Below are 130,153 nucleotides of genomic sequence, written 5' to 3' on the forward strand. Positions count from 1 at the left end.
AACTCAGACGCTATGTTGACCTGGGCCAAGCTGTCAGGACTGCTTCCTGTGACTCAGGCAGGGAGAGCATTGCATCAAAGAGAAAGATGACCCTCTTATTAAAAAGCATCACAAAGCACTTATAAATAGACTTAGAGTACGTAAGTGTTGCTTTGGATGAGTATCACCCTGCCACCACATTACCTTTTCTTAACTTTTTTATTATGATGTGTATTTCCAAGGTACACTAGTGTCTGGGTGCCATATTTATAAAGTGACCAATAGGTCAAAAAAGAGGATCAGATGAGTCACATAACAGGAAAGAGAATGTTACCATTCCAAGTCCCAGTCCTGCAACTGACTCCACATGACCAGACTTCAGTTAGCTTCACTGGGACTCTGTGTGGGCACAGAGACTGCCAGGAAAGATCTGGCTGCAGGATCTGGACTTTATGGGGGCGGTGGGGAGGAAGACTTCAGCCCAAATAAATGCATCAGCCATGTAGAAAAGAGTTAGCATTTTAAATCATTGTGTTAAGCCACAATTAGGGCAGATACTGCACCCAGATTCAGGTCTATGCAGAAGCTGTGGGAAGCAGCAGAGGTACAGCCAGAAGGCAAAGCAGGGAGGTGAAGGAACTCCCTGGGACACAGAGCCAGCAGCTAGCTAGCTCAGGTTTTTAAAGGGGAAAGGAATCTGAGCAAGACTATTTCAGATCAAGTGCCCTGGACACCTGAGATTACTGGCTGTGTCAGGGTCTTTCCAAGAGTTTCTGTGCCCTTGCCTTATTAGCCAGGGGAGGAGGAGGTTCATGTATATCCAGCTTAGGGGGTCATAGGTGAGCAGGGAAGCGTTTGAGGGGAATGGTAGTTTCCCATTTAGTAGGTTCATCACAGTATATTTGTTTATAGGTATAATTCATCTAGGCAAGTTATTTTAATGCTGAACCAATGCTTGGTCAAACTTTTAAAGTTATCATGGTACTTCTGGTGTTTCAGTCTGCAGGCCACATGATCAAAATAGTTTTCACTATATCCAACTCCAAAAATCACTATTCTGAAGAGAAACGTGCTTCATTTCTTGGTATGAAGTGAGCACTTCTGCTACAAAAACTGTCAATAGCAATTAGATCAACTAGTCACCCCAACTGACTGACAGATTTTTGTCAGTGGAGGAGCTGAGGGAGATTAGCTCAAAAGAAAAGTAGTAGTAGGGAATTATATTCTTCATACCTGGGGTATCATCAAACCTAACATCAACCATATTGAGTACCAGGGTGTCAAAAGCAGAGAAGGTGAGAAATGTAGAGTGCTGACTCCCACCCACTCACCCTAGACAAATGTAGCCATGTGGCCTACCATGGAGCCATTGCTAAGAGGCAATAACAAAGAGCAAATACTGGCCCCGCTCCATGATATGATTCTCTTTGTTGATGGTGATAATCATACTTGCCTGGTATTTTTTCCATCCTCTGTCAAAAATTTGACCCTTGACGTTTTCCAGACAGTTCTAATAGTTATGTCTTGACAGCAGAGCACTTAAGCACATACTTGACTGTATGTTTAAGCGTGTTAGTATTCTGGGGCCGGAGTTCCTATGAAAACTGCTGCACTATTCCCTAGTAGGTTCACAAGAGTGCCTTCTTTTGTACCTAAAATGCTTTCAGCTTTTATTTAATTTACAATTTAGCTACTATGAGAACCACAGTGAGTTTCTCTAACTTTTTTACTCTCCATGCTTTAAAAAAAATTAAAAAATTTAACACAGTTGCTTGCTTGAACTGATTGGATATAGGTGTGATCCACAAAGGCCAGGTCTGGAGCAGTGGCTGGCCATAAATCTCCCCAGAGTTCAGGGGAGATTGGTTCAGGCCCATCTCAGTGTTTAATCTAAAATTTGTATGAAATATTTAATGGGTTAAAAAACCCTTAGCAGAGACTTCAGTATTTCAATCACCATGAGCTGTGTGCAATATTTCATGTGTTCTGCATGTTCAGGTTGGTGGAATTTAAATGTAGTGGGATAAAAGCAATAGAGTTCTAAAAACATCACACGAGCAGCATATAGAATTTAACAGAGAAGGATTCGCTTCCTAAATTTTTTTGTACAATTCTGTCAAATTCTATAGCTGGGATATCAGTTCTACAGGATGGCCAAAAACCTAGAGAAAATGTATGTATTGCTTTCTGAAGGGTGTTTCCATAAGGGCATGATTACTGTTGTTAAAGTAGAGCAGGGGTCAGCAACCTTTCAGAAGTGGTGTGCCAAGTCTTCATTTATTCACTCTAATTTAAGGTTTCACGTGCCAGTAATACATTTTAACGTTTTTAGGTCTCTTTCTATAAGTCTATAATATCTAACTAAACTGTTGTTGTATGTAAAGTAAATAAGGTTTTTAAAACATTTAAGAAGCTTCATTTAAAATTAAATTAAAATGCAGAGCCCCCTGGACCGGTAGCCAGGACCCAGGCAGTGTGAGTGCCACTGAAAATCAGCTTGTGTGCTGCCTTCGGCATGTGTGCCATAAGTTGCCTACCTCTGTAGATGTACCTGAGGAAACTACAGCTGGTTCACATGTCATCACATAACCAGGGCAAGCCAAAGAGTGTGCCACAACCTTCACTGGTTCCCTGGTTGCTACTGGATCAGTTTCACTGTGTTAATATGCATTTATGAAACCTTTAGTAGAATAGAACCATGCTATCCAAGACTGACTCTCCTTCCAGGAATCACCATAACAGCTGCAACCATCTGGCATGCTGGCTCAGATTCTCAGCTGGCATAAATCAGAATATCTCCATTAACTTCAGTAGAGTTACACTGATTTATAATAGGAGAAATCCTCAGTGTATTTAAAATACTTCATGTGTAGACTTGAGGGAAACTGTGATACAGACTTCTCAACAACACGGCAAAGGCTCTCAAAAACCCTCCAAAGGAGACCACTTTCTTCAGGTCATGATGGAAGATACACCTCTTTAATTTAGCAACTTGGATTTAAAAACCACAAACCCTACAAATCCCACTCTAAACAAACAATAGGATGGAGGCTTGACTGTCTGACTGTCTCTGCTTTTATTTTAAATAATCCTTGTGCTTAAACACAATTAAAATAGCTGCTTTAGAGATGCAGTATTCATTAGTTTTGATATATTTTAAAGGTTTTTGTTTAATCTGGGATTAGGCAAGTGAGGAATACAAGTTTGCCGATGGTATTGTTGGGTCAATGCTAGCTACAACAGTTAGCAGACACAAGACTTTGTAAATTTGGACTATCCAGCCATAAACATCAGTAAGGTTTAATGTCACTTACAAGTTGCAAGCCTTATCAAAAATTGTATGAATTGCAAAATTGCTCTCCTGCCACAGGATATAATCAGATACACACAGCATTGAATACAGTTCCTGGAAGATGACAAGAATAGAGAGTGCACAATATGATCACCTCCTACACACAAGACAGCTCTCCTATTGGGGAAAAAAACAAAAAACAAAAAGAAGATTGTAAGCCTCACTTTTCTTTTCACTTGGAGTCACAAGCTTTTTAAAGAGATCATCATGTATTTGACAGCTTCCCTAAAACAGCTTTACAATTTTAACATTAGTATATTGGATAAAGCGAGATTAAATATTATGCTGCGTGCATTCTTAACAGTTTAATCAGTTTATTATTCAGCCATTTAATAAAGATATTGTGCCCCAATACTGAGGAAAAAAAAAAACACTGGCCACCCTCCTCCTGCTGCTGCCAAGAATACCGGTGTGATGGGTTCCCCCGGGGTACCACTTGGAACTGGGGTACCACTGATCCCACCTGACCCACCAGCCTGAGCTCCCTTTTACATTGTGGTGCTGTGATAAGATGCCAAGCTCTCAAGCTTGCTCTGTCACCAGCATACACGCAGATAGGGACACATCCAGCTGCAGCTTTACACACAGATGCTGAGATCAGCTCTGCATGGGGAGGCTCAGCTAAGGCACCTCCCAGTTGCTAAGGCACGCACCCCCCTCAGGAGGGTAAACCCAAAATTATACCATCTTGCGCTTCACAGGGAACTGTACAGTGTAAGCTCATAAAATTCAACAGCAATGCAACAAAATGCAACCGTTTTCTGCCCCAAGTTATAATTTCCACACACTAGTTTTAGACAAAGCCAAACAAGTTTATTAACTACAAGAGAGAGATAAGTGATTGCAAACAGATCAAAACAGATTATCTTAGTAAATAAACAAAACTGCAAACTGAGTTTAAACACACTAAATAGGTAGGATATGAACTAGCAAATTCTCACCCTGAGTGATAAACAGGCTGGCAGATTCTTAAGGCACAAGCTACCTTGGCTTTCCCAGGTTTTCATACATACGCTAAAAATCCCTCTAGCCTGGGACCATCACTTCCCACAGTCCAGTCCTTGTCCCTCAGGTGTTTCCAGGTGTGGTGTTGTAGGGAAAGTGAGGTCCCATCATGATGTCTTTGTCCCCTTTTTATATCTTCTCCCCACTTGCTGGAAAGCTCTTTTGCTGTGACCTGGATCAAACAGTTCCCATTGTGCAGTGCTGTCTCTGAGAGGTTTCTATTGTACACAGTTCCTGGGGTAATCCTTGTGCTTGTGTGCATTTCCTCATAAGCCATTAACATTGTTTGGCCTTTTTACTGTTGTACCTGAAAGGCTGGTTGTTTTCAACCTCACAACATGTTTCAGTAACATATACATAGCCAAACTTCATAACTTCACATACAACAATAGCACATACAATCCAACGAGATAGTAACATCTAGTAGATCAAGACTTTTAGAATGATACCTCACAAGGCATACTTTGTACAAAACACATCCTAATTACATGACAGTGGTGAATATTGGGGTGCCAGGGTGTCACAAGCAGTACTGTTGATTCATCTACATACATTAGCATACTTGAACACTTCTATAAATTCAGCTTCCTTCTCTTTCCAACTACAGTTAGACAAATGTCTATAAATGTAGCTGGGACATGGTGAAATTTGAAAGAGAATGCTTCAGGTGTTGGTTTCTTTCTTCTAAGTTTTGCAATTTTATTAGCATTCCATCACCTACTACTGCAAGTGCTGTATTTCTCCTGTTGTAAGGTCACAGCCGTTATTTAATCTAAACTGTAGGAGCCAGGCAGGTGGGGAAAGTATTCAGGAAAGTCTAGTAGAGTCATCTTGCAGTTTCCTCAACATGCTCCACAAAGAGGGTAGGAAACCACAAGGCAACTAGCTCCACAACCTTATCACCCCAGAACCAAGGCCAATGTGGGGGGGAAGTCAGTACAAATTACCGGGGCCTAGCGGTCCGGAAGGGGGCCTCGGGCCCAGCTTCCCCGGCTTCATCGGCCTTGTTTAGCCGGTCCACCCTTGCTGGCGGGCTCGAAAAAAATTTTTCACCAGGGCCCGAACCCACTCTTGGCGGCCCTGCCCAGAACTATGATGACCCACCATAAAGTTCTCACACTGAGGAGCTTCTAAAAGCTTCTAAAAGAAGCTACCATCTCCAGCACCAGTGAAAAACATTCTCCTAGTCCATTTCCCAAGTAGCAGAGAGAAACCGTGGCCTATTTATCACAGGTGTGTGAATTTAGCTTGAATTCACAACATCCAGCAAAATCCTAATGGAACTTGACAGACCTGAAATAAAAGCACTGCAGCAAGATGCTTGGATCTGGTCTATTAGCTGACTAGAATGCCTACATGAAACAGAGGCTGGAAAAAGAAAAGCAGCATAAACAGAAGTGGTCCAATTTTTTAGGCTATCCATTGACAAGTATTTCTGGTATAAAGAACAAATCCAAAAAGGAACTGAAATTGTGTATCAGAGAAGGGAATTGACCCTGGATTGTTCTGCTTTGCACTATTGGCCAATCTTTTCAATTGGATAAAAGGATTTTAGTCTTGTGGTTTGGGGTTGTGTGTAAGGTGTGTGCAGTGTGTCCGCAGGTGAATTGGAAATAGAAAGACAAATGGGTTTAAGAGATACTAATTCAACTAAATTTGTGATGCCACATCTGCTGAACTCTCAAAAGTTTGGATTTTGTAAACAACTACCACCAGGGCTGCTAGTTCAAACAAATTCTGACTGCCAGCTACTCAGTCCTAATGACGTCATCATTTCCAAAAGGAAGGGGAGGTGTTTAGTGCTGTCAGCGTGGGACTGGGAGCTGGTAACCCTTGAGTTATAATTTCAGCTCTAACACTGACTCTGATGCTCTGGACAAGTTTCAACCCCTGCCTCAGTTTTCCCATTTGTAAAATGAGATACTAGCTCACAGAATTTGAGGGTTAATGAATGTATGTAAAGTATTTTGAAAGTGGACAGCACTATGTAAGTCCTACACTAGTAAACCTGTTGGGGCAGGGATTTTCATTTACAGTGTTTACAGTGTCTGGTACAATGGGGCCCTGACCAGATTAAGGCCTCTGGTCATTCCTGCAATATAAATATTAAATATTTTTTTTGTTTTCTAAGAGCTGCCACTGAAAAGCAGTGCTCCTAGATATGAGTGCCTACTATTTTTAATTCAGCAACCATTATTACTTTATCTGTCTTCACAGCAGTCATCTCCATGGTATCTGAACACCTGGAATTATTACCTTGGGGACAATATGTAAATAAGATGGCAGCTCCCAACACAGTTCAGAAGATTCAAGGGTAGTTCAATGCCCATTCTGTTTGCAGTCTTCCAAACGTCCGTATTGTTAAAAAGGTACCACATTATTTTTTCTAAAACTGTGTGATTCATCTTTAGTGTGGGAATCTTAAAATGCCAGCCTCCTGTAATCTCAAATTCAGTTCTAAAATGGTCCATGGATAGGTACTCAGATAAGAACATAAGAACATAAGCTATCATAATGATGAGCACTGTATAAATACCTATGGTGGTAGATAGATGAGGAAGGTCATATAGGTATCTTAGATGATGAGAGGAAGAATCAGGGTTTTTCTTTGCTAAACAATGAAGTACATAATGATATTTTTAAGGTCAACGGCATTCTGATAAGCTGAAATTCTTGCATTTTTCCTTTATACCCCATCCTAACTGTGATGGCTCCAGAAGACCAGAACTACTTTTTTTAAACTAAAGAAACAGAATGTTTTTATTCCCTTTTCAGCCAGCAACCATACTGAACCCGTCCAGGTTTGTTTGTTCTGGTGCACTAAGCCATCAATGTAATTGCTTAACTTAGCTGTAACTTAATTTCCTAATCGTCCTCATCAAATTTCCTCAAGCTTTCTGAATAGACTGTATTTAATAGCAGATTCCAGGTATTAATACTCCAGAGCAAATGGCAATAGAGCAGTAATACCAGTTTCTTGCTGCTGTTACTAGCAAGCAAGCAATATGGTAAATATTTTAGCTTGCTATGCTCTTCAGACTACAGATACAAGATGATTAAAAGCAAAATATTGTGCAGTGGAGTGACTAGACATTTGCCCCATTGTGTCCTATTTTACCCATGATTTCAAGGGGGAGGGGGAAGGAAAGAAATCAAATCTCCCACTGAGTTAATGCAAACAAATCAGTATTACTTCAGCTGCATTTTAGGCCATGCTTTGGCCTATACGTCTGGTATGCAAAGGAAGTCCAAACTGGAATACAGAATGTGCATGATAGATGAGATCTGTCCTTAGATGGAACTGCTTGGCAGAATTGCCACTATGCAGCAGATAGCTCAAGGTCAATCTTTCCATGAAGACTGAATGTAAGATGGCTTGGACCCAATATATTGAAGAAAAAAATTCTCAGGCATGGAAATACCCTCATTTTTTCTTGACCTGTAATGCCTACTGTCAGATTATATGAACAAGATTCACTTAAAATGTTCATGAATTGTTTTGATTAGGCCTTGGTTCAAGAATGTAAGTTTAAGGTTTGAGTATTGCTGCATTACTCTACACCATAGACTTGAAACTGAAAAAACAGAGGTACACAATTTAGTGTACACAATTCAGTTTCTAATGGATATTTTTTGTTTCTATTTTGGGGTATATGAGTTTCTTTCTACATGTGATGGTGAGTCTGGTGGGGATGGAGGCAGTGCAGTACTTTGAGTATAGCAAACAAAAAATAATCTGCTTTTAAAATTACAGTGGTGACTGACTAAGCATCTAAACACTATGAAAAGAGACCTAGTATGAAATCTCAGTGAGCTCCCTGTTAGAATAGGTACTGCATAGTAGAAACATCCATTTGAATAAAACAATAGCAAGTGTTTTCCACATACAAATTTCCGTGAAGTACAGATGAAAAGTAAAACACTGCCATCTGCTGACAAAATGGAAAATGGCAACAATCAGCTAAGGTTCTTGCAGTGAGATCCTGGCCCTCTTGCAATCAATGGGAGTTTTGCCATTGACTTCTAGAGTCAGGATTTCACACTTGCTCTTAATTTGTAGATGAAACAAGCTGAACTAAGGTCTCTTAATACTTTTTTCAAAACCATACACATCTCTTTGCAGTAAAAAACAGTAGATAGAGATAAAAAATAGAGGCAGCTAAAGATGGATTTTGGCAACAATTTTTTTCATATGGAAACATGCTTCCTTTAAACACATAAGAAAACAAAAGTAGAAAGAATGCTGGAAGTGGTTGCTACATTGTAGTTGTAACAATACCACAAAGGACAGGGCCTCACTGTATTTATCATATAGTGCAAAAAAGTTGTCTCAGGGCAATCTGTTGCTTCTCTGCTCCTGATGTTGCCATTTCCAGCAGCATAAGTGCATCAGTCTCCTGTACTGTTGATTCCCAGACACACACTGACATGATTGGAGAGGGCCTAGATGTACCACCTATATTTATATATTTTCTTGTTTTAAACAGAAGGAATAAAGTGGATAGAGGGGAAGGCAGTCTCTGTGGCAATAGGATTATTATTTATATTACAATAATAGATAGGAACCTGGATCAGATACTTACTATGTTTGAACAGTGCCTAGTACATGACCAAAGAGACAGGTCCTGCTCCAAGGAGCTTATCTATTGTCTGTAACTCACCCCCCACTAAACTAACCATGGTGATGTTGGCTTCCTCATTTCCTTTTCTGAGCAAGCTACACACAAATCCCATTACATTTGTTGTTGGCAAATGGAGCCCTGAAGATTATGGGTCAGATTCACTGAAGCTAGGACCTATAAATTACACACAGTTGTGCCAACATAGCTCTTGGCCTTCTTGGGGGGATTCAGCCAGTAAAGATCAGGTGTTAGAACACCCAAGAGAGAGCTCAGTGGCACTAACAGAGATGGAACATACTTAACTCTGCTGGCCATTCCACACCAGGTTGCAAGGGAGTATGCAGTCACTTCCCACAACTACATACTCCTCCTCTGGCATGCTTTTTGGGCTCCTGGCCAGGATTTATGCCTGCTGAAGTGAAGACTTCAGTAGGAACTGCAAAGAGCATTAGCATTTAATCTGAAAGCCAATTTATATAAATGTGTCATGTGGATAAATCTCTATGTTATGCATCCTGGACATACATATCATCATGGAAACGAAGTGTTGGTTCAGCATCCCAGAGTAGTAACTAGAACTACATGATTCGGAAGAATTAAGCTATAGTAGTACAAAGTTTACATTAGAGTGCTCATCTAAGACTACAGATCATATTGTCTGCACACACAAATGCAATCATTAAAAATGCTATGTCTGAATCCTGTGCTTGTAGTTACTCTGTATCTAACAAAAGCAAAAGTTGTGAATGGAGACGTGGAGGGGTGTTAATATTTCACTGGTAAGAATTGAGAGAGATTATTGCAAAAGTTCTAACTGTTCAAATATTTTAAAGTTTTTAAGAAACCAAGGAAAGACCAGTGGAAGTTCAACTGAGAACAAAGGGAGAATTTCATGTTGGATAGTCCCATGTAAGTCAGTTGCTCTAGGCTAGAGCAGTATGCCACAAAGGAGAGACAAACTCCACTAAAATTTGCATTATATTTTCTTTGAAACTGTGAATGAAAACTTGACTTATTTGCTCCACCGTGGTATGGCACCTGAAAGTGAAATTGCCATTTGAGACTAGTAAAAGACTGTATAATAAACAAAAGAAAGTAAAGTGAAATTGCTAGTAAGACAATGAGACAGTGAGACATTTGGCATATGGTCAATTCTCTTCCCAAGTGTATGCTGGACTAAATCCTGCTCTATTTACATGCTGCACAACTCCCCTAAAATTAATGGAATTGCACAGGGTACAAATCAGGGCAGAAGCTAGCTCTAAATGTGTTTGTGAAATCAGCCATTCCTGAGAAGCTTTTGATAAATGTTGACTTTTATTGAGTTTGGAAAGATCATGTATCTTTCTATTGCCTTTGTTCTCTGCTTGAGTTATTTTATTGCAGGCCTGTATAGAAAGCTTTATACAGGATTTTAGTTTACGGGGTGTTTGTGTGCATAGTATATGTGATGCTCTTGTCCGGTTCAGATTCTTCTCTTTATGCTAGAAGCTATTAAACCGTACCATTAGGTTGCTGGTTTCAGCCAAAATTTGTAGTAAGTGCATATAACCCTTCTCCCAGGTGGAGTCAGGAACAACAAGGGCCGGGTTCAGTATCTAGGGGTTTCTCTTAACAATAGAAAACAGAACCAGCTCTAGCTCCCACTCAATAATCTGGGAAAAGTAAACACCACCGTAGGCATCTCTAAGAGGGAATACTTCCCCATTCACAAGCACTGAGTCTGGATACGGCAAAGAAACCTTTTTAACAAAAAGGGGAAAGGAATCCAGCATTAATGTGGGAAAACAACACAACCAGATTTGAAAGCATATGACCCTGAGCAAACACCCACCGCAGAGTATGTTGGACAGTGTCCTTTTCCCTAGTTTCTTACCTTGCAGTGTGAAAGTCCAACAAACAAATGTTCCTTTAACATGCCACCCCCTTCTTCCTCCACTGAGAGAATTAGGGAAGGTTGTCCAGTTAAAAAATACAATCCATCAGAGAAGTATTTCAGTTACTTTCCTTACTGTACTTCTCATCAGAACTCTAGCTCATCCCTCCTGGTATTGCCGATGTCTGGTGATGTGTTCTATATAGATGTCCTCAACCATCTGATGCATCTGACACCATGAGTTGCTGCATCAGCCGAGCGTAGCATTGACCAATTCCACATTCTCTCAACACTCGGTTGTTACTGCGGTCTCTTGAGCCCAAGGCTCTGACGATCAGTGCGTGTGTCTGAACCTGGTGACCCCTAGCTCTCAAGGTTTCAGCTAGAGGGGCATATATCTCCACTTTTTGAGCTCGGGCATCATGGAAGGCCGGGGTCCTGTTCTTGAAGGGCACTATGAGGTGTCCACCATGATGATCTTCTTCTGGTCCTTGTTGGCGAGGATGATGTCTAATCGCAATTGGCAGTCGTCCTGGGGATGGAGTTCACGGCAACCTTCCCTATGGGTGGTGGGATGGCTCTGACCAGGCGATCTTGGATGGTGTTGATTTGTAATCCAACACCAGCTGAAATTGATCATTATGGCAAAGCAGCTCCATCATGCGGCGCACCTACATAGAATAGGTGTATTTATGCAAATACTGTCTGTTCCTGAAGTCTTCCCTCCCACCCCAGCTCATCATTAGATGTCAGGGGAGAGCTCATTCAGACTTTGCTTACATACAGGAGGACATTTTTATTAAAATTACAAAAAAAATTCTTATCCTCTCCCCCGCCCCCACATCGCAAACATACAGCCCAAAAGCTTTAAATTCTGTAGAAGTGATGGTTTTAATACCAAGTCAGTTTGATATGTAAGGTTGGAAAACCCTGCAGAGTTTAGATCATGTGAGCCACAAACTACATAAAAAAGTGCTGTTCTGTTCATAGAGATGAACAGGCAGTGAGACAATCCTGCAGGTTTGCAGGGAGGTTAGCACTTCTCTTCCCCACAACGTTGAAGAAACTCCATCCTCCTCAGAACACCCCTATAATCATCCACCCTCATGGTCCCCTCCCTCCCTCATCTATAAAGGAAGCCTAATTGTTGCAGCACCCCTGCCCCCATCTCACTATCTACTTAAGTACTTATATTGCCATTTTACTACATATTTAAAAAGAGAAATAAGTACTAACATCTCCTTTGAACCTTAGCCTGTCAGAGAAATAGCTGGATTAGTTTATAGGGTTGGCTAGGTGTGTGTGTGCGTGCTGCATAAGAAGATGGAGGGAAAGCTAAATAAAGAACTGGGTTTTGCATTCAGTTCTGAAAGCAGCGATGGGTGTGATCATCTTATTTTATGGGGATGAGCATGCCACACTTTTGATCTAGCTACTGTGACAGTTTTGTCCTCCAATGGGGGAGGCTTGAGGACATTTTATTTGTTTCCAGGAGATGCAGCAGTTGTATGAAGTCATGGCTGTAGAGGGAGATAGGACAAGGTGATTTCTCATGTATCTAGGACTAATCTCATAGAAGGCTTTGGACATCAGAACAAAGACCTTAAATTGGCCTTTGAATTCACTGGAGAGCCAGTATGGATCAGAGCACTGAAATGATGCCTTCAGAGACCTGGGCTGCAACACAGCTTTTTTAGGGTTCGTGGCTTCATTCATGGATATAAACCACAATCACTAAGTCTGCATATCGCAAATCTGTGGAGGTCACCATGACCAGATATGGGTCTAATAGACTGGGGCTAAGCCTGCAGCCATTCAGAGGGAGATGAGTGTTCTTTACTGCTACAACTATTTAGGAATCCAGAAGCACTGAGCAGCCAGCGGAGCCTCAAGTTGACAAACCCAACTTAAGCTAAGGACAGACTCTCAAAATAGTAGATGTTATAGAGTAAGACAGTCCTTAGAAAGGCTTTACTCTTGCTGTGAGCATCAGCTCAGTCTTGCCTGGTTCAGCTTTAGCCAGCCACTCATTCCAACTAGGACCTGAGAAAGCAGGGAGGGGATGCTGGTTCCATTTACCATAAGAGAGAGAGCTGGGTGCTGAGTGCATTCTGCTGGTACTTCAGCTTATGTTGTCTCACATAAATGAACAACATGGGAGAAAGGATTCGATAGCTGATTTGGTGAAATCTTGGAAGTTGGAGGAACAGATTCGCATAAGAATGCTCTGGGTTCAGTCTGAGAAAACCTGAGTCTTTTTAGGGTATTTCCATTCATATTGGCAGCCTCTTTGAGGCAGGATAGGAGTGTTTGATCAACAGTAACAAATGCTGCAGAAGGATCCTGCTGCATATACCTCTTGGTGACAAGAATCCCTGCCCCAGTGTGTCAGGGAGACAGAGTGGCCCCTTCAGCAGGGTTTTCAAGGTAGAGACACCAACTAATGGCCACTGCTCATGATTTATGGCTATAGGTTGGGTGTAACTTTCACACTTCTTGTAAGATAACTGCTTCATACAACTAAGCTCCTTTAATGAAACCAGATAACTAAAACGATAGTGGCCCCCACTCCAAGAAGAGGTACGTGTAAGTAGAGGGGTCTAGGCTGGCTATGGTTTTGTGAAGGTTTGTGTGTCTGTGAAAGAGACAGAAATGCCAAAGAAGATAAGACAGTAAGGAAGCATCAAACACAGCCTAAGCAAGCACTGGGAGTGTGGCCCTGAGACAAGCCTAGCGAGCAAGCTTTTGGGGCTGAGGGCTGGCTGAAAGAGGCGTGGAGCTGTGAGCAAATAAACTCTTATTTGAATCTTCCTTGGGCTGTAGCATAACATTGCTTTCGTAAAACATTACTCTTACAAAAAAAACCCAAAAAATGGCAGCACCATATTGTTACTGGAATACAAAGAGCCTTAAAAGAAGTGTTTTATTTTTCTCCAGGAGACATTTGGTTCTACTTTCTCCCTAAAAAGAAACAAGTAGTTCCAAGTCAGCTTGTGATAAGTAGCAAGCTTAGAGGCCCTGAACTTAAGTTTAAATAGCTAAGCTTTAGTATGCTCTAGTTAAAACTAGAATTATTTTAGGGAAGTTCTATAGCCTGTGGTATGCAGGAAATCAGACTAGATAATCTCAGTAGTCCCTTAGAAGCTATGAACAGTGCCTCATCCAGCCTTGATTCCTTCTCCACTTCTATACCACAAATGCACAGCTTCTCCAACCCCCAAATTCCATCTCCCTGGCACCTTATTCTCAGACACCCTCCGCACCCAAGTCCAAATACACAGACACTCCTGCACACCTTACTCTAAGAAGCAGAAGAGAAATGTTGCTAGAAAGTGGCTTCCCTGCCTTCTAGTATTGCCAGCTCCCACAATTTTATTGAGTCTTGCAACATTTATTTGTTTTTCATGAAATCCCAGCTCCTGAAGTCATGCAATTACATGCAACACTGCTTCTGCTTTAAAAAGAGTTTCAAGTCTTCATCATTGCAGAGAAAAGCTTGAAAGTGTGAATGCCAGCAGGCAAATAAATGAACAGGAACAAAGATAAATTTAAAATCCTGTTTCAGGGGCCTGACTCAGGATGTTTGAATGCTTGAGGCTGGCACTTCCATGCACAAGCCATTCTCCTCAAAACAAAAAACAAACAAACATTCTGCACTCTGTACCCCCTGCAGCTGGAATGAATTCATGACTTCATGGATTGCTTCCTCTCTGCCCCCTCTGTCACTTCCTGTTCAGAAAGCAATACAACTCTGAACATCACCTGGAGCCTATTTAACCTACTGGCTGCTTTACGAATGAAGAAGAGGTTTTTATTTTTCTTCTGCCTCATATCTTTACCCCACTCCCCCAAACCCTTCCTAAAACGTAATTCCTCAACAAAAGCAAGTTTGTAGGCATAACAAGCAAAAACAAATCACCAACACCACAACTTTGTTAAGTTAAATACCATGCATAGGGGGTTAGCATCATATTGACATTGATGATGTGCCCTCCGTTCTCACCCACCCCTTGTCACTACAGAGGTGATTCACACTGGAACTTTCTTAGCTGCCAACTACGTGAAGTGAATGCAGTAAAGCTGGTCAAGAAGTGACCAGAAATGGTTTTCCAAAAAAACAACTTTTTGGTAAAAAAATAATTAGTTTCCCTTTGGAACTGATATTTACATTTTTGACACATGCCGAGGAAAGTGAGGGGGGGGAGAGAAAAAAAAGGGAGAGAAAGTCAGAAAAATTGAAACAAATGTTCAACTGGTTTATGAAAAAAAATCTAAAAGTTTCTGTGAATAATTTCAAATGTTTTAAACTTAAAGTTTTCATAGAATATACTTAGTAGCCCTAGAGCACAGCAATTCTACCCAATTCTTCCTTGAATATAACAATCTCTGTTGGAAGAGTGATGGCATAAATGAGAACATGGACATTCAAGAAGTCTGCCTTGATTCATGCCCTGCCCCTTGCCAGCTTTAGTGGGCTGAACTAAGTGTAAATCAAAGCAGAGTTTGGCCCATAACTTCTGCTTTAGGCTGAGTGTGTTCTCCTTAAGCAGCATTTCACCTTGCCAGTATTTAATAACAAATGTAGATATAAGAAGTGTCTTGATTTTGTGTATCAATTCTTTTGCTTTCATGTACCCTAGCAGCATTATTTTACTTCATCCTTAAGATTTCATTTATGCAAGAATGAAACTTAGTGGCAGAACATGTAGGATGGGGTCCACAAAGGGGCTTAGCAACGCTGAGCATCACAGGACCTAACTTTCAGACACCTAGAAAAATCACACAAACAAAACTGGGATCCACAAAGTTGTAGCTTTTGATAAGTTAAGAGTGCAAATTGCACTGGTTACAAATAACAGGTTCTTTATTCCAGCGGTTACATAAAGATTTTTGTTCAGGATGAGATTGGTGGATACACAAGCTTTTAAAACATGGTCTTCCATTTTAGATTTGGCAAGGAAAGGACAAATTGTATTTTCCCCAATGGTGGCAACATTTTGCATGTATGTATGCATTTATTTAGTACAGACAAATAATTGAAATAGTCAAAAAATATAATAAAGCAGGACAGATATAGCATTATGCATACTTACAATCTCATGGAGCCCATCAGAAGTAAAGATGGAAAGAAAAGTATATGGATGGTGCCCTATGTGGGCTTGATGGTACTACAACTTCCACCATTTGTCATCCGTAGTATCCCAACTAGGAGTTGGATTTACACATTATTTTATACTTCATATCTCCTTTTCCTGAACACCCAAAGATCTGGTGACCATATTCAGATTGATTTCCTGGACTGCCATACATGGATTGAAGGCTGGAAAACATAGTTACGATTTCATACAGGATTGAGTTAGATGCTCCACACACAACACTAGCAGGTGTGGGAGGCGGCTACCTTGTAACTTTTAGCCAAGTGATCAAAGCACTCACCTGGGATGTGGAAAATCCAGGTTCAATTCCTCCATCCCTGACAGAGGGGGAGAAAGGATAATGAAAGAGTAGTTGGACTGAACCTTGAGGGCTTCAACTGGAGAGACTGAGGGAGCTGTATATCTCACTATCCCAGTGATTAGAGAATTCTCCTGAGAGGTAAGAGACTCTGTTCAAATCCTTCTCTCCCTCTGGCAGAGCAGGGAGTTGAGCTTGGGTCTCCCACATCTCAGGTGAGTGCTCTAACCACAGGGCACCGAGAGGGAGAGAGCAGTGCACAAGCTCAGAGGCAGACGCTTAGGTGCCCAGGGAATTTTTACCTTGAAGGCTTAGATGCCAAGTGAGTTTAGGCACCTATAGGATTCAGTGGGAGTTTTGTGAAATGTAGTAGAGCCAAATCTGGGAATTAAGTACCTTCATAGACCTCACCCATAATCTCTTGTGCTCTCTCTGCAGAACAAGCTCCCACTAGGTTTTTACCACCCCTCCTCCCACACACATACAAATAGCAAAAACAACGTGTATGTTCTCCCATCTAAAAGACTTGTTTCCTGTTTTGAAGAATCTAAAACAAAGGAAGAAATAAAGCCTACTAGAGAGAGCGGGGACTCCCTGGAACAGTCTGCATCTGATGTGAAACAAAGTGATGGCACCTGCCACCTGCTTCTACAGCGGGCCAACTACTACATTTACAAAGAGGTATACACTGGATTTGTCAATGACGTTGGAAACCTAACTCCCTTCAACTCCATTGACAAACCCAGCCACGTTACACAGACCTCTCTTTTCAGTTAGAGACGCAATGATTTTAGGAGACTTTATGGGTTGAAGTCAGTTATTAGTCAGGGCAACACTTTGTTATTTTATTTTACTCCCACATGCAAAAGTCACCTTCTGAGTGTGGCACCAGGAATGCTAAAAAAGTAATCCTGGTTGTGCCATTTATTCACTTTTTGAGCATGGGAAAGTTATTTAACATCTATAAAATGGGAGTTGTGTTCACAGGGAAAGGAGGCCTAGTTCCATCTGCAATGGTGATGAACATTAAAGTACTAAGAACAGGAGTACTTGTGGCACCTTAGAGACTAACAAATTTATTTGAGCATAAGCTTTCGTGGGTTACAGCCCACTTCATCGGATGCATAGAATGGAACATATAGTGAGGAGCTATATATACATACAGAGAACATGAAAAGGTGGGTGTTGTCCTACCAACTCTAAGAGGCTAATTAATTAAGATGAGCTATTGTCAGCAGGAGAAAAAAATTTTTTAGTTATAATCAAGATAGCCCATTTAAGATAGTTTGACAGGTGTGACAAAACTTAACATGGGGAAATAGATGGCTCAGGCATTCTCAGTCTCTGTTTAAGCCTAAATTGATAGTATCTAGTTTGCATATTAATTCAAGTTCAGCAGTTTCTCATTGGAGTCTGCTTTTGAAGCTTTTTTGTTGCAAAATTGCCACCTTTAAATCTGTTACTGAGTGGCCAGAGAGGTTGAAGTGTTCTCCTACTGGTTTTGAATGTTATGATTCCTGATGTCCGATTTGTGTCCATTTATCCTTTTGCGTAGAGACTGTCCTGTTCTTTTTGCGGATACAGACCAACACGGCTGCTACTCTGAAATCTGTCATTAAAGTACTAGAAGGTGCTAAGAAGAGTTTTTAAAGAAAAAAAATCCTACCTCTAAGCAATGCTTTCACTAAGCAAATTTTTAAAACATGGTCTTCCATTTTAAGTATGGCAAAGAAAGGACAGTTTGTGTTTTCCCCAATGGTAGCAATATGTGTGGATGGAGAGGTGATGTTGAATTTACCTAGTTCAAATGTGACCAAAATACTTGCCAATATTAAATTTTCTAGCTTTACCCAGTTAATCCTCCCATCAAATATGGCCAAAATTAGTTACTGGAGATAAAAAGCCTGAATATTTGTTAAGAGAGACATTTAAAACAAAGCTTTTTGACTAGCCACTTTGAAGGATTCTAGTGTGTAGCCTACATCAAACTAGAGTGTTCGTGACAAGAGTTGCTCTGTTTAATTACAGTGTGAGAACCAGGATCTCTCAGTAATTTTAGTTTTGTTCTAGGAATCACTTAAAAAGTGATTGAAAAGTATTAGAAGTGTCAGCTCTAAGGCCCTTACATGCTAGCTAGAATAAAAGCTTTCCTTTCACGGCTCTGAAACCTGTTGTCCAGTCACCATTTTGATTTGTGCCAAGTATTTAGCATGCCAAAAGTTTGCTTTTGAGAAATACTTAGGAAAGCCAGTCTCCCACTGACTCAAATTGCATTTGTTTTTCCTATGGAAAAAAAGTAATTATCCAAACTTCACCTTGGACCTATTTGCCAGAGCCAGGCAAGGGGGAAAAAAAATGGTACTGTGCTTAAACCAATAAAGGCACTAGTAAGAACTTGGATAGGGAGACAGTGAGAAACAGAGTCTTGAAGCCAGGAAGAGTGTTTCAAGCATGATTTATTTAACAATTAAAAACTTGTTTTTTTCCTTTATCCAGGAATGAAGATAAAATCCCCAGGTCTTGAGCATCTCCCAGAGAACTTCACCTATCAAGGCAGCCACACCACTGTGGGACCTTTGGAGAGTCAGGGTTTTGAGTCTTGAGCTGTCTGATCATGTCCACATAACTAAAAGCACAGTCTCTACCTAAACTACTTTCTGGTTTCTTTAGTGCCTTTAATGCCAGCTGAAGCACCACCTGTGCTGTAATAATAAAGCACGCACACAAGGACCTTTAGCAATGCCTAACAGCAGGAAGAAGGGTGGACTAGAGCTCATTTCCTGCATGACAAAGGCCCCTGCTGGAAAGGACTTTAAACATCAGCAAGGGAGCATAGGGTTGTGTTTTAATTTAAATAAAGAATTTTCTTCAAGGGTGAACCTCCATAAAGAGAAGCAAGTTTACTGCCAGAGGAAGAGTAAATGTGAAGTGTACATCAAGAATTGCATATTCATTCAGCAAGTTAACTGGACACTGAAGGTTTTGGAAGCTTCTTTGCAGAAGGACTACACAAGCTGCTAGGCCACAGAAAATTATGCCCACAAGGTAACCCCAGCAGAGTCACAGCTAAAATGGGTGGTGCCAGGTATGGACTAGAAGGGAAATTTGGGATGATTTCTCTGAAACAGTTCTTGGTCTGTGTGACCAGTCACAGCTCCATTAGAGATAGAACAGTTTATACCAGCCAAAGATATGCCCCTCTATCTCCAACAGACTTTATCCCTACTCTGGGTTCTAAATTATTCCTGACATGACTTCTCCCTAGCACTCAAAGTAATTCTGAAGAGCACATTGTCTTTGGTTTTCTGATTGGATCAAATTGTAGATATTTTTTTAAAAAGATTCCCTCTGGGAATATACCTGAGTCCCCTGTTAGTTTCCACTTCAGCCCCAAACTTCACTTTGCCTAGTCCCGGGGCTTAAAGTCTGAGATTATTTCCCAGAGCTCCCATACCCCAGTTAATCAGGGTTCCGGGCTTCAGCTGTGATGCAGGGGCTCTCAAGGCTTTAGCCCCATGCAGGGGACGGGAGGGCTGGGTTTCAGCCTCATGGAGCACACATAGGCTTGGGGTTTGGGGGCTTCAGCCCTGCAGGAGGCACCAGGGGTCCTATGTGTTTGAAATATTTACCGGAGCTCTGCTCTGGATGGCTTTGGCTGAATTTAAGCCCTGCCTCGTCCCCTCATCTCTGAGAGCATGCACACACCCCTGAGACACAAGTTTTGCCACAAACTGAGAGGTAGCATTTTTGTAGGTGCACCCTTGTTAACACTGGCAGCTCATTTATTACACAGAATTTAAAGGCAGGGGAACAGGAATTTTACCTTTCCATTTCAGAAGCTCCATGCATCAGAGACACACACATTTACAAACTTGGAGTATCTAACCTTGAAGCACTTGAGTTCCTATATCTCAAACACCACTTTTAGAAAGAGGCCTTTGAACTGTCCTCAAATGACATGTAAATGGAGAAAGTTTGTTCATCCTCAGTTAACAGCTTGAACTGTTTATGCGTGTAATAGTCACTTGCAATAGTCACTCCCAATGGGAGTTAGGCACGTAAATACTTTTGAGAATCTGGGACTGTGTTTTAAAATAAAAAGAACTCAGGTTTAGTACAGACAAAGTGTAATAAGAAGTTCTTGTAAACATTCATTAACTGCATGCACACACCACCTGCAACATCATACTCAACAGATAAAAGATTTACCGTACGTTAACTTGCTATGGCCACATTGTAAGCTCCCCTGTACCAGCTGTACACTGTAACTGTATTGACTCCAGTAGAATTAAGTTCTGTTTACACCAGTGAGATCAGAATTTGATCATAACCCATTTTAAACTTGATGCTTCCAGTAGCTAATCATAAAACAAGGTTTCCGCAACTTTGCCTATAGCCAGAAAGCCATGGTAATGCATCAAGAGTGGGATAAAAGTAGTAATATTTCTAAAGCTGTATGTTGCGCTGACTCCACTGTGTCATTTTATAAAGCCATAAATTTATACTGGTTTAGGACATGAATAGAATGTTATCTTTAAATGAAGCATGAACCATCACCCACTGATCTGGGTAAACATTTTTGTCTACACTGATAAGCCCTGCATCTTGATATCAAGAAATTTGGTACTCTGTTTAGTCATACAAGTGTCAGAACTTTAGGAATTGCAGTTTGTACAGAGAAGTACTTCACCCTGATAAATGGTTTATTTTGTGCTTAAATATTAAAGAACTGGTTGAAGTTTTTCAAGTAAAAAGTTTGTCAAAAAGCAATTTTTAAAACATTTAGATTTGGTCACAACTTTCAAATTTGATAGGACTGGACTATATTGTCTCATCATTCCCACCCCCTCCTTTTACAGTAGAACAAAACTGAAATATGGAGAGAAATACAGGGGGAAGGAAGGGGAAGATTGTCCAAAATATTTTGGACATCATTTTCACAAGAAGATTAATAAACTAAGATGTATTTACAAAACTTGCAGAACAAAAACCAATGACTGAAATTTCTCACATATCTTGAATAGGGATTTTGTACATAATGATATAAGCTTACATGCTGCTTCACAAATTGTGTATATATATAAAAATTTCGACCATTGAAGAATTTACTGTGCAAGACATAAGCCAAATAGAGATCAGATGCAACACAGCTATTCAAATAAGGGAGGATGTATGGAGAGGTTAGGTGGAATTAGAAGAACTGAGTTTGAAGGAAAAACACGAAGACCTTGCTAGACAGACTGTTTCAAGCATAAAGTGTAAAACCAAGGTGAGAACCCAGACATAGTTGGGGGAGGTTATCTGGGGTCTTGAAAGAGAACGAGGAGAATGAATTTAATAAACAAATATGCAATTTTTTTAGAGAAATCCTCTGTATATACAGGTTAGTTTTTTTCTCTGCACTTCTTAATGTTTCAGTTTGAAATGACATTCCCAACTTTCTGGCTATAGAGGAAGTGAATGCCAAGTTCTGTTCAGTGCTATAACAGGGGGAGAGGGCGCATGGGAGAGAGAGAGAGAGAGAGAATACCATCACTGACCAGCTTTGGATATCAACGCAAGGTAAAAAAATGTAGCATCAACATTAATAGATGTACAGTCTAGAGTGGTACAATAACTAGTTTAAGATAATTATATCCAAGGATAACATGATTCAGAGGGACATACTAAAATCATCCAAAAGTTGAAAAACTGTGAAATACTTCAGTCATACGACTCATAATTTCCTGGATATACACACTACAATATAGACACTAGTGTAAAGTACATCCCATAGTACAAATGTATATACTTAGTATATATTTATGAAGTCACAGTAATTGATAGGTAAGACAGCAGTGCACCATTAAAAACAGAGAACCTGAGAGTGATTTCAATGGAACTCAAACTAGTGGTCAGTTTCTTTCCAGGAATCTCCTATTTCCAGCATTGCATCTTTCTTTCTCTCATAGAAAAACACATGAGGTTGATCCCAGATGACTGATAAGCCATGTTCAGTCTGTCTTTAGGATTAAGCTTCTAGAGTAGTAGACTAGTGTGTTTGATAAAAACAGATTTGACAAGCATGGAACACTTAGCAAGTTACAAGCAGTGTGGGATAGTGCATAATTCATGGCACAGTTTTTCACATTCAGCTGTTGAAATAATTAGAGTATGGACGGTTGGTTGCAGTAGTTTCAGATCATTGAGCACAACTGATCCATGATTGCCCTTAAATTCCTAAATTCCATTAATGGATTCTTGCTGTCATACCTCTAGTTTCCTTCATAGTATGTCCATTGGAGTAGGCCACAAATACTTCAGGATGGACAAACGTAGTATAGTCTTGTGTTTGAATGGTCTACCATTCCGCATTGTCCTTGGTTTTTGCAATCTAACAGATGAAATGGCAGTGTTTGGTCTTCAGTGGCCTATCTGAGGAACTGCCCTAAGTTTCCTCTTCTTGTATTAATAATCGTGATAACAATTCATAATCTTGAGGAAGATTGAGATTTTGCCTTTGTAGCTGCAAAGAGCTCACACATTTAAGGACAGATTCACAGCTGGTGTGTCATAGCTCCATGGTGATATGAAATTTGCACCAGCTGAAAATCTATTCCTAATTCACAACTCCTAAATTGCAATCAAAGCATCATTACTCACACTTCTAAGTCAGTTTACAAAATGTGACAGATACTGCAACTGCATGTGGGATCTTCGGGGACCATACTGTATTACATTTATGAATGTTCTATGTATCATTGTGGGCTAGGAATTGTATTCAGTTCCATGGAGGCAGGGCTATCACTCTCCTCCAGGAACTAAAATGGGGAGAGGGGGTGATTACTGCAGACCTTGAGATAGAAAGCAGTTCCAGAGAAGTATCACTCCTGGGATGGTTTGCATATACTGGTTCAAAGAGGTACCAGAGGCCCAACAAAAAAACAAAACAAAACAAAAACTGAGTTGGAAAAGACTCAGGGCCTTTCGTTTTTTATTTTAAAAAACCCATGACCTTTATAAATCTTGAATAAATGTACTCTGCTTATGAAGGCTGGCTGGTCACTGTCATTGTTCTTGGAGAGAAACTAAGGAGTAGGGGGCTGAACGTCCATCAGACCTGCTTGTGATAATCACAGTAAAGAAGAGGGGGATGCAGCCTAAGAGTTGGAGTCAGAAGGGAGTAGGACCTGGGTGTCTGTCCAGAGAAAGAACGGCTAGAGCCCTGAGACTCGAGAGAGCATTCCTTGAGAAAATCATGGAGGGGAATTAAAGGTACAGTTACCCCAAACTTATGACAGAGAATCCTCTCCCCAATCACAGTTATACTACCATAGTTAAAGGATCAGATACTATCACGAAATATTGCTAGCCAACAGCATAGTTCTGGCACAGCACTTTCACAGCCCATAGGCTAGCAGCAGCTAGCTGAGTTCTGGATGTTTTGCCAAGTATTGAAGGTCAAGTTTCAGTGCCATCCCTTGTATTTTGTATAGATTTTTGATGCAATATACGTGCTGTGAAGTTTGTCAACAAAAATTTGGAAGTGGGTTACTCGCATTACCTTTCACGGCTTTATCAATCACTAATTCTAACCAGGGACTCGTGCACTGTGGCACTATTTTCTCATCAAAAATCACAGCCACATCTGTATTTATTTTAATTAAGAAAGACCCTTATAAACAGAAAGACATCCAGTTCTTAGCTAGTAGGTCACTCAGTATTTCCTAGCATGGTGTTGATGCAGACAACTGTTTTCATAGTGCTATTAGAGCTTCCTGATATGAGGTCTGAAATGAAGTCTGGCTACTGCAGTTCCATGCTGATCAAACACATAACTTTTATTAGTAGATACTTTCTAGTGAATGCCAAATAGATTCTTTCAGACAGATGCTCTTCACTTTCACCTTCAGATACTTTCTGCTACATAAGCTGCAGTGTTGGTACATTTATAGTACAATTGAACCATCCTTTCCCTCCCCACCTATTCAGCTACTGCAAAACCACATCCATACAGAAAATCTGAACGGCTGACAAGTTTAGACTAGAATTTAAAGGTATTTAGGCACCTAAAGATGTAGACAGGCAACGCACCTAAGCACCTTTAAAAATCTGGCTCCTTGTGTACAGTTCTAGATAGCCTAAAACTGGTTATGTCATGAAGGGGAAATTAGAACCAAGACTTGACTGCTTGGATTTTTTGGCCTGCTTCAACGTCTGCAGTGGCAGCCCAGTGACGGCCCTTTTAATGATTGCTGCTGCTGCAAAGGGACGTTTCCAACTTTTGTAGCTGACCAGGATCTCCATTCATTACATCCCACATTTTGTGTAGCTATACAATTATAGTCAGGTCCCTTTTCATTCACTACAAGCCAGACTTTCTTTACATTTTTATAATCACATATCTAAGGTTACGTTCATCCTTGCCTTTATTGGCTAGGATAGGTTCCTCAGCCCCCCGCCCCCCCCCCCGCCTCCTCCAGCCTGGGTCTCCAGGCCAAGTCTACCATTTTCTATAAAACAACCATTTTACATAGTTCAGCATAAACTCCTCATTAAAACTATTCTAGTCCACTTTCCCTCCAACTAATTTTCCTACTACATTTAATTTTGTTTTCAATTTGCATTTCCTCCTGGATCATCCTTCTCTTTTTGCTTCAGAAGTTCTCTCCTTTTACTGATTCTACATCTCTTATCACCTCAATTGCTCCACTGGTTCAGGCCAATACAATTTGATTGCCTAACGTGAACAAGGCCCACTGAGATTTCAGCCAAGTTACCAAGTTTTAAACTGACTCGTGCTATTCTAATACATATTCAAACCACTTTTGATTTATATTGCTACTATTCTAGGTTATACAAGCTAGAATTTTAGAAATCCAATATAATATTTGTTTTTTCTATAAGATTAGACTAATCATTTCCATTTTCTTTTATAATTAGTCTCATTTGCTTGCTTTACATTACATTAGCAAGATGCTGCAATGCTTCCGTTCCAAACACAGCATAGAAGCAGAATGCCTTCAAAGATAAGGTTTAAGAATTTTCTGGAAGCATTTATGTTTATGCTGTTTTATGGCTATCTGGCAATTTGCATGGAGCTTGTACTTCAGTAAGAGCCAGCTGCACAGTAATGAGGCAGCAGGTCCTCAAGTAAGTCTCAAAAGTTTAGAGAGCTATTTTAAGGGTTCAGACGAGTGCCACAACCTGATTCTGTTTCAGCATAGTTACATTTATTTGGGAAGATAAGAATATCACAAGCAAGAAGCCTGCAAGAGTATTAGTGGGTCCATTAAGCCCCAGGGCATGGGTGCTGACTCCATGGGTGCTCCAGGGCTCAAGCACCCACAGAAAATAAAATAGTGGGTGCTCAGCACCCACCATTCAGAGGTGCCACTGACCAGCTGTTTGGCAGCTGGGGAAGGGCAAAGAGCGGGAGTGGGTGGGGGCCTCAAGGGAGGGGTTGGAACAAGAGTGAGAAGAGGCAGAGTGAGAGTGGGGCCTCGGAGCGGGGCAAGGGTGGAGGACACCCGGGGGGAAATAAAAGTCAGTGTGTATGTACCAGGCAGTAAAGAGAGTAATCAGGGAGAATAAGGACATTGCAAAGAAGCAAAATGGATTTTCTTTCCTTCACCTCAGAGGAAGCCAGAAATAACTACAACAGACCTAATCTTTTCAGGTAAGAAGATGAGACACTGTTAGAGACTGAGGTGTCAGAAGTAGTGTTGGAACAAATTCACACATTAAACAGCAATAAGTCACAGGACTGGATATGTTCATCCTAGAGCTCTGATAGAACTTAAATGAAACGACGGAACTAACAAAACAAAAAAAGTAAAAGGCAGTCTCTGAAGTCAGCTAATATACTAGGGGCTTTCAGGGTAGCAAGTGTTGTGTAAGGGGACTGTTGCTCCCTTACTAACATTCAGTGGGGGTGTTTTGGTTGCCTAGCTCCCAGCACTAACTGACTGTAGGGACAGTTCCAAAAGAAATTAAAACTGAAATGATCTCACTGGCACATGATAATGGACATATGGGACTAGATAAAAATATGACATGATATATGTCAGGGGATATGTACGCACTTATCGGACTATTGGGAGAACAAATATTTATTCCGTTAAGGATTCCTCTATCTATTGACATAGGTATTCAACGAATAGAAAATGTACAATTTGATTTAGTGAATCTTGGAGTCGGTAACAGAGGATTCATTGGTACAGATATTATAAGAAGGTTAAATTGATAGATATAAAAGCAAAAGTACTATGGAATGTTGAATAGGACAATAAGAAGCAAGAATAAGAAAAGTATGATATAGAAGGTACAAATATTAATAGATATTAGGTAGAGTAATAAGAGTAGTTATAAGTATAGAGTATAAGATAGAAAATAAGTGTAATAAGAGATAAGTTAAAGTTTAATAATAAGGTTAACAATACTAATAGTAAGTACACCTCTACCCCGATATAACGTGACCCGATATAACCCAAATTCGGATATAACGCGGTAAAGCAGCAGAGAGCCCCCGGCCCTTTAAAGCGCCACCCAAGCCCTGCTGCTTTACCGTGTTATATCCGAATTCGGGTTATATCGGGTCACGTTATATCGGGGTAGAGGTGTACTTACTATTAGTATTTTATTTCATTATTGCTGTGAAGGTACTGTAAATATACTAGAAGACAAGGAAGTGGGACTTGGAGAATGAATGGTCCTCATTATAGTTATCCTTTCTCTTTTACATGGATATCTAAACCAGAGTCAACGGGCATTGGTCTCTATGTTGTGAAAGAGGATATCAAGAAACAGTTGATAATAGATCCCACCTATTCTCTAAAGAAAGTAATGGTAGACTTAGAACATATGAATATTTCATGCCAAAATCCTCAATGTAAAAAGTACACTAACCCATATTTGAGGGTTGGAAAAAGTGGATGGAAACTCAGCTTCAACTGAGAACTCCAACCGATAAAATGAGAAGAGATTTGATGGGTACAATATTAGGAGGAACAGGTACAGGCTTAGGTGTGTTAAACAGCATAGATACCTAGGTATTGGTCAATAAATTAAATTCAGGGGCAACATTTGGGAGCAATTTCAAAACCTTTACCATCATCTCTGAATGATATGAGTGTTAGTCATCATTTTATCATGAATTTGCTTCCTGTCTGGGAAAAGATCATTTGACTACTCTAAAGACAGTAGAGGTATTGCAAGACAATGTATCCTTAGCTTTAGCATGTATACAGGCACAAACTTGGACAAATGATGTGGTAAGGATATTGTAAGAAATGGAATGAATGGGTATTTTTCCTCTTGAAGTAAGAATCATTATGTGGAAACATGCCTCTGAAGCCAAGAAGAGATTATACTCCTGGTGGAGGATGGTAAACTCCACATACAATCCTCAATTAAACCAAGCAACCACATTCATAATTATGATGTCTAAAGCCTATATTAAATGGATATCTCCGATTATGTCACTTGGGTTAAATATTAACGCAAGTGTAATGTGACCAATTGAACATAAACTTTGGGCAATAAAGTAGAATCAGACATGGAAAACGGTGGAACTTGAGGTTTGTATGGCAGAAGGAGGACTTGGATATCTTTGTAATAATGATGCAATTCAACATTATGACATATGTTTAAATGAAGAAAGAGGAAAATGCCATTACCAATTAGATCCTTTTCCATTTAATGGTTCAATTGTTGTATATGTTGGAAGAAAATGTGTATATATTAGAAGTTGGTGCACATTATTTGAAAAAAATTACATATACATATACATACACAACCTTTATAAAAACAAGTGCTTGTATAATGTTACCTCAGTGAGTGGTTGCGATTTCAAGTCTGCACTACCCAAAATTGAGAATGAGGAAATTAAAGATCAATATCAGATATGAGAGAATTAACCCAATCCCTTTAGGATTAAATATAAATTTAGTTAGGTAATTGAGGGATCATCCTGAATTACAAAGACAGTTACAAAAGGATCAGGAGAATGCACAGAAAGTTATGATCACTGTCCACCATTCCACTAAGAAAACTGAACAAGTATTGAGCATATAGGAAGTGATACCAGACATAGATGGTGGGAAGTGTTTTTAGGACGGTCCCCCACAGCAATGGGATTCTTTAATGTAGTTTTTCATCCAATTGTAATAGTCTTAGCATTCCAAATTTTAATGATAATTACACTTATTGTCCTGGTATACTGGGTCAAGTGAAAATTCAAACAACTAAAGTACATGCAGATCCCCTACCTGAAAAGGAATTATTATGAAACATCAAGGAGTGTAACCAAAGTGAGAATTGAGGGTGATGAGGGATTGTGCCAGTATAAAGATATGATGGCTTGGTTTCCGGCAAAGGAAAGCCTTGAGTCTGCTCTAGACAAGACCCCACGCTCATTCAACTCACTGGATTACGAAAATGCTGGATAGATAAATGAGTTTATCATACCAGCGAGGAGAGTGTACCAGAGTCTTTCTTTTCCTTTCTTTTTCACTTGCATAACTTCTGGGTAGTTTGCATCACCATGTATAAATATCTTCTGTCTGTGTGTTCCACTCTATGCATCCGAAGAAGTGAGCTGTAGCCCACGAAAGCTTACGCTGAAATAAATTTGTTAGTCTCTAAGGTGCCACAAGTACTCCTGTTCTTTTTATGGATATAGACTAACACACCTGCTAGTCTGAAACCTGTCATGGAGATACTGACAGCCAGGAGAGGGGAAGGGGTGAGAAACATCATAACAATTCACCTCTCCCAGTTAGCATTTCAAAGGTAGTGTTAGTAGGCTAGATGCTTTAGGGAAATTATAATTAATGATAGTTTATAGTTAAAAATCCAACATGGCTACCGCTATTATTTTCTATTAGGAATTCCCAAATGGAGGACACAGACTAAATTGACCAATAGCAAATCAGAAACAAGGGTTGAACAAAGTTCAGGAGGATGACTCAAAACACCTGCAGGGAGGGGACAGCTAAATTAACAAATCAATTTAGAATGATAGGCAGACCAATATTGAAGTACCTTGGGTCCAAAATTTGGGGTAACATGTTCATTGAGGATAGGACAAGAAATAATGGGCTTAATTTGCAGCAAGGGAGATTTAGGTTAGATATTAGGAAAAACTTTCAAATTATAAGAGTAGTTGAGCTCCGGAATGGGCTTCTAAGGGAGGTTGTGGAATCTCCTTCAATTAAGGGTTTCAAAAACAGGTTTGACAAAAACTTGTCAGGGATGGTCTAGGTTTACTTGGTCTTGCCTCAGTGCAGTGGGCTGGACTTGATGACTTTTCAAGCCACACATTTCTGATTCTATAAAGTGGCCATAGTATGTAGCATACATGCATAGCTTCTTCAGATCTTTGTAAGACTATCAGCATTCTCATTTTCAAAACATTTCTCAGTGTTGTCAGCAAAATCATCCAACAGCAGATATGTGCATGTGCATGCATCAATGAGCCACTGATGTGAAAGGGCTGTCTTCAGCAGATATTTATAAAATTTCCCCCACCCCTAAAACTCTGATTTTCTCAGTTATAAGGTGAGTAAATCAGGCGTGACCTGCTGTGACATATCTGAGGTACAATACAGTCTAGTGAGTATCTGTGCCACCCCTGCCCTCTAATCTGGGATGCCCTTGACACTGCTTTGCCGCTGTAGCCTCCAATCAGGACTGTTCGCAAAATAACCACCACCATGTAAGTCACTCCCAACTTTGTGTGCATCTGCAGCCTACGAATCACTCCTAGTCTCTTACCAGCCTGAATTACATTGCAGGGTGACTCCAGCACACTCCCAGTCCCAGATTTTTCCCCAGAAACATATGTCCTGTTCAGCCCTCTCCTGAACAATACAAGCTTATAAAAAATCCATCATTTAATTAACAGAAATGATATGCATCTATCTTGTTACCCCAAATGGAGCTTCTCAAACACTTCATTTAAACATACTGTATTAGATAAAACAATAAAACAAGTTTATTAACTACAAAAAAGATAGATATTGTGAGTACAAGTAATGAGGCATAAAAGTAAAAAATGGTTACAAGAAATAAAGATAATTAACTAGTGCCTAATCTAAGTTTTTCTCATCACATGCTCTGAACAGTCTTACTGGCCAAACTTATTAGGCCAGGACCTCTTCTTCTATTTAATGGCTGCTTCCTTTGTTCCTTCGGGTGCAGTGAATCGATGGATAGAGAGCGAGGAGGAGGGGGGTACATTGGGGTGTCTGCCCCTTCTTTTTATAATCCTGTCTTCCCTTGGAGAACCATTTCTGGCTGGGAGCATGGTGACAGGTGACTGCATGGACGGGGACTCCATGCTGCTTCTTTGCTAAGTAGATTTTTCACCCTTGTCCCCTTTCCACTTAGCAAGTAATTGCCTATTGACCTTGTTTACACTAAGCTGAGGTGTCAGCTTGCCCTTTGTCTCTGAGGAACTGGTTTGTCCACTCCCCAGACGTGGAAAATATTTTAGTAACACCACCAAGTAGAATCTTATAACTTCACATACAATGATGCCACACATTTTACCAGGACAATAATGACAAGAAAATTAGGAGCTTTGAAATGATACCTCACAAGCATACCTTGGACAAAGATTATTACAATAGTGTGAATATAGGGGTACAGGGGTGAATACAGGGATACAGTCCATCACACTGCCCAAGTGGCTTGCCTACAATAAAAACATCTTATACAGCTTCAGAAACAATACACAGTACATGTAGTAACTGCCACCATAGGCACCAACTCCGTGGGGTGCTCTGGGGCTGGAGCACCAACACGGAAAAAATGATGGGTGCTGGGCATCCACTGGCAGGCCCTCCCCCTCCCCCCAGTGCCTCCTGCCTGCCTGCGGGCCCTGTTGATCAGCGCCTCCCGTTCCCTCCCCACACATCCTGCCCATCGCGATCAGCTGTTTCACAGCATTCAGGAGGCTCGCGGGGGGGATAGGGGGAGCAGTGAGGACGCAGTGTGCTGGGGGGAGAGGGTGGAAAGAGGGGGGTGTGGGCAGAGGCGAGGCCTGGGGCAGAGCCAGGGGTCAAGCACCGCCCCCCCCCCGCACATTGGTAAGTCAGCGCTTGTGACTGCCACACCATTTATGGCTGTTTCTGGACCAGGTGATCAGTCCTACACTCTGCAGATGCACTGAGACACAACATCACAATGTTTTAGGTAAGCTGAAATTATTTTTGTTGCAGCCTATCAGGCTGTGTCTCCACAACTTTGTGGCTATCACAATAATGGATTAATTAATATTATCATCATAATGTAAGAAAGGTGTAAACTCAACAAATGGCCACTTTACTTCTGAATGAGAGCGTCCACACAGAGGTTTAAGATGCTGTTGTAACCCATCTAGTGGCACCGAGACCACTTGGAGAGAGGGGGAGGGAAGAGATAAAATGAGTCTGCTCTACAGCCTTAGCTAACACCCAGCTGGCTTTTTGCTCACGTGGTAGCGGCTCATGCACTAAGCTCCAGAGATCTCAGCTTCAATCCCACCCACCAATGACCAGGTGCTGTTGGTGTTGCACTGTAACTTATGCACCTTAACTTCACACCTTTACTGTCATACCATCTAGATAGTCACTCAATAAGGGAAGAGAATAGGGGGAGGATATCTTAATTCCTTTAGTATAAAATGCTTTTAACTGATTTTCCATGACACCTGCATAAATGGGGTCTACGGATATTCAGGCTATGTCTACACTAGCACTTACTGCGGATTAACTTATGTTGCTCAGGGATATGAAAAAGCCACCCTCCCTGAGCAACACAAGTTACATCAAGCTAAGGGCTGGTGTAGACAGTACTATGCTGGTGGGAGAGATTGTCCTGCTGACATAGCTACTGCTGCTCACAGGGCTGGCATAGTTAAACCGATGGGAGAGCTTTCTCCTGTCAGCACAGCTGCTGCAGTTTCCCCACTGTAAACTGTCTAGCATAACCGTGGCCTCAGATACAAATCTCTCTACTGGCAAAGGAGCAGCCACACAATTAGCATCAGAGTGGTCAAGCAATGAATAATAATGGTTCATTTAACATCTCAGTCATCAATATAGTCTGTGCCCTCAGTGCTAAGAAAACGTGAGTTTTTACCATGGGGTAACTAACATGCATTAGCTGTCCCACTGTAAAAACATGGTAGAGATAGGACACGTTAGTTTCAACAAAAGGCAAATTAGGTGAGGTCAGCTCCATGCCCCCCCCGCATCCAACCAATGCAAAGGAGGAACAGGATAATTCATTTTTTAAAAAATCCTTGATTTTGGCAGCACAGAGCAGTAAACTTGTCAAAATGAAGAACATCACTAAAATATATCACATCAAAATATGAAGCATACATAAAAGGCTATGAAATTAAAATATCCATAAACAATTCAGTAGAAATTTTAACATTTATGTATGTAACCAGGGGCGGCTCTAGTAAGTTCGCCACCCCAAGCACGGCGGCACGCCGCGGGGGGCGCTCTGGCGGTCGCCGGTCCCGCGGCTCCGGTGGAGCATCCGCAGGCACGCCTCCGGGAGGTCCACCAGAGCCGCCTGCCACCCTCCCGGCGACAGGCAGAGCGCCCCCCGTGGCGCGCTGGGGTCTGGAGCCGGCCCTGTATGTAACCAATGAAGCAATAAAAGAGTGAAGTGTGCACTTCAGTGTTTGCAGGATGGCAAATTCCTTACAGAAATAAGGGTTTTTAATAAGTTTTCATTTACAAAGGGCACAGAGAAAAAAAACACATCTTACTGGAAGTCCAAAACACCTCTGAATGTTACAGGAATGTACAACTGTTTTAGGTATATGGATTCTTTGGGAGAGATAATGGAAAAAGTATGAAGCTAGTGCCGCCTAAAGGCTCAGAAACAAAAAGGCAAATTAAAAGAACCTAAAATGTATTTATTTTAATTTTGTGACTTTTGGGTGCATAACTCATGATTTTTGAATACTTGTGGTTGTATAATTATATTTAGAAAAAATTACAATAGAAATTTACGTTTGAGAAGGATTTCACAGAAGATAGTATAGTGCCCTCTGGGCCAGATTTTTAAAGGTATTTAGGTGACTAGTGGGACTTTCAAAAGCATTGAGACATTGACAACCTTTAAAAACCTGGCCTGTAGAGACTGTTTGCGAACCATATTCTACACACCAGTGGCAAAGGAGGAGGGTGCTGGATAGCAAGGCAAAATAACAGTTGACAAAAGCAATTTTGACTGGTGGATTAAAGGAAACTTAAGTTTGACATCAACCCTGGAAATCAGTCAGCCTTGATGTGATATGATCCTAAAGAATACACCGGTGTATTAAAAAAAACAGAATTAAAAACTAATTAAAACAGAATTAAAAAGAATATAAACAGGAAGTGCTACGCTAGAAACACTGAGATGTGATTGCTGAACCTACTAGCAACGATGAATATTTTAAAATGATTATTGCTCCTAAAATATCATCTAAACAGCACAATGACATTCCTCTGCCATGGGTTAAGGAAGGTGACTGAAGTGCTAAGAGTAATAAAAATAACAGTTTAAAAATAAAGAACTTAAAGGAGCGAAACTTGACTTCCAGGCGATGAAAGGAGCAGGCCCATTCAGGCCGTGAGAAATGCAGTTCCGACACATCTGTGAAGCGCGACGAGGCTTTATACAGACACAGACACTGACACGGGGTGCGTTTAAACAGTGGCCACGCTCATTTCCAGAGGGCGGGTAGGACACGTCTCCGTGACCCGCTCAGCACAGGGTATCGGACAGGGCAGAGCTGCCTGGTCTAGGCATTGGGATGCGCTGCCCTGCAATGGGGGCAGCCCCTCTGCCCGGCCTGCACCCCGCGCTCAACCCCAGCTCCGAACCCGCCTCCAGGTGTCTGGCCAGCCTGGGCCACCGCTTCGGGCCCCTCTCCCGGAGAGCAGCAATTCCCAAGCCAGGGCAGCGTGAAGGCAGCGGCTTCAGCAGCCGCTACTGAGCATGCTCACTTCACTGGCGCATGCTCAGAACCAGCCGTCCCACCCCCTCCTATTTCTCTCCGGTGCGCGCTGCCGGGGCATCCCGGCGACCCGCATCGTGGCAGGCAGGGACGGGGAGGGGATTGGAAGCGCCGCTAGCTCAACCGGCTGGTAAAGGCGGCGCTGCTGCGCGCAGCGATGGGGCTGCGCCTGGGGAGGCCAGAGCCGGAGAGTTCGGCTCGGATGTTCCCGCCGTGGGACCAGGGGCAACGGCCGCTCCTCCCCATCGTCCCTTAAAGGGCTAGTAGCAGCGCCCCTCTCACTGTGCGAATCAGCCCCTACCGCAGCCGTGGCGCCGCTCTCGGTCACTGCTTCTCTCCGCTCGTTGTCTCTCGCTTCCTCCCTCCGTTCCCTTTCACTTCCGGGGTCAGAGTTGCCGCGGTTGCTACTCGGTAACCAGCCTTTGCCTGGAGCCTGGGCAGCGGAGCCGGCAGCCGCCCGCGCTCTCTGAAGGCCCCGGTCCCCCCATGGCCAGTAACCCGCAGCCCCAGCCCCCGCCGCCACCGCCCCCTCCTCCGCCCCCACAGCAGCAGCCGCCGCTGCCCGGGGCCTCCGGAGGGGGCGGCGCGGTGGAGCCCGAGCTGGTGTCCGTGATCGTTAATCACCTGAAGAGCCAGGGGCTGTTCGACCAGTTCCGCCGAGACTGCCTGGCCGACGTGGACACCAAGGTACGGGGCGGGGCTGGGCAGGTCTGAGGAGGGGGTGAGGGACACAGACCTGCCCCGGCTCTGCGGGAACATCCGCCTCCGCTGGCTGGGCTGGGGCCGCCCCGGTCGGGGGCCGGCCGGCCGGCTGTCTGGCTGTCTCCTCGAGGCGCGCAGCAGGGTCCGCTCTGGTGAGCCGCGAGCGTTGCCTGAGGTGAGGCAGGGCTGCCCAGGGCACGGAGCCGGCGGGTGTTCGCAGCGTTGCGGAGACTCCTGCCTGGCTAGAGTGTCCGGGGCATATCGCTCCCCATGGGCAGGGGACACATCGCAGCCGCACATCAGCGCTTTGCCTCTTGCACTAGACCGCTGACATCCTCGTTAGCGACAGATCCGTGGCGGTTCCTTGTTCTGCCTTCCCAAGGAATGAGCTCTCCGGTGTGCTCCCCTCGAAATCAGTTACCAGTGACTGACTTCACTAAGATCGTGCCATTTGTTTAGAGAGGCTGGCCAGTGGGCCCTGGTTTTAGAAGAACATGCTGTTTATGTAGGTTATATAAACATGCTTCCAATACGGGTCATAAAACGGTTATAGGTGAATAGGTTTCGGTAGATGGTCTTTGCCCATCAGAGGATGGCAGACTGTGTCCTGGTATTTGTATCGACTCAGCAGTTAAGATCTAGGGTGTTTTTTTTAAAGTTTCTCAGCTCTTGTTATTAGGAAAATGAGTTTAAAGCACCTCTTTTTTTTTTTTAACATCTAATCTCACTTTTTTTGCCCTTTTAGCCTGCCTATCAAAATCTGAGACAACGTGTTGACAACTTTGTTTCCAACCACCTGGCAACTCACACTTGGAGTCCTCATCTCAATAAAAATCAGCTGAGAAATAATATTAGGCAGCAGGTTCTCAAGTAAGTCACAAGTTGTGTTAATATTCTGCTGTTTTAAAAGGTGAATGGAAACCTCCAATGACAGGTGAATGGAAACCTAATTAGACAAAGAAGTTCCACAACTTCTACGAAGAGAGAATAGAGAGAATATTTTCTTAGCTTGAAGGGTTGGCATTGCATCAGATTATAATAGTTAAAGTCAGTCATGTGATATGTTGTAATAGCTTCACATGTAGGGATTCTAGCACTACTGCTACCTCATAAGTAGGTGATTCAGCAAGTTACTAGTTGTTGTTAGGTTTTGTGGGTTAAATATTTGGTTATTAATAGGATTGTGGATATGATAATCCATGTATGTAGAAGCACAAGTCAGTTACTCAAAATCATGTTCACAAAACAAGAATTCTTAGACAGACATGATTTCTACAGACAGCAAAAAGTTTTGTAAGATTGCTGGTAAACAGTCATATCCAAATAACTTAGAATAAGCATTTACAGTGACCACACTTTGTGCCATAAACACATTTACCTCATTCTCCTCTGCCTAGTGTTGCCAGATACACTAATATAAGAAGCAGCCTAATGTTGCTCCAGACTAACATGTGTAGATTAGGGGTGTCTTCCTGTCAACTTTAGTGACAGATGAGAAACTTGAGAACAAAAGTACTGGCTATGTAAATAGTGAGCCTTTGCCACCTGTTGCACAAGTTAGTTGTAGGAATTAGCACTTGAGGATAGCGCAAAGACAAGTGTTTTGTAATTCAGATTTGATGAGACCTGGTTTCCATTTATGGTGTTAAGTGAGGTGTAGCCACAGACAGCCTATGCAGTTTTCTAGAGTGTGATGAACAAAAGATAGGCCATTAGGAAGCTAACTGATTCAACACTTAACCTTTCTGTTTAAATACAGGTAAGTTAATTATCTGAACTCCACTGTTTAGTAGCTGTCACCTAATGCCATACTGAGAAATCTTGACATTGGGATTATGAAGACAAATGATATAGTGCTGACACATTCCAGGGTGCCCCTTCTGCATGGAATACCCTCCTCAAACTGATTTATAAAGATAAATACCCTCTTATCTAAGTCCCTGCCCAAAACCCACTATTATCGCAGTGCCTACAAGAAGTTAGCTATTGATGGCATGGTGGTATAGCTTTTATTACTATCTTTCATATTCTGCAAGCTTTTTTTTGGACAGGAACTGTTTATTCCTGTGTGTGTTGATAGACGTTTTGAGTACTACCTAGACACAAGTCCGCTATGGGGGTTCCTGAAGCAAGTGAAAAAAAGTTACTTTCTGAGAACTTAGTGCTTTATTGGAAGTTGTGTGTGTGGAAGGAACACCCTTTAGATAAACCAGATCTGTTTAAGGTAGCTTGTGGGAATAAATTTCCTTATATTTAAATATTAAAATGATTTTGTTTCAGGTCTGGAATGTTGGAGTCTGGAATTGACAGAATTATTTCTCAGGTTGTGGATCCAAAGATCAACCACACATTCAGACCTCAGGTGGAAAAAGCTGTTCATGAGTTTTTAGCCACATTAAATCACAAAGAGGAAGCAAGCCCCAGTACAGCCCCTAGTGAGGAAAAAGCAGATGCTTCCATCACAGTACAAGGTATTTTGCCATTACTCTATGTTGTCTGTTTTCTACTTGGTTTTCTCCTCTTGGCAAGTGGTATTATTGATCATCACTAGTTCTGCTGTTAACACTAAATATTTGAGGTGTCAGTAAGATGAGCTTTGTGAGAGAGAACAGCCCAGGATACTGATTTGTTGCTGCTTTGAGGGGTGAGGAGAAGAGACGAACACTTATCACAATTTCACTACTACTTGAAGTTACAAGGAAATCAGTCTGTCCTAGAAGTGACAATCTCAAAGTTAAATACTGACGTTCACAACAGGATCAAGTAGGATCTAGGCTATGAAAGATGAGTAGCCAATTATGTACTGAGATGTAACTGTCTTAATGCAGTTCTTTTGTTTGGAAAGATTTTTGGGCATTTAGGCTGTCCTTAAGATACCTTAATTCTGTCCCTTCTGCATATGTATTATAATAGTCTAATTATTCAATTTTTCTCTTAACAGACTTCTGAGATTCGAGTTTAATTTGAAAAGTCCTTCCCCTTCAAAAAATAATAACCAGTCAGTGTAGAAATATTTCTTTTTAACAAATGTTATGGAAAACTTGGTTAGCTAAAACGTTTTATTTCTTTTCTAATTCTTTAAGGTGTTTCTACTACTGCTCCTAGTGCTAATGTAGCTAGTGACGCCATGTCCATTTTGGAAACAATAACTTCTCTTAACCAGGAAGCAAGTGCTGCCAGGGCTTCAACAGAGAATACAAATTCCAAGAACAGTGACAGAACTTCAAAAAGATTCTCATCTCAACAGAGTGTTGATGGTAGCACAGAGAGAGAGCAAGACTTGCCAGACCAAGAGAAACCCATTTGTGATTCTTCAGAAGGAAGTGAAGCAGTTGCAAAGTGTGAAGATTTAAATGAACTCCCCTGTCCAAGTGAAGAAATCAAAAATTCAACAAAAGATGTTAACAATTTAATTCATCCAAGCAAAGAAATTCTACAGGAAAGTGATGACCAGAAAAGTAAATTAACAGATAAAGGTGACAGGAAACCAGAGAGCACCGAAAAAGGGGAAAGAAAAAAAGAGAAAAAAGAAAAGAATGACAAGAAGTTTGACCATTCAAAGAAGAATGATGATGCCTTAAAAGCAAAAGAAGAGAAGCAAGTGAAAGAGAGAGAGGCAGAATCAGTAAAACAGTTGGCTCCTGAAAAAAGCAGCAGTAAACACAAGATGATAGAAGGTGTAAAAGAAGGTATAGAAAAGGCAACTTAAAAAATATTGTGGGATGGAGGGACATTTTGTATTGGTGTGGGGGTTTTCAAAGGTGAATTTAGAAAGTGAAAAGATGTTGGGCCAATAATATTGTTAACTGTAGTCCCCTTTAACTAGCCATGGAACAGTAAGCGTATAAAGTCAACAGTAATGCTAGCTTTCCCCCACAAAGGCCAGAACCCTCATCTGAACAGGTGGACTTGTAAGAGAAGCCTAAATCTTGCTTAGCTTACTAACACAATGTGAATAGCTCCATTGTAGTCAGTGGGGTTATACTTGTGGTTAAAGCAAACATTTGGTCTATAATTCAAACTGGGTTCAGAAATAATGTATCTCTTCTGTGTACCAGAGTTTTAAAAATGACAATAAACTTTTCTTAGGAAATGAGCTAAACACATTGGTTTGATAAGTTGCATGGTATAACTCTCTTTTTTTCTTCTTCTTTTTTTTTAAAGAACATATCTTGGAGGATTCAGACGTGGATTTACTCAGTGATATCACTGTTAGCTCTGTCCATACCAGTGACCTCTCTTCCTTTGAAGAAGAAAGTGAAGAGGAAGCTGTGGTTTCCGATAGCACTGAAGAAGGAGAGATCACATCAGATGGTAAAAATAATATAAAAAGAATACATTTGTTAGCAATATCCTGGCTGGTGTATTTCCCTGCCATTTGAATACATAGTACCTTACAGACTGATCTATTTTGAAGTATATTTTATCATACATGTGTAGGGTGATAATAGAGAATATTTCTTTTGGGGGTGGAATTCATAGCATTTCTGCTGTTAGTAAATAATAGTCAAAATAGATAATTTGGCATTTTAAAATAAAAAATATTTATATAGTCCAGTACTTTTAAAATTATTTTTTGTATATTATTTCAAGATGTAGTGGTAACACTTCATAAAAATGCCTTCTGATTTTTGTGCTGTTCTATTATTTTTTTTCCTTTTATGTGAAATTTGTGTAAATGCACATCTGCACTGCATGCTTCTTTCTGCAGCATGGGGAGTGCATACATAGGTTGCTCCCCTTAGTATGAATGTAAATAGCCGTGTAGATGGTGAGCACAGCTTAGGTGAATTGAGTAGACATGCCTGAAGGTGTGAGTATGTACCTGAGTACATATCCTACAAGATGTCTATTTCCTCAAGCCTGTGTCTCCCTTATCTACATCTGCATGTAGATAAACATGCAACACTGCTGTTTTTAGTGATGTCAGGCTTACAGAAGACTACCGAAATGGTTCCAAAGCAGTCAATCCTACCCAGGAGAAAATTCTGTTGACTGCTGTTTTTAGCAGTGTAGTGTCCTGCTGTCTCCCTGCTGCCAGTGCCTTTCCCCACCACAGGGAACTGCTGGAGTCTTTCTCTGCTGTAGGAAAAGATTCTGGCAGGGAGAAGGCACCAGGGAATGACTCTGCCAGCACCCCACTGCTGGAGCCTTTCCTTGCTGCAGTGAAAGGCTCTGGGAGCTGTTGAAGCCTTTCCCTGCTGCCTCCCCCGTTAGAGCCTTTCACTGGCATATAACTACACACCACAGTGGGACTCAGCCTGCTTTTCACTGCAGTGTGTAGCTGCATGTACACTATGTGGCGCTGCCAGTGGTGTGTATTGTAGATTTAGCCTTAGACTGATATTCTGACTTGAACCCAGGTGTAGTGTGAGCAGATCATTTGGGGATCAGGGAGTTGTTACAGCCCTAGGATTGCAGGAATTCCCAAAGGCTACGTGATTTTGGTGGAGACGATCGGGATAGGTCCAGATTTAGGATTAGTGGATGTGGGGGGTTCTCATTTGTGATCTTTTCCTTTCTGTCCTCTCCTAGTCCTGGGCAGCTCTAAAATTCTTTGATACATTGAGGCTTTAGGGAATATGGAGGTTCCTGTAGTCAACAGAATTTTCTCCTGGTTTGGATTGACTGCTTTGGAACCATTTCGGTAGTCTTCTGTAAGCCTGTCATCACTGTAAAATTTCATTGTGCCCAGAAATGAGTGGGAAGAATTGAGTTAACTAAGATGACATTGACTGCACAGTTACAGACAACTTAAACCATGACAAATTGGATTCAGCATTGTCAGTTATGGCTAAATTTTGTAATGTATTTCAGGGATGTAGCTCTGTTGCATTGGTAAAGCCCAAACATACAGTATGTGTGTTTACTGAATAAACCTGACAAAATAAAATGATAGATTTGCTTGTGTTATTTCAACCAGCATAGTACCTCAGCATTAACTGATCCATACATGAACTTAGGTCACCTGTATAGTTCCTGTACAGAAAAAGTCCATGATTTCTAAATCCACAAATATTGTGCTGGTTTTTTTTGGTATATGAATAATGTTTGATTTTTACAGATGGGGCTTTACCAATGCAGTGTAGCTGCATCCCCAAAATACATGTGGGGATTGTCTTCATTACAAAATTTAGCCATAGCTGATGTAATGCTGTACGCAATTTGTCATGGCTAAAATTATATATAAAATGTCCTTATCTATGTTAAATGACACCTTTATAGTACCAAAATGGAATGAATTTTTAGATCTAATTGCTTCTCTCACTTTATGCAGTTTATTTATATTTTGCATTTTTCTCTCGACAATGTGAATGGATTGATCACTTCTCATACTTCAGTAACATTTGGCTGTAAACACTGAATTGGAATCTCTCTGAAACCATTTTTTTTAAAGGAAACATTTCTGTTGGTCTTTTTATGGAAGTTCGTTTTTACCAAGCTTAAATTTTACCATAACAATGTCACTTAAATTTACGTCCGCTTTTTTACTGACTAGACGAAGAAGAGAAGAACAATCAGAGTAAAACAAAGCCTCAGACTAATGAGGTTTGCGATGGAAAAGCCAAACCTGTCCGTCATGCATATGTTCACAAGCCTTTTCTGTACTCCAAGTACTACAGTGATTCCGATGATGAACGGACTGTAGAGCAACACCGTCAGTCTATTGTAAGTTTCAATACAATCACTATTAACATTTTAACTCCATCTGATTGTTTTCTCAATACAAAAATTATGCCCTTTATTAATTTTTTTTTTCCTGGACGCCGCTGATACTTCCATAGACTGTCTCCAGCACCATGTGATCTGTCAATATTTCATGGCAGTGATCCATTGACAGTCATTTTGAGAACTACTGGCTTATCTAACTATCCAGCTCCTCCTGTTTTACAACAAACTCTGGCTGATGATAATGTCAGATGAAGCACTGAGTGTGCGATGTCTTCCCAACATCTCAGCAAAGGATGGGTTCTTTTTTGGCTAACTGAGTAATTTGGAAAAGAATGAAGTGAAAGAGACTGCACAGATAGGGGAGTCTGGGGCCAGCAAGCTGAGTGTACTCTGCCAGTTGAGGGAAGGGGAAAGAGAAGAAATCCCTAATCTACCTACCACCATCTATCAAGGTGGATTGTACATATCTTTAATATATAACAAGAACTGGTACCTGTTTGGCCCCAACCATCTTCCTCACTCTTCTTCCATGTGATGCAGTTAGTACAGCCCTTCAGCTGCAGTAATTCCTGCTGTCTCTGACCAGCATGAGGGGGGAGAGCTGTTCAGGTGTACACGTTGGCCTGGTTGGAGGGCTGGGATCTCATTTACATGTTATGGACATGTTCTTGGAGCAAGTCTCAAAGTCTTTGTGCCTGTTTCTTCACCTGTAGAATGGGGTAAAACCTTCCCATCTCAACCAGCAAATCTATTGAGTTTCTCATCCTCTACCACCCCACTCCCATCCCCTAACCTTTCCAGGATAGACTGGCTTGCTGGACTTTCATTTTATGCAGCTTGTCTGGGTTTCAGCACCACAACACCGCTGGGTTAAACTGGGCTCTGGGTGTGGCCATGTAATTCTTATGTACAACAGAGTTGAGGGATGAAAGAAAAGAATTGTAAAGTTATTTGAAAGTGGAGGTAGCCTTGTCTAGTGGACTGAAATTGGGGCTGGGAACCAGGAACATCCTAGTATTAACGCAGTCTCTGACATGGAATCATAACCTCCGTGCCTGCTCATTCTCCACTTGCAGAATGGGGATAAAACCTTATAGGCTCGGGAAGGGGTTAATATCTCAAAGTATTTTATGAGGTTTACTTTTAAAGTTTGTACAGCACTTTGTAAACTGTAAACAGCACTATTCGAGAACTTACTGATTTTTTTTTTTTTGTTTTGCTCTTATACTGAAACGCTGAATTCTGCCGAGGTGTAGAAATTTACTTGTATAACATTTTTTTATTTTTTTTTTAACAACTTCCATCATTCTTCATTTGGTTTAATGATACAAATAAATCACCTTTTTCATTGTTTTTCTGTCTGCAGGCCAGAGAAAAAGAAGAGAGACTCTTAAGGAGGCAGATTAATAGAGAGAGACTTGAAGAGAAGCGTAAACAGAAAGCTGCTGAGAAAACAAAGTCTCTGAAAAGTGGGAGTCAGGGTGCTGAAAGTGATGGTAAAATTACAAGTTAGACTTGGGTGTGTTAACCAAATAAGGTGAAATTCTGGTTCCATTGAAGTCATTGGGAGTTTTGCAGTTGACTTCAATATGGCCAGAATTTCACTCATAATATTATAACTAAGTACTGTAGTAACTAAAATATTGTGCAAAATTCCATATGCAACTTTTTCATGTCCACAGTGACATTCCTGAAACATAACAAAAAACAGGATTGGTAATTCCCAAACTGTTTACAATGTCACTTACAAAAATAATAAAAATATGTGCTTCTCAAACACCATAACTGTTTGTATATTTTAGGTAAAAGTGGCCTGAACTTGGAAGATTCTTCAACAAAAGATTTTGAAATGAAACTTACTGGTACCAGCATTAAGGATGTTCTTAAAGAACAGAAGTTTTTAGAAAAAAAAGTAGCCCTGAGCAGGAAAAGAAAAAGAGATTCAAGGTATTCCTTATATTTGTTTTTAAAGAAATTAGATTAATACATACTCACTTTTGCTTATAAAATAACTTCTCTTCACTTTTGCAGTCGCCACATACCTATTATAACAATTTCCCCTTAAAGCATGCAATAATATTTGGGGGATGTAAGCTTAATTTGAGACCAAAAAATTTGATTGATTTATTTATATTTAAGATACTTCTTTTAATTTATCATGGGGTTTTCCCATTTAACTACTATGCTTCTAGTTTAATGTATTGATAACACCCTAGTAGCCAGTTCCTGCTATGTTACTGTAAAATTAAAGTGTGTATTCTGAATGCCTCAGATAACCTTTTTTTTATGTGCATTTAAGTGTGTGTTTTTGTGATCCTTCTAATGTCAGACTTCCGGCCCCCAGCTCACCACCTCTCTCTCTCTCTCTCTCTCTCTTGGTTTCTCTCTCCAGTCCTAAATGCCTCTGAGCACGGTGGGTGTGGGAAGAGTGAATTAACCAGTGAAGTATGCCGAAGTGAATTAATGGTCTTCCACGGTCAATTCAATTGATAACGCAACCAGACTAATTCATTGCCTGATTATGTATATTTCTTTAACCTTTCACAAACTTTCAATTTAAAACATACAATGAAAATAAAAGTGTATGAGGTATAATTGAGGCTGAAAAATTCACCACTTGGTAATCATGAAGTGGAGAGTTAAGCCTGAGATTTGTACTTTCATTCTTTCCCCTTGGGCTTATGCCTTACTAATTGTTTTAATATAAATTATTTATTAATTAATATAGTCATAGAACCATAAAAATGTAGGACTCAGAGACCTTAAGAGGTCATCTAGTCCAGGGGTTCTCAGCCAGGGTTCTGGGACCCCCTTGGGGGGCTGCAAGCAGGTTTCAGGGGAGCCACCAAGCAGGGCCAGTATTCGATTTTTCTGGGGCCAAGGGCAGAAAGCTGAAGCCCCATGCCATGGGGCTGAAGCCTGGGGCCCTGAGCCCCACCACCTAGGGCTGAAGCTGAAGCCTCAGCAACTTAGCTTCGTGGGGCGGCATGGGGCTGATTGCTACCCTCTAATGCTAACCCTGGCTTTTATATGCTGAAAAACAGTTGATATGGCAGATATGGGCCATGGAGTTTTTATAATATGTTGGGGGGACCTCAGAGAGAAAAAGATTGAGAACCCCTGATCTAGTTTAGCCCCCTGTGCCAAGACAGGACCAAGGATACTTAGACCATCCCTGACAAGTGTTTGGAGGTTTTAAAAAACAGGTTTGACAATGATGAGGATTCTGCAACCTCCTATAGAAGCCCATTCTAAAGCATAACTACCCTTACAGTTAGAAAGTTTTTTTCCTAATATCTAACCTAAATCTTCCTTGCTGCAGATTAAGCTCACTATTTCTTGTCCTATTTTCAGTGGAGATGAAGACCAATTGATCACAGTTCTCTTTATAACAGCTCTTAACACATTTGAAGACTATTAACAGTTCCCTCCTCAGTTGTCTTTCTCAAGCCTAAACATGCCCAGTTTTTTTAACTCTTCCTCATGGGTAAGGTTTTCTAAACCTTTTATCATTTTCGTTGCTCTCCTATGAACTCTCTAATCTGTCCACATCTTTCTTAAAGTTTGGCACCCAGAACTGAACACAATATTCCAGTGGAGGCCTCACCAGTACCAAGCAGAGTGGGACAAGTACCTCCTTTGTCTTACATACAGCCCTCCTCTTTAATACACCCCTGAATTATATTAGCGCTTTTCGCAACTGCATTGCACTGTTGGTTTATATTCAATTTATGGTCCACTATAACCCCCAGATCCTTTGCAACAGACCCACACGTAGCAAGTTATTCCCAATTTTGTAGTTGTGCATTGGAATTCTTTCCTTCTTAAGTGTCTCTATTGAATTTCACCTTGTTGGTTTCAGATTAATTCTACAACTTGTCAGGGTTGTTGTAAATTCTAATCTGTCCTGTAAAGTGCTAGCAATCCCTTTCAGCTTGATTTCATCCACAGATTTTATAAAATGCTCTCTGCTCCACTATCCAGATAATTAATTAAAATAGTCAATAGTACTAAATCCAAGACAGACCCTTTTGGGACCCTACTAGATATGTCCTCCCGGTTTGACAGAAACCTACTGAAAATGCTCTTGAGTACACTTGAGTCTTTCAACCAGTTGTGCACCTGCAATATGCTAATTTAATCTAGACCACATTTCCCTTGTTTGCTTATGAAAATACAACTGTATGAGAAGCCTTGCTAAAACCAAGATGTATCATGTCCACAGCTCCCCCCAGCCCACCCCATCCACTAGGCCAGTAACCCTGTCACAGAAACGTATTAGATCAGTTTGGCATGGTTATTACTTATTACCCTATCCTTTAGGTGTTTACAAATTTGATTGTTTTATAATTTTGTTCCAGTATCTTTCCATGTGGTGAAGTTAGGCTGACAAATATATAATTCCCCGAGTCCTCTTATTTTAAGATAGGTACCTATGTTTTCCCTTCTCCTATACCTGGGGACTTCACCCATTCTCCATGACTTCTCAAAGGTAATTGCTAAGGCTTCTGAGATTGCTTCAGCTAGTTCCTTAAGCTGTATTTCATCAACCCCTGCTGACTTAAATGCATTTAATTCATCTAAATATTCTTTAACATGTTCTTTCCCTATTTTGGCTTGCATTCCTTCCTCCCAATGCATGGTGCAGTGCAAACTGGAATGTTTTATGCATCCTTACAAAGAGTATCAGTACAGTCTCCAGATTTGGCTTGATTTTTAAGTCTCGGGACATACATAAGAAGCCAAGTTTGTGGAAGATCAATTCAGTATTTTAAAAATTCTTTTCTGTAGAAAGCAGTAGAGTAAGGATACAGGGAGGGATGTTTGTTTTCGCCTGTGCAGTGGTCCTCTTTGCTCATCCAAGTTACAGGGGACACCTAGTCATACTTAACAGTACTAATACTTGTGTAGTACTTTACATTTCAAAGCACTGCACAGACATTAATCTTCACAGCACATCTGTGAAGTAGGTAAGTATTGTCGCCGTTTTGCATATGGAGAAACAGAAGCTTACTGTGTTAAATGACTTGCCCAAGGTTATGCAGCAAGTTCTTGTTAGATGCTTTAGTGTGCAAATGTCTATTTTTTCTTAGTTTAAAAACTGATCATCTGTGAGTTGATGAGTTAGACTAAATTGTTACGACATTTTTCTAATGCTTTGACTATCTATTTAGGCATGTTGAAGATAGTTGGGAAAAGAAATATGAGCATCCTGAAGAAGATTCCAAAGAAACACAAAAGACAAATGAGGTTTGTGTCATAGATCAACTAGTAAACTTTATTTTAAATTTCATATCAAAACATCTTTGTTTTACTGTACAGAAATTATCAAATGTCTCTAATCTGTTCATTTTTAATTGGAAAAATGATTCTGTATATACTAAATTTCTCTACTACTAGATTAATCTTTATGAATTATTTTTCCCTGTAATTCTTTCTCTTGGTTTAATTGTCTAGCCTTGTTGTTTTAGTAATGCTGCTTTGCAGCTTTTTAGCACAGCTAATATAGAAAACCTTTGTAGTGTTTCAATAAGTAGGAGTTAGGGAGATTATATTATCTCTGTATTCGACATTGATGGAATACTGTGTCCAGTCTGGCATTCATACTTCAAGAAAGACGTTGAAAAATTGGAGAGGGTTCAAAGAAGAGCTATGAGAATTATAAAAGATTTGGTAAGCGTGCCTTTTAGGAGAGATTCAAGAAGTTTCATTTGTTTAGCTTATCAAAGAGAGGGTTAAGGGGTGATTTTGATCAGTTTATGGATGGGGAACAGAAATTTTGATAGGGCTCTTCTTCTAGCAGACAGATTGCCAGAAAACACGGATTTTACTGTATCTTTATCAACCGGAAAACTCTATTAATTGGCATTTCTGATCTTCAATAGGGTTGCCAGGTGTCCGTTTTTTCACCGGTACACCTGGTCAAAAAGGGATCCTGGCAGTGCCGATCAGCACCGCTGACGAGGCTATTAAAAGTCCGGTTGGTGCGGGGCCAGCAGGCTCCCTACGTGGCTCCGCATGGCTCCTGGAAGTGGTGACATGTCCTTGCTGCTCCCAGGCAGAGGAACGGCCACGGGGGTGCTGGGCACTGCCCCTGTCCCGAGCGCTGGCTCCGCAGCTCCCATTGGCTGGGAACTGTGGTCAGTGCGAGCTGTGGGGGCCGCACCTCCGCCTAGGAGCAGCAGGGACATGCTGCCACTTCCAGGGAGCCATCCGAGGTGAGCACCTCCCGGATCCAGCACCCCAAAAGCCCTTGCCATGCCCCTGTCCTGTGCCCCCTCCTTTACCCAAACTCCTTCCCAGAGCCTGCACACACACCCCGCCCGCCGCCCAACCCTGAGCCCCCTCCCACACCCAAACTTCCTCTCTATTAGTTAACTGGAATTTTTGACTTACCAGCACTCTCCATTCCCTCAACATGCTGGATAACAAAGCTTTTACTGTAACAACATTTAGTGGCTAGAAATCGAAGCTTGTCAAAATCAGACTGGAAATGAGGTGCAATTTTTTAATAGAGTGATTAACCATTGGAACAATTTACTAAAGGTGGTGAGATTCTTCATCACTAGAAACTTTTAAATCAAGATTGGATTTATTTTAAAGATAAGCTCTAGTTCAAACAGGAAATAATTCAGGGAGGCCTGCTAATTCTGATTATGATTTCATATTTGTACCTATTGGGAGGGGGAAATTAATTTGGGGTATTACAAGAAATATTATGTAACTAATTATTTCAAAGATCTAAATTAAGATGATAAATGGATTCCTCAGTGTAGTGAATGTACTGATTTTTGTTGTTTTAGACCTGTGAAAAAATCTCTTCAAAGGAGCTGAAGCATAATCATGGAAAAAGCGAAGTGACTAAGCCTGTTAGAAGAATTTCAGAGTCAGTACATTCAACTGAGGAAAGCAAAAATGATCCTAAAGTGGAAAGAGAACATAAAAGAAAAACATCTACCTCTCTTCAGATAGAAGGAACGCAGCAGGACACAGAAACAAGAGATCCCAAAAAGCAGCTGGAGAGAGCTGAGATTAGTACTGATGAACTGCAGAAGCAGAAATATGCCTTTAAAAACGAAAAACATCTGAAAAAAGATGATACAGAAATTCAAAATTTGAGAATTGTTCCCAAGAAAGAAATCAAATCATTGAGAGATAAAAATGAAAAAGAAAGAACTCTTTCAGAAGATAAATTGTTAGTAAAACATAAATATAAAGGAGACAGTGTACATAAAATAAGTGATGACATTGACCTCCATTCTTTTGAGAGAAGCTTGAAAGGTGAGGATAGTGTTCAAAAACATAATCAACAAACAAAGGTTCCATCAGATGATAAATCTGAAAGAAAAAGTAAACACAGAAGTGAAAGGAAAATATCAACAACTAGCAAAGATGGAAAAAATGTTTCTGAATACACTTTAAAAAATGAAGAAATGTTGCGTAAAGAAAATAACAAAAAAGACAGACACATTTCAACAGAAAAGTCAAGAGCGGAATACAAGACCAAAAGGTCATCAAGTGATTCTAGGCCACAGAAGGATTCTCAGGGTAATTCTAAGCAACTTGTTTCTTCATCACAGAGAAGGAGTGAAAGCTATTCAGAAGATAAACATGAAATAGAATCAACTAATTCAGATAGTAATTTAAGGCAAGAAGATAGTATTCACAGAGATAGACGAAGATCGAAGAGCTTCTTAGAAGACAAGTTTTTGTTAAAGTCTAAATCTAAGTGTCACAGTAAACAATCCAAACCAATTGAAACAGAATTACAAGAAAGTTTTACAAAACACGAGACTGTTCAGAAACCAGACAAAGATAAGAACATGGAAGAGAATGACACAGATAAACAACGCAAATCCAAGAATGAAGATAAAGTTTTTGAAGAAAGCATTGTTGATTTTGAGCTGGAAAGTGGGATGCACTCAATTTATAGTCCACAAAAAGACATTAGTCACAGAGTTAAGTTACAAGCAGGCGAAAAGGTTACTGTAAAAGAGAAAAATAAGAGTGATAAAGATTTAAGTTATTCCAAACTAGAAAGAAAGCTGTCAGTAGAAGGTCACAAAAGCAGAAACTTAAAGCATAGCAATAAGGAAATGAAGAAGAAGGAAGAGAGTAACAAATTGGAGGACAAAGATATTAAAGAAATAGACGGTAGCCATGAAAAGGTGCAAGGGATTATGATTATGGATAAAAAGTCAAGTAAGAAATTATCTTGTGAAAATAAAAAAGGAAGCTTGTCAGCCCATGAAATGACAGTGGAAGAGGAAAAATTAGCAACTGATATATTTGTAACCAGTCATATTCCAGCCACTCAAAGACCAATCAGGGCTAGTGATGACTTGTTACATTCTGAACAAGGAGAAGAGCCAATGGAAGTTGATTCAGAACAGACATACACAAAGGTACATGAAGCATCTAAAATTGAAGAAAATAGTAGTAGTAATTCACTACTAGACATGGACTCTGAAAATACTGCTAAAGAAAATATGAACCTACATAGTTCAAAAAATGAATTAAGAAACAGGTTGGTGGATTTTGAAGCATGTGTATCAGAGTTTCCAGCTGACAGAAATTCTGAACAAACCATTGAACATGAAAAAAATCCTATTGAAGGAGTTGATGCACTAGATACTATGTCCAAACAAGCTTCTGAGGAACAAGGACCCATTAAACAGGGGGCATATCAAATGAACATTGTATATGAAACAAGTGGCAGAATTTTACTTAATGCTCCTATTAAGGAGCAGACTTCAGCAGATGCCAGACAACCAAAAAAATTAAACAAAGTCAATCCTATTGAAGAAAGTCTTTCTTTAGCAATTAATTCATCCAAACAAGATGCTTCCCATAAAAAATCCATGGATATATGTATCTCAGACTTCACAGACTCTTTGCCTAATGTAGCTAAAGAGGAATCTCATACTTCAGATAAGATTTGTTTGAAGAAAGACTCCTTTATTTTAGACAATAATGCAACACAAACTGCATATGTGGAACAACAGGGTAGCCCTGTGCTAGGTTGTGTTATGAAAGAAGCTGAGGTCACCATGATAAACACTGAAAAAAAAGATGGTGAGACTCATCTAATTGGTGAACAAGCAGTAGGAGAAAACATGGGTGATGTAAGTATACAAGAAGGTTATGATCAAGTGACTATGTTAGATAGTGTGCAAGGAAGAAATGCGTATAATGTAACTGGTGGAATAAAAGGTAAAAGCTCGATGACTCACCAAGCTGCAGATCATGGAGGTATAAGTATGAAAAAATCTGTCTTGATGAACCTGGGGAAAAAAGAAAGTTATGATAACTTAAATATAGGCGCTGCTGCAAAGGAAGAAAAGGGTACCATGGTGGACATTGTCAAAAAGAGTGAAGGACATGATATGGGTGACATGGTAGAATCTTCTTTGTTGCTAGTGCCAATGAATGTTATAAGAGTTCCAGAAGAAATAATTAAAGAGACTTTTATAGTTAGTGGAGCAGAAGAAGGTGATGGCATAATAACTGACACTGAAGATAAAAGTGAAAGCAATGTAGTGGGCACCAGTGCAGGAAGTGTTGATCACATATACAACAGGCTAGAAACAACTGAGGCCACTGCAATAGGAACTAGCACAGAGAAAATGATTGAGAGCACTGTAATGGCCACTAGTACAGGAGAAGGAAAAGGTGAGGGTGCTGCAATACACTGTGAAAAAGAAAGTGATGCCACAACCACTTGCTCAGAAGAAGAAAGTGAAGTTACTTTAATCTGCACAAGCATAGAAGCCGATGAAGGTTTCACAACAAGTATATGGGCGAAAAGTAACGAAGTTGTCAGTTTCAGCACAGAAGCAGATGGTGAGTGTACTGTTGCAGCAGCTGAAGAAGGTGGCGGTATTGTCACTGGAGGATTTGCAGAAACGGAAAGTTTCCTGACTAGTACAAAGGAAGGAGAAAGTGGTGAGTGCACCATTATTTATACAGAAGAAAATGGTAAAGATTCAGTCAATGCAGGCAGAATAGAAATTGAGGATAATGTGAATAGTGCTGGGACAGAAGAAAAAGATGATGCTGTAACTAGTGCAGGCTCGGAAGAGAAGTGCAAGACTTCAACTTGTAGACGTACAGGCAAATTTGAAGGTTCTATTACCTGTATAGGTGAAATTGAAAGTGATGGTGCTGTAACCAGTGCAGGCACAGAAGCAGGTGAAGGATTCCTGAGCAGCAACAATTCAGATGAATGCCAGAGCAATGTAACTGGTGCTGACCAGCTAAAAGAAAGTGAGGGTGCTGTGACTTGTACAGGTGCAGAAGAAAAAGGTCATGGCTTCATAATTGGCTCAGTGGATGCACAGGAAGACAGTGCTGTAACTGGTGCATGTGTTGAAATGGTCATGAACAACAATACCATGAGTGGAACAAGTGCTGACAAAGGTGAAGATATTGTAAATGGTGAAAGTGCAGTGACCAGCACAGGCATAATAGGAGAAGATGATGCTGAGACTGCAGCAGTCTGCACAGGACTAGAAGATAGCAATGAAGGTTTTGCAGTTGGCTTAGACGTAGAAAAATGTGAAAGTGCAATGGACAGTACAGAAGCAAAAGAAGAAGCTACTATCACTATGATCAGCATAGGGCCTTGTGACGATGAAGGCTTTGTGACTAGCACAGGTGCAAAAGAAGAGGATGAAGAAGGTGAGGGTATTGTGACCAGTACAGGAAGAGGAAATGAAGAAATAGAGCATGCTTCAACCTGTGAAGGAATAGAAGGTGAAAGTGCACTCATTTGTATAGCATCAGAAGAAGGTGAAAGTTCCATTATCTGCATAGTTGCAGAACAAGTAGAAGCTGAGTCTGGTATGGCTGCCACAAATCTAAATAAAGATGGGGTTGACAGCAATACTGGTACAAAGAAAGAAGCTAATGGTGGCATCTGCAAAAGTGCAATGGGGATAGTTGAGAGCAGTGTGACAAGTGCAAGTATAGCAGATGACACTCTGACCCCAAATACAGAAGAAGATGAGGATGCCATGATGTCTCTAGATGTTGAAGCGTATGAGGGTCCAATGACTAGTGTAGTGACAGAGAAAGATAAGAGTCAGTCTGCTGCTGCAGCTCAAGAAAAGAATGACAGTAGTGCCGATGGAAGTCATGGCAGAAAATGTGAGGGTCCCATAATCAGTGCAGTCACAAAGAAAGATGAGAGTCCTCCTCCTCCTACTGATGAAGAAAAAGCTAAAGGTGACGTGATCTCTACCAGTACCGTAGAAGAAGGTGTTGCTCCCATGCCATGTTCAGCCACAGAAATTGAAGGTTCCCTCACTGTTGCAAGAACAGATGAAAATGAAAGTACTGTGGTCTTAACAGACAAAGAAGAATTTGAGGCTCCCATGCCTAGTACAGCCACAGAATTCAAAGATAATACATACGCTGCCAGCAGTAAACAAGCGAAAGATGAGTGTACAATGATTTCCACCAGTATCGTGGAAGAATTTGAGGCTCCCATGCCCAGTGCAGCTATGGAATATAATAGTCAGGTCACTGCTGCAAGAAAAGAAGTGAATGAGAGTACTATGTTTTGTATAGACATGGAAATATATGAGGTTGCCATGCCCAGTGCATCCAGTGCTAGAGATGATGGAAATCATCCAACAGCAAGTGGCAAAGAAGAAAAAGATGAGTGTGCTATGATTTCCACAAGTATAATGGAAGAACAAGTGATACTCGTGTCCAGTGAAGCCACAGAGGATAGGATTCAGGATGTTGCTGCAGGCACAGAAGAAAAAAGTGACACTGCCATTATCTCCACAAGTATGGAATATTTTGAGGCTCCTATGCCCAGTGCAGCCACACAAGATGAGGATCAACTCACTGCTTCAGGAACAGAAGGAAGACTGGAGGCTGCCATGATCACCAGAAGTGGGACAGAAGAATGTGAGATAGTCCTGATCAGTGCAGCCACACAAGCTGAAAGTCAACTCATTGCAGCAGAAACAGAAGAAAAAGATGAGGGTTCCATGATCACCCCAAATGCAGCAGAAGAATGTGAGGTTGTTGAAACCAGTGCAGCGAGAGATGAGCAGCGTGAACTAACTGCTCTAAACACAGAAGGAAAAAGTGGTGGTTCTATGATTATTGTTAGAAAGGTGGTAGAATGTGGGGCTCCAATGCTGAGAGTTGCCAGCAGCAATGAAGATCAACACATTGCTTCAAGTATAGAAGATAAAGAGGAAGGTGCTGTGATCACTCTCAGTACAATGGAAGAATGTGACAGTCTTTTCACCTTCTCAGTCATAGAGGAAAGTCAGCTCGTTGCTGCAAACACAGAAGTAAAAGATGAAAATGTCATCTTTAATAGTACCAAAGAAATTGAATGCATCCTGTCCTCTACAGGCACAGAAAAAAGTGATAGTTCTTTGCCTGTGGGTGGTAGAGAAGGAGATGAATGCATATATAGGGGAGAAGAGGAGATTCATGAGGATGCTGTGATGGGAGAATCAGTAGTAGCTAAGATCACATCAGACACTGAAGTTGCAGAAACCGCTGAGACTACAGTGAACCTCATAAGTGTAGATGAAGCCCTCTGTATGGAAATTAGTACAGAGTCTACAGTTCTTGTTAGCCCTTCTACAGAGATGGGTGCAAGTGGTGAAAGAACTGAAGAGTATGTTCCATATGTGGAAGTTACATCAGAACCTTGTATTCCTTCAGAAGAAGCAAAGAGGAATGATCATTTTAAAAACATAGACGATAATGTTAACAGTAGCTTATTATTAGGAAGTGACTTTTCTGAAGCAAGGACTTCACCTCCTAGGGCACAAACTCTTCCGCTAGTTTCTGAACATGAAAGCAAATTAACTGTAAATACCAATCAGGGTGAAATAACTGTAGAAGCAAAACTGGGAGAAAAGAGTGACTTCCCTGTGTCATATATGGATAAACAATTTGAGAATGATGGCAAAAGGAACACCGTGGAAGTAGATGATAACCTTGGAATCGAAGTTTCTTTTCAGCAAAATACAAGCTTCAGTTCAGGTAAGGTTTTCTTTCTCTTCCCTTCCGCACCCCCTTTGATTTATAAACTGCATGTACCTAACATACTTTTGTAGTTCCTGAATCTACATATGTAGGGGAAATTCTGTTGAAACGCCCTATAATGGTCTGTCTGGTACTGATGGATCTTTTGAGAAGGGTGTAACACCTCATGAAAATCAGCCTCTCCCATTAAGGTCCGGTCTACACTGGGGGCAGGGGTGGAGATGGATCTAAATTACGCAACTTCAGCTACGAGAATGCGTAGCTGAAGTTGATGTAACTTAGATTGACTTCCTTTGCGTCCTCGCGGCGAGGGGTTGACGGGGAGCACGTTCGGGGATCGATGTATTGCATCTGGATGAGACGCGATACATCGATCCCTGATAGATTGATCACTACCCGCCGGATCAGCAGGTAGTGTAGACATACCCTAAGTAATGTCTCTTTCCTGTCTACTGACTTACACAGTCACAGAGGCTCACAATACAGCCGCTCAAATATTACCTTCAATATGGGATTACAGATGTTATGAATGAAATTAATGCATGCAGCAACTGACAAGCATTCAGTAAAGTCTCAACACATTCTTATAATTCATACTTCTTTTAACAATGGTAACACACGTGATTCCAGCTATATATTTGTCAGTGGTCAGCTGAGACATGGGGACCTCGACATGAACTGCTAGCATCAGAGTTACTTCATTGCAGACTCAGAAGAAATTGGGCTGTAAAAGAAAGAAAGCTCTCAGATATACTATATCTTCATTAATAGTAAAGGAAACAGAAAATACTGGTCAAGTAATTTTCCTTTTATAAATGCTTTCTTCTTCTTCTCAGGTTTTCTCACTAATAAAGATAGAAGAAATACATTAAACGTTGTAAGACAAAAAATTTTCCAGAAAAATATGTCAAATTGACAAACCTGAAGACTGAAGTTCACTAGGTACAATAGGGACAAGCATGGGCCATGACAATGCAAACTACCACTCATTGCCCTGCAAATCTTCCTCAGCCCTGTCTCCCCTGGGGAATAGTGGGTAGTCCAATCTTCCTATTCAATTTTTGTTCTCCACTGAAACAGCCTACATGGATGCCAGTTGTACTCATTTTATTTGGTGGACTGCAACCAGTGAGTCATTTCACATAGATCATCAAGCAGCCTTCAGATGATAATGACTTTTGGTTAACACGATTTTCAAAAATGAGTTCCTGAAGACTTCAGAATCCATATTTAGATGTGTAATTAATTGACCTGATTTTCAGAGGCGTGGAGCACCTTGTGGCTCCCATTTGAAGAGTGTGTCGGGGGAGTAGGGGGAGACTCTTCAGGATCTTGCAAAAAGACAATCATTATATTAGTTGGAGCTATTGAATATTTAGCCTCTCTGAAAAGCTGGTCATTTATTTGGATGCCTAATTATGGACTTAAACTCTTAACTTTAGGCACCTTTAAAAAAAAAAAAAAATCTCGATTTATGTCCCTTAGTGCAACTCCTGAGCTATCTAGTGACTCATACAGTTTTAGTGGTCTGTTTAGATTTTTACATAATGAAGTCTGATATTACTAACAGTATTTAAAATAAAATATTGAATATTTTCCATAATTTTGGAAATCAAGCATCAAAATTAAGCTGAGAAAAACCTGGGATCCAATGTTCTCTACCCCAACTCTCCCATCAAAAAGTAAAAAAGTGGATGGGAGAGCGAACTTTATTTTGTGGGGGACAGATTATTTTCAAAATGATTAATTCATTTCATCACTGGGGTAGCTACATCAGATGCCTCAAGTTTATATGATGTTCCTGGGGAACAGCAGTCCTATTGCGGTTCTATACAAATTAATAAAATAATTGTTAATCTACTTATATTTCATTAGGCAAGAAAGAAACTTTACCAATCTTGGCTGAAGAACTGGAACTGAAAACGAACTTGAAAACTGAAGAGGTATTTTGAAAATAGCGGTAACATTCTCTCCTGTGTAGTTGTGCACAATCTTAAATTGAAATTTCTTTTTTTATATTTATTACTATTTAAATAGAATGTGAATATGCTTATTATGATAAATAGTTCTTCTGAACATACTTATGCATGCATACATTTTATAATCCTTAATATCCATTAGTTAGGTATTTTGAAATGAACAGATGCTATTGATCATTTTCTCTGCTCCACATTTTTATGCTGAGCTGCAAAATCACTTGTTTTAAGAGAAATCCAGGGAAGACTGGAAAAATTGACTGTCTAAGGAAGATATTTTTATTGCCACAACAGCTACATACTCTGGTGATAACTACTTTAGAAGAACCTGTAGATGGAATACACCACTAATCTAGATTTATACTAAAGTACCTTCAGAGAACTTCACATACAGGGAGAATAATCCCTCGAAACTGCATCTGGATTTCAAGTGATTTCTCTTGAGATCTCTACATTACAATAATCCATTGTTTCTGTGGCAGATTTAACAGTTAAGTAGAACTAATGGTGCTGTACTTTTTGGTTATATAATACTGCTAATCCCCACTACTAAGCTAATATGATGTATCAATATTTGATTGAAAAGCTGTTTAAAATCTTGTAATTCAAAGCTCTCTCGACTGCTTCGCTGAGGCTATACAGTGATACCTGTTACTATGGATACGAGACAGGGTTTTTTTCCCCCCATAGACCTGAAGTATTTTGTTTCCTTTGTATGCTGTTTTTAGCCACAAAAGTCTAGAAGTCCAACAAGGGAAGAACTGCATGAGGAGCCTCATATTGAAGAGTGTCTAAAAGGTAGATTTATTTTGTTGTGGCTTAGTACGTCTGTTTGGCACTGGTGCAACCAGTACTGAAATACTTTGTCCAGTTCTCAGGTCCACAATTCAAGAAGGATATTGACAAATAGGAGCGGGTTTAGAGAAGAACCACAAGAATGATTAAAGGATTGGAAAACATGCCTTAGTGTCATACTCTGTTTAGCTTAACAAAAAGATGATTAGTCTGATACCTACATTGGAAACAAAAATTTGATAATGAATCTTTCAGTCTAGCAGACCGAAGTATTTATGGGAATGGTTGGAAGCTGAAGCTGGAAATAAAGTGTACATGTGTAACATTTAGGATAATTAGCCTTTGGAACAATTTACTAGGGCTTGCGATGGAGTCTCCATCTCTGGCAATTTTTAGAAAAACCACTCAATCTTAATTTGAAAGATATATGCTCTACTTCAAATAGGAATTAATTCAGGGAAGTCCTATGGCCTGTGTTCTGCAGCTGGACAAACTAGGGTAGGCAACCTATGGCACGCGTGCCAAAGGCGGCACATGAGCTGATTTTCAGTGGCACTCGCACTGCCCAGGTCCTGGCCACCAGTCCGGGGGACTCTGCATTTTAATTTAATTTTAAATGAAGCTTCTTAAACATTTTAAAAAACCTTATTTACTTTACATACAATAGTTTAGTTATATATTATAGACTTATAGAAAGAGACCTTCTAACGCGTTAAAATGTATTACTGGCAGGCAAAACCTTAAATTAGAGTGAATAAATGAAGACTCGGCACACCACTTCTGAAGGGTTGCCAACCCCTGAACTAGATTATAAGAGTGGTTATTTCTGTCCTTAGTTATGTGTCTCTACATTTTTATGATGACGGTGGTTTACAGTTTCATATTTGGGAGTTTAAGTACTATCTACTAATTCCTACACAGATAAATTTTAATTTAGACTATGCATAGAGGGCTTGAACCAAAGGCCACTGAAGCCCATTTGAAGTCTTTCCATTGATTTTTTTGGATCAGAATCAGAAAAACTAGTCATCCTAAAACTGCCTTATGTCAATCATCTTGACCCATTGCTTTAGAAATAATACCCAGGGAAAAGCAGTTTAAGTTAATAAATAAAATTAAAAAAAAAAGTAGTAATATCACAGGGGGTTAAAGTTCTGCCCTGTGATGAAGTCAGGTGATCAAGGGTCACAAGACACTGCAGCACCTCCTATAAGCTGGGCTGCATAGGCTATCTGTTTACTTACTGGACGAGACATGAGGAGCAGGAAGGCTCCTCATGTAGAGCAAGGATTGTGGCAAGTTAGGGAAGCTCGTCAGAATTTAGGCATAGGCCCTAGAAGGAAGACTGTGGAGGAACCTGCACAGCTTGGTTGGAGAAGAACTGCAGTCTCTTGAAGTGTGGCTGCAGAGAATCCTGCTGACCAAGTGAGGAATGATTTGAACCTGGAAGGGCCAAGAAAACTCACTTGATTATGTAACTAGAATGGTTCAATAAAGCAGACCCCAAGAGGAGCAGTTAATGAAAACTCCTGGGTGTGAATTAATTGGAGAGTTGGGGGGGGGGGAACTGAGCCAGACTTAGGCTCAGTTTCCCCCCCAACTCTCCAATTAATTCACACTCAGGTAACTGTATTGCCATATCATTTGGTGGCCAGCTCTGAGCCACACTTTTCAATGGAATAGAATAAATATGTTGGGTTGGAAATATGCTATTGTAACATGACAAAAGTGGCTTATCCTATGAATTTGTATTGAATGGAAATAGCCTTTCTAAAAGGTTAAATCAGAGCATCAAAGTGATTTAATACACTAAATACACTAAAAATTTAGTAATACACTAAAAATTTGCTTCATAAATCTTCAGATGCTACTATTAATTGCTTGAGACAGCAATCTCAGAGGTAGTTTTTCTCTATCTCATTTCCATCCCCTTATTTCCCATGTTGGCCTCTATGGAAGATTTCTAATTGCAAACAGATTACAAACTGTTAATGTTCTCATAATGTCAGTATTCAGGTAAAATACAGCAACCTTCCCATAGGGATGTAGGACTAAACTTAGAATGTCCTTGTTTTTAGTGTTTTAACAAGTCCTTTGCAGAGATGGTACTCTAGTAATTGCATTTCTATTATGGCTGAGTCAGAGTGTCTTGTTAGTACTGGCTTCAGAGGAAGATTTCATGTGTCTTCCCCGCTAGCCAGAAGATAGCAAATTCATATCCATTTCCCATAGTTTGAAGAGCATTTATAAGTTGAATGATGGGAAAATTGTATTTTCATGAGTTAAAGGCTGAGTTATTTTTAGGACTATGTAACCTGTTAGAAATCTCTTCCACTGCAAATGTTTCTGCACTCACTTAATTTCTTCTCCAAGTATTTTAAAATATTTATTGCAGTTGTTTTGTTATGTCTTCTCCAAGTATTTTAAAATATTTATTGCAGTTGTTTTGTTATGTTATAAGGCTGAAAAAGAACACTACTGATTAGAATTTTTTTTAATATATTTTTCCTGTCTTCTTGATGGAGTTTGTGCTCCAGGTAATTTTGTAAGGACATTTGCCACATGACTTAGACACAGAGATCATCTTCAATTATTGCAACACCTAGATAACAAGACTAAGCTGAATTACAAAAGATAACAGGGATAACACTAGGTGTGCATGGCACTGTCCAAGGAAATTAAAGACCCTTCCCCAAATAGTTTAGCGTTGAAGGCCTAGAGTCAGTAATGTGTTACAGCTGGGTATACAGTTACCCCCCTCCCCATGTTGATTTTGAAGCCAGCTGAACCCTTAGGTATGATTAGGATTCAGATGACTTGGCTGCGGGTTAGACTAGATAGCCTTTGCAGTCCCTTCTAACCCTGTGATTCTATGCTTCTACGTGATGTACCAGAAGGATAACCTTGACAAGGAGGGCAGAGAGGTAGGTTTACCTAAAATAGAATATGGGGGTTTAAGTCCATTCTTAATATAGGTAAGTAGATTGATATTAAAGTTTATATCTATCTATCTGCTTCCGTTGTGTTGAGTAACATGGCAGAGCCTTTGATAAGCCCTCAGCTAACCTACTTGTATAGTTGAATTTTTTTCTGCTTCCACTTGTGTTCTTCCACCACTTCCCCCCCCCCAAAAAAAAAGCCCCTCCTCAAAAACAGAATAAAAGTAGCCATAATTATTAACATATATCAGGCCTAAGAGTCCCAATCCTGCCAAGAACTCTGCAGAGGCATTCCCACTATACCTATGCAGATCCCCGTCAAAGTCAGTGAGACTCCTCATAGGACAGAAGTGTGCCTCCTTGGAGGGTTAGAAGGAAATTAGGAATCCAGGTCCCTTCCTTGTGTACAATATACTTTTTTTTTTTTAATTACTTATTTTGAAAAATCATCATCAACCCTCATGTGACATTTGATCTATCCAGGAAAAGTTTTTATATGTCCAGGAAATGTTTTTATTTTGCTGATCCTAAATTCTTTAAAATTGTTTATTTTGAAAATAAAATACTTTTTAATAAATGATCAAGGGAGAAATGGAACACTTCACAAGTGTGTACGAAAGTCTGATTATGTGGTGCTGGTTAATATAAAAAATGCAATCATGGTTTTGACCAGTTTTGAAGGTTTTGACCAGTGCTTCATAGAGACCAGTGCTACATAGATGGCAAGGTCACAGTGTACACTGGGTGATTAAGCACTGCATGAGTGGCAATTTTTTTTGTAGACCTGTAAGGTTCTAGATTACAAGATCTGCAAATTCCTGCTGACATGACATTAGTTATAAGTGTAATTGTAGATTTATTCTTCAGGGGATCAAATTCATACAGACAGCTTTAAAGATGTAAAAACTTCTGCTTCATAAATGCATGTAAGGAAATAGGCATTGCTCAGATATGCATTTATGCAAAAGGTTTTTAAACCGTGAATATTGGCTGCAGGGTATTATCTTCAGAGGACCGATTTTACTTTCGTTCTTTTTATTATTATTATTTATTATTATTATTACTACTACTACTACTTCTGGTCTCAGGATACCATGCTAATTTATCCTTTGAGATTGCTGTACTTTTTAACATGCACTTCAAAGCACTTAGTTACTCAGTCATCCAGACGCGCAGTACTTAGTTTAAAATGTGTGGACTGAACTGGCTAAAGTAATCTTTCATAATGTAAAATGTTTCACAAAAGAATCCCTTTGTTGTGTAAATCATGTTAGATACGACACATATTCAAGATTTTAATGCTGTGTTGTGCTGGATAGAGATTTTTTTAAAATAATCTCTTTGCTGTGTTTGGTATAGTTCAATATACGTAAAAGGAAGTTGTTTAAAAGACAAATGTGTATTCTGTCACTGTTGAGTATGAACAGCAGGCACAGTAGTTTAGTAGTCCAAGATTCCAAGGAATGTAAACATATCATTGCTGTTTGAGTGGCTAGGATCTAACTCTTCAATTTACAGTGCTTTTTAAAAATTGAAAGATACCATTTTGCAATCTAAGGGTGTACCAGTACAAAGTTTGACTATGTTGAATACTTTTAAGTAGATTAACAATATTGCCACCATGGATGATTTAAATTATGCTGGATACTGGCTCTTGTATCTTAAATGTAGGATAGGAAACTTAAATTGCATGGAATGCTTTTAGTTGCTTTAAACCTTTAATAAGAAATTTTGAAGTTGGTGCTTCAGGGACCAGATTTTCAAAAGTGCTTAGCACCTACAGATGGTAACCGCTTTCAAAAAGATTTCAGCTCTCATTGACACATCTGAACAAAATGGCCAGATTTTCAAAAATACTCTAGATCCCAGCAGCTCCAGTAGTTCCCTGTCAGGAAGCAAAGAGGGTCAGTGACTTGTACAAGAGCACAGAGAGAGCTTTATCTGATCCAGAATTAGCACACAAGCCTTGTGCTCTGACTGCTAAATTATGCTTTTCTCTCTTTTTAGTAGATTACAGAAGTGACATACTTGGCTCTTACTACTGGAATCATGTGAGCTTAGGTTCCCCTACTGAGCCTGATGCTCCAGCATTTGTTATGTACTATCCCATGATCCAGCTTTGTGATTTTAAATATATAGCGTGAGATCCTAATCCCATTGAAGTAAATAGCAGTGCACCATTGATTTCAAAAGGGCCAGAATTTCACCCATGAATATCTAAATTATCTTTAGCCATAAAACACTAGTGATTTTATACTACCTTACCCTTTAGGTAAGGTAGTTTATTTTTTTTAAACCCATTGCATTACATAGTACATGAACTTCACATATTCTGGAACCTTTTTGGGTACATCATGAGGCAACAAAAAGCTTCTGCTGGGCTTTTTGATTTCCATAAAATCAGTATTCTGTTTTATTTTAACAGATTTGCCACTGAAGAATGCTTCTTTGAAGAAAGACCCTATAGATGTAAGCTCTTGTTACATTTACTTTATTTTACGTTTTGGATTTACACTGAGCAGTCTCTGAAGGGAAGTAAGAGAGACAGGGTGGGTGAGAAAATACCTTTTATTGGACCAGCTTCAACAGAAGTTCAACCTCATCCATCTTGTCTCTCTAATATCCTGGGACCAACATGGCTATGACAAAATTGCATGCCAAAATCTAAAGGGAAATGTTATTTCTAGTATATAGAAGGTCTATGTATAACGAGGTAATGCAGCTATGCAAATTGATGCAAAATTGCTACTTATCAATTTGCCACATAAGTGTGCATAGAGTACCTCAGCTCTTCCTTTCTTGACTTCGCCATCCAGAGCTTGGTTCTTATCTCTGAACCTGTGTTCTCAATCTGATAGGTGTTGAGAGCATTGCGGATGCAAGCACATTGAGCTTTTTAGGAAAGAGGTTTTGTTACATTACTCTGCAACAGTCTGTGGCCATTTCAGGACCAGTATTGACAGATTGAAATGAGAAATTTCATTAAATCTCCTGAGAGGAAAAATGGGGATGATAATTGAAACTTTAAGAAGGCCAGGCTTTCTGTTACATACTATCCATTGTGATCATACAAGGATTTGTAGGTTGATAAATATAATAGGGTGTAGTTGAAAAGATTGCGGATGTAAAATGTCATAGGGTATTAAAGGCACATACTTTATAACCCAAAGCTGCTAACCCAGATGACAAAATAATTTATTAAAGTATAAAAATTAATAATCTATAATGTACTTAAAAATTTTAGAATCACTAAGCATTTACCTGTCTGAGCTATTGCTAGAGAATGATTCTTTCTGTAAGAATTATTTCCCAGTCCTGTATTATGATGATGATTTACTGCATTTCTGGTCATCCTAAAACTGCTATTTATAAATTTAGCATCTGCACGTAGCTGTGTGCTGTCCCATTAATGCAGATTAGTATGTAGTCCATCCTATTACATCCTTTTCAAAACATATAAAAATATGTTTTAATTGAAGCTTGAAGGAAAGCCCTCATTAAAAATATGGTAAGTAGAAATTCTGGAAATACTAATAATTATAACAGAGCTAGACTGCTCTTCCATCATGTTGCTGTTCTGTGGTATTATAGGTATTGAAGCTCTAAGAACAAACTTGTTTGTGTTCATTCAGTTCTTTCCTTCTACTGCATATTCTCCTTTGAGAGTAGCAATTGGGGAAAACTTTCTCCTCTTTCAGCCTTCATATCTTCAGTGAATAAAATTAAGTATATTAACTTTGCAATTGTAATTTATGCCTAGATGGAAAACTCTGACACACAAAGAGTTGAAGTGTGTAGCAGCAAAGAAAGGAAATCTAAATCTCCAGTAACTACAGATAAAGAAACAGGTAAGTAAGTACATTCTTGTATACTGTACAACAGAGCTGGTTAGAAAAACACAGACAGAGCCATTTTCAGTTGGAAAGTGCAGTTCCGTGAAAATTGAAAAGCGTCAATTTTGCCAAAATTTCCTTTCAAAGAAAAAATGGGCGGGAGGGGGCGTTTCAGCCTTTCTGGGACAAAAAATGTTCCTTTTGAAACAACTTTTTGCTTCACTTTTTCTTTTTTTATTTTGTATTGTATATTATAATTTAAGTCAGAGTTGAAATAAAAGTTTCAATTGACCAAAACCAATTTTTTTGTGGAATTTTCTTTCATGGAGAATTTCAATATTTTAGGGGTTTGTTCTGAGTTAGAACAAAAACAAATTTTCAAAATCTTGAAATCCTCCTCAAAATGGAATTGCCATTTTCCACGCAGCTCTACTGTATACACACATAGCTAAACAAAAAGTGGAGTTCCATGCTAAATGTGTTTGTGAAATATATTTCTCTTACTGATTGTTTCACCATGGAATAAAGCATGACTTTATTTTTAATTTTTGGCTTTGGGATATACCAGCAAAGGGTGACTGTATGATGCTGTTTGGGACCGCAGTTCAGATTAACATACACTGTTTATTTCTTTATAACTTTCAACACTCAGATGCATCAGAGTGGCTCAACAATCACTGTCCTACCCTCATTTTTCTCTTCAGAGATATTACTGAATTATCTGGTCAGATAGATATTTCAGTTGTTTTTACTATTGGACATTTTGAATCCAAAAAAGTTAGGCCTGAATTTTCAGGAAGTTTCATCATGCAGTTACCATAGTGGTATACTGAAGTTGGGTAATTCTTTGCATTCACAAAACTTTTATGCATGCAGATCCCCCAAAATAAAGCAGGAACAGTGCAACAGCAGTTTACTTAATAAAGCTAAGAAGATTTTACAAACCTATTTTCATTCCCATGTATTGCATTGGCCCACAAGTGATAAGAATTCCTTGCACACCCAGATATCTCAATGTTAATCACCTCCCTGTCCCCTGTTTTTTGTTTAGCTTCCTCCCACGGTGCATCAATGGTACTAGTGACCATTAACCTTTGGTCAGAGAAATCAAACTCGGCTTCACTTGAAGGCAAAGCTTCTATTGGGTTATCCACTGTAACTTCTACAGTACAATGGCAGCCTCTAATGAAGAATCTCACGCACAAGCATATTGTACAACTGTTAATTTATGGTCAAATTAAGGTCAAACATACTCTTTTTTTTGTCAGAAGAATTAATCTTTACATACTCTTGCTTTTTTAAATACAGGGGAGAACATATAGGTGAAAGACCTGAACACCAGGAAAAAAAGCCTTGCCTTTCCTCTAGATTTTCCTTACTGCTAGAATAGAGACCCTTTATTTTCCTTCTTGTATGTGAATGTTAGTGATCATAAAAGGCACCTCTCTGATATCTCTGCAGAGTGAAGTCCTCTGTATATTCACAGAACGGGTATAGTAAATGCAGCTGCAGTGCAAGCTTATTCACAGTGCCTTAGAACCCTGATTTGGAGGGATTATCATTAGCAGGATAGTTCAGTCTCCATGCCCAATCACTAGACCTGTCCCCTGGGACTGTCAACAGATGTACTGTGTCCACTGGGAATTGGACTGAGGGAAATCAATCACAGTGTAACTTCAGAATGGAGATTTAAATATTGAATTCTGCTCTACACAGTCCAGCTTCAGGCAAGATGCAACATACAGTGCATAAACACTCTTCAGAACTACACTTACTACTCACTTTTCTCTGAGCATTTTATATCCAATATGTGCAGTGTATACTAAGGACTTGATCATTTATATATTTATACTTGTGTGTTTCAGCACAGGAAACTTCAAATACCATAGACATGACAGAAGCAGCAAATATCCAGATTGAAGTAAAAGATCAAGAGGTAAGCATGCTTATTATATTCAGCCTTTGCAGACGGAAGCAAAACATACATAACCAGTGTACCTTGGGTTTTCTGACCAACATTCTAAATGGAACATGAAGTTGGCACATATACAGATATTTTTGAACTACCAGTGCCTGGGAACAGGATTGCCTCTTCTGTTCTCTCATGTGGTCAATCTGACATACTCCCACTTTTTAATTACAGATAGAAATACCTGATCAGGAAAAAGTGAGCAGCATGCCAGGAATGGAAAAAAACCAATTGCCTACTCGAGAAGGTGAATCAGGTAGCTGAAACAACTGCAGACACACACATTTATCTTCATAAATCTTAAGGATTTTTTATACTTTTATGTTCAAATTTGTGTATGTAATCATGGCTCATGGGCCAGTCGGGTAACTTGATGCTAGTGCTCTGCACAGCCATGCATTAGGCTCAGGTTTGATTTCCAGTCCTAGTCTCTACCTTCAAAGGTTGATTTGGTTCCAAGAAATTTGTGGGCGTTCCTGGCACTGATCAGTGATGAACTGTCTCATTAGGGAGTAGCACAGGCAGGTTAGAGACATCCGATCCCTGCAGGAGGAGAGACACCCAGCCAGGACTTTGTTTTATCCAGCCAGAACCGCAGACTGCCCTGCACATTGCATCTGCGGGAATTGGGTGTCACTGGCCCTGAGGCAGCGCAGGGAACCCTCTTCAGCTCCGTTATCATGGTCCCACTCACTCCCATGACAGCAGGGATACAGGGGGCTCCCTGTGCTGCTGCAGAAGTCATTCATCAGCATGTAGCATCCCCTGGAACTGGGGGCTCATCTTCCTCAATGCAGACGTTTGGATAATAGGTTTTCAGATAAACAGGAGTATACTGTATTTTTTTTTTCTATTTGGAGACTGCCTTCTTGTTCTCCAATATCTGTTTTTAATTTAAATAAAGTCAATAGCCCTTATGGTTGAGAAGATAACCTTGAAAAACGTGCACGTGACCCATGCAGTACTGTCTGAGTTTGCAGAGAGTCAAAAACAATTACTCTGACAAGTGGGCATCGCTCCTATTCATCTCCATGGACTGTTAACTCAGATGTTAAATGTCAACATTGTTACCTATTTCACTGTTGTTAAAAGCAGTTAAGAAAGCAGAGGGATGTATTAGGAAGACCTGCATAATCTGTTGAGTGGCATTTCATTTTGGTGTTATGAGTGGATGGCGCATAGGAGAGTACCACTGCCTTTTTCTCCCCAATCTGACCAGTGGAGCTGAAAGGCCAGAGGGGAGGAACAGAGCCAAGGGAGGTATCACATCCTCATCAAAGGGCTACCACTCCCATAGAGTCCAGCAAGAAATCCCCATTTCCTTCAAGAGAGAGACGAGTCCAGCAGTACCCATAAATGTAGGTGAATCGTATTGAGAGGGAACCAACTCCTGGAAGCCTGAAGATCCCAGCAGAACACACACGATCATATTTTGAACATCACAAAATCTACTGCGAATGGTGTCTCATTTTGGCATCTGAAGTAGGTGGAGCTTAGCTTGTTGGTAAAGCTTGGGAGAATATCACTATTTTTTTTTTTCCAGTTCAAGCCCTGATGGACAGGGCAGTGGAGCTTGATCTGGGAGGTGAAGTGGGGGCGGGACAGGACAAAGAGGGAAAAGGAGCTCCACTCTAATAATATCTCCCCAAATGTTTCACCTGTTCAGTTCTAGCATCTACTGTCAGAATCTATATGGGAATATCTATCCAAGAACTGTGATCTGCCCTCGGTAATATTGATTAAGCACTGCCTCAATTACCACTGAAGAGTTTTACAAAAAGAAGATAATATTGCACCTCTTAACCATAATTATTTTATACACACTACATATTAATGATAGTAGAAGAGTAAAAATATGTGAATGATATTGGACTAATGGAAATTTTTACTTCCTCTCTTGATGACTGCTTTTCTTCTGTTGCCCCAGAGAACAAATTAATTTTTCAAAATGATTAATTTATAAATATATTGAATGCAAACATATAGCATGTAAAGTAGTTTTGCTGTTTAATCTGGTTGGAGTGCAGTTGAGGTCCGTGTTTAATTTAGTGTTCCACAGCTATGAAACTGAGGTTGTTTGTCATAGTTGTTTTTTTTTTTTTTTTAAAAGCATGATGAGTAATATAGAACTGAAAGTCTCTTTTCATTGTTTCATGTATTTGCTCCTTCAAAGAGAAAGGACTTGATTTTTTTTCCCCCCTGATTTACATTTTTGTGGGACAACTTGGCTGATGCAAAACAGGTGTAAATGAGAAGAGGATCAGGCTCTCATAAGCATAGACAGGAGCATTTCAGTTAAACATTTAAACTGTTTTACAGATGATTATCCGATTACTCAGGATTTGGGAAAAGGAAACAAACAGAGTCAGTGCTCCAAAATAAAAGATATCAAGGTATTTTTGTCCATTTTCACTGTTGTAGTCAAAAAGATAGAGAGAATTTTGGTGTCTGATGCTGTAGATATATATGTTTTGATTTGGGGGGTGATTTTCATAATTACAGTAATTGTAAATTCTTACAATAATATTTTAACTGTTAAATGTTACCATGAAAAGATTCAAACTGTTCAAGCCTCAATTTTGAACTCTCCCAAAATTATGAGGCTGCTAAGTGTCACACATCAGATGTGACATTCACACGTTTGGCAGCTCTTCGCGCTTTCCTTCATTTCAGTATAATCTGCCTGCAGCAGAATCTTGTACATTTGGCTGGACAGCAGGTATACAACACCAGTTCCCTCTCAACCATTGCAGGCTGCTGCTACCAAAGATTCTGCTTCTCCTCTCTCTGCTCCCACTGTAGGTGCCCTGACAGCTTGGGTCTCTGGAATTGGGGGAAGAGAAGGAGGCTAGTGCTATATATTGCAGGCAGAGATGTGAAGAAATGAGGGGGAAGGAGCAGAATGGGGGAATACTGAAAGGGAGCAACAAAAAGGTGGGTTAGAATGGGGAGCAGGGACAGAGATTGGGCAGGAGCTGAAAATGAGCAGGACACAAAGGCTGAAAGAGGATTGGGGCACAATTGTGGGGTGACTGGAGAGGGACGGCTCGGTGAAGCGTGTTCCAGGCTCACTGCCCCCTAAAATCTTCCTCCTACGCAACAACTCTCCTAGGCTGTGCCAGCCTGTTCTACAGCCCCATCCATAGTCCAGGCTATCTCAACTTCTCCCCCTGAAGAAAACATCCCTTCTAAACTCTCCTTCCAACACCGCATTCTCCATTGGTTGCCCCAGTCCCCTGCTTTTGAGGTTTAATGGGAATAGGCTCCTGTCTCCCTTGTATGTATGGCTGTGGAGGACCCGGAAGGGGAAACCAGTAGCTATTTTTCATAATCAAGAAATGTCTCAGAGCTGAACAACACCTGGTTACTGTGAAATTTGTATAATCCAGTAGGGAATATATCCGGTTATTTTTTCTTCCCCCTGCATTTGATGGAAAAATAGCCGTCATCTGAGTGTGTCTGAGTATATTCTGTGTGACCAGATTATCCCGCTGCTTGGTACAGTAACTCCTCACTTACCGTCTTCTCACTTAACGTTGTTTCGAATTTACATCGCTGCTCCATTAAGGAACATACTTGTTTAAAGTTGTGCAGTGCTCCCTTATAATGTCGTTTGGCTGACTTTACAAGGGAGCATTGCACAAGTTCCTCTTCTCCGCCTCCGGAACGCAGGGGCTGCAGGGCCCTGGGCTATGGGGGCCCTGCATTTACATTCATATTTTTTAAGAGTAGCTGGGAGTGACATTATAGTTGTAATAAAATACTCTTTATTATTTTTTCAAAATAATTAAGGATGTGACCTCTGGAGATGTAGCTGAGGTATCCAAAGAAATCATTAGGAAACATGCACCTCTTTTAAGTGCTGTGGAAGAAAAAGGTAATGTAAATATAAATTCAGGGCAATTTACTGAAATTGTACACAGTTAATTTCTTTAATTAGAATATATATTTGAGATAAAATGAGAATCTTTATTTCATAATTAAATATTTGCTTATCTTGTCCATTAATAGTGTTATGTCTATAAAAATGTTAAGTGTAGTAGCCATTGAAAAACACTTGGTTGGCTTCTGAAATTCCCAAAGAGTTGATTCGGGGCCCCTGGAAGGCCTGTCCAGAGAAGGCGCACAGGAATGTAAGCCAGCCACTGCTTCTGCTCCATTGCATGACCTGGAGTCAGAAAATGGGCAGTTTGCCAGAGAGGTAGGAGGGTCAGGACACTTCACCAGTGAGGCTCTGTGTAGCTCTGGCCATAAATTAGAGCTGCCTTTCCTTGACAGAACCACAACCTGCTCTCCCAGAGAGGAACTCACCCTTCCAGTCAGCTACCTGTAGGAGCAAAGTGTATAAATTGCATTGACTGTGGGTGACTTAGCCCTATTAATTAATTTTATACATTGTACTAAAAACAGAATTATATAGTATCCTATGAATTAATGTTGGCTTTGACTTCCTCATCTACCTTCCTTTGCATAGTGTCAATACACTAACACGGGATTGATCTGTTTAATGGCTTCAATTCTCAATACCAACAAACCTGCTGACAAATCTGAGTTTGTTTTGCAATTAACCACCTATTTGGCTCACCTCCCTAGCTTTCTGGTTGGTGGGTGTCGGGGGAAAAAATTAATAGTAGTATCAATAAATGACTTGACTTTGGGGTTCTTGTTATAATAATATGGGTCACCCTCTCAAACTTTGAAATTCCATTACTTTAAAATCCCCAATCCAGTACAGTAACTCCCACTTGTCTAATGAAGCAGCCTAAACAACATAATACAGCAAAAATTGTAAGACAATTATTATCTGATTTATTAATAGTATTTGTACTGACATTTAATTTATAGTACCCCCTGGCACATAAAGTAGTTTTGAGCAGTACAGAGACTGTGGCCAATTATTTTTTGTTTCTAAAGCGAAGCTATGCAGTGAAGTTGTGTCTTTGACTTTGTATTTTGTGCAGATGAGTTAACCAGCAAGCAGGATACTTGTGAAAAAGCAAAGCAGAGTCTGGAGTGTAATTTAAGTTCTGTAGAGGCAAGTAGTCTTATCCATCTTAATTCATTGCCATTTGAAAGTTTAGCATTAAGACAAAATTACATTTTGTCTTTTACTTTCTGACTGCAGCAATAAAAATAAAATATTGACTTCACCTCAGCCATAAAATAAAACAATGATTTGATCACCTGGAGCATTGTAGAGTGACTAATTAAATAGCCAGGCCATAATGTCCAGTCCAGAATATAAGCCATAAGTAGTTCTGTCATCAGCCAGAGTAAAAAAAAAAAATGCAGGAAAGAAGTCGTATGACTTGTATGGTGTCTTATTTTTATGAGATAGTAATCTAAAGAGAGACATGGTATGTGCTAGTGCTGTATGTGTAACAAATTGCATTTAACTTGCAACTTTGACCACTTCATTTGCATTCCTCCCAATTAATCCATCTCTACCAAGATTACTCCCAAAAGGCAAAACAGCCACAGGTGATTTTTTTAAAACATAACCTGGCACAACATTTTTCTTTACTTCCCAGACCTCAGCCTCACAAAGGTTGAATTTCTCCCTCAAAACTACAGTGGCCTGAAATACATACAAAAGTAAATTCTGAACCAGTGACAGGTTTGAGATCTGACATCTCATGACTCTTCAAAACTATAAATCACAGTAATTGTTGCTATTTACTGTTAAAAGCCAAGAGCTATCCCTTTCCAATGGTATAAGAAATCAATTTCTGGCCCTGGTATCAGGGCACAAAATCTTGACATATTGATATGTGGAAAAGCTATTGTAGGCAATTTTCAGAAGTTTAAATATATTTATATTTTTCCTCTTCAGAGAGAGAGAGAGAGCTGAATTTATGTTAATTAAGGCAGCAGCCTGGCTTTACAAACAGAGGGGTATGAAAAATAGTACCACAAAAAAATTTAAAATAGTTTTCTGTCTGCAAGGTATGTGGCTTAGAAATGTGAAAGGTGCATTGATTGACTGTCCTGGAGACTGCAGTCACTACCTAGACACAGCACAGGTAGTGACAGTGCAAATTTACTTAGAATACTCCCATTGTATCAAAACCGAAAATTGGAAGAAGCATCTCTAAAGCTATGTCTACACTATGAGTTAAAGGTGTGATTCCGAACTCGTCTGCATACATTTGTGCTAGCCTGAGAAGAGCTAGCGTGAGTATAAATAGTAGTGTAGCCGCAGTAGCAGCAAGACGGCTATTTATATTTGCACTAGCTCTCAAGTATGCATGCACAAGCTGGGTATCACACCTCTAGCCTGTGGTCTAGATGTAGCCTCAGAGTACATGTACATTGCAGCTGGAGATGTGAATTGCAGCTTGTGTAGACATATCTGTGCTGTCTGTACTTTAGCTAACTTGCTAAAAGGAAAAGTGAGGAAAGTGCAGCATGGGCTTGTGTGGGCTGCATTAGCAAGTACGTACCCAGAAATGTCAAGTGGGCTTATAAAACTTGCACTTCAGCATCCTCTTTTCCTTTTAGCGAGGTAGCTAGACTATAGCTAGCATGGGTACATCTACACAAGCTCCATTCGCACTCTCAGCTGCAATGTAGACATACCCTAGAGCTGAGAGAGAAGTAGGTTTAATTCCTCATTCACAGCATGATCCAGAGTCCACTGAAATCAGAGGAAAGACTGTCTTTGGCTTCAGTGAGCTTTGGATCAGGTCCTCAGTCTTTGGTCTCTCTCGTGGAACTGCCAATGAGGTGCCAGTTGTGGTGGTGGTTTTTGGGATCTGGCCATCTGTCCAGTAAAAATTAGACTGAAACCTACTAACTTATTTCACAGAGGCTACAATTCAGCAATCAGATGATGATTTTTGTTATTTACAACCTGGGCTAGATTCAAGCCAATGACGTAGAGATAAAAGATTGCATTCTTTACCAAAGCCTTGAAATATGTAGACCCCAACTAGTGGTATAGTGTAAGTTACATCTGCAGCGATTCTTACTCAGGACATATGTCTTTAAATAATAGAAATAAAAATCTTATTTTGATCATCTGAATGGCTCAGCTGTTTGACTGCCGACTTTTTTGGCTATTATGATTTGAAGGCTGTTCTGTATGTCATTGGAAAGATACTTTGTACTAGAAAAGGTCTCAGATTTCCCTTAAAGCCAGGATAGTATGGTCATTCTTATTATTCCCACTGTTTGAATGAATACCTGCACTAATTTAAAACCTGATGTTACAGTAACTAAAGCCTGTTTCTCCCCTTTTTTTAGGAAAATCAACCTGTAATAGTTAAGCGGAAAAGAGGAAGGCCTCGTAAATACCCTCTTGAAGCAGTACAGAGTAGTAAGTACTATGTGATACCTTCATGGAAAATATGAAAATGTTAACAATGATTTTTTCTGAATCTACTTTTTTTTTTTCTTCAGGGGTGGATTCAGAAGCTGACATAAACAATGGGAATGTAAGTGTCTGAATATTTTATTTGGATACAGGGGAGTCGCATCTTACACGGGGGTTAGGTTCTGAAGTCAGCGCATAAGGCGAAAATCACGTATAGTCAAACGCTCATTGAGTGGAATGGCAGGCGGAATCGCCCGCACTACAGGTACAGTATTTAAATTGTTGTTATTCTGTTGTTTTGCCGAGCGCATATAGATAGAATCGCATAAGTTAAATGCGCCTATGATGCGACTCCACTGTACACACATTTTGGTCATTTAAAACTATTTTTATGTAATTTATGATGTAAAAAACAAATCAATAAATATATAAACTAGAAATTTATGGTTGAGTGTATGGTTGTGAAAATATAATCCAATATTGATTTCTGTGAGCAAAAAGATATTCTAACCAATTGGAACTCAGTAGTAGTGTCCAGCAGTCTAGCAGTACTTTTTTTAATCCAGCATTGTAGATGTTTATGGGATGATTTAGTTGGGGATTGGTCCTGCTTTGAACAGGGCATTGGACTATATGACCTCCTGAGATCCCTTCCGATCCTGATACTCTCTGTAAATTCTCTTTCAAAAATTGTAGCAGCAAGGAAAATATCAAACTTTTTACAGATAAGTTTACACACCAACTCAAATACTGATTGCAGACATTTGTATGCTGTTATAACCTATGGTGGAGTCATTTTGGCCTAAGTATTGGGAAAGGAGGAAAAGACTTAGACAGTTTTGCCTCCTTTCCCACCCTATTAGTTCCATCAATGAGCTCAGTGCATCTAAGTATCACTCGCCTAATATATAGAAGAGATGATCTAGTAAAAAAGCTGGTTGTGTGATCCCTATATATTGTCAGGAGTTTCAATATGGGGGATTTCAGTTTGTATTTAAGCTAATAGGCCTAGTCAGAAGACAGATATATGTGAATAGTAAATTAAGAGCTCTCTAGGTATCCCTCTAACTTCTAAGAGTCTTTGCTGTCTATTTTATTAATATTCTAACACATGCAACAGCTGCTAAAGAAGATACCTTTTCTGTTGAAAGCATTTTTGCACAGTCCAGTCAAATTATAGTGTGGTGTGATGTTGAATCAGAACTTTTACCTCAAGTGTAGCTGATTTGGAAATTTTCTGGCTCAGCATTTTTCCAAAGGCCAAGTCATGAAATTCAAAATGGTCCACAGGAGTCAGGCAGCCTGAGGAGCCAGTTGGCCCAGGATCCATGTGAAACCAAAATCCCAATCTTCCCGGCTTCTTAGCAACCTGACAAGAAGGCTGCTGAAGAACCTGAGAACCCCAGCTCCTGAGCTTTGAGGCTCCCTGCTCAGCCAAGGTTTCTAGGCTCCCAAATCCCCTTCAACCTGCCTGGAATTGTTGGAATTGTTTCAAAGCAATTTTTCAATAAAGCCCTTTTTGGATTTGTTTTGCTGAGCATCTTTCATCGTTTTGTTTTCGTTCCGAATAAGAATGAAAACAAATTTGGAAATCTTCCGTGAAACAGAATTACTGTTTGTCATCTAGCTCTAATCCCACTCAATTTTTGTTGTTAGCTGACAATTTCTAACAGTCCCTTATAAGGGAATGTCCTGCGTCTTTGTGTGGTGACTCACATTGGCAGATTTATCAATCAACGTAGATTGGGTCCAGAAGGAGCTGGATCTACCCTCCACCAGAAATAGTGTCCCTATAATGTGAAGCCTTAGTGGTTGGAGATAAGAAAGGGGAGAATGCTTCTGATCCATTAATGCTACTGGGGATAAATGCACACTTCAAAGGGAACTTTAGACTCCTTATTGCAGACTCTTAAATCCAGTGGTGAAAGCAACTGTTTTTGTGGTCATAGCAGATTGTAGTTACGCAGTTTTTCCTCTATCCAGAGTGAACACTAACTTGTGGCTGTAGTGATTTTGTGAGCTTGTGTAGTAGTGTAAATTTACATAAAATTGCTGCACTACACCCTCCTTTCCTACATATCATGACATATTGTTAAATTGCCTTGACTGTGCAAAGTTAGTTTTCAGAAACTTGTGTGATCTCAGTTGTTTTCAGTAAGTGTTCAGTAAGCAGTAGCATTTCAAGGTGTAAAATGCATGTTTCAATAATTGGTGTAATTTGATTTGGCCATGGAGTAACCTGACAAATTGTTCTAAACTCTGTTGTCCAGTCATGCATGGAATAAATGCAGACCAGTGTCACTACAAGAAATTAGATATAAAATGTTCTGCATGTCAATCAGACTTTTCTATTGTTTCTGGTTTTGAAAACATGTTTTTATATCTACAGAAGTAAATCTCAGTGCATGCTAATCCATTGCTAGGTTTATCTAGTTCTATTTTAAGAAATGTTTGGGGCTTTTTTAATTTTAGGTTCAACAGTCTCCAACTCTTGGTACTAGAGGAAAGTTTTCTCAAACAGGTAAGCAAGTAAATTATCCATCTACCTTAACAGATGAACAGGAAAGAGAAGGGGGAGACCTATAAAAGCTTACCTTCCAGACAGTTCTAAAGTGTCCTTCCTGAGCTTTGCCTCTGCATTCAAGAGTCTCTCCTCTCTATAGAAACTAAGTAAATGAATTGGTAGAAACATGATGTCCATCCCTTTTATGAGTTTTATATAGAATAGAAAGATAGCAATTAGGTTATTCTCTTTTGATCCTGGTAGGACTTATTTCAACAGTGCTGCTCCTGGTGTTAAGTAAGGAATAATACACGATAGAAAATGTTGCTATGCTATATGCACATACGCTGTGTTGGGGAGCACAGGGCAGAACACAGAAGTAGTGGCTGCTATAGTAAAACGGACTCTCAACTGCTAGTGATCAGTTTCCCTCTTTTGCTTCCATCTCTTTCCATGAATCAGATACCAAAATTGCAACTATTAAGGTAAGGAGGTTAAAATACAAATAGAAAAATAAGTCCTCACCCTATCTTTTCTCAGCTAACTTCACTTTTTCTATGGAAATGGGATCAAAAGATGGGTACAGATAGACCAAGGGAGGTATAAAAAGCAACAATGGGACGGTATTGGTCAGCATGATAGGCTGTTGTCTCAGCAAACCAGGAGCCTGACGACTATCTAGTTTTTTGTAGGCTTCACAGCCAAGGAGAATTTTTATGAAGTGATTTTTGTTTTTACTACTTCCCATGGCCCAAGTAGTATTTTCAAATGTATATAACTATTAAATAAAAACAGGTTTTTTTCAAACCTGACCAAGGCATTACACTTCAGTGAGGCTAGTTCCATGCTATGTTTGAAACCTCAAAGTCTGGCTTAAAAATGGCTATGTGCATGGGGGTTCATTGTGGGGAGAGATTTAGTGTTCAGAATAGGAAATAGGGTTTGGGGGCTTTTCTGTATAACGAGAGAGAGAGAAACACAGTTGATTCAAATTTCCCACAACCCTCCCAAAAATCTTCTTTGGGCAAAACTTTAAGCATGGAAAATGTCACAAGAATTTTTCAGCAAGTTATGAGCACATGATACTGGATTTATAACTGAAACTATTTTGCACCAATTACTATCGTGGTTGTTATTGGATCAAGATTTTTTTTTTTTGGATTATTATACAGGTTCAGGGCAGAATTTGTTTATATACTTTTATTGAAGCTTTGTAGCAAAGCTGGAGTATCCATACTATATGGACTAGATGACTTCTCGAGGTCCCTTCCAGTCCTATGATTCTACCACTCTGTATTTTAAAGAAAAAGTACTATCTTGTGGGGTACTTTTTAACACACATCTATGTTTTGTAAGATTTTACAAAATGTACTGAAATGTTAATGTATTCATAGTTTAACACAGCAAAATGAATGAACTCTGTTCACATTTTATTATTCATTAGAAGGTTTATTTTGCAAGGTATATTGTATACGTACAATATGATGGGGGGTAATTTAGCTACAACTAATCAGGAAAGAGATCTTGGAGTCATCGTGGATAGTTCTCTGAAGACGTCCACGCAGTGTGCAACAGCAGTCAAAAAAGCAAACAGGATGTTAGGAATCATTAAAAAAGAGAGAGAGAATAAGATGGAGAATATCTTATTGCCCTTATATAAATCTATAGTTATGCCCACATCTTGAATACTGCATACAGATGTGATCTGCATCTCAAAAAAGATATACTGGCATTAGAAAAGGTTCATAGAACGCCAACTAAAATGATTAGGGGCTTGGAATGGGTCCCATATGAGGAGAGATTAAAGAGGCTAGGACTTTTCAGCTTGGAAAAGAGGAGACTAAGGAGGGGATATGATAGAGGTATATACAATCATGAGTGGTGTGGAGAAAGTGAATAAGGAAAAGTTATTGTTCCCACAATATAAGAACTAGGGGCCACCAAATGAAATTAATAGGCAGCAGATTTAAAAGGAAGTTATTCACACAGTGCCCAGTCAACCTGTGGAACTCCATGCCTGAGGAAGTTGTGAAGGCTAGGACTATAACAGAGTTTAAAAGAGAACTAGATAAATTCATGGAGGTTATGGCTATTAGCCAGTATGGGTAAGGAATGGTGTCCCTAGCCTCTGTTTGTCAGAGGGTGGAGATGGATGGCAAGAGAGAGATCACTTGATCATTACCTGTTAGGTTCGCTCCGTCTGGAACAGCTGGCATTGGTCACTGTTGGTAGACAGGATACTGGGCTCAATGGACCTTTGGTCTGACCCAGTATGGCCATTCTTATGTTCTTAAGGACTAATCTCATAGGTTTTTGTTATATATCTATATTAAATATAATTATGCAGGTCTTTGAATGTTAATAATAAATTTAATTCACAATTCAAGTGAATTAATTCACAATTAAATGCATGTTTATAGTTTTAGTATATGTTTCTGCTCGTACAATCTAATAATTTGGATAGATAGATGTCCTTTCTATATATGCTATGACAGATAAGCAGATGGACTAATAGGATGATCAAGCTTTGTCGAACCAAATTGGCAAAGCTGAGGCTTGGAAGTGGGCTTTTCTCATGCCTTGCAGATAGCAGAGAGAGCTAGTAGTTCTGTAGAGGGGGGCTGAAAAGACAATAATTTGCTTTTGTCATAAGCCTCCTTTCTGTTATGAGGGATTTCTATCTGCACCATTATGCAGATGGTGCCAGTTGGCAAAATTCTCTGCCAGGGATGGAGTAGACTTTGTTCCAACACAGAGTTGGGCAGGCCAAAGTTAGAGGTTGTAAGCACCCACTACAGTGACAGTATAGTTTCCCTTTCAGGCCGGGGAGCTGCTTCTTAGGATAGTTTGCATGATGGAGATTGTATATGCATTTTTAAAACATGCACCACAGTCCTTCAGGAGTATTAAATGAAGGACCCAGTCTACCTTTACATGAATAGACCCTTTTGAGTCATGCAAGAGTTGCAGTCAGACCCTAAAACTCTGTCCTTTTCTGGTGCTGCCATCCTCATCTGTTAGATAGCAATTGAAATAGTTAAATAACTTTGCTTTTTCATTAAAGTGGAATGGCATTCACTACTGATTTTAAATCAATAAATGCAGTAAACAGTCTCATGTGACCTAAAAATCTTAATTTTAAAGACCTGAATATTTTTAATGAATAGACCATCTCTCTCTTTTCAAAAACAAAAAAAGCCTGTCTTTTGTTTGCAGTTGGTTGCCATCCCTGCTGGAAAGAGAGCCTTTAAATGTGTTTCCGACTACTTTGGTGATGTTTATAAAAAGCCAATAAACTGAGTTTGGAAACTTTTTTTTGAAAGATTGATTAGTAAAGGGATTTGAAGTTCAGTTTTATCTTTGGGTAGAGTTCTTACAGTGTTTCTTCTTTTTAGCTAAAGACACGTCTAATAAGAAAGAAACAGCAAATGTAAGTGCAAGCATTTTTACAGAAAGCCTCTAAGCAGTATACTGAAAAATGGCCCGCTTTCTCACATTTCATTACTCTTGTTTGCTTTCCTTTCATTATCACAGGAGGGTGAGGCGGGAAAAGCAGAGATGATTGTGCGTCGAAGAGGAAGAAAGCCCAGATGTTCTGTGATTCCATCAGAGGAAACTGGTAAGACATGAAATTGTGCTGCTCTTAACAGACTGAAGAGTTTACTGTGCCTAGGTATACATTAAATTGTAACAAGATCAGCTTTATTGTGTTTTCCTTTCATTGGGAAAAAAATCATTGGGTTACAGCTAGTGTAAATATTATGTAAATTGCTGTAATCTCATGTCAGAATTGGTACATCGCAGATGCTTCTATAAACCCCCATGAATTCTGTATGAATTCTGGCTGTGAACTGCCAAAGTAAACTATTGAGAATGTGTTTGAGAGATTAAGTCAAACAAGTGTGAATTAAAAGTGTTGAAGGATGAAGGAAACGGAAAATTACTTATTTTACTACAAGTCCCATTTTAAATGCCTTTTCTAAACTAAGTGTCTATATCCTTTTGAAGGGCCTTTCATGAAATTATAACATATGTAAAATTTGTCATGGACAGAAATACTGGAGCCGGAAAGAAAACGTCGGAGGTTGGCATCTGCTGCTGAAGAGGAAACGAAAGAACAGGAGGAAGATGAAGATGAAGATGATGATGATGATGAAGATGATGAAACACACTCTGGAGCCACAACTAGATCAGCCACGAGATTAGAGGCTCAAAAGTAATATTCGGCTAGCTGGTATTTTTAAAAGACATTGCCACCAATTTTCTATGAGAGACGTACCGTTAACTAACCTCTCTTTTTAAAAAAAAAAAAAAAAAAAAAGTCTGATATTGAAAAATCTGTCAGCCCTACAAAACAGGACAGTAACATTACTGTTAAAAATCCCAGCTCCCCAACAGGTTGACCTACAAATTGCAACTCTAAGGTTGTCTCTATTCTACACAATCTATGTCACCACTGCTATGCCAGCATTGCCCCCAGTATAGACACAGCCTACGCTGACAGAGTTTTTTCTGTTGGTGTAGTAACTTCACCTCCCCGAACACCATTAGTTATGTTAACAGAAGCACTCTTCCATCTGCATAGTTGCATCTACACTGGCAATTCACACCCTGACCAATGTAGCTATGCCAATACAACTTTTATGTGTAGACCAAACACAAAGCAATGTCTTTGCAATTGAAAGCTAATATTTTGTGCCATCCTCCACTCATCCTGGAAACTGACATGCTTTTCAGTTCTCACAGAACTGAAACTGGCAGAGAGAATGGTGGGAATGGTAAAGCATGTTTACCAGTAACTGGAACACATGTTGGTGGGTTGCATGTATAAAGAGCTGAGATTTTAATACTTTAAAGTTTATCTTTTTAGCTACAACACTTAGTCGTGTGTGCGATCTTGTCCCTTATAAATATTGTACCTCATGTCATCGTAAAGTGAGCTCTGGTATCATCTATAGCAGTTGTAGATGTACTGAATTTGGCATTAGTTTAGTCCTCTCTCAGATTGTCATGGTATCTAGTGACTTTTTGCTTAATGAAGTTGGAGACTCTGAATCACAGTGCCAGGCTTTTTTCTATCATGTGCTGTCATATTACTCAATGATAGTCAAGTTAAGAAAATGCAATAGGGGAGAGAATGTTAGTTGTGGTATCTGATAGAAACTATCTAGAAATTACATGTTCAACCACCATAAGATGTAAAGCCCTACCCCTTCTAGAGGAGGGCAGCTAGATATGTGCTGACAAACGCTTCACATGCATAATGGCTGCATCCCATCTGCTTGTTACATCTTGGATTCCTGATAAGGAATTGATTCTAGTAATGAGTGAGTTGTTGCCTTTTGGACTGGCACCCATGCAGTATGTGTCCCTAAGATGTTTAGTGGTCATAGAAGGGGTCATAGAAGGATCTGTTCTTGCCAACATTAGGCTGCTGCAGTTAATAAGTTCATAGATCTAAAATCCCCTTTTATTCTTGTGTAATAATGTAGTATATAGGAATATTGATAAACATGGCTCATCTAAAAGCTTTAATTCACCCTGAAAAAAGTCCAGGACATCACGGAGGTGACAAGAAGAATTCACCTGAGTCAGCAAGTTTCTGCAAGGCCCATGCTCTAGATGTTGAACTTGATGGCTACTGTAGTGGTCATAATACCACACACACCCCACAACGTTCCACAGGCCATACTGGTATTCTTGCTGAATTGAGGAAACTAGCTGCTTTCAAGATACTCTGTGTTGTGGCAGTGCAAATAAAATTTTCAGTATGGAAAGGCCTGCCAAACTACTCCAATCCAAATTGTAGTAACCCTGTTCTTGGGATGAGGAGCCCAAATAAAGGGAAGGGTACTTGGTCTCTCCAGAAGTCCAACTTTTATATAAAACTCCTGCAGATGAGGTCATGTACAAAACTGGAGTATTCCAAAAGGTATTTCTGATTCAAGCAGACAATTAGGCTACCGTCTATTATTACATCAGCAAACTTGGATGGACAGTCTCTCTTCTCAAGAATCAAGAAGACCTGAAGATTCCCAAAGACACTTATTTGTATCAGGCATGTAAGAACTAATTCCGGGTCCTTCTTCATAGCCCTCCTGGTAGGGATTTCTCCCAAGTTTAAGGCCAAGAGAATCTGGGTGATCTAGTAGGCAAGCAAGAGGCCTCTGACTCAGTTCCATGCCGTTTTTCTTTTGTACCTCGAGACCATGAGAAGAAAAGGAGACAGCACCACAATTGTCGTCTGCCATTTCTCTTCTAAGAATTATAGGAAAAATGAGGACACAGCACCAATCTGCAGTGCTAAAGCAAGAAGTTTTCATTCTAGTGACCCCTTGAGATTAGAGAGAAATCTTATTTCCTGATGCCAAAAGTTAAATGGTGCCAAAAGTACTGCCCAAGAGACCAACCTCAATCTCTGTCAGTGCTGATGGATGATCTGGTGCATTCTAAGGGCTATTCTCAGTGCAGCAAAATAAAAGTTCATTTCTAGTCTTCCTGATGTTTATGTTGAGCATAGGATTCCCATGGAACCACAGAATCAGATGTCAGGGCATGACTAACTCAAAAGATCCTATCTTGGTTCCATTTTCAGTGACAACGTACTTTGACACCACCATCTTCATTGGGATTCCAGTAATCACTATCTTGGCTTCATTTCTGAGGACCTCATTTTTACCTTTATGGGACTCAACTGGTGTTCAGACCACACCTTTAACAGCAATACTCTCTGGCCCTCAAGATCTTATACGCAGAACAGAAGAACAGTCATACAATTGTTGTTTGTCTGTGAATCCCCCAGGAGGAGTTATCTACACTGCTAACATCAGCACACCCAAGACCAGATACTTGCTCGTAACTAAGGTGGTTCAAGTGCTTCCACATTAGATGTGTGGACACTGTGTCCACCATTGCCAGAGATTTTCCCTCAGTGTTATCCGTTGGGCCAGCTCTAGTGCCCTCTGGAGCCGCATGCTTATGCACTGGTATAAGGGGCACCGCAGGCCACTCATCCTCTCAATTTTCCTTCTTGCCGCCCGTGATGTTGCTGGAACGATCCCTCTTGCTTCAGCAAGGCTTCTTCCCAGTGGATTTTGGACTCTGATTCTTAGCTCTTGGTTTAAGCATAGCTTTAGTGTATATAGAGATTGTAGTTTAGAGGTAGTGTAAATAGTGTACCTAGGGACTAATTATCACTTGGCCCCTGGGACGAACAGAGTCCCTCGATATGTGGAGTCCCTGGGCTTCAAACCTTTTGCCTCCTGCAGCAAACGTATGCCCATGAGTGACCCACACTCAAGTTCTTTGACGTTCTTATGAGAAACTCACATGAGGGAAAAGTGCCAGATTTGTCAGGACTTTAGACCCCTTACTAAAAAGGACAGAGAAATAAGACTCAAGGTTATCCTAATGGAAGCTACTCTCAGACCAACCTCCGAGCAAAGCTGCTCCGATTCTGCACAGAATACTTCGGTGTCAGTGCAAAGCGCTCCTCTGGCACCACGCTCTTCCCTGCACCGTTCACCATCTCCCAGTGCAAAGGAAGAAGCACAAAAAGCAGCGCACTGACAGCGGGTGCTCACCAGTGCAAAAAAAAAAGGACAACCATGGGAAAGGCAGCACAGTGCAACCCACGCCGTGGTCACCAAAGGAGGACTTTTAGGCTGCAAGTAGGTTTCCCCTTCTGAGTCAGACGAAGAGTCACCTCCCATACCCTGGGCATAATTTAAAATTAAAGATAAGCACAACAAGAATAAAGGACAAACCTCAATTCTGGATTTCTTAAGATGTATTCTTCTTTACTCCCAAATTTGCAGATGTCATTTTGCATTGACAGTATTGATCCACTTGTGGCAAATGCCATATCGTTTTTTAATTTCCTGTACTTATTACAGATGCATGCTGAATATGATTTGATTATTTTGTTGTATTCATTCATCGTTGTCTGTTAACATTTCAGAAAGCAGCCAAGCAAACCAACCACCCGTGCTGCTTCTAAAGGCAACAGCCCAAGTCCAGTTTCTCCTAAAAAACAGCAAAATTCAGCAGTAAAAAAGAGGTCGCCTAGTGAGGCAAAAGTTAGCAAGTCTCCTCCATTGGCACAGTAAGTATGAAAATGGAAGCATCTTTTACTGTTTGTTTTGGACGTCATTAAATTGATCCTTTTTTCTGTATCTAATTTACTACAACGCTGAACTGCAAAGCAAAAAGGTGGGTTTTGCCTTTCTCTGATATCCCAAAACTGTTTCAAAGGACTTTTTTCCTCATTTTTTTTCCTGTGTATTCTTTTACATTTGAAATATCAGGTCTTTACTTCCCATTCCATGCTGGAGGATCCTGGAAAGTACTTGGGAGAGCCTGATTAACAATGTCACAATCTGAGCTGCAATTCTTTGTGTAATAGAGAAGATGCTGGGGCCAGGAGAACTGCAATTCAGGTTTCAGCAGCATGTGACATACTCAGATTCTCCAAAGAGATTCCCTCTTTCTATCAGATGAACTTGGGAAGGGAGCCTTTGAGAGTCTTAGTACTGGCACTGGGAGGAGAGGGAAGGAAAGCATTTTTTTCCGTTTTTAAGTTTGAGGCTCTCTCTATGTATGATACGGGAGCAATAAAGGGCACAAATAATTGTTTACCTCTACAGAAACCCTCTACAGTATTGTTTACTTCTACAGTATTCCTCCAGCCAGCGTGTGGCATTGGGAGCACGCACACTGCTTAAGTAACTTGCAGCAATAGTGACAAGCACATATTGTATATTGACAGTTAGAGGCTGCATTTCAGTTTACATTAAGTACTTTGTGATGGCCAGTAGTTCGGGCTGTGGTCATGTGTGGTTAGGCTAAGGCATGATTGGCCTACACGTGCATGCACAAAGGGGAGTGGGTAAGATGCCTTTCCATTATGCCCTTTCCTGCACAAGAGACACGAGTCAATTGCTGTTTTTTACTGTCTTGAGTGAAGGAACTTGAACCCTGCTTATGTCTTTCTGGGGCACAAGCCACCCCCAAACAAGGGGGAAGAGAAAGGGACATGGTCCCCCCACCTGTCTTTTCTGCACCAGCCAGTAGAACTAACTGGCTATTGAGGGTGAGTATATGTAGCATCCTTCTAAGGCAGGGGTCGGCAACCTTTCAGAAGTGCTGTGCCGAGTCTTCATTCATTTACTCTAATTTAAGGTTTTGCATGCTGGTAATACATTTTAACGTTCTTAGAAGGTCTCTTTCTATAAGTCTATAATATATAACTGAACTATTGTTGTATGTAAAGTAAATAAGGTTTTTAAAATGTTTAAGAAGCTTCATTTAAAATTAAATAAAACGCAGAGCCCCCTGGACCGGTGGCCAGGACCCAGGCACTGTGAGTGCCACTGAAAATCAGCTCGCGTGCCACCTTCGGCACCCATGCCATATGTTGCCTACCCCTGTTCTAAGGCGTGGTGGAGTGGGTATAGTCCCCCTACATGCTGTGCAACTGAGGGAGGTGGTGTGCATGGGGGAGTTGAGACAGTATCTTCTGGCATCTCCCCCTGGGATGGAGGAGTGTGCCTCTAAGCAAGTGTACCTAAAACCCCTTTGAAAATATAAACTATTATAAAAATTCTAAGCATTATTAATAATTGTTCTAACTTCTAGGTTAAAAATGCAGACTAGCAAGCGTAAAAGGGAAGCCAGCCCACCAGCGGTACGCAGAAAAGGCCAGCTGAAAGTGGACGAAACGCCATTAAAGAAAACAAAGCGATAATTGTTACCATCTGATAATATTCATGGAAAAGTTGAAAGAAAAGAGAGTGGTCTCTGCTTCTGTTTTGTTGCGTTAAAGCAAAGGGATTTGCATGTGCTTGTTTCTGAGCTCTAAGTTAATAGATGCAGAACTTAAGTTACATTTTAAACAGTTTTATAAACTATTGTTTATACAGAATATTATACAGATTAAAAAATGTTTACTTTGTATCTGAAAGAAAAACAATTACAGATTTTAACACTGACTCAGAAAGCTGGAATTTCCCAATGTAACATGCTAATACAGATGCTTCCACTCCACCAGGCACCAAGGGCCTATTAATATTCTATGTATATGAACTTGTAAAAATAGGTTGTATTTTACTGTGTATGAATCTAATCAATGATGAACGCTTTATTTATTGTATGGAGAGGACTGGTCTGTAAACTTTAGTATATACCTTAGGTTTTATTAATGATATTTTAAATTCTATGCAGCCATCAGTAGGAATCTTTTTTTTTTAGAGCTGACTAAAACCCGAAGTTCTCTGAAATATGCTCAGACAGCTGGTAAAATATTCTCTTGCATGTATTAAAGTAGATTAGCATAGTAAAGAGGACTCTCTTCCTTTTCTGTTTACATTCATAACTATGTATAAAATAGGCAGTGTCATCTTTCCAGATTAACTTTTCATCTCTGAATTTTGTACCAACCTCAGAGTAGTAAATAGTACTAGTTTAGCTTTACTCAGACCATTTCAGCCAAAACTACTCTGAAGTACAACAATGTTTTATTTCACAACTTAACTGTTCTTTCAGTGTTTGTCTTTCAATGAAGAGGGACCCATAGAAGTGATATTTAACTTCAAATAACTATGGAGCTTCAGCATTTTGTGTTACATTTTATACACAGGTATTAAAAAAGTAGAACTTGGTATTATTGCCAGAATCTTTTTTAATATATATTAACTCCCGTAAGAGCAAATGTTCAAGTTAAGAAAAGCTTAACTATGTAAAACTTAAGATCAAATTTGTCTCTTGCAATGATGTGATGAGTTGCCAAATAATCCAGGATTATTTTAACATGTTTTGTTCATATTCTTGTTTTATAATTAAAATTAGTATTCTGGTTTTTTTGTTTTTTGTTTTTTTACTCATTATTGTAAGGCGCATATTTCTGTCAGATATTCTACTTGATTTCTTACTGAGATTTTATATATAAATTATAAAATGTTTCCCAAAACCTGAGTTGCAATATTTGTTATATCTTTAAATTTCTTAATTGTGTCACTGTATTTGTTTGCATTGTATTTACAATTGACTTGGATGGACTTACTCACATGAGTAATGATTTGTATAATCAGTCCCTTTATAAAGCCTCTGTATCACACCATCTAGGTATCATATATTTACTACAAAAATAATTTGGACAACTCATTAAGTGAATCCATGTCCTGAAATTAAAGAACTCCTCCAGTGAACTGATTATGTTATTCAGACTTAACGAATATCCTTAAACTTTTTAAGGTCTGTCTTAGGCCCCAGTTCAGCAAAGCATCAAAGCACATGCTTAAGTCCTACTGAGACTTAAGCCAATGAGACTTAAGCACATGCTTGAGTGCTTTGCTGACTAGAGATTGACTGTCTGCAGAATGAGGGCCACAGTGCCCTAAAGACTGATGGAGTGATGCTCTGCCACAGCAACAGAGGAAGCAAGTTCCAAAGACAAGACTACCCTCTGCCAGTTCTGGAAAAACAAGTTCCTAGTGGGACTGAAGAGAATTTGCTGGGGGAGATAGTAATACAAATAAAAAGCTTCTAAATTCATACTTAGATCCCCTAATTGCCCTCAATTTATAACATTCAGGCCTTGTCTATGTGAGCAATTTTAACAATCCTTACATTCCAAAGGGCTGTCAATAAAAGATCACTTGAAGCTGCCATTTCAACAAGCCAATATGAGCTGGTGGAGCAGCAACTGGTGAAACCTACTGTCTCTGCAGAGCAGGATCCCACATAGGAGGAAGCAGCATAGATAATGTAGGTGACCGTATGGCTTGTCGTCTTCCTTCCAACACATGGCTTTAGTTGCATTGACTTTAATGGAGTAATACCCACTTATACCAGCAGGACTGGATTTGGCTAGTAGCTTTTAATTCTCTTCCTATCAGAGAGTATGTCTCCACTTTGGGTTTTTTCAATGCGCATGTCTTTAAGTGAACATAAGAATGAACAGATTGGGTCAGATCAATGGTCCATCTAGTCCAGTATCCTAAATTTTGGCAGTGGCTGGTGCCAGATGCTTCAGTAGGAGTGAACAGAACAGGGTAACTTATTGACCCAGTCCCAGCTTCTAGCAGTCAGAGGGTTAAGGACACCCAAAGCATGGGGTTGCATCCCTGACATCTTGGCTAATAGCCATTGATGGAGCTATCCTCCATGAACTTTATCTAATTCTTTTTTTTAACCCAGTTATACTTTTGGCCTTCACAACATCCCCTTGCAATGAGTTCCAGGGGTTGATTGTGTGTTGAGTTAAGAAGTACTTCTATATGTTTGTTTTAAACCTACTGCCTAGTAATTTCATTAGGTGACTCACCACCACCACCACCATCTATTTCTTGTATTACATGAAGGGGTAAATAACACATCCTTATTCACTTTCTCCACACCACTGATGATTTTTATAGACTATCTTCTCTTAAATCATCTCTTTTCCAAGTTGAACAGTCCCAGTCTTTTTAATCCCTCCTCATATAGAAGCTGTTCCATACCCCTAATAATTTTTGTTGCCCTTTTCTGCACCTTTTCCAATTCTAATACATCTTTTTTGAGATGGGATAACAAGGACTGCACAGTATTCAAGGTGTGGGCATACCGTGGATTTATACAGTGTTATGATATTTTGTCATCTTATCTATCCCTTTGCTAATGGTTCCTAACATTTTTAGCTTTTTTTTGACTGCTGCTACACATTGAGCAGATGTTTTCAGAGAACTATCCATGAGGACTCCAAGATTTTTCTGGAGTGGCAACAGCTAATTTAGACCTCCATCATTTGCTATGTATAATTGGGATTGTTTTCCAATGTTGGTTACTTTGCATTAATCAAGATTGAATTTTATCTGACATTTTGTTGCTCAATTGCCCAGTTTTGAGCCATCCCTTTGTAACTTTTCGAAGTCTGCTTTGGCCATAACTATTGTGAGTAATTTTGTATTATCTGCAACTTTTACCACTTTGCTATTTACCACTTTTTTCAGATCACTTATGAAAATGTTGAACAGCACAGGTGCCAGTACAGATCCTTGGAGAACCTCGCTATTTACCCCTCTCCATTGTGAAAACTGACGATTTCTACCCTTTGTTTCCTATCTTTTAACCAGTTCCTGATCCAGGAGAGGACCTTCCCTCTTAGCCCATGACTCTTTATTTTGATTAAGAGCCTTTGGTGAGGGACCTTGTCAAAGGCTTTCTGAAAATCTAAGTGCACCATTATCCCTTGGCTCCCCCTTGTGCACATTCGTTGGCTTGCTTGAAGCAGTCTAATTAGGGCTGTCAAGCAATTAAAAAAATTAAGCGCACTGTTAAACAATAAGAGAATGCCATTTATTTAAATTTTTAGATGTCTACATTTTTCGCCTTCCTCTGCAGCATGGGGTATGGGTCACTTGCTGGAGGATTCTCTGCAGCTTGAGATCTTCAAACTACAATTTGAGGACTTCAATAACTCAGACATAGGTTAGGGGTTTGTTATAGAAGTGGATGGGTGAGATTCTGTGGCCTGCATTGTGCAGGAGGTCAGACTAGATGATCATAATGGTCCCTTCTGACCTTAGTCTATGAGTCTATTTTCAAATATATTGATTTCAACTACAACACAGAATATAAAGTTTACAGTGCTCACTATTTTTATTACAAATATTTGCACTGTAAAAAAACAAAAGAAATAGTATTTTCAATTCACCTAATATAAGTACTGTAGTGCAACCTCTATCATGAAAGTTTAACTTACAAATGTCTAATTATGTACACACAAAAACCCTTTTGTTTTTGAGTGCAATGTAAAACTTTAGAGCCTACAAGTGCACTCAGTCCTACTTCAGCCAGTCGCTCAGAAAAACAAGTTTGGTTACATTTGCAGGAGATAATGCTGCCCACTTCTTCTTTACAATGTCACCTGAACGTGAGAACAGGCATTTGCATAGTACTGTTGTAACTGGCGTTACGTATTAATGTGCCAGATGCGCTAAAGATTCATATGTCTTCATGCTTCAACCACCATTCCGGAGGATATGCTTCCATGCTGATGATGGGTTCTGCTCAATAACAATCCAAACCAAAGCAGACTGATGCATGTTCATTTTCATCATCTGAGTCAGATGCCACCAACAGAAGATTGATTTTCTTTTTTGGTGGTTCGGGTTCTGTAGTTTCCACATCAGAGTGTTGCTCTTTTAAGACTTCTGAAAACATGCTCCACACCTCATCCCTCTCAGACTTTGGACAGCACTTCGGGTTCTTAAACCTTGGGTTGAGTGCTGTAACTATTTTTTTTTTAAATCTCACATTGGTACCTATAGTGGTGCAGCTGCCTCACTCCAGTAGGCAGGGGTTAAAAGCAGCACTGGATTGGGCTTTGGCTGGGAAAAGCAGTGAGCGCAGCTGACCACAGGGCTGATAAGAGGGCTGGTGAGCCAGGAGCTGGAAGGAGTCTCACTCTAGCCCTGGAGTGGGAAGGGCTAGCTGCCTGGGAGCAAAGTACCTTAAGCAGGGAAGTGCTGGGGAAGGGCAAAGGGAGCTAGGGAGCTCCAGCCTGGCAACTCCCCAGGCTGCCTTGGATAAGGCCACAGCAGGTACTGGGGCTACAGAGGTGTAGCCTGGGGGTAGGCAGAGGCAGTTGGTCCAACCCCCTTGCCAGTGATGAGTGGCCATTACAGCCTGCAGTCTGCCCCAGTGAGCGGGGGCTAGATGATGACTGGCAGTAGCCACTGAAGCAAGGTGGGTTTAGAGGGTTGGGGGTTCTCTGGGGAGGGGAGACCCAGAGTGTGGGAGTACTGCTGGGGCAGAACCCTGAGGTAAAGGGCACCGGGGTCCGTGAGGAACACGGGGTCTAAGGCAGGCGAGACACTGGCCAGAAGGAGGCACTCCGGAGCTGAAAAAGAATGAATTCCCAGGACAAACCAGCAGGAGGTGCCACACTGGTGAGTCTGTGGTCTGCTATGGTACCTTCTTTGCATTTTGTCAAATTTGCAGTGACAGTGTTCGTAAATCAAACAACATGTGCTGGGTTATCATCCGAGACTGCTATAAAATAAAATATATGGCAGAATGTGGGTAAAACAGAGTGGGGGACATACAATTCTCCCCCAAGGAGTTCAATCACAAATTTAATTAACACTTTTTTTTTTTTAATGAACATCATCCGCATGGAAGCATGTCTCCGGAATGGTGGCTAAAACTTAAAGGGGCATATGACTGTTCAGCATATCTGGCAGGTAAATACCTTGCAACACCGGCTACAAAAGTGCCATGCAAACGCCTGTTCTCACTTTCAGGTGACATTGTAAATCAGAAGCAGGCAGCATTATCTCCTGTTTAGCGATTGGCTGAACAAGAAGTAGGACTGAGTGGAGTTGTATGTGCTAAAGTTTTACATTGTTTTGTTTTTGAGTGCAGTTATGTAAAAAAAATCTACACTTATAAATTACACTTTCATGATAGAGATTGCACTACCTTACTTGTATGAGGTGAATTGAAAAATACTATTTCTTTTATCATTTTTACAATGCAAATATTTGTAAACAAAAATAATAGAAAAGTGAGCACTGTATACTTTGTATTCGGTGTTATAATAGAAATCAATATATTTGAAAATGTAGAAAAACATCCCTTTACAAAAGCCTTGTTGACCCTTACCCATCATATCATGTTAATCTGTGTGTCTGATAATTCTGTTCTGTAGATTCAATATATACATAGTTTTGACTGCTGTATGAGGGGGCACATGCTGAAGCCTGTTTCACTGGCTCTCTCCCCCCACCTGGAGTGGTACCTGGACTGCTGGTGCCAGGGGCGGGAGGAGAGGGAGAATGGGCCGGCTTAACTGGAGAGCTCCTGCAGCGACCTGAGCGTGGGAGTTGTGGCACTCTGCTGCACCAATGCTGCTGCTACAGCAGCCTTCCTGGTGGAGCTCCCTGCTGTCCCCTGCCCCAGTCCCCTCTTCCCTTTCCCCTGTCCTGTCCATCACCCTTCCCTACTGCCTTTTCCCCCTACCCCACCTCCTTCCACCCTATCCCTGCGCCCACTCCCATGGGCATTCCCCATTTTACAGGAAACAAGATGGTGGCCATGCAGGGCACCAGTAGAAGATGACAGCAACAGTCACTAGGACCTGGTGGGAGGTGGCATCCAGCTGCATTGGCCACCATCAGCAGGAGAAGCGACTCTGTCTTGTCAGGAAGAGGGACCGAATGAGATGGAAATGTGCTGCGGGGGAGGTGCAACGTAAAAAGACAGAGCCTTCCCACCCCCGACAGGCCAAGCAGAGCAGCTCAGCACTGGCAGAAATCAGGGAGTAGGGGTGGACATTGACCTGTGACCCCATGTGCACCCTGCCATACCTTTCCTCTGTTTGGGGAGGGAAATGCCCCTCTGCCCCCCCACCCCCCACTGCACCCATGAGCCTCAAACAATTGCCTGGTACTGAAGTTAGGCATACAGGCGTGTAATTGCCAGGATTGCCTTTGGAACCTTTTTTTAAAAATTGGTGTCACGTTAGCTATCCACTAGTCATCTCATAGCAAGGCTGATTTAAGCAACAGATTACATACCACAGTTTCATCTTTGAGTTCCTTCAGAACTCTTGGGTGAATACTATCTGGTCCTGGTGACTTGTTACGGTTTAATTTAGCAATTTGTTCCAAAACCTCCTCTATTGATATCTCAATCTGGGACAGTTCCTCAGATTTGTCACATAAAAAGAATGGCTCGGGTATGAGAATCTCCCTCAATCCCCTGCAGTGAATACTAATGCAAACAATTCATTTAGCTTCTCTGCAATGGCCTTTCTTCCTTGAGTGCTCCTGTAGCACCTTGAGCGTTCAGTGGCCCTACTGAGTGTTTGGCAGGCTTCATGCTTCTGATGGACTTTAAAAAAATTGCTGTTCAGTTTGTGTTTCTTCTGCTACTTGCTCTTCGCATTCTTTTTTGTCCAGAGCCTCATTATACTTTTACACTTGACTTGCCAGAATTTATGTTCCTTTCTATTTTCCTCAGTAGGATTTAGCTTCCAGGTTTTTTTTTTTTTGTCTCTAGCTGCCTCTTTTACTCTGTTAAAAAATGTCACCATGGCCTCTTTGGTGGTCTTACTGCCTTTCTAAAATATTATTTGGGGGTATGCATGGTGTTTTTTAAAATGCTTTCATGCAGTTTGCAGGCATTTCATTCTTGTGACTGTTCCTTTTCATTTCCATTTAACTACCTTCCTCATTTTTGTGGAGTTCTGCTTTGGAAGTTAAATGCAACTGTGATGGGTTTATTTCATATTGCCCCGCCCCCAAGGGTGTTAAATTTATTACATTATGGTCGCTATTATCAAACGGCTCAGCTATATTCACCTCTTGGACCAAATCCTGAGCTCCACTTAGGACTTTAATCAAGAATTGCCTCTCCTTTGGTGGGTTCCAGAACTAGCTGTTCCAAGAAGCCGTCATTACTGGTGTCTAGAAATTTTATTTCTACATCCCATCCTGGGGTGACATGTAATCGCAGTAAGTGCTTATACAGCTTCCATACTTCTGCTCTGTGCATCCATTCTAAGCTCTCCACAAATTTCTTCATTGTTTTAGAGGTGGACTTATTTTAATTGATTCTACACTGGCTACTGAGACATTTCAGACAACTGCCTTAATGACAACCCCCCAGGCCTGTTTACAGTTCTATTGTGTCAGCTTTTAGTTTAAATTCACAGAAAAACATCCGTATCCGCTAACCTGAGTTTCTGCAGATCATGGCAGCTCCTGGAAGTCCTAGTGCTTACTTACTCTGACAAGTCCTAGGGTTAGGGTGACCAGAGAACAAGTGTGAAAAATCAGGATGGGGGTGGGTGGTAATAGGAGCCTATATAAGAAAAAGACCCAAAAATCAGGACTGTCTCTATAAAATCGGGACATCTGGTCACCCTACCTAGGGTGTCCTTGTCCCATCTTTTCACTTCACACTCCATCCACTCTTATAACATTCTGATTTTTTTCCCATTTCTAGCCACATACATATTCACCCTTGAAACAACTTAACTAAGGATGAGATGGATTTCTCATCACTTTAAGTCTTTAAATCAAAATTAGAGGTAACATTTTCAAAAGCTTCTAAGTGATTTTGGAATCGAAGTCCCCTTTTCAAATGTGATTTAGACACTTAGCCAAAGACTCATTAGCTCCTTTTGAAAAATTTACCTTAGATGGCTTTCTAAAAGGTAAGCTCTAGCTCAGTTCACATGGGCAACCCTTGATTAGGGGTCAAATATTTTGTGATCCCCTTACAGTTACTCTTACATTTATAGTAAGAAGGATAAAAGTCTACATAATGTGTGGTGGTTTTGAGATGCTGACAGAAAATTCTTGACTTTGAAAGGTAAGGATGGGGGAAGAGGGTTCAGGGAGAAAGATTTCCTTTGCTTTACATTGTAATACACATTTTAAACATCTCAAACTACCAATTGAGTAACGTTGCTCTAGCTCCATCAGAGGTTATGGGCTTGATGCAGGAATTACTGGGTGAAATTTTATGGCCTATGTTATGCAGGAGATCGGACTACATCATCATAATGGGAAAACACCACAAGCACGATTCAAAGTCATGTAACCATCAGCAAACACCCAACCCACAGTACATTGGGCAGTGTCCTTTGCCTCAGTTTCCCACTTCACAGTGAGAAAGTCTACCAAACAAATAGCCCTTTAACACACTACTTCCCTTTCCCGCACCCCACTCACACTTGGTTGTCCTTGGTCAGTGAAGATCCAAACTTTAGAGGTGCGTTCTGATGGGTTCACATCCCACCCCTGAAAAGGGGCAGGTAACATCAAGCAACAACTCCACTGCTACCACCATCTCTACAACTGGCTCATTGCTGCTGCTATCTCTGCTGCCCCTGGCCACTTGGTGGTGGTATTCTCTCTCACCACTGGCTGCTCACTGCCACCTCTGCTGCTGCTATCATTACCACTTCTGTAATACTGTGTTCTGAGGTTTCACCATTTAGTCCAGCTCTCAGTGATTTCACTCTGTAGTGGGAACTTCTCTGATGCTGCCTCTTCACTGTAACACTGTCCCCACACCATGTCTAAACCTTAGCTCACAGACCTGCTCATCAGGGAATTTAACTCTAGTAATCACTGAAAGGAAACAAGGGTGCTCAGTTGGGTCCCATCAGCTCTATCTTTAAACATAGGGAAGGGAAGGGTTAAATAGTAGCTCTTCAGACACACTCCACAACTTCTGATAGACGCATCTCCTTCTCCCCCATCCCCTTCACTAGGATTTGGCTTCCTTACCCCCAGCTTAGCAAGTGAAGTTCAGTTTAGGGTGACCCCCTCAATCAGGGCATGGCAAGTACAGTTCTGCTGCCCTTTACTTGCACAATAAGGATAACAACATTTCATTACCCTTGCACTCAGTACTAAAAAGAATTATAACCCAAACCCAGCCAAAACTGATCATTTTGGCAAAAGCCATTCCATCTGCTGAACATCTAGGCAAAGTAGGTGTGCCCATGCAAATATGGTCTGCTCCTCTTCCCCCAGTTCATCATTAGAAGTCAGAGGAGGGTACATTCAGAGCTGCTTACACATACATAACAAGTCAATACATTTTTCAGTGGGGCACTGTAAGGCTTTTTACCAACCATGAGTCAGGTTCAGAGCTGTGTGCTGCCCTTGTAAAAGATGATGACTAGAGTCCTGAGGGGCTGGGGCTTCTAATACACTAAGGAACAGCATTTATACATGACTCCAGCTAAACCAAGTATGAAGTGCAGTTCTTACCTGGTACAGCCCAGCAGTGGGAATGGGGGCCAAACTGAATTAGAACCACATTTTAACATGTTCTAACACTTGGTTTTAACACAGTTTTGCCCCTTCCACACTGGCTGGCCACATCATAGAATCATAGAATCTCAGGGTTGGAAGGGACCTCAGAAGGTCATCTAGTCCAACCCCCTGCTCAAAGCAGGACCAAACCCAACTAAATCATCCCAGCCAGGGCTTTGTCAAGCCTGACCTTAAAAACCTCTAAGGAAGGAGATTCCACCACCTCCCTAGGTAACCCATTCCAGTTCTTCACCACCCTACTAGTGAAAAAGTTTTTCCTAATGTCCAACCTAAACCTCCCCCTCTGCAACTTGAGACCATTACTCCTTGTTCTGTCATCTTCTACCACTGAGAACAGTCTAGATCTATCCTCTTTGGAACCCCCTTTCAGGTAGTTGAAAGCAGCTATCAAATCCCCCCTCATTCTTCTCTTCCGCAGGCTAAACAATCCCAGTTCCCTCAGCCTCTCCTCATAAGTCATGTGCTCCAGCCCCCTAATCATTTTTGTTGCCCTCCGCTGGACTCTCTCCAGTTTATCCACATCCTTCTTGTAGTGTGGAGCCCAAAACTGGACACAGTACTCCAAATGAGGCCTCACCAGTGCTGAATAGAGGGGAATGATCACATCCCTCAATCTGCTGGAAATGCCCCTACTTATACAACCCAAAATGCCATTAGCCTTCTTGGCAACAAGGGCACACTGTTGACTCATATTCAGCTTTTCGTCCACCGTAACCCCTAGGTCCTTTTCTGCAGAACTGCTGCCCAGCCATTCGGTCCCTAGTCTGTAGCAGTGCATGGGATTCTTCCGTCCTAAGTGCAGGACTCTGCACTTGTCCTTGTTGAACCTCATCATATTTCTTTTGGCCCAATCCTCTAATTTGTCATGGGAAGAACTGGTTTAGCTGGAACCATAGTAAATACAATTTCTAAAAACACTGTGAAGTCCAGTTTATCACAGTCAGGGCATATCATCAATCAGTGGGTGGAACTGCAGCCCTCCTCTTGCTTCAGGTGTTAGGGATCTAATCAAGCATAGCAGGGGAATGGCAAATGTATTACTTTTATTGTCAGTGCAGTAATTTAACTCTTCAGTGATGGTTCAGTGCTGAAAGAGCAGCCTCCATTTTTCTAGATTTTTATTATGACTGTCACATACATATGCAATAATTTCTCTTTAAATGTCAAAGTTTATTAAGTGAATGAAGAAGAAATACAGGAAAGGGAAAATGGTTAACAATCATAGTCATAATAATCTGTCACCATTTCCAGTGTGTAAGCTTAAAAATGTCAAAATTAAATACTTGTTTCTTGTTCAAAGCCCAAAGCAAGCAGAGATCTGGAATGTGGTTTTCTTTTGAGACAATGATAGTCTCACTCCATTCTTTTAATATAAACAAATGCTAAGAATTGCTTAATAATGGGTTTAACTCTATTCTGCAAGGATTTCTCAGACTAAGTAAACAGGTAAGGCCATTTAAAAAAAAATCCATTGAACTAGTGATAAAACTTCTTTCAACTGAATTTGAACTTAGCACTCTCTTCTGCCCCAAGTCTTGTATACTTACGAAACACTCTTTACTAAGGCTGAATCAAAGTAAAGCGAAGATCTTGCATTCCTGGATACTGTGGAGAAGAGCCAGTTCCCTTCTTGAATCATAGCCAGTGTTGGAATGGAGAGGCAAGTACCTACAGAGAAAGCAGAAGAGAGGGGCCTCTGAGGGTGGTCTAGCAGTGGTGGCTCACCACAACCATTAGGGCCTAGATAAGGGGTTTGGAAGCACTACCACTTCATGCTTTTTTCCTCTGGTAGGTCTGGTTTCCTCCCTGTCTGGCCTGCCTCATGCACTTTTTGCTACTTCTTGTGCTTCAATTTAGTGTGGTCTTCTAGGGTTGTTGAAGATCCCATTCCATAATATATAACATGGTAGCACACTACAGAAAATTCATACACAAGGGGAAAACAGAGGAAAGCCAAGGCCAGCCCTCATCCCCACAAATCCTCAGTTCCTGTGCCTGCTAGACCCACTGATCTCCAGCACTAGCCGCCCGAGATACCTCTGTGGAAATAAGTTATATTGGCAATGGTTGCCCTGCCAGCCAGGCTATAGACCCACGGGTCAATGAGATCTGTGGTTAATCTACCACTGCTTGGAGGGATTCTGGAATGTAAAGACTCTGGAATGTAAAGAGAATTTTTCTGTAGTCCTGGAGACCAGTTTGAAGCTGATCTCGGCAGCCCTGCTCAGGACAGCTGGAATCCCTGACATGGTAGGAAGTGAAGGCATCAAGGACTGGCTGAACTGGAGATGAGAATCTTCCCAGGCAAATAGTCAAGTGAGAAAATTTACATTCCAATCTAGAGCAATTAAACGGGAAGCTACAGGCTGGGTGGTTTAAGCAGTGTTCTTTAATGCTTGCTCTTATGCTGAAGTGAAGGAACACCATTATTTGAAAAGAGACTGATGTTACTTACCTTACAGGATGAGTTTATGAAGGTTCCTTTGTCCAAACTGATCCAACTGTATGTGTGTGTGTTTCTCATGTGCACAAGGCTGGATCCTTTAACCACAAATGTCCAGTGGGACTGCATCTGTGCCCTGCACCTCCTTGTATCCCCTACAGCAAGAGTATAAAGCACCGAGCAACCCTAATCACCACTCAGTTCCTTCACTAGTACAGAAAATCCAGAGAAGGACTCCATATAGGCGGGGAAGGAAGGCTGGTCTGGGAGCCAAGTGGACAAAGGCATTTCACAGACCTCCAGTTACTATGAGGTAAGTAGCCTCACTTTCTTCTTTGAGAATTTGTTTGCCTATACTCTGCATTAACTCCTCATTGGGAACAGAACACGTCATTTCATGTTCACATTGGTAGCAAACACGTCTATCCAGGGAACTCCCCGTTTTAGGAATACTTGCATAAGAACATTATACAAGAATGGTCATGCTGGGATGGACCAATGGTCCAGCTAGCCCAGTATCCTGTCCTAGACAGCGGCCAGTGCCAGATGCTTCACAGAAAATGAACAGCACAGGGCAATTTCAAGTGATCTATCCCCTGTTGTCCAGTCCCAGCTTCTGGCAATTGGAAGTTTAGGGAGATCCAGAGCTTGGGGGTTGCATTTATGATCATCTTAACTAATGGCCATTGATGAACCTATCCTCCATAAACTTATTGAATTCTGTTCTGAACCCAGTTATCTTTTGGACTTAACATCCCCTAACAGTGAGTTCCATAGGTTGACTGTGCATTGTGTGGAAAAAATACTTCCTTATGTTTGGTTTAAACCTACTGCCTAGTAATTTTATCAGGTGACCCCTGGTTCTTGTGTTGTGTAAAAAATAACACTTCCCTGTTCACTTTCTCCACACCAGTCATGATTTTATAGACCTCTACCATGTTCCCCCTCTTACTTGTCTTTTTTCTAAGATAAACAGTCCCAATCTTTTTAATCTCTCCTTCTATGGAAGTTGTTCCATACCCCTCATTATTTTTGTTGCCCTTCTCTGCATGTTTGCAATTCTAATATCTTTTTTGAGATGAGGTGACCAGAACTGCATGCTGTATTCAAGGCATGGGTAGACCATCGATTTATATAGTGGCATTATATTTTCTGTCTTATCTTTTTCCTAATGGTTCCTACTATTCTGTAAGCTTTTTTGACTGCCACTGTATATTGAGTGGATGTTTTCAGAGAAATATCCATGATGACTCCAAGATCTCTTGCTTTAGCTAATTTAGATCCTATCATTTCATATGTACAATTAGGATTGTATTTTCCAAGGTGCATTACTTTGTACTTATCAAAGCTGAATTTCATTAGCCATTGTGTTGTTTAGTCACCCCATTTTGTGAGATCCATTTGTAATTCTTCACAGTCAGTTTTGGAATTAACGATCTTTAAATATTGCCACCTCATTGTTCAGGTCATTTATGAATATGTTGAACAGAACAGGTCCCAGGACAGAGGCTTGGGGAATCCCACTATTTACCTCTGTCCATTGGGAAAACTGACCATTTATTCTGGCCCTTTGTTTCCTATCTTTTCACCAGTTGATGTAAAGACCCCATTACTGAACCCAGGCCAACTGGCAGCATCCTTAGATGTTGTGCCACAATTGTACACTGCTGCCCTAACCAACAGCCCTAATGCTAAAGGTCTACAGAGCCACAGCAGCTGCACTCCAGCCCCTGACTGGGTGGACAGGCAGCACGGCATTGGGTACCTAGACTATAAAAAGGGCCCCAACTGGAAGAGCAACAAACCATTGGCTGCTGCCTAGACCACCTTGCCTGACCCTACATTGATACCACGCTGCCTCCCCTGACTCTGCCTTATTACCCTGCTGCCATGTCTGACCTCGCCTCCCCAACCCACTGACCCAGCCCTTTGGATTGGATCTTCCAGCTACTGACCCCTGCAAGAACACTGAGACAGATTGACTTGTTAGCAACCCAACCACCCAGGCACACTTGACTACTGCTTTAGAATGGGCATTACTGTTACTCATCCATGAGAGAAGCTTCCCACTTACCCTATGACTGCCTACTTTACTTAAGAGCCTTTGGTGGGAGACCTTATCAAAGGCTTTCCGAAAGTCCAAGTACACTATATCCATTGGATCATCCTTGTCCACATGCTTGTTGACACCCTCTGATAATTCCAATAGACTGGTGAAGTATGATTTCCCTTTACAAAAGCTATGTTGACTCTTTCCCCAACATATCATGTCCATCCATGTATCTCATAATTTTATTCTTTACTACCGTTTCAATCAACTTGCCTGGTACTGAAGTTAGTCTTACTAGCCTGAAAATGCCAGGATTACCTCTGAAACCATTTTTTAAAGTTGACGTCACATTAGTTATCCTCCAGTCATCTGGTACAGAGGCTGATTTAAGCAAGGGGTTACATACCGCAGTTAGTAACATAAGAACAGCCATACTAGGTCAGACCAAAGGTCCATCTAGCTCACTATTCTGTCTTCCAACAGTGGCCATGCCAGGTGCCCCAGAGGGAATGAACAGAACAGGTTATTATCAAGTCATCCATCCCCTGTCACCCATTCCCAGCTTCTAGTAGTTTTCAATTTCACATTTGAGTTCCTTCAGAACTCTTGGGTGAATACCATCTGGTCCTGGTGACTTATTATAGTTTAATTTATCAATTTTTTTCCAAAGCACGCCCCCACCCTCTTACTGATACCTTGATCTGGGACAATACCTCAGATTTGTCACCTAAAAAGAATGGCTTAGGTGTAGGAATCTCCTTCAGATTCTCTGAACTGAAGATCAATGTTGTGATAGATGAAGGGAGGGGGAGGGTAGCTTCCTTTTATGGACACCTAGCCAGCCTGTTAGTTACAAAATCCCTGTTAGTAACTATTCTCTACTTGCTTCACCTGTAAAGGGTTAAAAATCACATAGGTAAAAGAAAGGGAGTTGGCACCTGACCAAAAGAAAGAGCCAATGGGAGGGCTAGAACTTTTTTAAATTGGGTGAAAAAAAATCCCTTTTTCTGTTTGTTGTTGTTCTCTGGAGAGAGGGGACAGAGCAGGACAGGGTTGGAGCTATGCCGTAAAAGGCTTTAAAACCAGGTATGAAAAAGCATCACATCATACCTCAAACCTACTTATCTGAAACCCCAGATATGTAAGTAAATCAGGGAATGTCTAGCAAGACACGATTAGGGTTATTTCTTATTGGCTTGTGGACTCCTCTGTGCTAACCCCAGATGCTTTTGTTTTGCTTGTAACCTTTAAGCTGAACGTCAAGAGAGCTATCTTGATGCTTTAAAAAAAAATACAAAAAGTAAGATCTAGGAAAAAGCCTAAATTCCAGATGAACAAATTTATTTGGGCATAAACTTTTGTGGGCTAAAACCCACTTCATCAGATGCATGGAGTGAAAAATACAGTAAGCAGAATCTATATTATAGCACATATCCAACTTCTCATGTGCTATAATACATATTCTGCTTACTATATTTTACTCAATCATTTAGTGGCCCCACTGACTCTTTCGAAGGCTTTCTGCTTCTGATGTACTTTTTTTAAACATGCTGTTAGCTTGTGTCCTTAGCTAGCTGCTCTTTCATTTTTTTTATTTAAATTTTATTTATTTATTTTGTCCTGCCTTATTATACTTTTACAATTGACTTGCCAAAGTTTATAGTTTTTATTTTCCTAGCTAGGATTTAACTTCCAATTTTTTAAGGATGCCTCTTTGCCTCTAACCACTTCTTTTACTGTATTCTTTAGCCAGGGTGGCATTTTTGGTCCTCTTACTGGATTTTGTTTTTTTGTTGTTGGTTTTTTTTCCCCTGTATTTTGGGTATACATTTAGTCTAAGCCTTTATTATAGTGTTTTTAAATTATATCCATGCATTTTGCAGGCATTTCACCCTTGTGACTGTTCCTTTTCATTTCCATTTACCCTCCTCATTTTTGTGTAGTTCTCCTTTTTTAAGTTAATGCTACTGCGGTGGGTTTCTTTGGCATTTTTAACTCTACAGGGATGTTAAATTGAATTACATTACGGTTGCTATTACTGAGTTCAGCTATATTCACCTTCTATCTTGGACCAGATCCTGTGCTCCACTTAGGACTAAATCAAGAAGTGCCTCTCCCCTTGTGGGTTCCAGGGCAAGTTGCTCTAAGAAGTGGTCATTTATGATGTCTAGAAATGTTATCTCTGCATCTCGTCTTGAGGTGACATGTATCCAGTCAATATAAGGATAGTTGAAATCTCCCATCTCTGTGTTTTCTGCCTTTGTCGCCTCTCTCGTTTCCCAGAGCATTTCACAATCACTGTCACCATCCTGGTCAGGTGGTTGGTAGTACATTCCTACGGCTATACTCTTATTGTTCAAGCCTCTAATTTCTATCTTTAGGTATTCTGACACAATTTGATTCATTTAAGATTTTTGTTTTATTTCACTCTATGCTTTCTTTCACATATAATGCCACTCCACCACCCTGGAATTACTGTCCCCCATTGATTATCCTCATTTTACCAAGATTCTACAATGCCTATTATATCAATATCCGCATTTAATACCAGGCACTCCAGTTCACCCATCATAGTATTTAGATTTCTAGCATTTATACATAAGCACTTTTACATTTTGCCAGTATTCAATTGCTTACCTTTGTGTATATTTAAATGGGATTATTTTACGTTTGACTGTTCTTCATTAGCTTCTATTTGTACTTTACTAACTTCTTCCCTATATTCTTTGCTAGGATATAGAGTTCCCCCTTTAATGAATACATCTCCAAGGGATGTCTCTGATCCATATGCGCTTCTGCACTTGTCAGCTTTTCCCCAGCCCTTAGTTTTAAAATGCCTCTACAACCTTTTTAAATTTTACATGCCAGCAATCCAGTTCCATTTTAATTTAGGTGGAGTCCAGCCTTCCTCTATAGGCTCCTCCTTTCCCAAAAGTTTCCCCAGTTCCTAATCAACCTAAAACCCTCCTTCCTACACCATCGGGTGATCCATGCATTAAGACTCTGCAGTTCTGCCTGTCTTTCTGGCCCTGCATGCAGAACAGGGAGCATTTCAGAAAATACTGCCATGGAGGTCTTGGACTTTAATCTCTTTCCTAGCAGACTAAATTTGGCCTCCAGAACCTCTCTTCTATCCTTCCCTATGTCATTGGTACCTACGTGTGCCACAACCACTGGCTCCTCCCCAGTACCGCACATACATCTGTCTAGATGTCTTGTAATGATCCACAACATTTGTACCAGGCAGTTCGCACGGTCTTAAAAAACCCAACTATCTAGATTTCTAATAATTAAATCCCCCATTACTATTACTTGGCTCTTCCTAGAAACTGGGATTCATGCCCCAGGAGCAGTATTCTCAGTGTGAGAGGATACCATGACATCACCTGAAAGGAGGGTCCCAACTACAGGATTGTTTCCCTTTACTCCAGCTTGATCTTCTCCTTCCCAGAGACTTTCATCCTTCTCAACCGCACAAAGGCTGTCAGACTGGAGATGGAACCACTCTATTGTGTCCCTGAAAGTCTCTTCTGTGTACCTCTGTCTCCCTTAGCTCTGCCAGTTCAGTGACTTTGGTCTCGAGAGCCCATACAGTCTCTCTCTGAGGGCCATGAGTTGTTCACATCGAATGCACACATACAATTACCTGCCTGGTGGGCAGGTGACGTAAGTGCTGCAGTCAGTGCAATAAACTGGGTAACCCCTACTCTGCGGCTGGACTACTGCCTGCATTATTTTTACTCTTGAAGGGTTCTTTTTGTGTCTGTTTGCTTGTTTTGGAGGGAAGGGGTGTTATTGGCCTAAGTTTTTAGAGTATGTTTGTTATGTGTATCTGCCTCTCATACTCCCCTTTTAAACTGCCTTGCAAAACTCTCCTGTTTGCTGCTCCTGTTCGCTACCTCCTCCGGTCTAGGAGCTGGGTTTTTAAAACCCTATTTTCCCTGTGTTAGTCTTGTTCCCTAGTCAAGACATCCTTAAGGTTTTGGGGATCAAAGGATAACAGGCTAGAGCCTTGTTAGTAGGATCTCAGAGTATATCTACACAGCAAAGAAAAACCCAGAGGTGAAGAATGTGTGACACACTGTAACCAGATCCTGGATCTTTTGGATAATTTCTTGCGATCAGTATGCACTTACAAGGGGTAGCCACTGGTGGATCTTGGACTCTTCTGTTGTTATTGTCTATGTATTTATTACTGAATATGAATATTAAAGATGATGCAAAACTGAATCTGAGGTGATTACAAGACTGACCATAGTATTTAACATCTTTCATACAAAAATCTGAAATCCCCTTACAAACATTAATTAAACTTCATAACACCTTGTGAAGTAGGCAAGTCCAGTATTATTTTACTTACAAGTAAAATAAGGTAAAGACCAGTTAAGTGTTTATGCCATGGGAAAAACTCCCATTGGCTTTAATTACATAACCAATTGTCATATGAGAAAGATGAATCCTCCTTCAGAATATAGAAGACAAATAGAAGATGAAGGGGAGGCATTAATTGATTGTGGCAATAGAAACAAAGAGGAAAGACGACTGATTTCAGTGTGAGTTTTGCCTAATTAAAGATTGTAGCATCAGACAACAAGAACATTTGATAGCATAAGAGCCTTGCATAGGACAAATGAATTTCCTTTAATGAGTGGGGATACATTAAAATTTGAATGTCTTAATAAATTATCTAAGAGGGGGTGTTGCCCAGTAGGTACAGTAGATACTGGAAGCCATTCTATTCTTGACTCTGTCACATACTTGATATCTGAGGTTGGACTTTAATCTGTCAGTGCCTTAGTTGCTTTACTGTTAAAATGGGAATAATTATACTAACCCTCCTTTAAAGCATCGAGACCTACACATGGAAAGTTAAGTCCAGAAGCAAAGTATTGTAATATATTATTTCATAAAAGGGTTATAAAGCTTAATTACTATTTACAAGGTGCTCCCAGATCTTTTGATAAGCATGCTATGTCGTTATTATTAACAATTATAGCCAAACTTCTGAAAGATGTACAGAGTGTAACAGACAAATATATCAGAAGATAAAGAAGATACCTCAGTTCATTCCAGCCCTAGGGGCAATAAGTGAGGGAAAAGGCTGACTAGAATGAGAGTTTTGCCTGCACATGTAATGCAGAATTGGGCCCTTAGTGAGTCAATATCCCATTGCCTTTCGGTGACACCGTATAAGTGGTGGAAGTAAATGTGCATCTCTATTTTTTTTTCCTGGGAGTTATTCAGATAATTTTAACTAAGTATTTTCTTTGTCTCCTTTTTGTGGGCAGGGGGAGGGGTGCATTAAGGGAGATTAACTGTGAAGCCATTTGCAAAGTGCTGACATTGTGGGTTTTCAGTATTTTGCATGCCAGGATTCCACTTTTTACTCCAAAAATGAGGTTACAACAGGAGTTTTAGTTTGTTTCCAGGAGCAATGGCTACGAGCATTTAAACGGGGCCAAATAGCATCACCCTGCAACAACCAGCAAGATTCAGACATTACTTTCAGTTTAGTTATAAACTTCTATAGGAATGTTTGCATTTGTGTCTCCCAGTCTTAAAGGAACATCTCATTTTCCTTATATGGGGAAAAGGCTAAGAGAAACAGATTACAATCCGGCTATTAAAACCTACCAATGCTAATTTGGTAAGTATATTCTCAGCGGTTGATAAGTTTAAAATTTCTAATTTTTAATATTAAATTTGTGTTTCAAAGAGGAAAATACTTGCTTTGTTTAAATGTAATTCTAAAAATCATGATAATCTTTCTATTTAATATTGAGGCGCCTTTCCTGCAGCCACTAAAGTAAATAAAACATACCACTGACAACAATGGCAGGAGCATAAGGTTCTTGCTTTTGTAAAAGCAATTTGAGCATGTTGGTACTGCGACCATTAATCATGCAAGAAGACCCACTAATACACAAGTAAGAAATCTTTGTTGTAACTTACTTAAACAATATACATACTACAATCACCACACATTTCATCTGGAATGATTCACCTGGAACATGGTTTTTTATCAAATGTAATCCTATCCTATTCAGAAGAGGCTGACCTGATGGTTTCTTGTGAAACTGGTGTTCAGTCCAGAATGCTTTACATTTCATATACTGCAGAACCTTAAAGGAGCACGGTCATGATAAAAGTAATGTACTAGTAGGTCAGTGGCTCTCAACCTTTCCAGGAGTCTGATTTGTCTTGTGTACCCCCAAGTTTCACCTCACTTAAAAACTACTTGCCTACAAAATCAGACATAAAAATATAAAAGTGTCATAGCACACCATTACTGAACAATTGCTTACATTTTCATTTTTACCATTAATTATAAAAATAAATCAATTGGAATATAAATATTGTACTTACATTTCAGGGTACAGTATATAGAGCAGCATAAACAAGTTATTGTCCGTATGAAATTTTAGTTTCTACTGACTTTGCTGGTGCTTTTTATGTAGCCTGTTGTAAAACTAGGCAAATCTCTGCGTACCCCTAGGGGTTTGTGTACCCCTTGGTGAGAATCACTGTACTAGATCATCCCCTCCACTCAGAGTCAGAAGTGGCCTTGTATTCCCCAAGCCCCATGAAAGACATTCCATGAGGCTCTGTAGGGATCCATACATGTACAATCAGAAGGTAAACAGAGAAGGGTTTGGGAGACATCTGCTCTTCAGGGGAAATCTCACCTCAAATTAATGATCCCTGGCAGGGGCGGCTCCAGGCCCCAGCACACCAAGCGTGTGCTTGGGGCGGCAAGCCGCGGGGGGCGCTCTGCCGGCGCCGCGAGGGCGGCAGGCAGGCTGCCTTCCGCGGCTTGCCTGCGGAGGGTCCATGCGGCTTCGGAGGACCTCCCGCAGGCACGTCTGCGGCAGGTCTGCCGAAGCCGCAGGACCAGCGGACCTTCCGCAGGCAAACCGCCGGAGGCAGCCTGCCTGCCGTGCTTGGGGCAGCAAAATCCCTAGAGTCGACCCTGATACCTGGGCAGAATTACTGTCCCCCTCCATGCTTTGGAACCACCATGGATGGAGGGAGAGCACTTGGCAGCACATCTCAGTTGCAACTGTGCTTCTATACGGACTGGGAAAGGGCTGTAAGGGATAGGAAGCCAGCGTAGAAGCACAAGCATTCACTGAGGATGTTTCTAGCCTCTGGAATTCCTGAGATCTGCATGGGTCTTGGGAGAACCACTGGATGTGGGGGGAACAAATCCCCAGCTGGTTCCCCAGGTGGCCAAACCCTACCTCCCCAAGGGAACAATGTCAGGGAAACTTACAAGGTTTCCTATCCTTATACAGTTTACTCTCATGTAAAGGATGATGTAGCTCCATTGTGAAACATTTATCTGTGAGACTCATAGCATCTTACCATTTTTAAATAGGAGAATGTTAAACATCTAATTTGTTTTTCCTCCATTTATGCAATCTCTTTATTTGTGTATGTATGTATGTATGTATTTCCTTTGCATTTCACTTACCTTGGACAGTGAAAACAAGCAGGTCATTTCCATTTGGGTTTCCAACACCTCAGGGGATTATTTGTTTAAAAAGAAGAAAAAAGATTTGTTTACATTTTTAAAGCTATTTACACAACTGTATTAATATGAAGGACCCCAGGTTAAAAGAAGTAGGCCCTGTGCAAGTATTTAGTAAAAGACATTTAAGGCTGCAGCTCAGAATGGGCTAGGGGCCTGGACATGAACCCATGCACAGGTTTCTGATTAGTAGGTAAAGACTTTTAGCTACTCTGTGGATTCCACACTGCTTCCCATGCTGTGTAATAATTGAGTATTATTATTTTCCCCATTCCACAATGGGTTCTTTCATGTGACCCTCTCTAACTGAGGGCTAGTTAGTGCTCCCCAAATGCAGGCATGTTGGATAAATCCTGCTCACTTTATGCAAGTATCCCCATTGAAGTTAGGGAATGCTTAAGTGATGAAGGTTGACCAGATAGTTTTATGCTTTACTTATGTCACATTTCAGGAAATATGCACTTTGACCATTCTCCAGTTTATACCATTTTGTCTCCCCGACATGCCCCAACATTGAGAGGAGCTTGTGGGCCATCATTCTGAGTCTGAGCCTACTTTCTCTTCTGTTCTAGAGGAAAGATTCACAGCTTAAGAAAGGAGCAATTCATCTGAAATAAGGACACTTCTAACTACTCCGGAGGCAGTTTAAAGGAAAAATACCTGGTTTCTTCCAGGCCTCTGATATAACTCAAATTTGGGCCATTTTGGGCCCTATCCTGTTACCTTTACTCACACTGGTCATCCTTACTCACTCACACCAGTTTCTATTGATTCCAGTATCTAAATTGTCCAAAACTTGGTTTAAAAATTTACATTAAAAATATATCAGCACTGCACCAACTAACAGGCATGTCCTTCAGAGTATAGACTTTGTTGCCGAATGCTAGACTGCTGCCGTGTTCCTGAACTACTTCTCTGTTTAATTAATGATCAGGATCAAGATTGTTTTCAGCTGAGTTACTTAACAGAGCAACAAGACAGCCATGAGAGAGTGAGTACTGGTACAGAACTGCCTCTAGGTGGCGCAGCCTGTCTATTTGTAGTTGTAGACCTGTTTACAACTGAGAGTTTTTAGGTTGATAATATTTAAGATCTACTATCCGAAAGCTACTTTTCCTCATATTTCTTGACATGATCTGAAAAGACAGAGAACAAAAACTGTAGGGAAAAATAGATGATCTATTTGCTGAAATTAATATGTAAAAGTTTCTGATACAGGAGATAAAGAGATGGAGCTGTATAAATTAAGCCCAAATAGATGGATGCAAAATAATTTCCTGTGAAGAACTAACAGGTAGATCTAAAGCATCACACTTTTAAAACAGATAGCAAATCTTTGTGTATATTATATATCTGCAAGTCAGCTGTATAAAATGGCAACTCAAACAAAATACTTGTTTTCTATTTTTAAGGCGAAATCGAGTCCTATAAAACACTTACTGATGGATTGAGGGAGATGTGGAAATTGCCACTTCCGGGACATTCGTATGTTACACTCTGACCTATCAATTAAACAACATTGTAAATCTTTCTTTATTGCTTACCTTTCTTCTACAGAGGAGATTTATATATTTTCCTCTTTCTCTCTCAGATATTATCAGGGAGTAATTGTTTGTAAGTGTCCTGGTCTTTTGGTGAATAATTCGAGCGTGCGGTTGTAAATGGTGAGTTCAAGGTTACTGTGTGAAGCAATTTATCTCTGCAAAACAATAAGACGATGTGTAAAGGAAAGCAGTAAATATGGTTAGATCTGCAAGACTGTTTCTGTGCAGGATGGATGGCTCCAGAAAAAAAACGTTATTTCTCGGTATACAGAGGCATTTCACTGGACCCTTGAAAAAAATGACTTTTTAAAAAACGATTTTAGCAAACTATTAAGTAAGCATTGCATCTGATTAGAAGGCTCGGGGCTGATGATAATTAGAAGAGATTATTTGTAACGAAACATGACAAACTTGTGGGGAAAAAATTAATTTTTTGCAAGTCAGAATAAAAGCGATTTCTGGCACAGACTTTCCAATCCGCAGCAGTGAATGTGTGTTGCAGACAAGCGATCCTCTCTCTCCTTCCCTCGCCAGCCGGATTGACTGTGCGTCTCCCTAACTTTGCTCCAGTGGGATGTCTGGTGCGGGGCAGGGGTACGCAGGGCTGCCTGGGGGACACCCCGATACAGACTCTCACCCTCTGAATGCTCGGAGCTGAGTTCGGGCAGCGCTGAAGCCGGCAGGGTGGAGGTTGAGCCTCGGTGGCAATTGCGCGTACAGGTCATAAATTATCAGTCTGTGGATGGCAGAGCAAACAAACGGAGCGGCTCCGCGGCGCTGGGCGTCCTGCTGCCCGATGGCTGCGGAGCTGCGCCTGCTGCTCAGCCCAGCGAGGAGCGCGGACCACCCAGTCGGTCCCAGGCAGCTGCGAGCAGCCGCCGCGCCTGGAGCAACCGGCCTGGCCCGGCCTCAGGCTCCCCGTACACTCCGGCTTCCTTCCCCCTGTTCTCCGGCGCTCGCTGCCCGGGGGCTGGGAGAGGGCACCGCCAGCGCAGCCGGGGCTCCGCGGGGGCAGCCTAGCAAAGAAGCAGCCCAGCCCTGGCGAGGCGTCCAGCAGCGTCTGTGTAAATCCGAGCGGCGGCTCTAGCGACGCCCGGAGCCTGGCCCGGGAGCGCCGCAGTCCTGCCTCGCTCCGCTCCCAGTCCGCACGCGGGCTCCCCGAGGGCGCCGGCCCTGCTCCCCCCCCGCGCCTGGACACGCGGGGCCCCTGCCCCCAGCGCGCCGCTCTGCGCCTCGAAAGCGCCTTGCGTGTTTCTGTCACACACACACACACACCCCAGCCCCGGTCACCTACGCCAAGTGCCTGCATCTGTGACTCAGGCTGTGCCTCAAAACTCCTACAGCCACGCGCGTACCCCACACTCCCAGCCGCTGTTAATCGGTCCTGTACCCCACAAGCTCCCGGCGTGGCCCTTATAAACACACGGCACAGCACCCAGACGGTCCGTGCATGTTTACTGATAGTCACTTAAAGGTGTCGTGGGCTGCATATTTCACACATACTCCCTCATATACTTCCTATATGTCTGTTACCCTCTCCATCTCCCCCACCCCCCGTTTCCTTCGCACGTCTATGGCGCGAACCAATACACCTAGACACTACGTGCCAGAACTGATAACTACCCAGGAGCTCATGGGAACACGAGAAGAGGGAGCCCAAATAATATTTCAAGTGGCTTTATTTGTTCCCAAGCTTTAATCAGACCCTCATTCGTCATATCAAAGACGCTTCTTAGTTTCTTTACTGCGCAGGGCAAAGCGGGTATTTTTTTGGCGGAAATACTGAAGTTTTGGGAAATATTTTGAACGAGAATCGTTCATAATCAATCGGTTTCTTGGTCGAGTGTAAAACGACGCTGCTGCGGGCAACAAAATAAAAAACGCTGGAGGTTTAGATAGGTTTATAAAAGAGGCGAGGTTCAGGCAGTAAAATCGTGTGTATTTATTACACGATAAAAACCGCCAGTTCCGTAACGAAAAATCTTGAGATTATATTTTTCATTGTATTGGCCCTCATCACCAAGCCCAAAACTCAAAACTGGAGCACTGAGATTATAGTTTCCATTTACCTTATTAATACGCCAGTCGGGATTTTTCGATATTTTATTAGAGCGACAATGTTTTAAATGGGGAAAATAAAACATGATACTTGAGACACATTTGTTGTATATGTTTAAATAAGTAACATTTATAAGATACGTGTTGAGTCCATAGTTTCCAAAATGTTCCTGTTGTTTCGATTTATTTTCTTTCCGTCAAATAGCGATTTAGAAGTAAGAACGTTTTTAATCGCAGTAACAAAAAATTACTTTAAAGGTCCCATTAGATTAATAATCATTGATATAAAAGCATCACATTGTAAATAACTAAAATAATAGAAAAAATAACACCCGTTTTATTAAATTGTTGAAGAAATTTTGAATGGTCCCTATAAAGCAAGCAGCCCAAAGTCTGAACGTTTTTCTCCACAATATAAAGCTAAATAGCATACTCAGCTTTAATTCAGGCGCAGTTTTACAGTCCCTAACAGACTATGAAATAAATAATTTTAAAGACTCTTCCTAGAGAGCCGTATTTCAAAAGGTTTCCTAATTTGGAACACTGTTTACGTTTCCATTGACTGTTTCAACTTTAATTAAACCATATTTTACAAGTGGGTCACTACATCGATTTCCCAATTTAACCAACACCGAGGAGGAGGGGAAAGCACCCCCGAAACTCTGAGAGCTAATGATTCGGATTAAGTACATGGTTTTTCACAAGGAACGGAAGCATTTGTTTGGGGTGGGTTAAACCATAATATAGAAAGTGAGAGGACCGTGTACATTATAAATGGAAACCCGTGGCAATGCCTTTGAACCAGCACGCGTTTAGAATGAAAAGTTGAAGGGCTAATACATTTCTGTAAACCCCTTGGGTTAGGGTACAGAAGGTCTATTCGTAGCGGATGGATCGCTCCAGGCTTGAAGTGCGCCCGTGACATGGGCATGCAGCCCCCACCCCAGAGAGGAAGGGGTTAACTAAACCCACGTCCGACTCCCTTCTCCTCGCCCAGTCCTGTCCGAAGATCAACAGCTTCCAGCTGTGGCGCGCCAATCAACTCCCACCCCTGCGCGGAGCGCTGCCCAATGGGAAGGCTCGGGGTCGGGGCTGTCACTCATAGGTGAGGTATGACAGCGGGGCTGGGAGAAAAAGGAGAAGGGAAGAGCAAAGGAACAGCTAGAGGCAGGGAAAAGTCCGGCGCCGCGAGGGCCCCCGCTGCTGCAGGGGAGAGGGAGCGAGGGAGGCTCAGAAGCAGCCCCCAGGCCAGGCAGCCCCCAGGCTCTTATGGGAGGGCTGCATGGGAACGGCGTATTAAAGCCTCCCCAGCTCCCCACCGCCGCTCGCTCTCTCCGAGCCGGGGAGCAGGGGCTGCAGCCGGGGGCGGCGATGAAGTCTCCCAGCTGAAGGAGCGGGATCTGGGCGGAGACTGGATCTGGCGCCGGTGCCAGGGCAGGCGCTGGTGCAGCGGGGCGCTTCGGCGGCCGCTCTCGCTTGGGTGTCTCTGTGCCCGCTCCCCCCGCGGCGGCCCCGGGGCCGATGGCTGTCCGCAGCGGTAACGCCTTGACGCCTTTCTCCATCCAGGCCATCCTCAACAAGAAGGAGGAGCGCGCCCAGCACTCGGCGGGGCGGCCGCCGCCGGCCACCCCCACCGCGCCCGCTTGCTGCTGGAGGCTGTTCGGCGAGAAGGCGGAGGCGGGCGAGGCTTTGCTGCGGTCCCCGGCCTGCGCCCGGGCTGCGCCGGCGGCGGCGGCGGGGAGGACGATGGGAGCCCCGGCGGGCTGGGATTCGGATTCGGCGCTCAGCGATGACCACGAGGCCGAGAGGCGCTCGGAGGAGGAGGGCACCGGGGTGCAGCAGGGGCCGCCCGGCAGCAGCGCTCGCTCCAGAGAGGCCCCAGGTCGGGGGCGGCCTGCGCGGGAGGCTCAGCCCCGGGATCAGGAGGACGAGGCCCCGGGCCTCAGTGACAGCGAGATGTCGGCCAACATTTCAGGTACGCTCGTGTGGGGAGAGTCGGTGCAGAGGGCATGGGCCGAGGAGGGCCCTGCGGGGGGAGCCCTGGTGGCCCCCCAGTGCCGGCAGCTGAGCTTCACGTGCCTTAGAGAGCGGGAACTCCCGGTCCCCTGGGGTTTGCGATCAGCCCTCTGAGACCTTGGACACTGGTTTCCCTGTGTGCCCAGGTGCCCCGGACACTGGCGATGCCCAGGACCCTGATGCCTGATCCAGAGCTCTCTGCGCCCTCCAGTCCCCAGCTCCTGATTGTGGCCGCGCCCAGCGTGCCCTGCCCTGGTGCGGCATGGTGTGTGATTGCTGCCGGGCTCTCTTGTGCCTTATGCCTCCCGTCCCCAAGGGCGAAGGAAAATCGGTCTCTCCGGAGCTCTCCCGGGGCGAGCGCTGGCTAGTGGTTGTAGCTGGGGCATCTCACAAGGAAGGAGAATCAGAATAGAGATGGGGGGGGGGTGCAGAAGGACTCAGAGAAAGCCCGTGGTAGAGAGGTACAGACCCTGTGTGCGAATGGGACAGCTAAATAGATCAGTCACAATAACCATCCACCGGCCACCAGCTTTGTATTCTGGAAGTGCTCTTCAGACAACAAGTTGCTACAAAGATTCACTCGACTGGGCATGGTGAGAAGTTTACCAAGACCATAACTTTGCTAAGAAAAGAACTAGTGTGGGGGGAAGAAGAGCAGTGAACACATTCCGCGGGCTCTTGGTGAGGTATATTCCCCTGCCTAAGCCTTGGGTCCTTATGTCGGGGCTAACAGCAACGATGTGGGGCTCACAATTTTACTTTGTGCTAAAGGAAATAGAACGCCCCGGGCCTTGCATTTGGGGTCACACTCCCTGCCGGCGGCTTGGCGGCCTCCCTGCGGCTTGTGAGAAGTGAAATATTTTCTAGCTGTCTTTTTACTCCCACAGGCCTTGGGTCAGAGGCGCCTTTTCCACCGGGGATTTATTTATGTTTAAAGGGATAGGCCAGGCAATTGACAACAAAGAATAATGATGGCAAAGAAGGGAGCCATCCCCTCGCCCCTGGGTGCCAGACAAGTCCAGATGACACAGGCAGAATAGTGCAATGAAAGCAGAGAAATGCAAAACCACAGGGGAAAGCAAGCTCAGCACAAGCAGTCACGTCTCTTGCCCGGCGATTCAGAGCGTTTGCTGCGCTCTCCGATGTGCTCCCAAAAGATAAAAGCCATCCCACTAATAATCCCTCATTACCGATCACTAGCTTCCCTGCAAGCGCTCCTTCCTTATGAATGAGACATGTGCAAAGCCGAGTGTGCGAAATGTCCTAGGAGCCCCCGGAGCTCTGCCTCAGTGATGGTGGGAGGAGCTGGGCCAGCCCGTGACCCCCGTGGGACAGGGACATATTTCTAACATGTTCCCCGGCTGGGGGGTGCAGTGTAACCGCTCCCCTGAGCTGTGCCCGGCTGGAGCGAGTTTTGGTCCTCCCCCAAGACACCCCTGGCCTGGGGAACGCAGGGTGGTCCTGTTCTTGTCTGTATCTCCTGCCATCCCCCCTGCGGGGATGAAATGAGACCTGTAAAGCAAGGAATCAAAAGTCTTGAACTGTGCCTGCATAAGGAGGGGGTGCGGTGCGGCCCTGCCCCTGAGCTGTGCCTGGCCGGGTTTGGGGGTGCGGTGCGGCCCTGCCCCTGAGCTGTGCCTGGCCGGGTTTGGGGGTGCGGTGCGGCCCTGCCCCTGAGCTGTGCCTGGCCGGGTTTGGGGGTGCGGTGCGGCCCTGCCCCTGAGCTGTGCCTGGCTGGGTTTGGGGGTGCAGTGCGGCCCTGCCCCTGAGCTGTGCCTGGCCGGGTTTGGGGGTGCGGTGCGGCCCTGTCCCTGAGCTGTGCCTGGCGGGGTTTGGGGTGCGGTGCGGCCCTGCCCCTGAGCTGTGCCTGGCCGGGTTTGGGGTGCGGTGCGGCCCTGCCCCTGAGCTGTGCCTGGCTGGGTTTTGGGGGTGCGGTGCGGCCCTGCCCCTGAGCTGTGCCTGGCCGGGTTTGGGGGGTGCGGTGCGGCCCTGCCCCTGAGCTGTGCCTGGCTGGGTTTGGGGGTGCGGTACGGCCCTGCCCCTGAGCTGTGCCTGGCCGGGTTTGGGGGGTGCGGTGCGGCCCTGCCCCTGAGCTGTGCCTGGCTGGGTTTGGGGGTGCGGTGCGGCCCTGCCCCTGAGCTGTGCCTGGCTGGGTTTGGGGGTGCGGTGCGGCCCTGCCCCTGAGCTGTGCCTGGCCGGGTTTGGGGGTGCGATGCGGCCTACCCCTGAGCTGTGCCTGGCTGGGTTTGTGTGACCTTCCCCGTGAACCTGGCCGCTGGGGGCCTAGGCCTGCCCTCGGAGCGGTGCCTAGGAGGCCGCACTGCGGGGGGATGACGATCTCCCCTCGCCCCACTGTGCCTGGGTTTGGGTCCGTGCCCTGCTCCGGCGCAGCCTGGCCTGTCTCTGATCTCGCGGCCGTTGCTCTCCCCCGCAGATCGCAGCCCGCCGGAGGAGGAGGACGGCGGCAGCAAGTGCGAGAAGCTGCTGGCCGGGGAGGAGGAGCAGGCGGCCCCCAAGCCGCGGAAGAAGCGCTCGCGGGCGGCCTTTTCCCACGCGCAGGTCTTCGAGCTGGAGCGGCGCTTCAACCACCAGCGCTACCTCTCGGGCCCGGAGCGAGCCGACCTGGCCGCCTCGCTCAAGCTCACCGAGACCCAGGTGAAGATCTGGTTCCAGAACCGCCGCTACAAGACCAAGCGGCGCCAGATGGCCGCGGACCTACTGGCCTCGGCCCCGGCCGCCAAGAAAGTGGCGGTGAAAGTGCTGGTGCGGGACGATCAGAGACAGTATCACCCGGGGGAGATGCTGAGGCCGCCCTCGCTGCTTTCCCTGCAGCCTTCCTACTACTACCCCTACTACTGCCTGCCCGGGTGGGCCCTGTCCGCCTGCACCGCAGCCGCGGGGACTCAATGAGACTGACCAGCCCCAGCCCTCTCAGACCCAGAGCAGCCCCGAGCTCCAGCTGCAGGACTGTATGCACCGGACAGTATTTATTATTATTATTTTATTTGATTATTTTTATTATTGTTAATTGGGTAATTTCCCCTCCCTCTCCTGTCCAAGTTGTAACTTTTGCAAATCCCCCCCCCCCCCCGCCGCGGACTTTTGTAATTCGGCACCACTAGTTCATGGTATCCATGTTGTCACTCTATTCCGTGTAGACTTGCTTGTTTGTTTTTTTGTTCTGATTTTCTTGCTCCGGATTGATAGAGACCCGAATCTGGTGTGAGAGAAAGGAAAAAGAAACCCAGATCAGAACAGGAGATCAAGGACTCCCCCATGGGGACTGAAAGGAAGATTATTTTTCTCTGTTGTTTGTAGTCCTTGGTCTTCCAAATTATTGCAAACCGTGTGTGCCTTTTATGGTGCTGAATGTAAGGAACCTCTTTCAAATCCTCCGTGCTCTTTGTTGCCCATGTTACTCCTGTTCTTCATGGTCCATGGCAAAGGATAGATGTGTCACAAAAGGGTGAGCCCTGCATCAAAAAGCCCAGACCTCTTTTCTCCCTCGGAGCTTTCCTTGGTGGGGGCTGGGGGCGGAGAAGTATCGAGTTTTTAGCACTTTCCAGTTGTACTAAAGTTATTGTTATTTTTATATTCAATGTGAATATTTCTAGTCAGGCTTTTTAAAAATGGACGTAATGGGGAAAATTAGTACCATTCAGTGCCTTTTCTTTTTCCTTCTTTAAATTCGTCAGCAAACCTATCATGTGGGTTTGTGATCTACTTCAGTTATATAACAGTCTCTTTCTTACAAGGTAATTCGTGACTTTTTCCTCTTTTAATGGCACTGTGCACTCAACTAGATTATTTACTTTAAATGAATTGTGAATGTTTGTAAGCTATCCGCTGTACTTTTTTAATTTATAAACTTTAGTTTAACACATAGTTATGTCCATTGTGTCCTTTCTACGTTTTGCGTAGAATTCTAAATACGCCCAGATATTTTTCGTTTAGAAAGTATCTCCTCTCCTCTCCTACACTGGCAGTACTTATTGTTTCATTTCCCTAGCGGAAGACAGTTTAGATCAATACATTTTGGGTGAATCTGCGGACCATTGATGTTAGAGGTATTGACATATATTTGATCAAATATATTCAGAACAGTACTAGGTCTCTTTTCCTTCTGAGAAAGAGGTTGAATATTTTATGTCTAGTTAAATTACATTTAGGATGCAGTGAAGTCAGAATACTCGCTATAATTATAGGCTAAAAAGATAAATTCTGAAGTATTTGATTGGACGAGTACAATTTGACTTTACACAGTACACAATTAAAGTGCCGTTTATCCAGAGCGTACACTTTGTTTTAGAAAGGACTTGAGGAGTAAGGGTTTTGTGCACTGGATCGATTAACAATCCACAATCCGCTCTGGAGGAATGTGCGTGGGTGGGCAGCTTTGCTTTCTTTTATTTTTGATTATTATTTTTAACTTTTTTTGTTGTTGCTAGCAATAGTGAATCCTTCGGACGTCGAGGCCATATTTGTGGGGATTATATGGAGCAAGTCGTCGGCAGCCTATTTAATAATTTCAAACCACGGAGTGGCAAAATCGTTATTCCAAGTGTATGTATTTTCCACTCTCTCATTCCTGTGCGCAGTGCTTACCTAATAACCCTAGCACGCTGTGCATAGCGAGGGGTCCTACTTCACACGACGCTTAAAGCTGCAAAACTGGATCGGGTAGACGGAGAATCGCCTTCCAAACTTCCAGTTCTTAATTAAACTACGAAATCCATATAAAAATGAAATAGCCACTTGGGGCAGCCTCCCTCCTTTGAACTGATCCCCTAAAAGTTCCTGAAACAAATCTATAAAGACTACAAAATGCTGTGGCAGCATGATCCTCCTAGTGTTTTATTTCCTCTGGAATTGTACACCAGGGAAAAACACTGGGGGGAGAATTTGTGGCTGCGTGAGTTGTGTGTGTGCCGATGACTCTGTACTTTCCAGCTAAGGCTCATGGCTTTTTAGAGTATCACGCGTAAATTAAGCGTCTTTACGTCCAATAATTCCGTCCAGATTCCTATTAGGGTCCGGGACCGAATTCAAGAGAGCTGCGCTTTATTGTTTCATGCCGTGAAGTCCTTTTCACTTGGACACGGGCCCATGACAATGGGCGATAATTGCCAAGATCTCATCACTTTTCCCTGCCCTCTTTTGTTACACTACTTTCCTTTCCGGGCTGATTGGAGGCACTTTCGAATGATTCGCACAAAAAAGAATCGCTCAAAAGAACCGAAGTAGTGAAACCGATTTTGCAAGCAGACCTAAACGCAACCTAATATATTTATGCTTCTGGACGCGTGCGTGACTTGGGCCATGTCTCAATGCTTTCTCCTCCCCCTGAATCCCTAAAGCTACTTTGCCAATGAACCTTTTTTCTTGGTGGCTATTATACTCCACAAAGGCTCCAAAATTAAGCGTCTAAGGATTGGGTTTATGTGCACCCATCTATGGAATATGCCCCACCCACTGAATATACATAGATCTGCATACTCAGAGATTCATCTTCCTCCTTTAAATTATTCAGGGAAGGCCAACCTCTCCATTCCCTCTGCATGGTAGTGAAAAGCTGGATTTCTCTAGCAGCGATTTCCTCGGTGGGAGGAGAGACCTGGAAATCCACCGCCCGCCCCAGCGGCCTCCCTGCGCTGAGGTATCTTTCGTAACCCCAGGGAGTAGTTTGCCTTGGCAAGTGGAGTTAGGGAGAGTTTTGTTCTTCCTTGTAAATATCAGTTTTCACGAGATCTAGTTTGTAGATTTCTCGCGGTCAATGTTCAAATATTACTCCTGCAAGGAAAACGTTCAGAAACTCCAGTAGGGTCTGGTGAGGGAGCGACTTGGAAACGAGGAGGTGGGGGTTGTTTTATTTCGATTATGTTGCGGGGGAGAGAAATGGAACGTAATTCCTTAGACCTAAAGTATTTTCTCAGGCGAAACGCTCATGAAAATGAATGGGACTTTGGGGTTGCAAGTGCGGGGCCCCTCTCTGCCCCTTTAAAGTTCCTGATAACCCATCGTCCCTCTCAACACACGTCTGAACATTTGTTTCCGATTTTCTTTTCACTGCTGCAGCTTTTGCACGCATGAAGGCGCCCGATTTTCTCTTCCTGCAGCCACCTTTGCTTACTAACGCTAATTTAGACCGTCTCAACTGGTGTAAATTGTCAGAGCGCCATTGACTTCAAAGGAGTGATGATCATTTACACCAGAGGAGATCTGGCCTCAGCTCTTGGGTAGAGATTTGAAGGATGTGTTTGGGTTTCTAGGGTTTTTTGTAGTTGTTGTGAAGGAAAAGGGTTATGTTGAAGCTTTCTTTTGATTATAATTAAATGTGGTTTTTATTGATTGATTTTTAATCCATATAGTGCTGCAGGAAAATGTAAAATGAAAGTGTAGATTGTGTGTGTGTACTAAAGGTAAAAAATATCGAGGATGATCTATATGAAATTATTCTGACGTTTTGGCTTTTATTTTTATTTTTTACATCCAGCTATCGAATATTAAAACACTAAAATTTTTCTCTTGTCTTTGATAAAACCTGATGTTTAAGAAACAGTACATGTGTTTTAAACCCGAAGAATATGAAACTGATCATTCTTAACCCCCCCCCCGCCGCTTTTTAAAGTAATGATTTACATTTTATGTAGAAACAATTATCTGATTTTTATTTTCCCTTGAAGGGGAAAAATCCGCTATAAATCCAGCGTAACTTCACTGAAGTAAATAGAATTACTCTGGATTTACACCGCTGTGACAGAGTAGGATTTTGACACTAAAAATCAACTCTTCATCTCAAAATATGCATTTCTTGTTGTCATCAACATTGCAGTGATTAAATCTGAAATACGTGTCCTGGTTGAGATTTTTATATCAAAAGCAGGAAACCTTGCAAATCAGTACAATAATTAGTGTGAATAAATATCCACCCACGCGTTGGCAGAAAACGAGTTTTAAATATAAAAAAGTCGTAATCAGTAAAAACAAAAAGCTACAATTAAAGAGACGAGAAACCAAATTGTTGTATAATCTAATATTTTATTTATCTTTGTGTATCTTTCTATATATACATCCACATACATAAATGGACATGTTTCTCTATGCCCATAGAGAGAGAGGCGAAGCAATCAAAACAGGTCAGTCTAATCTTCCAGCCTAAAATGTCACAAGAAAAAAATACTAACAATTAAATCTCTCCGTCTAAAGGAGACTGTTTCAACCACATTGTGTCCGGTTCTTCCACTTGCTTGTTACTCTGACCTGGGCACGGTCCCCCGTCTCGCCCATCTCAACGCCACTGGGCCTGTGCTTAATAGAGAGTTGAAAACCCCGTGGACAAGAGATCGCATCTGCCCTTATTCCAAGGGAATCCACGTGAACTGTGATAAGGAATTTGTTGGGAGCAAAGGTGATGAAAAGGTTAATGGCAGTAACGTGGCCTCTGCCACTCTGTTGACAGGCGAACGGCTAAATACAAGGAGGGGATTTTTGTGGACTGGGAAATGTTTTTGCAGGCAAGGAACAAACAACGTACTTGGGTCGGGGTTTCGTTTCAGCTCAAAGGGGACGAGGGAGACACACGTGTGTGTGTTTGCTAGCAAGGGACAATAAAAAGGGGGCTTTGATTTCACTTCCTTGAAGAAGCTTGCAGATTGGAAATCACCGTTATATTTCTCATTCAAACGCACTGTGTAAAGTCAGGGTATTTCACCACTATTGCACCGCAAGCACAAAGGCTCGCTGCAGTAAACATCTGCATTTCGAAGCTCGATTAACGAAATAGAGCTGCTTCAGTGGCTGTACCTGCAGAATACAAGTCTGTATTAATCCCGTCTCATGTTCACTTGAATGAGAAAGTTGCCTGAGGACTGTAGGACCGCTGGCTCCCTAGGATTCCAGAAACACACCATCCCATAAGGGGCTGGCAATTTGCAACGTCTTCCGAAGCAGACTCCATTTATTTGCAGTCTTTGCATAAAATTGTAGATAAACAATGTAGCAAAGTGTTGAACAGGCACAAAAGAGGCGTATTTGAGCACAGCAATCCACAGATGCTGGGAGATCTGAGGGATTTGGCGTAGACAAGCTAAAATGTCATGTTAGGATGATTTTTTTAATTGCAAAGGGTGCAATTGTTAATGATTGCGGACGTAAGAATCATTTGTGGCTTTAAAGCAGCTTATGAGCAATAGGGCACTCCATTATCGGTGATAGTCCTCCGGATACAGGACAGTCTTGGGTACGGAGCCAGCCTGCAGTAACAGCCCGAAAGGACGTGGGATGTTAGACCCTGGAAGAGGTAAGGCAATAGATAAATACCGAGTCTTATTATTTACACTATTAACCATTTCACTGCTGATTTGCATATCAGAAATATCCACCAGATAGTTATCAGGTTCATCTCGCCTTATATTTTTATTAAATTATATTCATTGAGGGAAACGTCTTCTACAAGTGTATCTATTGTACTAGCTGGGAGCACGTATACACATTTTTAAAACGTCACTTTAAAAAAAATCACCCTCAGGCACCCGGAAGCCTGAGTAAGTAGAGATGAACTGCGCCTTGTGCTCTGATGCTCACCAAAAAGTATACAGGGTTGGACCGGTGGGGGGCAGCTAATTCCGAGGCAAGGGCTCTCCACCTCATGGTGCGGGCAGCCTTCATAATTCAAACTGGAGACTGTCAGCCACAGGGTCCCACCGAACTCAATTGTGGAGATGAAGCATGGGAGGAGAATTGGTCTCCAAGATCAACATGGCCAGGACCTTGATTGGCACTTGGAAGTAAATGAGTAGCCTGTGAAGCACAGGTGTGATATTTTCCACAGCAATCGCTACGAACTAGATGGGTCGCTGCATTCTACACTAGCTGAGGCTTTCACTCGGTTTGCAAGGGTACGATTAGAGGCGCTCAAGTAAGACCAATAGTAATAGGCTCCCCAGAAAGACGCAGGTTACTCTTGTGAGGCTCAGCAAGGAAAGGACGCAATCTGCTAGCTAAGCACAGAAGTGAAAACAATTACTTCTGTTTACCGTTGCCGTCACTGAACTTAGGTGTGGTTAAGATCCAAAAGGAAACGGCAAATGCACGATCTGGGTGAGGGAGCAGTAGGGGTAGGCAGATGCATCCACGCCTATGCACCAGCACCTGGTGCATCCAGTCTGAATTTAACTTCCATCGATTTGCTTTCATCCATGTTTCCGGCTTGGCCAGGTAACAGGAAAGCAAAGAAACCTCACCTTTAAAGTCCGATTTTTGGAAGAGAGAGCGAGAGACATTGCAGCTCACAATGCTTCAGTATCTCCCCCCAGCACAGCTGCCTCAGCTGCGCATGAAGCTGGCTCTAGACCTGACAGAGAATGCCCTCGGGGCAGAGGCACGGTTGGCCACAGTGAGGCGGAGTATAGACCCGGTACCATTTGGGATCTCTGCGAGGAACGAAGCCAGCTAGTGGCTGGTAATTCTCATCAGGCCTATCGGAGTTCACGGGGGAGTCCTGTATGGTCGGTGGTGCCAGAACGGTCTAGTGATTTCAGATCTAAACAGATCACCCTGGGCACCTAAACTTAGCCCATATCCTGGAGGAAATATGACCAGCAGTCTCTACTACTCCTCCCACCCCCGAGGTCCGACTGAAGGGGGCGCAAGCTGTCCAGCCGGAATCGGGGCTGCTTAGCTAGAACCTACCCTCTCACTTCTCCCACCAAAGAAGGCTAGAGACCCGCAGTAATTTTCAAGATCTCTTCCTACTATTTCCTTCTTGCAGTGATGTCTCACAGGGGTAGGACTCTATGTATGTGATCAATTATCTTAACATAGGCAGAGATTAGATAGCGATATTATTTTTTTAGCCACAGTGGGCTTCTGTCAGGGAGTGTGAGGGAATTGGGGCCCTGCACCCCCCTTCCTGCGATTCACTGGGACTCTCAGCCAGCCAGTAAAACAGAAGGTTTATTAGAGGACAGGAACACAGTCCCAAGCAGGACTTGTAGGTACAACTAGGACCCTTCAGCCAGGTCCCTCTGGGTGGCAAGGAGCTTAGACCTCAGTCTTGGGGTTCCCTGCCTCTTCCCAGCCAGCCCAAAACTGAAACCCCCTCTAGGCCCTCCTTCTCTGCTGAGTTCCTTTCCTGGACCAGGAGGTCACTTGACCTTTTTGTTCTCCCACACCTTTAGCATCCCCTTGCCGGGAGGAAGGGCCAGGGCCATTAGTTGCCAGGAGACAGTGTCGGCCAGAAACTGAGGCACCCACACAGTATTCAGAGGAAACGTTAAGAACAGTCCCACTTCATCACAGCTTCCATGAAGATACAAGCCCCTTCCTTGTCTGGGTGGCAGACTGGGAGCCCACCAATAATGCCTCTTGCTTGCCTTCAACAGAGGACAGCTGCAGAATGGTGCAGGAGTAGCCCTGCCTCCTTCCCACGGGGTGAGCACGATTCCACCTCTTACTTTCCTGGGCAGTGAAGTATTTGGCCTGGGAATATCTGGGGTCTCTCCTACGGCTGTGCAATGTGTTAATCACAACTTTCCCTGCTTCGCCGTGAGATGAGTTTTATGATTATTTAAACCATCTAGCCGCTGGCTACTGTCCTTAAAAACGAGGGCGAAGTGATATTTACAAAGGTGTAGGTTACAGATTACTGGACTCCCACGGGCGGATTGTGGCAGTGAGGCCAGTTCTTGTTGGGGTTCTTGCATGACTCTCCTTATCTCCTACCATGAGGTCTGTTATTAAATATACACACACGTGTAGGGCCTGGGAAAATATCTTCGCCTCTTCGGCAGCAAGAGCTCAGATTTGGGAGGAGGGAAGGGATCCCCAGCAGATTTCTCCTGTCGTCCCTCTGTTCCTGCTGCTAAAATAATAAACACCAGGCTGACGCTGATCAATTAGCCGCTACCTGCAGTTGTAGAGCACCCTTGTATTTACAACTTGTAAGGGCTGTAAGCGGCTGTCACATACTCCGTGTGGACACACGTCCTGTGGCAAGCTCTTGCCGGATGCCCCTCTGGTCAGACAAAGCATACATTATTAATGAAAATGTGTGATCGGGGCAAGGTTTGCAGAGCCCAGCCAGGAAGTGAAAGCACGCTCGGAACTCCAGTCCTGTTTTCGAAACAAGGGGTTTGAAGCTGAAATCGTTACACTGAAGCCTTTTCATGGACGGCTGGTGGCAAAACAAAATGGCGATTTACAATTTAGGAATCATATTAATAATTAATGGTAATGATGCTAATAACGAGGGTCCCTTCGGACACGAAATCTGAGCTAGGGACTGGTAAGGAGGCTGAAGAAGCGAATGGAAGTCTGACGTTCAGATCCCTGTGGCCGGGGAGATTAGTCCTAGAAGCTGGAAAAACCCGATGCAGATTTGACGAACAGAAATTCAGGGTGGTAACTGCAATATAAATCATAGCACACATATGCGCAGCATGAAGCTACGTACACTGGATGCTAGGAAATCTCAGGATAAAAACACGACTTGCTTCCATATTTCGAGACGTGACAAAGACACTGATAATGAGCACTAACTCATTAGTGGGGAAGCTATAGTTTAAGCTGGGTGGAGGGGTTTTCGAGGGCACGGATCATTGCTTTTAAAAATTGATCTGCAGGGGAAATAAGCTGTCAGTGCTGCAAAGGAAATAAGGGCGAACTTCAGTTTGGAAATCTTTGCACGTTTGTAGTAGAACCTCAGCCAAATCGTGTCTTTAGTTCCGTGTTCACAACTGAGTTTTGTTTGTCTGGTGTTTTTGTTTTAACCGTGACTCACAGACGTTGGACCGGCCCATCAAGCACATTCGCGCTCCCCCCAAGAATGAGCGTCCCTCCTACACAAACGTCCAGTAGCTGTTCCCATTCTAAAGGGAATCCTTTCTCTTGGCTTAGATAATACTAAACGTTTGTACCTTCACTGTACCTTGCCTCACGTTTTAACTAAGGGAGGGAAGGGATGTGCGCCGCAAAGGACTCCATTAATAACTAGGGACGAAATGCTTTGACAAGAACCCAGATTTGAAAACTGAAAGAATAAAAACCGAAAAAGTAAATATTTGTCTGTTGGATGGTCACTGCCTGGAAGCTCATATTTTAAATGGAGCAGCTACTTGGTTTCCTAATTCTAATGTTGAACTAGGTCCCCTTAATTAGTGGCTGCACAAAATAACTCGCAAAAATAACTGTTGTAAGGGAGCTAGACACAGACAAAATAGTGGATTAACCTTTCGATGGATTCATGGGGGTATTGATCGTGACTGCAGGGTTTTGTTTTTTTGTTTTTTAGCAAATTCAAATATGGAGCAGTTCAGAAGATCGTCTCATTTCGATTTCGAAATGTTTAGGGAAAGAAAGTATGTTACTTTTCCTTCTGTGCAGATGTACTAAGCGTTCTTTTTCGAACTGACTGGCCCTTCCTTTTTATGGGGTTGCAGCGTGTACTTGAAAATGAAAGAGACAAAGATGCATTTTAGCTATTACAAAATTTCATAGAATCAAGGATGATTTATAGTCCCAAATTAAACTGAGAACAACAAAATGGAAACAGCTGGAACTTTATATAGACATTGAAAAATTTCCCAATAACTCGAGATGAAGAAAACTTGCCCTGATTATAAACATACTAATATTTGTGTGTGTCATACCCTTTGGAGGGTGTATTTACATCATCCACTTAGATTAGCATCTGGACTCTCAGTCACGCTATTTGTGCATACAACGAACAGCAAGTGATCTTTGCTTGTTTGTTCTCGCCATAAAAAAAAGTAAAATAAAAAAATAGCGACCGATGTCCATTGTGCAAACTGAAGATCGTTCATTGATTTGATTTCAACGTGGACTTCTGCTTAAAAATCCATGGCAGAGTACGAATGGCCTATAAATTCAATAATATGTCTATACCTTTAATGCTTCCAAAACATACTTAAATATCAGGTTAATTGTAGTGTGATCAAGCGAAGTTATGTCTGGAATTCCAGGGGAGAGGGAGAGTGTTTTTCCTCCTGCTAACGATAGCTCATCTCAATTGATTAGACTCTGCCTGTTGGTATGCATACTTCCACCTTTTCATGTTCTCTGTATGTATAAATATCCCCTGTCTGTGTGTCCCATTCTATGCATCGGAAGAAGTGAGCTGCAGCTCAGGAAAGCTCATGCTAAAATAAATTTGTTAGTCTTTAAGGTGCCACAAATACTCCTGTTTTTTTTGCGGATACAGACTAACACGGCTGCTACTCTGAAAAAAAATATTGCAATCTTACCCAAATACTAACAGGATTAAAATAAATAAATGCATCCCATGGTAAGGGCACATCACTCTACTTTAAAAATAATAGATTAGTTCTCTTTCTAAAAGAGGCACTAATAGTTGTCGCTATTTTAGGCATATTTTCTAATAGACGGGAGATCCTGTTGAGTTTCAAACATTTTTCAGTATTCTCGTGCAGAGGTAATGAGATGTGTGTGTGTGAGAGAGGGAGAGAGAGAGGCGGGTGTCGGGCTGCAATGCAGAGACAGAACTGACATTCTAAATGCACTGATATTGCCATTAGTCACAGGAAGGAGAGCGGATATGAGCTCAGGCGATTGGGGGGAAGAATCAAGAGATTGGTTCTGTCAAAGACTCCAGCAACAACAGGTGATGGCGATGTGTCCCTGAAGGTGACAGCTTCCAGAATATCCTTCAGCCAGCCAGGGTACGAGACCTTGTCTGTCTCCTTCCCTTCCTCTCTGTGGAAAACCACTGGAAGGCGAAAGCCAGCCCTATTAGCTATACAACGCGAATTGTTTCCCGGATGCAGCTCAGTTTCTCCCTCCTTCTTTCCCCTTCCAGTACTAGTTGCTCTGCGGTGTACAAGGTCCTCTCGCTTTAGCAGGACCAGCCCAGCCCACCCTTCCAGGTGAATTACATCCAGCAAGCGGAGGCTGCGGGATGGGACTTTGTCCTGCACCGGGAGGGCAGGGGACCCATCGCTGCTGCTTTCTGCGGCTGGGATGATAGGGCAGGGGCTGGCTAGTGAACAGCTAACGGGACACGTGGGAATCCTAGAGGAGCCAGGCCACCGGCCGGCTGCCCCTCGGCTGCGGGGTTGGGGCTGGACGGGTTTTGGGGGCTTGGCTGGGCTGGTCGCTAGGACGCCAAGGCGGCCCCCTCCCTCCCCGCGCTGGGCCTGCGGAATGCCAGGCCTGTATATTTGCAGTCTGATTTCGCACGTCAAGGATAATTTCTTTATACAACTTAATGGACGCGGCTTGACATCCATAATGAGCGCTAATCATTCAAATTATTTTCGCTAGCGCCCAGACATGTTCCAGTTGTTGTGACAGATCACGTTTCGCCTCTAATGACGGACAATTACCATTTCTAATTCTCCGCCTTTTGACACCTAAATCCACCCACCATATGTGGTTGAAACACGGCGGGATAATGGGGCCATTTCAGCAGTCCGCTCAGCTGCAAGCGGACCCCTGGGGGGAGGGAGATGCCAGACCAGGCCCCCTTCCCTGCATCTGGGAAATCAGCGTTTACACCCCCAGACTGATCAGCGGCCCAGCAGCTAGGTCTGAGCGCACTGTTTGCGTGGCACTGAGATGCGCTCACACAGCTGCTCTCAGCCTGTGCCCCATGCACGCGTGTCTGTGCGAGAGAGATGAGCTAGCTCCCCCCTCCCACACCTCCGCGCAAACGTGCTAAATGCCTTTGGAAACGCATCATTGGCGAGCACATTGTCCCCTGCCATTCTGCGGCTGTTCACACTTAAGTGGAGTCGACCCAAGATAATTAGCTCTCGGCAGAATTCTCGTCGCTGCTTTGTTTTGCTTGGGTCCCATTCAAGTCGCAGCGATAAGTGAAGACTGATGGTGCCCTGTGTGTAGCAAAGGGCCTCGGAGAGCAGAGCAATTCCCCTTTCTTGTGTAGCCACCACCATCAAGGATAAAGGCGTCCGGAGAGCAAGCTTTGGAATGATCGCCCGCGCCTCACTTCACGGCTCCCGGCAGATCCCAGAGGCGATAGACCCCGGGTGGAGGCTCTGCTCTACTTGCTGCCTGATGGACAGGGCTCCCTTTACTTCTGCCTTTACGGTAATCTTGGCGAAAACCCAGAGTAGGGAGGCAACTCGATCCGAAATTCGTTCGGATCCTTGTTTGCTAACTGCACCGTTCTGCTCTAGAGAACGCGCCATGCCCGCGTAGTTCCGCAACGCGAAGGAGAGAGATTCCAAAACCGGAGTCAAACACCTTGTCTTTCTGCTGCTTAGCAATAAGGATGAGCGGGTGTGGATTGTCATTTACTGTGTTGTGAAACAGCACAATAGCGAAATGAAGCACATGATTCACAATCGATTTTCTGTCGTTTCCCCTAGTTATTAAGCAGGCTTCTGTGATTTGTTATTTATTATTGTATTAGATTTATTTGTATTGCAGTAGGCCTAGCTGCTCCACCCATGGAGCAGGATCCCCATTGGACTAGGCCCTGTAGAAACAGAACAAAAACACGGTCATTGCTCCGGCAGGTAACAATCAAAGTAAACAGCAAACAAACAAATAAAACCACCCCACCGATATGAACTGAACACTGGTCCTGTTCCCAGTGAGATCAGGCACTGAAGTTAATGAGAGCAGGATCAGGTCCCTGCTTTAGGATTTATGGATCAGCCTATACAGATTAGTAAACTGAAAACCACAGCAATATGGTATGCTATAATTACACAGATCACTCACTCAGTGAAAGGTTATAGCTCCTAGACACCTTCCTAGAGATTGTAAAATATAAATAGGACCCGATCCTGCTTCCAGTGAAGTCAATGTGAGTTCTGTCTGAATGAAGAGCGCAGGGTTTTGTCCAAGATTACTATTTGGCTATTTTTAATGTGTTTTCTTGTAGTATCGGATATCATTGTAGTGTCTAACCCCCCAAACGTCCATGTGGATATATTGCATTTGTTCTCCAAGATGTTAATGTCAGTGAGTGCGAAGATCTCCAAAATGCCTAGATCTCCACTTTAAAAGCTGCGTAGTAACTAAATCGCACCCAATGTATTTATATTTTAAAAAGTGTCTCTCAAGTTTAGGGTCCTAGAAAACATTAACGTTTAAGCAATTGTGTGGCACCTTTCCACTGACAGGAATAATTTGAAGGTGTACGTCCCAGTCCTTCCTGTTAAAACTGTTTAGACAGCAGTCAGGTAGGGATATAACACTGCCACGAGGCCAAATCCTGCAGTCCGGTCTTCGGCAAATGTTTCGCTTCCCGTCAATCCTATATTAAAAAAATAGCACCAGGCCTACCTGTATAGAACGAGTAAGGACAGGGGCCAAAATAGACATACGCGTGAGTGCGTTTCTATATACAGAGCTGCATTTCGAAAGGGAGCCTCGCCTGGCCACAGCACCGCTCAGGGGGGTTTAATTAGAGGATCTCAGCTCCTTGCAGTTGCTTCCAGGGCCGTAGCTCTTAATGAACGGGATCTTTTTTGAGCTATTGGTGGAGGGCACAGAAAGGGAAGTTTCAGTTGCTGCTACAACCGTTTTGCAAGTGTTTACTCGGGATCGACTTGGACGTTTGCTCCTTGCGGTCTCTCCTCCTTGCACCCTCCTTCTAGCACTGGCTAGAAACTTGTTAAACAACCCAAATATTTTCAGGTTACATGGAAAGTAACAGAGGGCGTTACAG

At 41.8% G+C, this 130,153-nt stretch overlaps 2 protein-coding genes and 2 long non-coding RNA genes across 8 annotated transcripts; 3 read left to right on the forward strand and 1 right to left on the reverse strand.

The window, feature by feature from the left end:
- The first annotated feature begins 34,345 nt into the window (after positions 1-34,345).
- BOD1L1 (biorientation of chromosomes in cell division 1 like 1) lies at positions 34,346-87,117 on the forward strand. 2 transcript variants are annotated; one of them, XM_039539838.1, is made up of 27 exons: positions 34,346-34,961; positions 35,722-35,846; positions 37,257-37,447; positions 38,060-38,665; positions 39,141-39,290; positions 41,476-41,645; positions 43,015-43,144; positions 43,451-43,595; positions 46,823-46,898; positions 48,452-54,668; positions 56,547-56,614; positions 57,376-57,445; positions 62,807-62,850; positions 64,142-64,229; positions 66,080-66,150; positions 66,358-66,439; positions 68,503-68,576; positions 69,976-70,060; positions 71,145-71,218; positions 73,429-73,501; positions 73,585-73,619; positions 75,971-76,019; positions 79,397-79,431; positions 79,536-79,620; positions 80,055-80,217; positions 83,962-84,105; positions 85,638-87,117. In XM_039539838.1, the coding sequence occupies exons 1-27, from the start codon at positions 34,761-34,763 to the stop codon at positions 85,744-85,746; spliced, it is 9,360 nt and encodes a 3,119-aa protein (XP_039395772.1). In that variant the 5' UTR covers positions 34,346-34,760; the 3' UTR covers positions 85,747-87,117. The 2 variants fall into 2 exon arrangements, with proteins under 2 accessions (XP_039395772.1, XP_039395774.1); XM_039539840.1 differs by having other exon boundaries at positions 66,358-66,430.
- LOC120405909 lies at positions 55,222-97,968 on the reverse strand. The gene is made up of 3 exons (XR_005598980.1): positions 97,874-97,968; positions 97,384-97,504; positions 55,222-55,395 (listed from the first exon to the last, which is right to left on the reverse strand). It is a non-coding gene; the product is annotated as an uncharacterized LOC120405909 (long non-coding RNA).
- A 56-nt stretch (positions 97,969-98,024) lies between these two features.
- On the forward strand, positions 98,025-109,785 carry LOC120406840. 4 transcript variants are annotated; one of them, XR_005599626.1, is made up of 5 exons: positions 98,025-98,152; positions 98,441-98,592; positions 105,885-105,976; positions 108,795-108,851; positions 109,273-109,391. It is a non-coding gene; the product is annotated as an uncharacterized LOC120406840 (long non-coding RNA). The 4 variants fall into 4 exon arrangements; XR_005599625.1 differs by having other exon boundaries at positions 98,034-98,152; positions 98,299-98,592; XR_005599627.1 differs by lacking the exon at positions 98,025-98,152 and adding an exon at positions 109,452-109,785 and having other exon boundaries at positions 98,160-98,592; positions 109,273-109,345.
- A 2,825-nt stretch (positions 109,786-112,610) lies between these two features.
- On the forward strand, positions 112,611-116,707 carry NKX3-2 (NK3 homeobox 2). Its single transcript, XM_039541490.1, has 2 exons — positions 112,611-113,437; positions 115,913-116,707. The coding sequence occupies exons 1-2, from the start codon at positions 112,984-112,986 to the stop codon at positions 116,386-116,388; spliced, it is 930 nt and encodes a 309-aa protein (XP_039397424.1). The 5' UTR covers positions 112,611-112,983; the 3' UTR covers positions 116,389-116,707.
- Positions 116,708-130,153: the final 13,446 nt, after the last annotated feature.

The sequence above is a fragment of the Mauremys reevesii genome, linkage group 5 (genome assembly GCF_016161935.1).
Source record: "Mauremys reevesii isolate NIE-2019 linkage group 5, ASM1616193v1, whole genome shotgun sequence".
Taxonomy (NCBI): Eukaryota; Metazoa; Chordata; order Testudines; family Geoemydidae; genus Mauremys; species Mauremys reevesii.

Excerpts from the sequence above, each read along its gene's own strand:
- NKX3-2 (XM_039541490.1), top strand. The coding sequence starts at position 112,984 with ATGGCTGTCCGCAGCGGTAACGCCTTGACGCCTTTCTCCATCCAGGCC. Across the intron at positions 113,438-115,912 it reads GATGTCGGCCAACATTTCAG|ATCGCAGCCCGCCGGAGGAG; the intron begins GTACGCTCGTGT and ends TCTCCCCCGCAG.
- BOD1L1 (XM_039539838.1), top strand. The coding sequence starts at position 34,761 with ATGGCCAGTAACCCGCAGCCCCAGCCCCCGCCGCCACCGCCCCCTCCT. Across the intron at positions 34,962-35,721 it reads TGGCCGACGTGGACACCAAG|CCTGCCTATCAAAATCTGAG; the intron begins GTACGGGGCGGG and ends TTGCCCTTTTAG. Across the intron at positions 39,291-41,475 it reads AGGAGAGATCACATCAGATG|ACGAAGAAGAGAAGAACAAT; the intron begins GTAAAAATAATA and ends TTTACTGACTAG.